The sequence below is a fragment of the Trachemys scripta genome, chromosome 1 (genome assembly GCF_013100865.1).
Source record: "Trachemys scripta elegans isolate TJP31775 chromosome 1, CAS_Tse_1.0, whole genome shotgun sequence".
Classification (NCBI taxonomy): Eukaryota; Metazoa; Chordata; order Testudines; family Emydidae; genus Trachemys; species Trachemys scripta.
In genome coordinates, this window is record NC_048298.1 from 269,918,995 (window position 1) to 270,063,173 (window position 144,179).

Sequence of the window (144,179 nt, forward strand, 5' to 3'; positions counted from 1 at the left end):
GATAATACTGAAAAGGGACCACTAACATTTGACTCAACTTGTACACAGTCTGCTGTATTAGGTAATTTATAACTGGCATTATACTCTTCAACACCATGACCTGTGCTGCTCATTGTAAGTTGAAGCATCAAAATTAGGGCTGTTGATTAATCACAGTTAACTCATGCAATTAACTCAAAAATTAATCTCAATTAAAAAAATAATGATGATAAATCAGTTTTAATCGCACTATAACTAGAATACCAATTGAAATTTAACATTTGTGTTTTTCTACATTTTCAAATTTGTTGATTTCAATTACAACATAGAATACCAAGTGTACAGTGCTCACTTTATATTATTTTTATTACAAATATTTACACTGTAAAAATGATTAAATAGTATTTTTCAATTCCCCTCATACAAGTACTATTGTGCAAACTCTTTCTTGTGAAAAGAAGAACAGGAGTACTTGTGGCACCTTAGAGACTAACAAATTTATTAGAGCATAAGCTTTCGTGGACTACAGCCCACTTCTTCGGATGCATATAGAATGGAACATATATTGAGGAGATATATATACACACATACAGAGAGCATAAACAGGTGGGAGTTGTCTAACTTTAGGGTACAAATGTAGGGGCCTGCATGAAAACTTCTAAGCTTAACTACCAGCTTAGCTCTGGTTCCGCTGCCACCATTTCCCAATTTTTCCCTCCCTGGGAAGCCCTGAGAAACCTTTCACCAATTCCCTGGTGAGTACAGATCCAAACCCCTTGGGATCTAAAACAAGGAGAAATTAACCATCCCCCCTCCTTCCTCCCACCAACTCCTGGTGAATCAAGATCCAAACCCCTTGGATCTTAAAAACAAGGAAAAATCAATCAGGTTCTTAAAAAGAAGGCTTTTAATTAAAGAAAAAAAGTAAAAATCATCTCTGTAAAATCAGTATGGAAATTAACCTTACAGGGTAATCAAACTTAAAGAGCTCAGAGAACTCCCCTCTAGTCTCAGGTTCAAAGTACAGCAAACAAAAATAAACACTGTAGTAAAAGGTACATTTACAAGTTGAGAAAACAAAGGAAAACTAACACGCCTTGCCTGGCTATTTACTTACAAGTTTGAAATAGGAGAGACTTGTTTAGAAAGATGCGGAGAACCTGGATTGATGTCTGGTCCCTCTCAGTCCCGAGAACGAACACTTTCTTGTGAAAGTGCAACTTACAAATGTAGATTTTTTGTTTGTTACATAACTTCACTCAAAAAAATAATATAAAGCTTTAGAGGCTACAAGGCCACTCAGTCCTACTTCTTGTTCAGCCAATTGCTATGACAAACAAATTTGTTTACATTTACAGGAAATAATGTTGCCCTCTCCTTACTTACAATGTCACCAGAAAGTGAGACCAGGTAGTTCGCATGACACTTTTGTAGCCGGCATTGCAAAATGTTTACTTGTCAGATATGCTAAACGTTTGTCTGTCCCTTCATGCTTCAGCCACTGCTCCAAAGGACATGCTTCCATGCTGATGACACTTGTTTAAAAAAAAAAAAAAAAAAAAAATGCATTAATTAAATTTGTGACTGAATCCTTGGAGGAGAATTGTATGTCTCCTCCTCTGTTTTACCCCCATTCTGCCATATATTTCACGTTACAGCAGTCTCTGATGAGGACCCAGCACATGTTGTTTGTTTTAAGAACACTTCTAATGCAGATTTGACAAAACACAAAGAAGGTACCAATGTGAGATTTCTAAAGATAGCTACAGCACTTGACCCAAGGGTTTAAGAATCTGAAGTGCCTTCCAAAATCTGAGAGGGATGAGGTGTGGAGCATGCTTTCAGAAGTCTTAAAAGAGCAACACTCTGATGCAGAAACTACAGAACCCAAGCCACCAAAACAGAAAATCAACCTTCTGCTGGTGGCATCTGACTCAGATGATGAAAATGAACATGCGTTGGGCCGCACTGCTCTGGATCATTATCGAGCAGAACCCGTCATCAGTATGGATGCATGGCCTCGGGAATGGTGGTTGAAGCATAAAGGGACATATGAATCTTTAGTGCATCTGGAATGTAAATATCTTCCACCACTGGCTACAACAGTGCCATGCGAACGGCTGTTCTCACTTTTAGGTGACATTGTAAACAAGCGGGCAGCATTATCTCCTGCAAATGTAAACAAACTTGTTTGTCTGAGCAATTGGCTGAACAAGAAGTAGGACTGAGTGGACTTGTAGGCTCTAAAGTTTCATATTGTTTCATTTTTTAATACAGTTTTTTTTTGTACACAACTCTACAGTTGTAAGTTCATCTTTCACGACAGAGAGATTGCATTACAGTACTTGTATGAGGTAAACTGAAAAAGACTATTTCCTTTGTATTTTACTGTAAGTATTTGTAATAAAAAATAAATATAAAGTGAGCACTGAACACTTTGTATTCTCTGTTGTGACTGAAATCAATATATTTGAAAATGTAGAAAACATCCACAAATATTTAAATAAATGGTATTCTATTATTGATTAATCATGTGATTAATCTTTTTAATCCGCAATTAATCATGATTACTTTTTTTTAAATCGCTTCACAGCCCTAATCAGCAGCACCTTCAACATCAGACTTACATTACAATAAAATCAGCTTTAGTCCAACTGGTTCCCTGCCCCACTTGAAAGAAGTATCTTAACGTCCTTAGTCTGGCATGATACTAAAAACAAAACTATCCAAAACAATCTAGGGTGTGAGGGAGAAACAATCAGTCTTTATTACATTAAATCACTTAAAATTATACAATAATTTTCAATATAAAAACCCTTGTTAAAACAATTTAAATTGTTTTCTTTAAATGTAAACAGTGACCATTTTGTGCAATATGTGCCAACTGATGAATTAAGTAAAACTAGATAAATGTGATGGTCAAAAGGGCACTGTAGTTCATTAGTACAGTAGGTTTTCTAAACATAATTAAAAATATTTGTTTTTCTTAAGTCAAAATAAATATTTGGTTGCTTCTTGGCACAATCTGTTTGAAGAAAGAAAAGAGGATAGACAAAACATACAAAAACTTTTATACAATTCACTATTTTCACATTCATCCAGTTGTGCTATTCATTTTTTGCCTTACCTATTAAAAAGCTTATTTTACACAGGGAGCAATTAAACAATTTTAGTGATTACTTTATTATTTGTGACTAATTTGAAAACTCTGATCATCGAACATGCAGCTCTGAAGAATCCAACTAAATTTAATTTTAAAAATGATAAACCACATTTAATCTCACATTTCAACCATAAGAGTCCATAAGTTCCACTGATACTACAGGGATCATTTTCATTTCTGGTACAGGGCAAATGCTTTGAAAAAATATATTGTCTCAGAAATACTTGTATTGGTCTACCAATGTGCTTCTAGCTTAATCAGGTCACAAGATCCAACCTTACATTCACATGAAATTCTGATTACCATATTGCTTTCCCTCTTCTTCCCCCATCTTACATTGGCAGAATATTATCTGTTTTCCGAGATAGTGGCTACTAAAATCATGCCAATACAAGCAGGAAGCAGAAAAGGGGAAGAAGGATGACAAATAATTTTTTTTTAATTTCTGATCTCATGACATGCCAGAGAACAGAATTAAAAAGCAACATGTTCAATTTCTAATGGTATAAAGTTATTTTTATAGCCCTGATGGTTTGTGAGATCAAACTTAAGTATACCATTCAGGACATACGTGCACTGTAAATTTTTAATCCCTGTATTATTCAAGTGGACTTAAAACACATAATACAGAAACACTGTGCCAAACCTAGTTGCAGTTGATAGTTATATCTCCTATTTCATGGGTTTATCATCACAATTAAATAGTGAAGTGTGACTTATCCTCCTTGGCATAGAGACTATGGCAGGGACCAACCTTTATTTATGCCAAGAACCTTAAACTGACAGGTAAAAAAGGACAAAGTTTAAAAATGTAAAAAAAAACCAAAACAAAAAAAAAGCACCTCAGAAAAGTATGTTAATTAGTTGATTACACATTTTAAACGAATCAAACTTCGATTATTTTTGCAATACTTAAGTTTGAAGAAACATAAAATTAATAATATTTTATTAGTGATATAGAAGTCTCCCTGTTAATTTCAATGTACATTTTTTCCAGAGTGGTCATTGCTGAGGTAACGATAAACATACAGAGGTTTGTGATTTGACAAAATTTCACAAGCTATTTTCCGTTTCAAGTAACAATTCAGATGACTTGTTTTTTAAGTGCCATACAAATCCTTCTCACATTTTAAATTCAAAAGTGTTCAAACTGTAGTTCAACATGTAATTGAGACAGTTCCCTCCAAACTATAACACAACTGATTCCATTTGCAAAAGTCATATGTGCCAAAGGCTACTTGTCAGCCTTGGTCTAATCACTTTGATAGAGGCATTTCTGCAGGTTATTGCATAGAATGACAGGCAGACTCTCCATCCAAGATCTTGGGACTGTTTGTCCTTACTATAAAAGAAAAAAAAAAAAAAAAACTTAACTGGAAGAATTTAATAATGGGACAAACATTCATTATACAGCTTTTATGATTAAGTTATCCACAAAGGTAGAGTGCCAAGTTCTAATATCTTTGTCTCCAACTGCCAGGCTAGTAAGTAATTCAATGTATTGTTTTTTTCAGGTTTTTAAGTCCAGTGTTTTTTGTAAACTTGGCTAGTCAAACTGACATGTTATCTTTGCCAGTTTGCACCACTAACTTAAACAAATCCAGCAATAGCAAAATTAAGGATATATAACACTGGTCTACAATTTTTATCTCTGAAGCAGACAACTTCTCAAAATGTGCTATTTATTATGTATTTTGATGTGCTGAATTCAAATATGACAATTAAAACAACTGATTGGCTACTGTTTCTAAGATATCTAAGTTTTTACATTTTATGTCTATGTATATTGTGTAGATAGTACAGTTTTAATCATAAATTGTAAACCTAGGTCTTTTCATGTGTTTATGGTTGCTTTACATGATAATATTTCACCTGTCCTGTTTATGTAACACTTTAAAAATCAGCAAAAGGGTTATATAAATACAATTTATTATGAAACAAAAGGCAAAAACCTATTCTGTACATAGTTTAGTCCTATTCAGTGTCTACTCGGCGCTTCTTGGCTTGTCTCTTGTATTCATTAAATGGAGCATCTCTTGTCACTGTCCAGCAATAGTCTGCAAGCATTGATGGGCTCCATTTGCGCTGATAGCGTTTCTCCATTGTTGCAATGTCCCGGTGAAATCGCTCGCCGTGCTCGTCGCTCACTGCTCCGCAGTTTGGTGGAAAAAAAATCTAGATGAGAGTGCAAAAAATACCAGAGGGTCCTGTGGCACCTTTAAGACTAACAGAAGTATTGGGAGCATAAGCTTTCGTGGGTAAGAACCTCACTTCTTCAGATGCAAGCCTTTTTCAGGCTTGCATCTGAAGAAGTGAGGTTCTAACCCACGAAAGCTTATGCTCCCAATACTTCTGTTAGTCTTAAAGGTGCCACAGGACCCTGTGTTGCTTTTTACAGATTCAGACTAACAGGCTACCTCTCTGATATTTGACAGTGCAAAAAAATGTATCTTTAGTGACCTGTTGCAAACAAGGCTTTTGTATGCCTTGAGGAGGTTTTCCACCAACAACCTATAGTTGTCTGCCTTGTTGTTTCCGAGAAAATTTATTGCCACTAACTGGAAGGCTTTTCAGGCCGTCTTTTCCTTGCCACGCAGTGCATGGTCAAATGCATCATCTCGAAGAAGTTCACGAATCTGAGGACCAACAAAGACACCTTCCTTTATCTTAGCTTCACTTAACCTTGCAAATTTTCCATGGAGATACTTCAAAGCTGCTTGTGTTTTGTCAATGGCCTTGACAAAGTTCTTCATCAGACCCAGCTTGATGTGTAAGGGTGGTAACAAAATCTTCCTTGATTCAACAAGTGGTGGATGCTGAACACTTTTCCTCCCAGGCTCCAATGACTGTCGGAGTGGCCAATCTTTCTTGATATAGTGGGAATCTCTTGCACGACTATCCCATTCGCAGAGAAAACAGCAGTACTTTGTGTATCCAGTCTGCAGACCAAGCAAGAGAGCAACAACCTTCAAAATCGCCACAAAGCTGCCACTGCTGTTGGTCATAGTTTATGCACCTCAAAAGTTGTTTCATGTTGTCATAGGTTTCCTTCATATGGACTGCATGATCAACTGGAATTGATGGCAAAACATTGCCATTATGCAGTAAAACAGCTTTAAGACTCGTCTTTGATGAATCAATGAACAGTCTCCACTCATCTGGATCGTGAACGATGTTGAGGGCTACCATCACACCATCGATGTTGTTGCAGGCTACAAGATCACCTTCCATGAAGAAGAATGGGACAAGATCCTTTTTGACAGTCACAGAACATGGAAACCCTAACATCACCTGCCAGGAGATTCCACTGCTGAAGTCTGGAGCCCAACAGCTCTGCCTTACTCTTGGGTAGTTCCAAATCCCTGACAAGGTCATTCAGTTCACCTTTTGTTATGAGGTGTGGTTCAGAGGAGGAGGATGGGAGAAAATGTGGGTCCTGTGACATTGATGGTTCAGGACCAGAAGTTTCATCCTCTTCCTCGTCTGACTCAAGTGAGAATGATTCTGGTGCATCAGGAACCGGCAATCCTTCTCCGTGGGGTACTGGGCATATAGCTGCTGGAATGTTTGGATAATGCACAGTCCACTTTTTCTTCTTTGACACCTTTCCCAACCGGAGGCACCATGCAAAAGTAACAATTGCTGGTATGATCTGTTGGCTCTCTCCAAATCATTAGCACTGCAAAAGGCACAGATTTCCTTTTCCTGTTCAACCACTGGTGAAGATTTGTTGCACAAGTGTTGCAGCATATGTGTTGGTCCCACCTCTTGTCCTGATCTCCAATTTTGCAGCCAAAATAAAAGTGATAGGCTTTCTTAACCATAGTGGTTATACTGCGCTTTTGTGATGCAAAAGTCACTTCACCACAAACATAGCAGAAGTTATCGGCACTGTTCACACAAGTACGAGGCATCTCTGCTCACTTTGGCTAAACAGAAATGTGTCCCTTTGCAAAATCAAACACTGACAAATAAGAGAGCACGACACTATGATTTCTAGAGCGGATATAGGGCAATTTGTTCAGCAGAGTGATGTAAGATTCATTATGATTGCATCATCCATGACTTCTAGGAATAACATGTATGACGCAATACCAGCTTCAGATTGCATCATTCATTGTTTTGCCTAAAAAGCAAGTACTGTCCAAACCCAGTCATAGATTTATTCATAGATCCAGTCAAAGATGTATTTTAGTCATTTCTGGTTTAAATTGAGATCCCTTCCCTTTACAACTCACTTATCCTCCGCCATTCCCAAGTCAAGGGTCGTATATACTGACCCAATAGCATATCTTGAAAACTAGAGCCAATCAACAATTTTAAGCATCATTTTCGTTCTCAGTGACCCAGAATTAGTAAAGTTTGACTACATTTATTTCAGAAGCATTTTGGCTGTAGAGCAGTGTAATTTAGTGCTTTTTCTGTTGAATATCTATTTTCAGTGTTGAAAAATCATTCCAGCTTTGCTAGAAAAAAATATATTTTGAGAAATATTCTCTCGAGTCCCTCCACATTTTCTCATTTAGGGTTTGACCTTTACAGTGATGGACCACTGTTCATTTTCCTGAATCAGACTTTCCTTAGTCAGTCTTGATTTTTTTCCCCCGATACAGTATGACTACAGCAACATTTTGTGTAGCATCTTTCATGCAAACTGTATCTCCAACTGTTTTTCAGAGTTAAATTAAAAAGCACAAAGTAGAGGCAAAATAGAAGAGAATTGAGGCAGATATGGGAAGGCTGTTCAAAATATCAGAAACTGTAAAGGAGGTACCAGCTTGTAGATATTATAGGGAAGGCCACAGGTCAGTGGTTGTAAGAAGTTGGTGTAAGAAAATACTGTATCTGAGTGTTTAGGGCAAGTCCAGGGGAACTTTTTAAAAACAAACTTCTCTTTGTATTGAAACTGATGAGGAGCTAGTTGAGTTGATTGAGATGGAGAGGATTTATTTCTTAGAACAGACAGGTAGTTATTCTGCAAATACGATAGTCCACAGAGGTCGGATTTGGGAATTACCACTAAAAAGGAAGCTGAAAAAGTGAATTACTAGATAAGAATGTCAGTGTATATGGAAGTGAGAATATGAGCAATATTGCAGAGGGGTTGACAAGCCAATCTATGAACCTAGGAAAATGCGAGAAGAGGAGCAAGAAAATTAAGATAATAAATTATATTCTGAGGACAGTGAAGAAAAATGGAATAGATGAAGTTGGTTAAAAAAAATGAATATGGGAAAAGATCCTTGTGGAACTCCATAAAAGAGAGGCTTTTGTGTGTAGAGGAAATATCAACAGGGACAGAAAACAGATACAAGCAAGAATGCAACTAGACACCTGCACAGCTATTGAAGTTGGGCAGGAGAATGGAGTAGTTCAGTTTCAAATACTCTGCAGATTTCAAGGAGAAGAAGGAAGGAGAGAGTACCAGCAACAACTGAAAAGACCTAGTTAACTAGGAAGAAAAGAGTGGCTTCTGTAGAATGGCCAAAAATAAAACTAATATTTTCATATTGAAACTTCTACTGAAGAGTGTTTAAGCAGTGAGGTTAGAAACTGAAGATAAAATTGGTCACTCTGTACTCTCAAGAACTGGTAAAAGTAAAAGGAGTGGTTGACAATTGTCTACTAGAGTGGGCAGATGACAGAAGGGCAAGGGATAAGGAGGTAAAGTTTTTGGTGAAGAACTAGGTATCAAGTCCCAGAGGAGTCCCTCACTGCTACTTCTGTGCTTAAATCCACTGGACCACACTCAAAAGAGAAGTTTTTCTTTTGCACATTCAGGAAAAGATTATGAGGGAAGTGTGAGCTAGTTATGGAGAGCACAATGAATAAGTAAGGGTTACCAACACTGTAGTTATGGAAGTAGAACTATACTGTGTGCTTCACACCCCCATCTGGCAATTTCACAGCAGATATTTTGATGCAACATGCACTCCCCCCCCCTTGAGATGTTAACTGAACATTTGAGGGTCCTTATCTGGAAGAAATATTGGTGGATGAAAACTAGAGGCGCTGATCAGGACAAATTTGTTCATGGGCAACGTCTAGGTTACATGTATACTAAATGGCTATGTTGCAAAATCTGTAATCTACTTTTTGCTTTATTTAGAGAACAGTGAATATACAGAGACTGTAGAATATAATATCACCCCCTGAATATCGTCCAATAGCTTAAACTGGTTTCCTGTGAATTAGGGCTGTCAAGCAATTAAAAAAATTAATCGTGATTAACACAGTTAAACAATAGAATAACATTTATTTAAATATTTTTGGATGTTTTCTACATTTTCAAATATATTGATTTCAATTACAACACAGAATACGAAGTGTATAGTGCTCACTTTATATTTATTTTTGATTACAAGTATTTGCTCTATAAAAAAACAAAAGAAACAGCATTAGGTGAATTTAAAAATACAAGTACTGTAGTGCAATCTCTATCATGAAAGTTGAACCTACAAATGTAGAATTATGTACAGAAAATAACTGCATTTAAAAATAAAACAATGTTTGTTTACATTTGCAGGAGATAATGCTGCCCGCTTTTTGTTTACAATGTCACCTGAAAATGAGAATAGGCGTTCTCATGGCACTGTTGTAGCCAGTGTGGCAAGATATTTATGTGCCAGATGCGCTAAAAATTCAGCTGTCCCTTCATGCTTCAACCACCATTCCAGCGGATATACATCCATGCTGATGATAGGTTCTGCTTGATAATGATCCAGAGCAGTGCGGCCCAACGCATGTTCATTTTTATTATCTGAGTCAGATGCCACCAGCAGAAGGTTGATTTTCTGTTTTGGTGGTTCGGGTTCTGTAATTTCCTCAGAGTGTTGCTCTTTTAAGACTTTTGAAAGCATGCTCCTCCCTCTCAGATTTTGGAAGGCACTCCAGATTCTTAAACCTTGTGTCGAGTGCTGTAGTGATCTTTCGAAATCTCACATTGGTACCTTCTTTGTGTTTTGTCAAATCTGTAGTGAAAGTGTTCTTATAATGAACATGTGCTGGGTCATCATCCGAGACTGCTATAACATGAAATATATAGCAGAATGCGGGTAAAACGGAACAAAGGATATAAAATTCTCCCCCAAGGAGTTCAGTCACAAATTTAATTAACACATTATTTATTTATTTATTTTAAAAGAGCGTCATCAGCATGGAAGCATGTCCTCTGGAACTGTGGCCGAAGCACATAAATATCTTGCAATGCCAGCTACAAAAGTGCCATGCAAATACCTCTTCTCACTTTCTGTTGACGTTGTAAATAAGAAGAGGGCAGCACTATCTCCTGTAAATGTAAACAAACTTGTTTGTCTTAGTGATTGGCTTAACAAGAAGTAGGACTGAGTGGACTTGTAGGTTCTGAAGTTTTACATTGTTTTGTTTTTGAGTGCAGTTATGTAACAATAAAAGTCTACACTTGTAAATTGCACTTTCACGACACAGATTGCACTACAGTACTTGTATGAGGAACTGAAAAATTTTATTTCTTTTGTTTATCTTTCACAGTGCAAATATTTGTAATCAAGAATAATATACACTTTGATTTCAATTACAACATAGAATGCAATATATATATAAAAATGTAGAAAAACATCCAAAATATTTAATAAATTTCAATTGGTAGTCTATTGTTTAACAGTGCGATTAATTTTTTTGATTTATTCGCGTGAGTTAACTGCGATTAATCAACAGCCCTAATGTGAATGTTGTCCAGTGTCCAAACATGGAAACAGTTTAAGAAACTCCTAAAAACTCACCCATTCTAAGGTTGCTAATATGCCGAGTGTATTTCTATTGAAGCTAGTACAGCTAAGATTTTGGAACAATTTGCCATTTCTAGAAACCTGCCACTAGTGTTCACAGAAACAGCTCAAAAGAAAAAATGCTATCAATTTTTGTTGCAAGTCCAGCTCACAGCCTCCCTAATTTTCCATGTCCAGTGGATGTGGTTAGGAGAACCTGTATAGATTGCTGCTTCCCAGCTCCCTAGAATACATATCAAACAAGCAGCAAGGCAGCAGTTTGGTTGGCTGTCTGAGCTCAGTTGTAGTATTACTGTGCTCATCATACAAGATAAACTATTAACAAGTACTAGCCAATAGCATTTTAAGTTCTCCATAAAAATCCACATACCATTTTTGTGAAATCCCTGAATCTGATGTTCGTTGGTATGTTTCCAAGTAGAAAAGTTGCAAGTTGCATTTTGACTGAATAATGTATTGTATGTTTTTACTTTATGGAAACATGGTTGAATCTCTGGAGACGTTGCTCTCAACAGCTGATTGTCTTTACGGTTTAAAACAGGAAACTCCTAGGTTTGTAAACAAATTTCTTTTAATATCATTCTTTCAAAAATCCTCATTTCAATAAGTTAACAATTCGGACCTCATTTCATTTGAATCAGTCCATGCTATAAAGGGTGCTCATCTCAGGATATTATAGAAACAAACAACGAAGAGTCCTGTGGCATCTTATAGGCTAACAGACGTATTGGAGCATAAGCTTTCGTGGGTGAATACCCACTTCGTCAGATGCATGTGGGTATCCAATACGTCTGTTAGTCTATAAGGTGCCACAGGACTGTGTCACTTTTTACAGATCCAGACTAACATGGCTACCCCTCTGATACTATAGAAACAAGGTGATTGAGGTAATATCTTTTATTGGACCAACTTCTGATGGTGAAAGAGTGCTTACACAGATGCTGGAGAAGAACTCTGTGCAAGCTAGAAAGCTTGTCTCTTTCACCATCAGAAGTTGATCCAATAAAATATATTATCTCAACCATCTTGTCTTCCTATTATAAAGGATCGTTTTGGGGGTTAAGTCACTGGAAGTTTCAGATCACCAGTATAAAACAGTTTTAACTTCATCCCTTCCTGAAAATTAAAAAAAAAACCACCAGAAATAAAAAACAGCTATTCCCCCTATAGTAACTATGGTTCTTAGAGAGGTTATCCACTTCCGGTGCACATGCACCCTGTGTGAGTGAGATTGGATGCTTTTAGCCAGCAGTGTTCACTGGGGGAAGAGGCATGCTCTGATTACTCTTGTGTGTCGTCATTTCCCCCTCCCCCCAAGGGCAGAAAGGGCAGGGCAGAGCCAGGTGCTCCTCAGTCCCTGCACTGCACAACTCCAACAATGTCCTTGGTGCCAAGTTCATCAGTACTGAGAGAGTAAACATCAGTACTACAGATTTGTATTGGGCATGGCTTGAATTTTTTCATAGGCTGGTACCATTGGTCATGTACCATGTTCTCCAGGGTGTCATCAGGACTCATTCCGGGCTGAGCCACCCCTTGTGGGAGTGAAGTGAGATTTTTGCTTCTTCCAGTTAGGGCCTGAGGAAGACAATCTGCACTTCTGCTCCCTGGAGGAACAGTGTTCTTCCCTACCCATAAGATTGAGGAGAACTTGGCTACCTTGCCTGTCTCTGCAGCGGAGGACATCTTGGAGAAAGAGCCTGGGAACTCAACCTTGAGCCAACTGACATAATCAGTTCAGGTCCAGGGAGGTCCTTTCTGCACTGATCTAAAGCAGGCTTCATAAAATAGTCCAAAAGTAGAAGTTTGAGACGAGCCCCTGGAGCCTTCCATGTCCTTTTTGAAAAAGAATGACAATTTCTCTGGAATATGCCCTTCCCAGAGGGGAAAAAAGGCACCTTGAGTGACCATTGTTAAAGAACACACCTGTCTCACATGAAGGGCAGTTTTTGAAGCCAGGAGACTTTAGGTATGTCTACATCTTGAGCTGGTTGTGCGATTTCCAACTTGCATAGACATACTTGTGCTAGCTCCTATCAACCTACCACACAAAACATAATAATGTAGCCAGGGTAGCAGCAGCACAGGCTAGCCATGCCAAATATTAACCCACCTGAACCCTGTGTATACATATTCAACACAGTTAACCTACGCTGCCACTTGCTGCTGTCCATGCTTCCCTACTCTCTTTAGCATGCTAGCTACACACGCTGGGAATCACACCCCCAACTCCAAGTGTAGATATAGCCGTTGGTTCAGGCATAGAGGAAAAAATTCCTAACACTAACAGAAGTTTGGGGGTGTTTTTGCCAACAGATGTACCAACCCTATACACACTAATAGCAACTAATTTAACACCTAACTAACAATACAAAGATGTGTTTATTTGCTTCATAAAGCACCTAGTGATGCAGACACTGCAGGGTTCTGTCTCACAGCCATGGATAGTAAGAAAGAACTGAAGGGCAGTTCGACCCACTCTGACTTTGGGTGGGATGTGTGAGGGCACTGAAGGTGTAGACACAGCCCCAACAGACACTGCTGTGCAAAATAATCTGATTTCATGCACACAGGGCATAGGTGTACCAAGAGTGGAATACATACAAACATTTGAAGAACTGAATAATTCCCCTTTGTTTTAGTCTTATATATCCCCTTTCACTATTCTCAGAAACTGTATTATGTGTTTGTTGCTTTCCCTTGCCTCTGTACAATAAGATCCACAAGTGGAAGTAGAGATCTCAAGTTGAAAAATTATCTTAAAGACATTCCTCAGCGTATTGAATCAAGTCAATACCATGGAACTTTTAAGATATCCAGGGATGGCATTTTGTTCATTTGTAGTCTCACCAATGCTTTTGCCAAAGAACATTGAGCGAAGTTCTCCCCAAGCCCCCAGTGCCTTTTACTCCTGATGGAATTCTGCGCACCTGCACGGGCAGAGAATTCTTATGGTCATTAGATATCTGTCTCCCCACGCAGAAAAATGCAGAAGAAATATGCGGGGGACATGTGCCTCTTCCTGGGCAGCCCAGGCGGCGCGTCTGTTCCAGCACACCTGGAGCAGTCAGAGATGCAAATCACTGTGGGGGTGGGGCAGGGCATGCGTGCCTGCCTGGGAGACATTAATCACCGTCAGGGGACGGGGCGGGACGGGGCTGGGCACGCATGTGTGTGAACAAGCGAGAGAGAGAGACTTGCTACAGTGTAGCTTGCCGGGCATGGAGAAGTAGAGCTTCAGGTTGTTAGGCATAAGGCAGGCTCTGTCCCCTGAGACAGAAATGTAGTAGCCTGCCTGCCTATTTTCCTTCGCTGCAAGGAAGCAACCAGCTGTTTTGCCAGGGTTAGAAATGCAATCAGCCAGTGCTATCCCTTTAATTGCATGGAGGCTCATTTTATAACAGGGATTGAATTGAAACAAAATTCAGTCAGTTTTTGCTTGAGATGGGATAAGGTGTGGAAGAATAAGAGTCTGTTCTGTGCATTCCTTCAAAACTGTTTCAATGTTTGAAATAAAAGATTAACAATGTGTTTTTTTCACATTTAGAACAATGTTGCTATCGATAGTTAATTCATCTTATTCTCTGAGGCAGAAGTGTAGCAGCCTGCCTGCATAGTAACATGGTTAATGTTACTATTGTTAACTAACTGTTCCCATTCTCAGCCAATTCCCCCAGGAGCATAACACATGTAAAAGTGTAAAGGCGCCTTTACATTGCCAGAGTGATGTAAAGGAGCCTTGTTATAAATGACTGTAAGGGAATCATCAGCTAGGAAGTGTATGTGCTTTCTCACTTTATGGGGTTAGATTACAGCTCAAGATTTATTTTACTTACCCATTAAATAATAAATAAAAAAAATAGAAAAAAGAAAAAGGACTGAGGGCAAATAAAACATTTATCAAGCAATCACTAAAAAGTCAGGACAATCAGAACCAAGCACTTCCCAGAGTACCCAGCCAGGTCCAGATGAAGTTATTAAAGGGCAAAAGGGATATTTGTTCTTTTGCATGACATGAATGGCCTTTACATCATGCATCAAAAACAAGTTCTCATGCTTGAGAATTCCCTACAAAACTGCACGTGGACAGGGACAAATTATTTTGCACATCCTGCAATGTTGTTCTCAAGCATGACTGACTGACTGTAATTGTGGATCATTTTGCATTAAAAAAAAAAACCCACATTATTTTGACCAATAAAATATGAGAATTTTAAAATGTTGTGTGCAGAATTTTTTTTTTTTTGGCACAGAATTTTTCATTTTTTGGAATTCCTCCAGGAGTATCCTTTGCCGTCATCAGAACACATGAATTTTAAAATTAGGATTTTCTGTATATTTTCCTTTATTTTATAGATCATCTTTTTAATCTAATACTTGACACTAAGGCCAAATAAATTTGCTGTCTTCAAGTTCCCACAAGTTCTTAGAAACAATTTGTCAAATCCCTGACCTAGCAGGGAGTGGTGTGAAGGAAGGCTGGGAGGAAACAAGGAATGGATATTGGAAATGGAAAAACGTATCATTCTATGCATTTCCTACCTTAGTTTTGGAAAGCTGAGATTTGTTCTGAGCCTCATAAGAATGTACATTATTGTCTCTGCAATTGTTCTCAGCCCCAACTGTATCCATAATGCTGCTTCCACATGTCTGTGTATTATAGCCACTGTCCACCTAGGAACAAAGCCAGGAATTAATATCCTATGTACTCTGTTCCAGATAAGCTCCCCTATTTCTTATGCATTACTTAATTTAATTTACATTTCTATGGCACATACTTTATAAATACAATATGAAAGGATTATGAAGTTAATCTATTTTACAAGCTATACATATCAGTGATGAAAATATGAACCATTGAAATACAGCCACATCTAAAGGCAATATCTGGCAATTATTTAACAATGCATGTTTAGAGTCACTTCTGTCCTAAACTATTCGTTATCTGATAGAAACTTCAGGGAAAGTCCAATAGGCAAATTGGAAATACTTGTGTGTTAAAGTACATGCCCGTTGGGCAATTAATGGTCACAACTCAGAACTTTTTCAAATATTAAGGCATCAGCATCTTCAACAGGACAGTTCCTACTACTATCATCATAGCTTCTTCACTATCTTCAGAAACCAGGACTTCTTTGGAGACCTCCTATCCAAGGTGATATGGCTAGATGTGTGAGACTTGCATATTTTACAAGACAAGACAACTGCAGGCTTAAATAAAATTGAAAATCTATTTGACTTAAAAAGCAAAAGGCCGCATTATGTAATAACTTAGTTAACTGCAGCAGATTCATTAGAAACAAGAGAAGATGGTAAATTGGTCAACCAGAATCAAAGTAGTTTGGGATTAATCCAAATTTACTACTGTGGTAGTTTAAGAAATATTTCCTTGAATTGCTATGTTGCCAGTCATATGGAAAAAGCTTTGTCACACAATTCAGTGTTTACACCCCATCAGATAAGAGGTGACAGAAAGTATATCCAGAATGGTAGAGGGACAAATGTGAAAATTGAGAGATTAAACTTGTAGTATACTTTATTTACTAAATTATTTAAATAAAACAAAAACTCTTACCTGAATACTACTGCTGTCACAAGGAATTACACTGCTTTCTGCAAGAGGTGATATGCACATGTGAGAGCTTTCAATACTGAAAGTAATTCCTGTCATGAAGCTGGTCATTGGCATACTGCTATTACCAACACATTCCTTAACCCAAGTGTTCTCATCTGACACCTCAACTGAATCAACCATATCAACAGTATTATTTTCTTTTAAACCTTCTATATCCTGCAACGATGCCAGTCCTTGTTCAGAAGCTTCAGAGTGATCTGGTGAAATAGATACAGTCGCCACAACTAAATGTGTACCATGTGCAAAAGTATCACCATCCTGCTGCTGTAAATTTACTCCAGTGTCCATCTGTGGTAACTGAACTTCTGCAGGTAGGGCATTCTCTTTGTCATCTGCCTCTTCGTTGTGATTTTCAAGGGTAAATGGTATCCTAATGAGGGAAGTTTGATACTGTGCAGTCCCTTTGCATGCTCCAAGTCTCATAGGAGAGCAATTTTTAATTGGAGAACAGCCATCTATATAAGGACTTCTAGTACTTGGGGGTGTCATTCTGTTTGAGACTGGCGCAGAAGGAACATCGGGAGAACGAAAAGTCAACTTCCTTTGTTCTGTCCATAGTAAAAACAGAATAATTCAATTCATTAGATATCAGATGGAGGAAAAGCTAACAGACTGAATCCTAGGACCAAAAGTCACTAGAACAATTACAGCCACACTAGGTGGTGATTCCCTTGAGTATCATCTCCTGGCAGTAAAGGCATTTGATACAACTATTTTTAAAGGTTCTACTTGTTACACACACATTTAGCCATCGTACTTTCAAATTTTAATCCTGCTTACCTGAAGATTTCCTTTCTCTGACGGGTCTGCTACAGCAGAGACCGGGTTTTCAAATGGCAGTACCAAATTGTGTCAAAATGACCAGTCCTTACCCCAAAATGCTTCCAGTCCAATAATCTAATATTCATACTAGGCAAGTACTGTAGATTTCTTAGAACACATTAGTTCTACAGAAGCTTTTTGAGGGTGAAAATTATCAGAACTTTATACAATCAGGCACAGAGTGGAAAGTAGCTATTAAGTCTTTATACATAACTTTGCCGAAGTATCTCATAGCAGGTTCTGACTGAATCAGCTATGCAAATAGACTAAGCTTTTACAGAACACAGACTACCAATACTGCAAAATTGCAACAAATTATGGAGTCTGATAAGGATAAGCATCCACTAGGTTTCTAAACTAGTGAATTCGTTTAATCTCAATTTAATCTAGTTATGGGGATCAGGGCTCAAATGTAAGACACCCTATCAAAATAGTTTTTCCTACTACTTTCACCTGAACTTTTTAAATTAAATTACAATTCTGACTGCTTATCTTATTTTTGATACATAACTTATTTTTGAAACAAAACCCTCCTCCTCAGATCATATTGCTCCCCTTTATTTTATTTCATACATGTATGAGTTTTCATGATTCCTTTTCCCACTAATTTATTTTTTGCACTTTAAGTAATTATGTTCAAGTAAACATTTTATACGTTTACATTGACGACACTTTACTGTTAAACATTCCATGTGCCATTTTAGATGAGACCACTGGACTATCAAGCCAAGTACCTGCCTCTAGATGGATCAGTTTTTCATCACAAGAAATACAAGCTGCATGAAAGGAGATTGTATATACAGTCAAACCATACCTGACAATGGTGTCTTTCTTATCTGAAAAGCAATTGGAGAAAAAGTAGGGGAAGCGATATTTGCAGGGGACCTCTCTGGAAACGTGGGACTGGTAATGCTTCCCAGACTGTATGCCCTTGTACCTCCCTGAATAGGACTGGAGGAAAACTGACCCTTTAACAAAAAAGAGTAAGAGTTAGCTTTTACACAATATAAATTTATAGACTTGAAAGTACAGCGCTACTGGGAAAATAATTCTATTTCTGCTTCACTGACGCTCTCAATCAAGCATTTCACTGCTTGAATAGTCCATTTGAAATTCTCCAATTGGATTTTATGATGCCTCATAAGAATTCCAATGCTTCCAAAGAAGAGTACTAATTAAGACTATGTTATCAATCATATTAGGACTACCAGGAGCCAAACTACTGAATAAGGATTTTCCTAAATCAACACCCAAATTACTGTTTAGAATTTGTATTATTGTTACACTACAATGTTTCATCTCCCAAATGGCAGATACCCCAAAGCAGAATGGAATATTGCCCCCAGTGCAGTGACTGACTGAGTAGCCTGCACACTGCCACTGTTGGATATTTTAACGGAATCCAACTATCTGAAGGACATAACTTTAAAGTCAGCAAAAACAGACCTTTCATCTGAAAGAGTCAAAAGAAGCTGTGCTCTTATCTCAGGCCAAGTCTACAGTAGGAACAGTTTGCTGTCATAGGTATAACCAGTGTATTATATTGGTAAAGTAGTAATTGTGTGGACACAGTTTACTGGTGAAACTGCGGTTTTGCCAAAATAGCTTATTCTAGCTCCCCATACAAAATAAATTATACTGGCAAAAGCACAGTTTTGGAAGTATAACTGCACGTACACTCAGCGTTTTTGCCAATACAGCTATAATGGTCAGAGACCACACACATCGCACCTCTGACTAACATAACTATGCCAGCAAATGTCTTTTGTGTAGAGCTATCCTCAGCAGGAAGTAGCAATTTGCACAACATCACCAGAAACTGAGTTGGAGCTAAGAAAACAACATTCAGACATTTGTGCCTTGGTTGTGATCTTGTCTTCAACAAGTATAATATGCTCCTGGCTGGCTGAATGTCTCATTTAAAGTGAGTTTGTGTTGGAAACTGATGGCTCAAGAAATTGATGATAGTTCATTTTAAGGGACTTCCAATTCATCTGTGTATTATAGCATGCCAGAGGTGCATCTGTATTTTACATTGCCAGATCTGAGAGTTCTGAACAAAGATCACAAATGAGTAAACAGCACTGTAAACGTTGCAGTTCTGTAATACAATATCATCCTTTCAAGGAAAATACTTATTTTTTTTTGAAGTGTAAAAAAAGGTTTGTGCCTTTTTTGCTTTATTATGTATAGGGCTTCTGATTTTTGGTTTTATTCTTGATACAAATGAGTGGCGGAGGAAAGAGAAATTGGTGTTTATCCACTGAATACCAGAAAAACACCACAAATGGTTACTTGTATCTAAGGCTTGTCTACACAGAGAAGTAATGCAGACTACAGAGGAGAGATTTCTAAAGCGCACTAAACATGCTGCATGTTAACTGGTCTATGTAGATCCTTCTGGTGCGTACTTAAGGTTCCCTAGGGTGCTTTGAAGTCATGTTGTTTGAAACGTTAGGATATTAAAGCACAAATTACTTATTACAGTATACTTAAGCAGAAAGCCCCGAATCCACCCGTATATTTTATATATCTACATAAAACTTGAAAATTGAAACAAATACCACCACCCCCCAAAAGCAAAAGCCCTAACTACATATAAATATCTGTAAAGTTTTCCTCATTCTGCTTTTCGATTTTTTTAATTTAAAAAATCATGTTTTGCCTACTTTCCCCAGAAATACTATGGATTACTAGAGGTTTAGGATATACACCAAGCAAGCAAACCCTGGTTGAGAAAGGATGTGATTTTTATTCAGATTGTTAGCTTTTTGTTAACAATTGTTTGGAGAATGAATCTTTAACATTCAACACATCCCTTTCAATTAACAGTTAAAGAAATCTCACAACTTCACTCAGACCAAGGAGTTCTCTGTAAACTCAGGGAAGACCAGATTTTACATTCCCAATATTTCCAAAGTGTTTGTTTTTTTTAAACAAGCATAGAACAACCCCCTTTTAGGTACATTGGGTCATTTATACCATTCCTAGAGAGAGCGGAAAAAAAAAAGCGAGGGGCACAAATCTTTCTCCTTTGCAGATCAATTTTAAGGGACAGCAACTAGAGAAATTATATACACCAAATAGTGTTTTGGGTAAATAAATTAAATATATGGAGATATACCTATCTCATAGAACTGGTAGGGACCCTGAAAAGGTCACTGAGTCCAGTCCCCTGCCTTCACTAGCAGGACCAAGTACAGACTTTGCCCCAGATCCCTAAGTGGCCCTCTCAAGGATTAAACTCACAATCCTGGGTTTAGCAGGCCAATGCTCATACCACTGAGCTATCCCTTCCCCCCTACTAATCAAGCCAAGGACTAACATGATATTTTTGGTATGCAAACTTCATAAACTCATGAAGGCATGGCTGCAATATGATCTCAGCCAATAAAGTCTTTCTGTAAAATGCATCCTATATCGAAAGATCAAAGAGACTTCACAAGCTACTCATATTCAAAATCATTACCTCTCATTCTCTCATGTCAATATAATTCAGACACAAATACCATTGGGCAGAGAAAATGGCAGCTCTTCAACAGTGAATATCAGCACTACACAACAATTTGATAGTGAAAGAAAAGCATAAAACTGAAGTTAAAAAACAAAGTTTTACTAAGGCACAATTTAGTTCCAAAATTGGAATTTGACCAGGACCCCTAGTATGAACACCACTCTTTAATTACTTCAGTTGTATAAACTATTCAAAAGTGGCACTTCAGCTGATGAAATCTGATCAGACGCACTCAGAAGTGGTTCTGCTGCTTTAGAATCAGAGGGGTAGCCGTGTTAGTCTATATCCAGAAAAACAATGAGGAGTCCAGTGGCACCTTAAAGACTAACAGATTTATTTGGGCATAAGCTTTCGTGAGTAAAAATGTTGCATCTGAAGAAGTGGATTTTTTACACAGAAAAGCTTATGCCCAAATAAACCTGTTAGTCTTTAAGGTGCCTCCCGACTCCTTTTTGTTTTTGGTGTTTTAGAGAATTTCACGTGTACCAGCTAAATCAGTACATACACAAAGAAATTGAAAAGCCTTCTTACTGAACTAGATGTTTCCACAGGGCTTCTGCACCGGGCTGGAGAAATATCTATTGAACACAGGACTCCAAGTGATGCTGGTGGATTATTACAAGGGCTTTGTGGAGAAAGAGACAAACACTCAGATACACTTCCATTCTCATCTAAAAACAGCTTTCTTCTCAGTGATGAGGAGCTTAGGCTTTCCTGAGACTGGTCTGCAAATTCTTCTGTTCTAAAATATTCACCTAAAGAAAAAAGAAAAAAAGTTTGTTGGCAAGTTTAATTAGCCAGTCTTGTCTTATTTCTGCTGTCTACAGAAAAAGTATGGGGGAACAAAGGGGACAAGGACCCTGCCTGCACAGCCACAAACAGCCATTGAATTCTGTAATTGCTGAAATGGTTAATAATGTTTTAGCCATGCTGTGGGCATTAGACTAAGCAGCGTTATAATAAGGTTAATATAAAATCAGTGTTTTTCCCCCATAAAGGCTGGGTTTACTAAAATGTGCTGTAATGTGATTTTTCCCCACACATGGAGGCTGGTCCAAATGTATCAACCCCAGTTTAGATATGACAATGTTGAATAGTTTCTGTTGAACTGTTCTGGTTGTGTAGACAAAGCTTTTCAGATAGTTGCCATTCCAAGTGACCATGCTTACAGAACTCCCATAGAATCACAGGACTGGAAGGAACCTCGAGAGGTCTTCTAGTCCAGTCCCCTGCACTTATGGCAGGACTTAGTATTATCTAGACCACCCGATTGTCCAACCTGTATGTAGTGGAATGCACATTCTGGCCACCTTACCAAAGAAAAGATGGACAGGCAGGAAATACCCAGCCAGAAAATTTTCTAAATGGAAGACTGACTCAAGTCTAACAGAAGTATCATTGAGGATGCAATCAGTATTTTCCTCCCTATTACCACGTTCTAGTGCAGGGGTTCGCAAACTGGGGGTCAGGACTCCTCAGGGGGTCACGAGGTTATTCCGGGGGTGGCGGGGGGGAGGGGGTGTTTGCCTCCAGCATTTATAATAGTGTTATACATAAAAAAAATACATAGAGAACCCCATCCACCAATGTAGTTCAGAGATAGGAAAGAGTCGAGTCACAAAACCACGGTAGGGATAGAGACTGGTAATCTTATTTGCAGTAAGCTGAAAATTCTAAATATTCCATCCAGTCTGTTGCTATGGGTTGAAAACCCCACCACCGTAAGACAAGCTGAAAGAAACATTCTGCACCTAAAACCTGGCTCCTCCCCCTGCTCCTTGGGTCCTGCAACATCTCTTCTTGCAGTGGCTGACTCATGCTTTGTAGCAACACCAAAGAAAAAACAGTTACTCACCTTCTCGTAACTGTTGTTCTTCGAGAGGTGTTGTTCACGTCCATTCTAATCAGTGCGCACGCCATGTGCACGGTCGTCAGAAAGTTTTTCCCTTAGCAGTTCCCGTCGGGTCAGCTGGGGAACCCCCTGGAGTGGCGCCTTCATGACACTCAATATATGACCCTGCTGACCCAACCCATCTTCAGTTCCTTCTTATTGTCCATGGTAGCCGTTGGAACTGTGGCTCGCTTGCTTTGCAAGTGCTCCCTTAGCACAGTTACCTAGTCTAGTTCTTCTTCTTGTTGTCTTGTTTTGTAGTTGTTAGTATAGTTATAGTTAGTATAGGTGTTCGTGAGCAGACTCTTTCCCTGTCCCCTCATCCCTTCTTGGGCTCTGGGGCATGCTGGGAGCCCAAGGCTTTAAGTCTTGCAGCGCATGCCACAAGCCCATGCCAAATAATGACCCCCACGATTCTTGCCTGAGGTGTCTGCGTGTGCACACGTGATTGGAATCGACGTGAACAAGCACTCGAAGAAGAACTATTTTTGGTAAAAGCACCCTATCTGTAAAAATCAGGTTGCTGGAATGAGGTGGAGTTGCATTTTTTGTTGTGCTGTTTCTCACTTACCTTTTTCCCTATAAGCTGTTTGCGTCCGTCACACAGTGGATGTGACTAGGAAGTAGTAACTTATGTAAACTATGTGGCCCCAACTAGAGGTAAAGGGAATAAGATGGACTGGTCTAGAATAGCTTATTGAACTTTTCCTACCCAAGTTCTGTTATATAACTCCTGCTTTTTAAGTATTTCACAGAAAGCAAACATTTCCTTTAGATAGGTCAGTGTGCAGTGCAGATAGTATGCACAGTCTTCCTAGTCTGTGTAGTCTAGAAAACCATGGATATTTTCTTTGGACTCAAGACCTGTGGTCTTCCATTATACTGATGATAAACATGAGGTTACTGTATACAGTTTTTAAATTCCTGCAAAATTGTCATGCAAACCCAATCTAGCAATTGAGACTATTAGTCTTCCATAACTAACTTCCAAACCATCCGACATTATGAACGCTGGCCCATACTTTAACATATTATCTTTTTAAATATAACAATACAACATTTATGTACACTTTTATAATTGTCCTATCATTCCCCATCCCTCCACCTTTTGTTTTTGTCCTCCCTTGCCGAGCCATGTCTAAATTAGAGCAGGAGCTCCACAGGACAAGGAGCTGTTATCTGTCTAAAACCACATTTGTACTTTGGGCAATTCTATGAATAGTCAATTTTGATTCACACTAGGTTTCCAGTGCATTGTACCGCCATTCCTAATCAGGATGCAAAATAGATTTTCAATTTAGACATTCATACATAAAGTACAACACAGGACATACCTAATATTTTTTCTAAGTTAAAATCCACAGGCAAAGACAATACTGTCTGACAAGCAGCTGCAATGAATAAAAACAATGAAATTAGCCTACAGTAACTTAGTCAACTAGTGCAAGTAAAAAGGTTTAACTTTAAATTGTATTTAACACATCGGTAGTTAAATTAGTGAAACACAATGTGTTGCCATGAGGAAAAGGGAAAAAAACTTATTAGGCCTGTGGTCCTGAATTGGCTACAGTGTAAGGAGCAAATCAGGCTCAGGGATAAGTGAAAAGGGTTGTTACACACAAGTTCTCTAGATGGCACCATGTCCAGCTGTACCTTAGCTAGGGGAAAGGCCTTTAAAAAAAAAAAAAAAAAAAATCAGTGGAATACCCTGAAAATTATGTGTTTATATACAGGTTTCAGAATATAGGTTCTGTGACCTTGTACAGAATTGAGGGGAGAGATTCAAAGAATCTTTATATATAATGTAATTAAGTTAGTATGCAATTTGGGCTTCAAAAGCATAAACAGAACATTACGTGTAATACTACATGTACTCCAAAAAACACAGTTATTCCTAGACAAATAGTAACATAAATACCTTGCTGAATTGGGGCCTAAATACATGCCTAACTTTAAGCACTAAGTTGTCCCACCGAATGAGACTACTCATGTACGTAAAGTTAGGTAAGTGCTCAAGCCCCCTGGCAGTATTGAAGTCAAACAAACTTGTTTTTAAAAAGGGGTTCAGTTAGCTTAAAATAAAAACTTCTTATATTACTTTGAGTGCATGTTCATTTTGTCAACTTGATACTGTTTTATACCAACCATTGCTTTTTCCAGGTTGCACAGTTAGCTGTCTTCCAATCGGTGAAATGTTATTTAAATCTATACCTGTAAAGCATCATTTAGATAAATGAAGTTAAAACTTAAATACAAGCTTTTTATCATTCTGAAACATAACAATAAAGTGAAAACATTTAGTCCGATTGTATTGAGGAACATCTCAAAAATAGTTAGCTACAATATTGTAATACTTTAGTTTACATCAAACCAAAATATTTTCAGAGCATAAAACTAGAACATGATGTTTGCAACTAAGTTTGGGACAGATTAAAAAAAAAGAAAAAAAAAAAAAAAACCTAGAGAGACAAGGTCAGAGAAACCAGAGAGAGGTTTCATCATTTTTTCTCATCAGTTTACGTTGTAACAGTTTTCCATCAAAAAATGCAATTCAATTCAAATCTTAAAGTGTCTCAAATTATGTTGATTTTCCCAAAGATTTGTGATGGGCAGGGAAGGGGGGGGGGGGGGGGGGAAGGGAGAGATGAAGGGAACACAAGTGAAAAAATTATTATAGTGTCAAAAGGTCATTCATGACATTTTAGGAATGAAAAGCTTCAGTTTTTCTTTTCAAATTGACTGTTTTGAAATTTATTTTGGATTATGTTATATTAAAAAAAATCAAAACTAAACACTTCGATCATTTTTTTAAAATACTCAATTCTAGAAAATTTGGTGGGTTCAATAAATATAAGAATCTGTTCAATTTTCCTAGTCAATATAATTATGCTTGTTTTGTGAAAGGGAATTACCTTTTTGCTTCTTTCTCCAAGTACTACAGAGGAATTTAGGTAATGAGAATATAATTGAGACAAAGTATTACCAAGAGATCAGTGATAGGATCAAGTTCACAGGAAATGAAAAACCTAACTTATTAGGCAAAATCCTGGCCCCACTTAAGTGAGTATTCCCATCTAATCACGCTGTCTATAACTTTTTATAAAAGTTAAGCATATACATATTAATCATGCAAAACAGCTGATTTCTAAATTTAAGCTACTAAAAGACACTTTTAGAGACATACACAACTTACATTTAGTGGAATGAAACTGGGAAACTTGCTTCCCTTCATGATCTGTCCAAGGAGAGGGAACGATAAGACTTTTGGTGAAAAACTAGAGGAAAAAATATAACAATTGGATAGGCTTAATGTTTGGGAGTATCTACTTAATTTTATAGATATGTATTTACAAGCAACTAGTTGTAAATCTTGAGTTTTGATTCTTGTGGGCATGTTTAACATAGCCAAGATTAATCAAAATTCACTTTGGAACAGCTGATAGCTTTCTATCAGATTTCTTCAGTCACTTATTTTCAAATTCCCTCTCTGAGATACAGCCCAAAATACCGATCAAAATGTTAACCTTTCTGTAACAATTTGAAGAGCCCCATCTTTTCCTAATTCCGAAGTATACTGGTGCGTATACCATGTTAGCTTTGACAAAGCTTTCTTCGCACATCTGTATTGACACACTCAATGCTGGTGTCTAAAACATGTCTCATTACTCCAGCAGAGATTGAGGAAGAGTGAATAGATTTTAAGAGGTTCCGTGTACTCTGCAGCAAGCTGGAGCTAAGTTCTGAGGCAACATAGTGCAGCAGAATGGAAATCACATTTTCAGTACACCACTGGATATAAGACTCCAAACCAGAAAGAAAGAGAGGTAGGTTGTGAAACATATGGCTGACATCTCAAAGAATTCCAGTTACAGCACAGGTAAGTACATATTCAACTTATATTGACTCACGAGCAATGAGGATGGGAGCTCAGAGTCTAGGAACATGAAGATTGGAATGTAGCTTTCCCAACTGTAGTTATCAGATCTCGAGGCTTCAGTGACAGAATAGTGCTTCACAAATGTGTGAACAGATACCCAGGTAGTTGCTTTACATATGTCTAAAACAAACATTTTTCAAAGATGCTGTGGAGGTTGAACGAAAGAAGGAGGAGGATCTACTTTAGCCACCTCATAAAAGTTGGATATCTATCTAGATAGGCTGTGTTTCATATTTGTATGTCAGAGGGCATTGGCATTCTACTAGCAAAAGATTAAACCTTTCAGAGATCTAATCCAAAAACAATTTATGGCAGTAGCAGAAATGGTGAAAGACCTGTTTTGCTGCCAAGACTATTTCTTAGAAGAGCATAGCTTGGGGAGCGGGGAAATATGGGCAAATGAATCTCTTGGTTCAGAGGAAAATTCATAGTAATTTTAGGAAGAAACTTGGGATGCATCCTAAGGGATATTTCATCTGGATAGAAAACTGTATAAGGTGAGTCCACCATCAAGGCGTGGATTTTAACTCTTCTCAAAGAGAGAATCACATTTAAAAGTGCCATTTCCATAGACAAATGTAATAACAAACTTTGCCTTTGATTAAAAGGTGGGTGCATTAGGATAGATAAGACCTAATTAAGGTCCCCTATAGAGGAATTCTTCGTCGGAAAATACCTTGGTAAGATCCATCACAAAACCTTATAATACTCACGTGAGGAAAAAATTGTGTCTCCCTCTACAGGAGAGGGATGCACAGAGGTGAACATTGAAAACGCTTATTGAAAGATGTTTCAGGTCAAGTATATATTATAAAGTATCATGAATCAGCATCCTGTGGAATTCAAGATCTCTGCTGCTACCAAGAGAAAAAAATCTTTCATTTTGATGAGTAGATTGGATCAGTAGAATCTCTTCCACTATTTAATATGTTGTTGGGATTTTTTTGGTGTGTGTGTGAATGTTTGTTTTAAAGCAGATGTACAACAGGACTAAGTCTAACCTCCCTCCAGCAGGCAGATTATGAAATGGAGGTACTCTAGGCCCCGTTCCTTCATGTTGTATCAACAGGTATGGAATTAGAGATAATGTCTTTGGTTGGTAGACTGAAAGATTCTCAGCCACACTGATACAATTAAGATAATTTTGGCTAAGTCCTGCTGGATCTTGCGTCAGACTGTTGGGATCAACAGAACTGGTGGGTATGCATAAATGATAGTTCATAACCACAAAAATCAGAAAGATATCTGAAAGTGAGCCTGAGGTGATGTCAGGACTTCAGTTCAAGAGGGGACACTTGTTGCTTCTATCTGTTGCAAAGAGGATAACCCCCATCCCAAGATGATGTTGCAAAGGTTCAAGTCCTTGATCTCCCACATTGATGGGAGAGTTGTCTGCCAAGAGGGAGATTCAATGTCTGATTCACCAATTGGTGGATAGAAAGCTGGCTAGATCGTCGGGCTCAACAGGTAGTGATCAACGGCTCCATGTCTAGTTGGCAGACGGTTTCAAGTGGAGTGCCCAGGGGTTGGTCCTGGGGCCGTTTTTGTTGGATATGAGTCAACAGTGTGCCCTTGTTGCCAAGAAGGCTAACGGCATTTTGGGCTGTATAAGTAGGGGCATTGCCAGTAGATCGAGGGACGTGATCGTTCCCCTCTATTTGACGTTGGTGAGGCCTCATCTGGAGTACTGTGTCCAGTTTTGGGCCCCCACACTACAAGAAATATGTGGAAAAATTGGAAAAAGAGTGCAGCGGAGGGCAACAAAACTGATTAGGGGGCTGGAGCACATGATTTATGAGGAGAGGCTGAGGGAACTGGGATTGTTTAGTCTGCAGAAGAGAAGAATGAGGGGGGATTTGATAGCCACTTTCAACTACCTGAAAGGTAGTTAGTCTGTTAGTCTTAAAGGTGCCACAGGACCCTCTGTTGCTTTTTACCTGAAAGGGGGTTCCAAAGAGGATGGATCTAGACTGTTCCCAGTGGTACCTGATGACAGAACAAGGAGTAATGGTCTCAAGTTGCAGTTGGGGAGGTTTAGGTTGGATATTAGGAAAAACTTTTTCACTAGGAGGGTGGTGAAGCACAGGAATGGGTTACCTAGGGAGGTGGTGGAATCTCCTTCCTTAAAAACCTCTAAGGTCAGGCTTGACAAAACCCTGGCTGGGATGATTTAGTTGGGAATTGGTCCTGCTTTGAGCAGGGGGTTAGACTAGATGACCTCCTGAGGTCCCTTCCAACCCTGATATTCTATGATTCTATGAATTCCATAACCTGATTGCCTCTTGGCATAATGGGGAAGATCTCTTCCCCCCTGCCCTTCTCTGGTTATGTAAACATGGTTGTTGTGTTACCAATCATAATTTGGACTGACTGGTCTTCTTGACTATTACAAAGGCACACAAGCCTTTGTCCAATATGTCCAAGCAGCACAGGACATGCCCTTACTGTGGTGTTTGGATTCAATTTTATCCAGAGATATTAAGGCAGACATGTTCTCGAACCTATCTTGAGGTAGACTCTTAAGGAGTCTAGGATTGGTCATATGAGCTCCACTCTTGGAATTGGTATTAACTTGCATTTCTCCATGCTGAATTTTGGGCCAAGAGTGGTTAACAGCTCAAGAACGCAATGAATCACATCTCTCACTTGAAAAGCTTTTTTCAAACTAACCACTTTTGGTAGTCAGACCTGTTCATGATGACAACAGCACCTCCTTTATCAGCCTCTTTGATTATAATGTCAGGGTGGTTTCTGAGGCTGTGGATGGCATTGCGTTCTGCACGACTGATGCCTTAGAGCCCCGACCGGGGTTATTCTATCTACTACCCAAGATCCACAAATCCGGAAATCCTGGACGCCTCATCATCTCAGGCATTGGCAATCTCACTGAAGGACTGTCTGGATATGTTTCAGAGTAGCAGCCGTGTTAGTCTGTATCTGCAGACAGACTCCTATTCTTTTTGTCTGGATATGTGAACTCTCTACTCAGACCCTACGCCACCAGCACTCCCAGCTATCTCCTGACACCACTGATTTCCTGAGAAAACTACAATGCATTGGTGACCTTCCAGAAAACAAAATCCTAGCCACCATGGATGTAGAAGCTCTCTACATAAACATCCCACACACAGATGGAATACAAGCTGTCAGGAGCAGTATCCCTGATGATGCCACAGCACAACTGATTGCTGAGCTCCGTGACTTTATCCTCACACACAACTATTTCAAATTTGATGACAATATATACCTCCAGACCAGTGGCACCGCTATGGGCACCCGCATGGCCCCACAATATGCCAACATTTTTATGTTGGATCTGGAACAACGCTTCCTCAGCTCTCGTCCACTCACGCCCCTTCTCTACCTACGCTACATTGATGACATCTTCATCATCTGGACCCATGGGAAGGAGACTCTGGAAAAATTCCACCACGATTTCAACAGCTTCCACCCCACCATCAACCTCAGCCTGGACCAATCTACATGGGAGGTCCACTTCCTAGACACCACGGTGCAAATAAGTGACGGTCACATTAACACCACCCTATACCAAAAACCCACCCACAGCTATGCCTACCTTCATGCCTCCAGCTTCCATCCCAGACACACCACACGATCCATTGTCTACATCCAAGCACTGAGGTACAACCGCATCTGCTCCAACCCCTCAGACAGAGATCAACACCTACAAAATCTTCACCAAGCATTCTCAAAACTACGGATACCCGCACAAGGAAATAAAAAAACAAATCAATAGAGCCAGACGTATACCCAGAAGCCTCCTACTGCAAGACAAGCCCAAGAAAGAAACCAACAGAACTCCACTGGCCATCACATACAGTCCCCAGCTAAAACCTCTCCAATGCATCATCAGTGATCTACAACCCATCCTGGACAACGATCCCTCGCTTTCACAGGCCTTGGGAGGCAGGCCAATTCCTCGCCCACAGACAACCCGCCAACCTTAAGAATATTCTTACCAGCAACCACACACCACACCATAGTAACTCTAACTCAGGAACCAATCCATGCAACAAACCTCGATGCCAACTCTGCTCACATATCTACACCAGCGACACCATCACAGGACCTAACCAGATCAGCCACACCATCACCGGTTCATTCACCTGCATGTCCACCAATGTAATATACGCCATCATATGCCAACAATGCCCCTCTGCTATGTACATCGGCCAAACTGGAAAGTCTCTACGTAAAAGGATAAATGAATACGAATCAGATATTAGGAATGGCAATACACAAAAACCTGTAGGAGAACACTTCAATCTCCCTGGACACACAATAGCAGATCTAAAGGTAGCCATCCTGCAGCAAAAAAACTTCAGGACCAGACTTCAAAGAGAAATTGCTGAGCTTCAGTTCATCTGCAAATTTGACACCATCAGCTCAGGATTAAACAAAGACTGAATGGCTAGCCAACTACAAAAGCAGTTTCTCCTCCCTTGGTGTTCACACCTCAACTGCTAGAAGAGGGCCTCATCCCCCCTGATTGAACTAACCTCGTTATCTCTAGCCTGACTCACTCTTGCTTGCATATTTATACCTGCCTCTGGAAATTTCCACTACATGCATCCGACAAAGTGGCTATTCACCCACGAAAGCTCATGCTCCAATACGTCTGTTAGTCTATAAGGTGCCACAGGACTCTTTGCTACTAATTGGGATAGGAATATATACACAGGTAAAAAGAGAGCCAGTTTGTGAAGCATGGACAGCAAGCAGTTCAATCTCAAAACCAGAGGTGTTGAGAAGGAACTGAATGGCAATTGGTCTGCTCCACCCTTTATACCCTCAGTGTGAGACACAAGGACAGTCAGGGTGCATGCACAGCCACAATAGATTCCTATCTCAAGCAAATGAGGTGCATGTGTACCTGGAATGTATCTGTTGCTATGGAATTGTGTTCCAATCTAAGCTTTTATTTAAAAAAAATTAAATCTAGCCTTTCCGATGGAATTACTTTTGAAACCTAAATTGTTAATCTTGTGGACTGTGGTCTTCCTGATTTGAAGAGCCTGAAACAATAGCTCTGTTGGTTAGGTGTTTGACATTAGTGGTTAGTTTTCGTTAGTAATGATTGATTCTTCTTTGAATTATTGTTCATATACACATTCCACTTATGATGGCAAATTTTCTGACTGACAAAGCCCCTGTTTTTACTTAAAGGGAAAAAAAAAGGACAAAAATTCACTCAAAATATTGTAGGGAAGGGCAACAACAGTAATAAGCACCACTTTTTTTTTTTAATCTTAAATTTTTAAATCTTCAGTGTTAGAAAAGAAGAACCATTCCCTTCTGTGACCTTAAAAGCCACTAACTTATCAGGCCTGATATACTTAATAATCCTAACAGGATCGGCCAAACCTGCTGACGCAGCAGGTAAACAAACCGACCCAGCCCGCCAGGGTGCTTACCCAGGTGGGCCATGTGCCAAAGGTTGTCGATCCCGGATTTAAGCACTTAAAGTTAAGTGCCTAAGACGGAAAAATGATTAGAAAAATCATTACTTGCTCTTCTCTCTGGATTACTTGCTCTTCTCTCTGATCAGAAAACTCCCATTACTGAGTACAAGAGACTATGAAAGTAGAGTTTCCAGAAGTGTTGATACTTAAAAGCTGTACATTACAGCAAGCATTGAGATAGAGACAAGTTGCACCAATGCACTGAAGGAAAGCTCTGGGGGAGGCAGAAGGACTCCAGGGCCCAAAAGGGCCAGGAGACTGGAGTCTAGGGATAATTATGGGCCAAAGAAGACCTTGCCAGAAAGGATTAAAAAATCACCACATCACACACAAGCAGATTTGACTGGAAGCTAGAAAACATTAAAGAAATAATACCCAAAACAGGATGAAGTCTGACAGGTTGGAGAAATCTGCTCCCATGGGGAGCTCTTTCACTGACTAGAGCGAGCGAGAGAATTGGTTAGAACGCTAGTTCCCAAACTTGTTCCGCCGCTTGTGCGGGGAAAGCCCCTGGCGGGCCGGGCCGGTTTGTTTACCTACCGCGGCATCCACAGGTTTGGCCAATCACGGCTCCCAGTGGCCAAGGTTCACCGCTCCAGGCCAATGGGAGCTGCTGGAAGCGGCGGCCAGTACATCCCTCGGCCCGCGCCGCTTCCCGCAGCCCACCTTGGCCTGGGATGGAGAACCGTGGCCACTGGGAGCCGCGATCGGCCGAACCTGCGGACGCCGCGGCAGGTAAACAAACCGGCCCGGCCCGCCAGGGGCTTTCCCCGCGCAAGCGGCAGAACAAGTTTGGGAACCACTGGGTTAGAAAATTCCAAAGAGAGCAGTTAAGATACTGGATGGTGCATGAGCACCACTATAGGTAGCTCAGACTACTGATACCCTTGGGGATGACCAAAAACAAACGAAATCTCACACACTGCTTTAGTGCAAGACAGATAAGACCTAGAGAGCTGAAATCATGAGGTGAGCATCTTACACAGATAATATCTTTAGCGAACTAAATATCTTCAGTCAAAATTTTATTATCTTGTAGAGATGTATTTTTAGATCCTAACCATGACTGCATGTGATCTTATGAACTGCCTTATTGCACACCAGTCAATCATTCAAGGTAAGTATCTATGAGGCGTTAGTACCCTTAATTGAAAAAAAAAAAAAAAAAAGAATTATGAGAAGGACAAGTTATTCTTAAAAGGATACATCTAACTCTGCAGACTTGCAGTACTTTCTCCTACTGTTGGCGCAGTAGAGCAGGGCTAGACAACAGGATGGGGGGAAAAAAGCATCATCACACTAACTCTTCCACCATTCCTACAACCAGCACTAGTTCACAAATGGAAAGAATACTAGTGTAGGCAACCCCACAAAAAGCAGTTCTCGCCTCCATATCTCTAAGGTGAGATTCTGGTAGAAACTCCTTTAGCTATGTTTTTGGACCCATGGCATTTGTGGCAGAGTTGCCCATCTGCCAGTGACAGTTACTGAACAGATGGCTGTTTAAATTCTCTTTAAAAAAAGTAATTTGGGTCAGAAGTAACGGGGGCAGCCAACTCTACAATAAGATTTTTCCCTCAGTGAAAAAGCAAAGATTGCCGGGCACCATGATAACTGCAAGCAGGACTTAGAAACATGGAGATTCAACTCCTGGGTATTTTGAAAACAGTCATCTGTTCAGGACATCTCTGGAGAGTTTATATCACAGGTGATACTTTTGTGAAGTGCTCTAAAAGACTTGTGCCACATTTCAGGTCTAGATAACAAAAGATCACATAAAAGTCCCAAAGTCTGCTTCTTTGGCCTAAAGCTATAGGGTGGAGGAAATCAAATAAAAACCACAAATAAGGATTCTCATTCTAAAACTACAAGAGATAAGCAATAAACTGCATGGTCTTCTACTAACCATTAAAATACCACATGCTCTTGGTGGAGAACTACCTCATACTTTGTAAAGTTGCTTTGCAAAGTTGCTAGATAACGCTGAAAATTTACTTTTTACCATTGTTCATTTTACCCATATACACACACAATATTAATATCTGGTTTAATACCAATAGCAATTTTAATTACCTCTTCAATGGCTTTCTGTCTTTTGTCTTCCATCTCTTTATCTATTCTAAACAATGCAAATGAAAAAAATAAATAAATTACCAATGCCATTACTGCATTTGATGGTTCAAATAAATGAAAAGAACCATTTTTATAAAAGATTAAGATTAGCTGCCTTTTAAAATAAATCACAATTTACTCTATGTATAATATTCTTAATATACTGTGTGCAATTCCTTTGTATTCAAAATTGATAAGTGTTTACTGTACTCAGACAATTAACTTTAAAGAAGGAGTTCGGACTTCGGGCAATTTTGTAATGACATTTTACACAGTAAGTGATTTACTTTGTAATCTTCTGTACGATCCCTTTTACTATTATGAAAGATATTTCTATTTGAATGAAATCTGTCTTGCTCATAATACAGCTTCTCTTTCCACCTAAATCTCTGCAGAGTCTGATTTTGAATGCTTCTATAAGCAACTTTTAAAATTACTATAAAACAGACATAAAGAGAGACTCACTCTAGGATCAAACAGGACAAGGAATTAGATCATAAAGAAGAAAGCTCTTTAAACAGAAAAAAAGTAAAACCACAATGGAAAACAAATGAAGGAACTTGTATAGCTTTATTTGACATTATCTACTTCTTCCCCAACTAAAGGTTCCCTCTTCAAGTGGCTTGTAAACACGTTATCCCAGCCCAACACAAAAATCACATCAAATATCTGAGTTAAGAGTTTATACAATCTCCAACACAAAATAGGCAATTCCAAAAGTAAGCTTGTATTAAATGGTATTTCCCCTAGTTCAAACATTTCTCTGCCATATTCAAATGATTTGTACAGCTTTTCACAAGTGATACTGTTTCCTTTTTGTGTCACCATAACTGACAAAGCTTCACTGTACCAGTCATTAGAAGGCTTATAAATGACGACCAAAGAAATCCATACTAAATATAACTTTTGAAGAACAGCAGAGGCATGAAAATATTTATATAGAAGTTTATGTGAATAAACTCTTCAGACCACATAAATTATATATTTAGAAAGGACTGGTACAGGATTTGGATAACTGATATAAGTGCTTTTTCTTTGGACAGTGAAGTTTGGAAAGTGCAAAAGCAAAAACAACAAATGTAGTTGGCACCGAAAATATCAATCCTGTATGCATCTTTAAGCCAGGGTCAAAATGTAACCTTGGCACAGTATTCAAGTTGCTATATGGCTTTTTGAACAGCAGATACTTCCTACCGTATCATCTAATCGAAAACATCCTGCTTCTCCTAGAGGAAAATGAAGAGGATCAGGAGACTGGCCTAGGGCACCCCAAGCAAAAGAACATTTTGTACCAAATGTACAGTAAGAATTACAAGAGACAAACAAGTGTGTTCTGGGTCTTTCAGCTTGAACACATCAGCTGATCGAATACTGCAGTGGAATTTGGGAATAATTTAAGTCGCTAATAGTGATCTCAAAAACCTCTAATAGGTTGCCATTTATGCATGGAATAGGCAAATGTGTCCATGCTCACTTGAGTTTCCTTTCTTTGAGTAATAAGGCCTACATATTTGTTACAATGGTACTTGGGGGTACTGGGGAGGGATAGCTCAGTGGTTTGAGCATTGGCCTGCTAAACCCAGGGTTGTGAGTTCAATCCTTGACGGGGGCCACTTAGTGATCTGGGCAAAATCAGTACTTGGTCCTGCCTAGTGAAGGCAGGGGGCTGGACTCTATGACTTTTCAGGGTCCTTTCCAGTTCTATGAGATAGGTATATCTCCATATTTATTTATTTATTTATTTAGCTTTCTAGCAGCTTGGAGACAAAACCACACTAGTCAGTCACTGGCAGTAGAGGATTATGTTAACTATGCTGTGAGGAAAAAGCACAATTTCTCTTGATACAGCATATTCAACTTCACAAGAAACAAATCCCTGAATGTCAAATTTCATCTCTCTTCTGAATGCTCCATTTGTCTCCAGATTGGTCCAGATCTGTGGACTTAATACTCAAAGAAAGGAAATTTCAAGAAAAAGCATGTATAAGGGTCCCTATTATTCGTCATGCTAAGATTCAAAGATCTGGTACAGGAGGATTTTCATAGCAGTGAGCCTCCAGGAGAAGAGGCAGGATCAGTCTTTAAATATGGGGATCTAAAACATGGTAACTTTATATGATCTTCTCCACCTTCCCCTGGGCTCAAAGGCATGGAGAAGGCTTTTGCCAAAAGAAAGGAAATTGCATTGGCTAATATTGGACGACCACTATTATTCCTGGGGGAAAATACATTCTGCTGGAAATGCACTGCAGTTACACCTTTCACCCACCAGGGGCTACTGTAACACCAGAAGAGAGGGCGGTGGGCTCATGGTCCAGAGCAGCCAGCTGTGGATAGGGAAGCTGTATTTCTCACAGCAACACGCCTGGGGTGCCAGGCATGGGATGGGGGGAGCAGAGCAGATAGAGCAGAGCACAAAGGGTCAGGGGTTCAGAAGGGCGAAAGGGCAGGGGGGGGGGGACGACAGACTGGGGCAGGGGCACAGGAACTAGTGCAGTGAAAGCACTGAGCCAGGGGCTGAATGGGAAAGGGGTGAAAGACCACATAGGACGGGGAGAGGGGGTGGTTGAGTGGAGGTGCAGGGCCACATGGGGACAAGGGTAGATGTGCCTGACTGAATGGAGAGGCTAGGGGTCAGCCAGGGTCTGCATGGGAGGGGGGTCCCCAATTCCTTAACACTCCCCTCATCCAAAAAACTCAACTGTTCCATACTTCTCCCACCCACACCCAGCAACCCTCCAGGTTCATTCCCAGGCTCCTTTCCAGCAATTACTTCCCTGTACCTCAGCTCCTCCATTACCCTTGACTCCCCCTAAGCCTTTGCACTGCTTCTGATGGGTGCAGGAAATACATTTCTGTATTGTAGTTTAAGCTCTGTATTAATATGCCTAATAAGGAATGTATTTGTCAAAAAACATTTCCTGATTTTTTTTGTTGCATGTATTATAACAGACATGCTTGCTGACAGGTATTTTTAAATACATTACCAAAATAATTGAAATTGGTGTGATATTTTTATTTTGATAAATAAAATATGCAGAATTTTAAAATATTGTGCACAGAATTTAATTTTTTTTGTCACAGAATTCCCCCATGAGTACAATATGCTACTCTGAGAAGAGACGGTCAGTGCTCCTAAGAACTGGACTTTGACACTTAAGATGGAATATTTATTGAATTTACTCAAGGGAATAAAAACTGACAATGACAGTTGTGAAGACTCATCATTATCATCACCCCCATAACCGCATTGTTGGTTGGGGCACCATCATTGATAAGCAATCAGCCAATTGTCTCCACCCCTGACGATTGTGTGTCAGTGCTTGAGTCTCCGCGAAGTCCATTCCTGTTCACTCTTATGTTGTCAATCCATCTTTTCTTCTGTCTACCTCTTCTTCTCTTCGCCTGTACTATCCCTTGGAGGATGATCTTAGATAGGCCAGATGATCTTTTACATGGCCGTACCACTTCAGCTTGCGCTTCTTTACGGTCGTCAGGAGGTCTTCATATGACCCAGTGCATTGGGTGATGATGTTGCGGAACTCTTCATTAGTGACGTGGTCGAAGTAGGAGATGCTCAGGATTTTACGGAAGCATCTCATCTCTACTACCTGTATTTTCCATTCAAGTTCTGCCATAAGGGTCCATGTCTCGCACACATACAGAAAAATGACCAATGCATTCAGCAGTTTCAGTTTGGATTCCAGGAAGATGTTCTTATTCCTCCAAATTGGCTTTAGCTTTGTCCCTGCTGCTGCTGTTTGCGTAGTTCTTGCCTGAATTTCTGCCTTGGATCCTTCATCAATGATGATTGCCCCCAAATACTTGAATTGTTTCACTGTCTGCAGCTCTTGTCCACTGACAGTGATATGTGAACTGATCCCATCATGTTTGTTTGGCATCAGCTTGGTTGTCTCTGCACTGATTTCCATGCCATATTTTGTGGCGGTTTCATCAAATTGTTTCACAAGGTTGGCAAGTTCATCTTCGCTGCCTGCCAGGCCATCAATGTCATCAACTAACTGAAGATTTGAGATTGTTTGCCCCCCAATGCTGATTGTGCATCTGTGATCTTCTAGGGCATCAGCCATTATGCACTCCAAGTAGATGTTGAACAGTGTGGGCAAAAGAAGGCAGCCTTGCCGGACTCCAATAGTGGTGCGAAACCACTCTCCTATTGTGCCATTGATGAGAACTGCACTGCTGGCCTTGGCACACAGTTGTTTGTTTAATGGTAAGAATAAGCTTACAACCAACATTGTACTTCTTCATGGTTGCCCAGGGAGCTTCGTGCCATACTCGGTCAAACTCCTTCTTGAAGTCAACAAAGACGTGGTAGATGTCCTGCTGGTGTTGCAAGGACCTCTAAACGTAGTGCACGAAGGTTGAAAATCTGTTCTGTGGTACTTCTTCCAGCACAAAAGCCGGCCTGTTCTTCAGCAATGATATGGTCTGCTTGTGGCTTCAATCTGTTCAATATGACTTTCAACATCACTTTGCTGGGTTGGCTAATTAAGCTGGTAATTTTAAGCTGGTAATTTTGACACAATTGCAGATTGCCTCTCTTTGGCAGAGTGATTGGTTACTGTGTCCACGTGGAAGGCCAATCACCGGTCTGCCAGATCTTGTTGCACATCTTCGTGATTACATCTATTACTATTTCTCCTCCGAATTTCATCAGTTCGGCTGGGATGTTGTCAATACCTGTAGCCTTTCTGTTCTTGAGTGATTTCACAGCTGTCTCCACTTCTTCACATAGTATTGGAAAGTCATCCTCCTCCGTTGAATCTGCGCTGTCTAAGACACTAGGATCTCCATTTGTCTGGTGGTATAGATCAGAGCAGTAATTTGTCCACCTATTGATAATGTCCCTTTCTTCGTCTTGAATTGCGTTAGCTTTGGTCCATCTTTCCTTCGTCAGATCTTTTACAACCTGGAAGGCACGTTTGCTATTTTCAATATTGATACACTCTTCAATTTCAGAGCATTGTTTTTAAATCCATATCTCCTTGGTCACCTTCATTCCTTTCTTGATCTTTCTGCCGGTCGCACTATTTATCAGCTCCCTCAGTGCTATTCTTGTCTCTCAAGTTTTCTTCTAATGTCACACATTTGTAGTATTTCATTTGTGACCCATGGGTTTTGTCTTCTTATGATGTTGCCCAAGGATGACCATTGCTGCCTCATTCATTACAGCGTTGAAATTGTTAATTGTTGTTTCTTTGTCTTCCTCTAGAGCAAGCAGCAGAGCAAATTTTCTGCTGATCATTGCTTGGAATGACTGTAATGTTTTGGTCTCTAAGTCAAACTTGGTTCTGATGAACTTTGGCCTGACGATTTCTTTTAGCCTCAGCCAAAAATTTAGCATCACAAGGTCATGATCACTTCCACTATCAGCACCGGGGAAGCTGGTGTTTTAGCTCTGTTAATCCCAGAACGAAATCGGCCTTGCACCATGATGTAGTTCGGATTGGCAACCTCTGGCACGCGGGCCGAGGGATTTGCTGGCCACGGCTTCCCATTGCCCCAATTGGCCTGGAGCGGTGAACTGTGGCCAGTGGGAGTTGCAATTGGCAGAACCTGCGGACGCAGCAGGTAAACAAACTGGCGCGGTACGCCAGGGTGCTTACCCTGGCGAGCCGCGTGCCAGAGGTTGCCGACCCCTGATGTAGTTGACCTGGATGTGATGTACAGATGCTCCCCGACTTACGCAAGCGTTCCATTCCAGAACGCCTTGCGTAACTCAAATTTTGCGTAAGTCGGAAACGTATACCTGACCATTACGCCAAAAACAAAAAAACACCACACCACGATTCCAAACTCCTATTTCTAGCTTACGGAAAAAGTTCCATACGTTCGGATTTCTGTTAAGTCGGGTTTGCGTAACCCAGAGGGCATCTGTAGACCATTAGGCGTGTGCCATGTTGATCGTCTGGATGCTTTATGTGCTCCTAATGTGTTTGCTGGAACCAGATTGTTATATCTGGCAAACTCCAAAAGTCTCAATCCTCTCCCAGTGGTTACCACATTACAAAAAGGGACACAATAATCTTGTCAATCTGCCAGTGTATCAATACCCACTTTAGCATTCCAATCTCCTTGTACAATCAGGATGTTTTTCTTGGGTACCTCATCGATGATGTCCTGGAGCTGATGGGCAAATTGACGATTTTTACAATCATCATAGTTTGTTGTAGGGGCGTAGGACTTGTACCATTGTGATATTAAACGGTGCTGCCTCTAGACTGATGGAAATAAGCCTGCTGGACACTGGGTGGCATCCTAATACTGAATTATTGATATCTTTATGCACAAGAAATCCTATGCCATTGACATGTTTGTCCTCTCCACTGTAAGAGTACATGGCCTTCTTTTGTTAGTACCTCTCCAAAGTTCTTCCATCTGACCTGAGATATTCCTAGGAGGTTCCAGGTGTATTGTTCCATTTCATATGAGAGTTCTTTTAATCTCCCTGTTTGTCTCAATGTCCTTACATTCCACGTGGCTATGATGATGTTATCTCTTCCACGGATCCTCTTTGTTGCGGTTACACCAGTAGTATGCTTGTCGTGTCTGCCTTGGTGGGAGATGGATGGCGCCATCATTATTAACCCAGGCTGCAATCAATCCAGTATGGACATCATTGACTTGCTCATCATATGGTGTCTTGGGCAAATTTCTAACCCGGTGGAGCCCATCCCTCTCCAGGCAGCCCCCTTTTAGTTGCCTCTTACGACATGCAGGAGGAGCAGTGAGCCTATTCTGTCCCCGGACCCACAGGGGATTTGTGAGGACTACCTGTCTGAATTAAAAGTACAATGCTGTGTTTCATTAAAAAAAGTTTTTTTTTTTTTTTTTTGAAAACAGAAAACACCTTATCTGACTGGAGCTAATAGCCTTCCAGAACCCTACACTAATGGACAAGGAGCATAACACCTCCTGCAAGGTGTTCAATCTGGGAAGTGCTATAAGAAGCAGAATGAGGTTCCAAGGTTGTGTTCTATGACTTCACAGAGCTGGAATAAGGTTAATTCCCTAAGGAATTATTTAATGTTGGGATTTTTACAAAACTTCCTCCTCTTGAACATATTAAGAACATTTTACTATGGAGACATGACCTTTTTGCATTGACAATCATAGACCCATATGAAGGCCCTTCTGAAGCACTCCAAGGTTATGTTTCACGTGTTAAACTATGGGCTTTTCACCAGAGAACAGAATAGCTGTATTTTTTTCCCTTTTTCTTTTGGGGTCCAGGAAAGCAATAGTCACTTTATCCATGTATTCATTTTAAACCTGTCTGGTCCCAGATGGAGAACTGGGTTTTGTAGTAGCTCCAGTGAGATACTGGATCATCTGATGTCTCTGCTAGGTTAATCAAGCCTGAGAGCCATAGCCTCTTCACCCAGAAAGGCATAAGCAATAACACTACTGCTCCTTCACTCTGATTTTGTATTGTCTCAGGCAGCTCTGGAAAAGGTGGAAAGATTTATAGGAGGAACCTTGCTCAGCTTTGAGATGTCTTTCACCACTTTACATCCCAGTTCCTTATACTCAGACACCACAGGGCACTTTTACTGTTTTCAGATGCAAAGAGGCTGACCTGGACCATCCCACCAAATTGACTTATAATAGTGAGATATTTCTATGTATAGTAGCTATTCCGATAATCCGACTATGGAGTTGGCCTAAACGTGTTTTACCAATGTGAAAACCCTATCAGACACATATACTATTACAAGCAGAAGAGGCCTGTTAGGAGCAGACCTTAATCAAACATTGTGTTCCAGGATGATGTCCTCCCTTTCTGATACCCATTCCCTGAACTGAATCAGGAAGTTCCCTTAAAAAAAAAAAAAAAGATTGTTTGCATTTACCAGCGTGGAGAGTGGAAAGTATACGACTGGAGCTAGCTCTGTCAATGGATGAGACAAGGTGAGATGTGGAGGGGATACCTGGAATTACTGGATAGGTATATGAACTCTGAATCATTGACATATGCCCGTGTATGAAATCAGAATTCTCAACAAGTTCCGATAAGTACTGGATATTTGTTTTTTGACACTACTTCCTTTCCATTATGACCATCATCTTCTGTTAAAAATTGTTTCAAAGCAAGAACTTGTACCTGTGATAGCACTCACTCTCAGCCCAGGCCTACAACTGACTTCCCTGGCACTGTGGTCTTTGTTCTAAACCCAAGATACTCCAGAAACCATATCACTCTATTTGTTTTACCTTTCTCTGTACAGAACCCATATCAGAAAATTGTATAGAAAAAGATGAGTGAATTTCCATCTTCCCTAAAGCCAATACTATTCTTAAGATTATCCTGTTAAGATAATGGTAATGGCTGAAACTGAAATGGTAATGACTGAAGCTGGGAACAGAAAAGGGCTGCCATTCATCTGCAAACCATAAGAATTGTCTGGGGATTGTAAAATGGGAATGCTTTGAATACAAGCCTTCTTTAGGAACTTATTTAGACGTTTCAGACACAGTCTGCTTTGCTGGTCCCTGATTCTTTGAAGTTCAAAATAGGATGGGGAGCAGGTTGCAATTCTCAAATCCAAAGTAGATGATGAATGAAATCATTCATGTTTGGGCCTTTCCATGAGTTACTGAGATTGAGAAAAGAAAGTTGTTCTTGTAATTCTTGCACAGCTCCACAACGTCCAGTGCCCTCCTTTGATTAAAGCTATAAGTAGCCTTTTTGTAAATGGCAAGAGTCTGGCACCAATCAAAGGTCTAACTCCTGATAGGGCTGGCTGGGAGAGCTGAAAGCAGCTCCGAGACAACAAAGGGCAGCTACTGACCCTGCACTAGCTACCACTTGCTAAGGGTATTTTCTTCTGTTGTACTTTCTGCGCTGATTCAGCTTGCCATATGACCTGTATTCCTTTCTGTAGCGTCTAGCAGGAGCCAGATTCTGAACAGACTTTTCTGATGATTCTGAAATAGTCTCAGCTTTTAATAGCTCCCCACTGTATCACTAAGATAGCTGGGAACTGATTTGTCTGGATGTCTGATTAAAAGAATGAAACAGATTTGAATCCCGCCTCTTTTTCAAGGAGAAGCCTCCATCTAGGCTGCATGATTTTTAGGTTGAGAGGGACCATATTTGCAATCCTCTCCATATATTATTAGCATCACTTCTGAAAGGATGGGGCACTCCAGATGCTAGACAGCAGTTAATATTACTTTTATATTTATTTTTGTAAGCCTGATGCCACCTGAGTTTTCATGTCCACAGGACAGTGCCGAGACAATGCCTGCTTGGACTTGGCTGCTTGTAGAGCATTTGTATAGCGAGACCAGGCTGAGGTAAAAATCTCCACCAGTTATTAGAAAGGCTGAGTTCCTGATCACCAGGAAAAATTACCACTTTTACCTTAGGAGTAACACCAGGTTAAATCTAGATTGGTTCATGCTGAGGAATCTACTAGCCTTATCAAATGGAAGCCAGGATAAGCCTCTGACTGCAATAAGGGTCTATCTACACTGCATGCTTCTTTTGACAGTATGTAGAGTACATACCTGCATAGCCCCCCTAGAACAGGAACAAATAGCAGTGTAGCTAGTGAGGCACAGCTTAGGCAAGTAGAATAAAAACACATCTGAAGGGTGTGGATATGTATTTGAGTGCATACCCTTCACGCTCTCTATTTGCCCATGCCATGTCTCCCCTTCTACTCTGCTATTTTCAACAATATAGCATCTTGGTGCCTCCCCACTACTGGAGTATCTCTTCCCACAGGAAAAAAATCTCCCCAAGAGGAAAGGCTCTGGCAGGGGATGGCAGTAGGGAAAGGATCCACCACTTCCCCGCTGTTGGAGCATTTCCCCTCTGCAGAGAAAGGCTTTGGAAGTCTCTCTCTTTGCCATAGTGAAAGGCTCCTACAGCGGCGAGTTGCTGAAGCCTTTCTCTGCTGCCTCCCCTCGGCCAGAGCCTTTCACGGACACATATAACACATAGCAGTAGGGATGCAACCTGCTTTCCACTGCGAGGTATAGCTACATGCCAACACTAGTGGTATGTGGTGTAGATGTAGCCTAACAGTGAAACAGGAAATGCAAACACATCCTTTGCCCCTGGATTTTCTTGGCTCCCTGAAGCCTTCAGGGGCACCAGACATTGCAAAAGCCTCAGAAGGGGAAATGAAGTGAGGGGACAATCTGCCCAAAAGGCAAACACAGACCAGGGCCAGAGCTAGGATTGAAATTATTAAGATAAACTGTTAGTATGAAAATCTGAAATAAAATTTTGACTTTTTGCCTCACAAAAGCTCTGCCGGAGGATGTGGCTGAGCCTCCAGCCGCTCAGGAGGCAGAAAAAAAATGGACGGAACTTTGAGAAAAAGAGGCAGGGGGTGGAATGGAGAGGGGAAGAGGGGAAGCCCTTTCCCTCCTGTTAGTGACTGACAGGCCTGATTTAGCCCCTAAGGGGCCAGCTGGCTAAAGTATCATTGTAACAGATCTGTGGACCTTTACACAAGGAAGAATGAAGAAACAGCCTCACTTAAGAATACCACAGCACATAGACATGAAAAGCAACTTAAAAACAAAATTCTAGATAAAAGCAACCTTATACGGACAATAGCTTAATACAAGATAATGTTGTATTAGATAAAGAATGTTGAATATTTATATGAACATGAATAAAACAGCCATGCATACAAGAATAGCTTTCTGGTATTCAAATATCAGTTCAGTTCACTGCATAAAATAGAAAGCAACTTACCTGGCATGACTTAAATACATTGCCTGACGCCGAATATCTTCAGAGTCAATTTCCACAGGATTTATTAGGGCAAGTTGATCAATAGACCACCTAAATTTTCCTGGAGTCTGAGAAAGGAATAAACATCACAGTTAAGTATGCAGTGCTTACTATTCTAAACAGACAGAATCAAAAACACAGAACACAAATCTTTAAAAAGAAGCCACATTGGAGCCATAACCTTCTTATATACACATGAGCTAAAACAATAGTAATTGTTTCAGTCAGCTAAGTAAGCTACTTAAATTTTAAACTACAAAAAATGAGTAACAGAATCAGACCAATTGACCTTGTAATCTATTTTTGTTTAATGGTCATTAATTGCAATTGTATGTAACATGAAACAAAGCATAGCATATTTAGCATTTATATAGTGCTTTACAAACATTAAAACTTCACTAAACCTCTGTAAGATAAATATTATCCCACTTTTACTGATGGGAAAATTGAGGAAGAGAATGTATGTGACGTCACTTGTCTAAGATCACAGAGTTGCTGTTAGAGCCAGGATTAAAACGGAGTGCCTATTTTCTAGTCCTATGCTCAGTCCATTAGATCAAATTGTGTCCCAATGCTCAAGCCTTCTACCACCTGTAGTCATATCGCTACCTATAAGGAGATTTAAAAAGTAGAATAAAGCCTGTCCAGTATTCGGATGGAAGACCTCAAATTGCTATGGAAATGAAATTAGAGATTCAGAAGGCACGTTCCTTCCAGTACTTCAGTATGATGTTTAAAGGTTCTATACTGCTAGCAGTGCCATCTTTAAGATGCATGTAAAATGGAGATACAGATCCCTTGTGGTAAAAAATTCATGATACCCACAATTGTATAGATGTGGGTGTAATATCCCCAAGGACCTAGTCAAATTCCAGTTTGGGAAATTACATTCTATCTACCTTAATTTTTGTTGTTGTTTCAATGGACTAAAGTTTTCTTCACTGCATGTCAAACTAATCCTGCTTCTGCAAAGTGCTGATTTTACTCCAGTGTCCTGGAATTTATGGACAAATGATCCAGATAAACCAGAAAATGGGAAAATGCAATGCTACAGCACCATCTAGCAGCCACAAGAGAGCTAGCTCTCTTTCTGGACATGTGTGCACTGGTTGTCAAGGAGAGCCAAATAATGGAGGGTCGGATGAACAGGTTTCTACTGTATTTAGATATAAACAATTTACACAGGACTTCAAGACCTTCACATGATAAAAAAGTGCTATATAATAAAAAAAGGAATGTAAAATATCATCATTCTAAAGATTTTGCATCCAACCTGCTTGTGTCACAAGCCTAGAACAAGGATTGCTGCAGACAGAGCACCTATTTAGATGACGACTAACTAACAAATGGTCTTCATTCCTCCCTTTCTCAAGAATTTGATTAGCATCATGCAAATAGTTTTTTGCATTTAGTATATATGTTAACGCAATGTTATCATTAATATTTTAAAAACAAAGTCATAGTGCTAAGTGACATCTGAGTTTTAGCACTAGGTTTCCTTTAGTATTAAGAAGGTTGTAAGGAACTATGCTACTTAGTCTTGCTTAAACTCTAGTAAAAACTATCTGCACATTTAAGAAATGATAAATTAGTATTTGGCGGTGTTAATATTGCCTTTGTGACATTATACTAGACATTAAATCTTACTGATGAGGATTTTGTTGATTTAAAGACAGAAGGACTGGAAACAATCTGCTCCTGCAGACTATAGTAATCACTTGGACTTTCAAAGGGGTTTAGGACAGTGGCCCGTCCTGGAGTCTTTGGTGTTATTTGCATTTTAGTTTCTTTTGCATCTCCCATAGCACAGAGCTGCACCTAGAAGAAAACAATTTTTTTAGTTACAATTTAGAAAGCTACATTTTTCATTTTGAGTCACCCTTAGTTTTAGGAAAAGGCAAGAAATCATATCATTTTTCTGTCTGTCAAGCGATTAAAACAATTAATCGTGACTAATCTCTCGATTAAAAAATTAATTGTGATTAATCATGCAATTGCGCTGTTAAACAATAATTGAATGCCAATTATTTAATATTTTTGGATGTTTTTTACATAATCAAATATATTGATTTCAATTACAAAACAAAATACAAAGTGTACAGTGCTTACTTTATATTTATTTTTTATTAAATATTTACACTGTAAAAAAACAAACAGTATTTTTCAATTCACTTAAGTACTGTAGTGCAATCTCTTTATCATGAAAGTTGAACTTACAAATGTAGAATTATGTACGAAAAATATGTGCATTTAAAAACAAAATGTAAAACTTTAGCGCCTACAAGTCCACTCAGTCATACTTCTTGTTCAGCCAATCGCTAAGACAAACAAGTTTGTTTACATTTGCAGGAGATAATGCTGCCTGCTTCTTGTTTACAATGTCACTTGAAACTGCGTCCATGCTGATGACGAGCTCTGCTCAACAACGATCCAAAACAGCGCGACCCGACACACGTTCATTTTCATCATCTGACTCAGATGCCACCAGTAGAAGGTTGATTTTCTGTTTTGGTGGTTTGGGTTCTGTAGCTTTCTCTTTTAAGACTTCTGAAAGCATGCTCCACACCTCATCCCTCAGGTTTTGGAAAGCACTTCAGATTCTTAAACCTTGGGTCAAGTGCTGTAGCTATCTTTAGAAATCTCGTATTGGTACATTCTTTGTGTTCTGTCAAATCTGCAGTGAAAATATTCTTAAAACTAACATGTACGGGGTCCTTATCTGAGATGGCTATAACATGAAATATATGGCAGAATGCGGGTAAAACAGAGAAGACATACAATTCTCCCCCAAAGTGTTGAACCACAAATTTAATTAATGTTGTTGTTGTTGTTTTTTTTTAAACAAGCATCATCAGCCTAGAAGTATGTCCTCTGGAATGGTGGCCAAAGCATGAAAGGGCATACGAATCTTTGAGCTGTGGTCAAGTGAAAAATTCTCTAAGTTGTATCTGGCAAGTAAACACCTTGCAATGCCAGCTACAAAAGTTCAGGTTTCAGAGTAGCAGCCATGTTAGTCTGTATCCGCAAAAAGAACAGGAGTACTTGTGGCACCTTAGATTAACAAATTTATTTGAGCATAAGCTTTCGTGGGCTACAGCCCACTTCATCGGATGTATAGAATGGAACACACAGAAAGGAGATATTTATACATACAGAGAACATGAAAAGGTGGAAGTAGCCATACCAACTGTAAGAGGCCAATCAATTGAGATGAGCTATCATCAGCAGGAGAAAAAAAAAAAAAAAAAAAAGAACTTTGAAGTGATAATCGAGATGACCTATAGAAGGTGTGAGGATACTTAAGATGGGGAAATAGTACCTACATGCTCCAGCTTCCATCCAGGACACACCACACGATCCATTGTCTACAGCCAAGCTCTAAGATACAACCGCATTTGCTCCAATCCCTCAGGCAGAGACAAACACCTACAAGATCTCTATCATGCATTCTTAAAACTACAATACCCACCTGCTGATGTGAAAAAACAGATTGACAGAGCCAGAAGAGTACCCAGAAATCACCTACTACAGGACAGGCCCAACAAAGAAAACAACAGAACGCCACTAGCCATCACCTTCAGCCCCCAACTAAAAACCTCTCCAGCACATCATAAAAGATCTACAACCTATCCTAAAAAATGATCCCTCACTCTCACAGATCTTGGGAGACAGACCAGTCCTCACTTACAGACAGCCCCCCCAACCTGAAGCAAATACTCACCAGCAACCGCACACCATAAAACAAAAACACTAACCCAGGAACCTATCCTTGCAACAAAGCCTGATGCCAACTCTGTCCACATATCTATTCAAGTGACACCATCATAGGACCTAATCACATCAGCCACACCATCAGGGGCTCGTTCACCTGCACATCTACCAACGTGATATATGCCATCATGTGCCAGCAATGCCCCTCTACCATATACATTGGCCAAACCAGACAGTCTCTACGCAAAAGAATAAATGGACACAAATCTGACATCAGGAATCATAACATTCAAAAACCAGTGGGAGAACACTTCAACCTGTCTAACCACTCAGTGACAGACTTGAAGGTGGCAATTCTGCAACAAAAAAACTTCAAAAACGGACTCCAAAGAGAGACTGCTGAACTTGAATTAATATGCAAATTAGATACAATTAACTTAGGTCTAAACAGAGACTGGGAATGGTTGGGTCATTACACTAATTGAATCTATCTCCCCATGTTAAGTATCCTCACACCTTCTATAGGTCAACTCAATTATCACTTCAAAGTTCTTTTTTGTTTTTTTTTTCTCCTGCTGATGATAGCTCATCTCAATTGATTGGCCTCTTACAGTTGGTATGGCTACTTCCACCTTTTCAGGTTCTCTGTATGTATAAATATCTCCTTTCTGTGTGTTCCATTCTATGCATCCGATGAAGTGGGCTGTAGCCCACGAAAGCTTATGCTCAAATAAATTTGTTAGTCTCTAAGGTGCCACAAGTACTCCAGTTCTTCTAGCTACAAAAGTGCCATGCGAACACCTGTTCTCACTTTCTGGTGACATTGTAAATAAGAAGCAGGCAGTGTTATCTCCTGTAAATGTAAACAAACTTGTTTGTCTTAGCGATTGGCTGAACAAGAAGTAGGACAGAGTAGATTTGTAGGCTCTACAGTTTTACACCGTTTTGTTTTTGAGTGCAGTTATGTAACAATCACAATCTACATTTGTAAGTTACACTTTCAGGACAAAGGGATTGCAGGACAGTACTTGTATGAGATGAATTGAAAAATACTATTTCTTTTGTTCATCATTTTTACAGTGCAAATATTTGTAAGAAAAATAATATAAAGTGAGCACTGTACACTTTGTATTCCATGTTGTAATTGAAATAAATATATTTCAAAAATGTAGAAAATCAAAAATATTTAATACATTTCAATTGATATTCTATTGCTTAACAGTATGATTAAAACTGCAATACATTTTTTTAATCGCAATTAAATTTTTTCAGTTAATCGCATGAGTTAACTGTGATTGATCGATAGCCCTGATCATTTTTGAAGACGCACTAACATCTCAAAGTCTAGTCAGGTTGAAAAAAGTGTGAAAAGTAGTTTCAGATTGAGTTACCAGGCTCAACTATGAGAGGCAGACACACAGAGGGATAGGGGAGTGCGAGGAAGGTAAGATGAAGAACAAAAACTTAATACCTATAAAAATGAGAGTTCATGAGAACAAAGTCAAGAGAAAGGACAAAGATACAAAGGAGAGACCAAGTTTCAAAAAGATAGCTCTTAACACTCAAGCCAGCTGAAAGAGACAGATGCCTGTTTGGTGCATGGAGTTTCAGAAAAAGGAAAATAATCAGAATAGTTCAAGGAGGAGGGGTTAGCAGGAAAGTAGAGCAAGACATACAGCAGGAGTTGGGTAGCAGAGGTTTCAGACAGCCAACTGTTACAGAAGATTAATTAAGTGCTTGAATAATTTACCAAATATCTACAAGCCGGGGGAGAGGGGAAGGAGAAATTTACTCAGCACCCCTACAAGAAAGTGGCGATGCTGGCTTTCCTACCAGGGATTTACTCTGATTCAGCAGGGATGTGATCTCCTGGAAGGACCTTGCCTGAACAGGGGATTCGAAGCCCACACTGGTGTCCACACTCCCTGGTTCCTCACGGTTATTTATTGTCATTTTGGGGTATAACTGGGGCAAAAGAAGTTTCCTAGAGTCTAAGGCCAGAAGGGACCATTCGACCATCAAGGCCAAACTCCCGTCTACCCCACCAGCCATTAGTCTAAGGAAGGTCTCTCTACTCTTTCTCCCAACAACCCCCTCCCTCCGCGAAGAGGCCGGGCTATTGTAGCAGGAAACTCACAGCCTTGTCCGCTCAGCTCCGTCGCCGGTTGTCTGTGAAAGCAGCCGCCTGGCGGAGCCCGCCCGGCGAGCCGCGAACGCCAGCAGAGGCACCGCGCTCCCCGCAGACTCGGGGCCCAAGTTAACGATCAGCCGGATTCGGTCTGTCACGGCCTCACGGGAGAGGGTAGCTACCTCCGCCGCTGGGTATCTGTTCAGTCACCGTTGTTGAGCTGGGGCACGCAGCACCGGGAGCCCCTCGCCGCTTTCACTCCGGCGGCTGCATCACTTGCTTGGCTACTGCTTCCTCACGCGTCCGCGCCAGCGCCAGCCCGGAGGCTCTTTAACTGCCACGCCCTCTTTCCCGGTGGCTGCCCAATCGCCGCGCGTCGATTCTCATGCCCGGCCAATCGCGGCTCGCCTTCGCTCTCGAACGGACCAATCAACACTGGTCCGCTTCACAAATTCGAACGGGTTCCTCCTCCCACCTCTCGAGTTGTTAAGCGGGCAGGCTCTATTCAAACAAATACGGCGGGTGGGGCGGGGCCTGAGGGTGACAGAGGGAGGTCAGGCAAGGACGGGCAGCCGCGCGTGCGTGGTGAGATTTTTCTGTTGGGGCGGGAATGTTTGAACCCCAGGGAGAGGGTGTCTGTTTCCGGGTTAGAGGTCTCGCGCTGAATAGGCTTCTGTCGCCATGGCGAGCGGCGCAGCCAATTTAAACGCGGTGAGAGAGACGATGGATGGTGAGTCCCAGGAGGCGCCGCTTATGGGTTCTGTTGCGGTCGCCTCGGGTGCCCGACCCGCGCAGCTGTCGGGGGGGCGGGGGTGACCTCAATGGGCGGCGGCGGCGCTCCCGGGCCCCAGGTTATCCCCGCGCGGCCCCCCTTGCCTGAGACAGGCCTCCCCCCCGCCCCCTCCCCAATGCCCGTGTGTTCTGTCCGCGACCGTTCAGCTGCCTCCCTTGCGGGGCCGCGCGTGTCGCCCGGGCTTCTGTTAGCGCGACCTATCGCCGCGGCGGCGCCCGGAGGCCTCCGTCAAGGGCGGGGCCCGAAGCGCTAGGGGACGTTGTATGCGCCTGCGATTGCGGCCGAGCTCCGGGGCCGCGGTGTAGCCGTTAAGGACCGCTACGGCGGGTGTACTGAGCCGGCCCAGGAGCCAAGCGCGGCGGTGACACGGAGCTCGCCCCCGTGGTCTCTGCTCTCTACGGCCCGCTGCTGAGAGAAGAACAAAATCACATTCACATGGGGGGAAAAGTCAGCGTTGATGTGACTTTACATCGGGAAAATGAGATTCTCCAGAGAGCCAAGGTTTCCACGAGCGCTAATGCTGTGTGTGTTACAGGGGGAGGGATAGCTCAGTGGTTTGAGCATTGGCCTGCTAAACAAACCCAGGGTTGTGAGTTCAATCCTTACGGGGGCCACTTAGGGATCTGGGGCAAAATTGGTCCTGCTAGTGAAGGCAGGGGGCTGGACTCGATGACCTTTCGGGGTCCCTTCCAGCTCTATGAGATAGGTATATCTCCTTATATTATTATTATTTATTACATACAGTGTGAGGCTATAGCTGCCTGGATTTTATTTTCTCTCTTAAATAAAATGATGCACAAGACTACATTTGTGCAACTTGGCCAAGTCAACTCTGTGATACAAACCGTAAGTAGTTGTCAGATATTGGCGGCTGCTGATTGCTCACCTTCAGGAGCAGTTTGGTTGTGAGAATAGACAAAAAGAATGACATTTTCTAGCTCCATTATTTGCATTGTGTGTGTTCAATTATGTCTGCTTGCTATTGACAATAATACATTTTTCTACACTAGCCCTGCAGAGCCAGCACAAGAGAGAGTGAATTGGATTCTGTTTCTTTTTACCCAGCAGGATTATTTTCAGACTCAGTTTTGCAGGATTTTATGTGCAACATGGGGGATGTTTATTTTCAATCAGGCCCAAATTATACATGTTTAACTCTATACAACTGCAATTATAAGCTTTGTGTATTTTGGTGATAATGCATAAGTGGAACAGAACATTAAACTTTCTATTCCCAGGCTGTACTTCTAGGGATGACAGAAAAACGTATCCTTCTAGATCTAGTTAAGTAATCAAATAATCGAGGTACAATAAATGTGGGACTTGAAGATGGTCCCTCTCTTTTTTTGCAGTCACTTTTCAAAGTAGAACTAGAACTTAATGTTGTACCGACGCTAACACTTCTAATAAAATTACTTTTTTTTCCTGTCAATAGTAAGATACAGGAAAACACCTGAAGATTATTTCCTTCATGTACAGTAATCCTGTTTGCAGTGACTGCAAATGAAACACCGAAGTTCTTTTCCTTAACCACAGATCTATAAACTTTTTTGGGGGCGGGGGACAAATGTTGGCATGAAAATGGAACCTGTTATATATCTTTTAATTCAAGCTTTTTCATTACTATTACGTTAAGAATATTTGTTTGGCGATGTTACGGAGTGCACAGTCTCGATGCTCTGTAACCACTCAGAATGAAGTTCAGACAATACCCTCTGATGTGTGACACCGTTTAGGGCACACTCTAACTAGGGCAAGCCTCCTTTGCCTCAGTGCTTCCTTGGGTCTGATCTCTGAGCATTCAGCACCTCTGCTCAGAGCGTGAGCTCCTCACAGTGAGTCCACTGGATAGGACACCTGGGGAAACCTTCCATCCCCCCTCCCAATGGGGCCATGCACCCCATCTTTGCAATTATAAGTGACTCACCAAGTGAGGTAAAACAGAAGGGTTTATTAGTTGACTGGGACACAGTGTTGAACAGATCTTGTTAGTACAGAAACCCAGCGATGTCCATCTTGGGGAATCCAGAGCCCTGGACTCTCCCATGTGAGTCCTATGTGAGACTGACTCATTTCCAGTAGCCAACCCTCAGTCACAACGAGTTGCCTCTCCTCCATCCTTTGTCTCTTTCCCAGGTTTTCAATTCTTGCTTTGTTCTCTAACACCTCTGGCTGGCTCTTGCAAAGGATCAGTTGCCAGGATATAGTGTTAGTTATTGTCTGGGCCAGGCAGACAGACAGCAGTCACACCTGCCCTCTAAGGGTCTCTGCAACGATCATACACCCTTGTACCCTCACCTAGATCAGAGGTGGCATAAACTACAGCCCGTGGGCCACATCCAGCCCATAGGACGGTCCTGCTGGCCCCTGAGCCCCTGGCCCGGGAAGCTAGCTCCAGGCCCCTCCCCCGCAGCCACAGGGCTGGGGGATTGGGTAAGAGGCAGGGAGTCCCGGGGGGTGGTCAGGGGACAGGAGGTGGTTGGATATGGCGGAGGTTCGGGGGGCAGGGGATAGGGAACAGGTGGGGTTAGATAGTGGATGGGGTTCTGGGGGGGTGGTTAGGTGGTCCTGGGGCATGGTCAGGGGACAAGGAGCGGGGTTGGGGGGGGGGTTGGATGGGTGGGGAGTTCTGAGGGAAGTGGGAGGGGTCAGATAGAGGGTGGGGGCCAGGCTGTTTGGGGAGACACAGCCTTCCCTACCTGGCCCTCCATACAGTTTTGCACCCCTATGTGGCCATCGGGCCAAAAAATTTGCCCACCCCGACCTAGATACTTGAGTAACACATAGGGGAAATTGGGGCACACACACAGTATTCAGATAAAACATTAAGAACATTTCCACTTCGTCACAGAGGGCATGTAATTCTTTTTGCATTCCCATTTATGAATGGACAACAGACTGTCAAACGTTAATGGTCACAGTTGGCATTATTTTGTCCTCTTTAGTCTTCACATTATAAAGAATTAAGTATGGTCAGATTTAACTATTTTTGTGTTTAATGTGCGTGACTTTTAAAATTAGTAAAATATTCTTAATCTTAATTTATGAAAAGAAAAATTGAAAGCGAAGAAATGCATAATTAAGGCTCTACAAACATCCTTAACTCTGCTACTATATGTAGAGCCCTGCCTGGCTACAAATTTACTACCTGAGGATGCGGATATAAATCGGTATCCACAGAACTACAGGGCTCTCCTGGGAACCACAGGGCAAAATGAGCAAAATGTGGGGGTGCCGCTCTCAGGAGCCAGCGCCCCACACCAGCAGCTCCTCCAGCGCGGCTGTACTGCCCCGCCCACCGGGGCGGGCACCAGGCTCACCAGCAGCTGTCCCTCTTTGTGCTCTTGTGGTCATCCGCCGTGCACACCCCCAGACAGGAGATGCTGATAGCTGCGTGGAAGGGCTGGGGGCAGGGCTGGGGGCAATACAGCTGCGCTGGTGGTGCCGCCGGTGTGGGACGTTGGCTCCTGGGAGCGGCAGCCCAATGTTCTGTTTCTTTTGCCACTACAGTTCCTGGGAGAGCCATGCAGTTTTGTGGATACTGATTTATATCTGTGGATATACATTTGTATCCACTCAGGGCTCAAGCTATATTCCTGATGACCTTCAAGCTAGAGACCAGAAACCTTTTTCCACCCATCCACCTTCTCAATTTTTTTATGGAACATACAAAACCCAATGATAGATGAAAAATTCATGGTTAAAAATGAAGTTTTAGCATCTCCATAACATTGTTGATCATTTACACCTGTATATAATCAAGAAAAAAATCACAAGAGCATAATTATACCAGATACCTGAGAGCTGTGTGTGTGTTGTATGTCATAAAGCAGAGTGACTTTACTGCATTTATCAGATGGGCAGTCTGGTTCGATTACTAAACATGGGTTAATACTTTTGGACGATCAAAACAATTAATTTTTTTAATTAAAAGTTTCTTTAATACCTTCCCCAATTTGAGAGATTTTTTTTATATTCCTAAAATTCAGTAACTTGCATTAGCTTACACCGTTCAGTGTGCAGTAACTGAAAGTGACAAGTAATTTTTAGCTCAAGGGTGGGCAAACTACAGCCCACAGTCCATTTCCGGCCTGTGAGACATTTTTATCTGGCCCTTGAGCTCCCGTCAGGGAGTGGGGTCGGGAGCTTGCCGTGCTCCCAGCCCCTGACTCAGTGATGAGCAGTTTGAGCACCATCTTCCTGGAAGATTCTTCTGGCACACAGAAGAGCCACATTGTGCAGGTGTGACTTCACCAACCCTACATGGCAGCATGCCGAATTCCCTCCCAGTCTCCTATGGCCCCACCCTCAAGAGCCTCAAGTGGAGGGAAACCACCCAGGGGCTGTAGCTACACCCGGCCTAGCTCGGGTGCCTCCGTACATGGCACAGCTGCCTTGGTGTCACACTGCCAGCAGAGCCCCTGGTATCGCCCCTGTAGAGCTCCCCATGCGCCACACCTCATGAGTCCTCTCGCCCCACCTCAGTAATATCCCTTACTATATACAAACTATTAATGAAATCAACAGTGCAAACAACTCAAAGAACAACAGTAAGAACATTTTAGGGGGGGAGTCTGGGGCCTAAAGTTACAGGTGAGTTTACACTTGTCTCTGCCTCTTCTTGTCCCCATGGGTTGTGGAATAGAGTGCCATAGCTCAAAATTGTCGGGGGCACTGACGCCTGATAAATCCAGGCTAGAGAGACAGCCCACACCAGTTTTTTCACAGTGCATGCCATCTTGTAAAAGAGCAGTTTGAAATAAGGGCAGCGATTAGGATTTTCTTTTCCCTTTCAAAAATGAGTGCTGCAAAAAAAAGAAAAGTGGACAGTGACTGTTGGGTTTTCAACAAAGAATGGAATGCAAAATATTTTTTCACAAATGTGGACTCGAAGGCTGTACGCCTGATTTGTCGGGAGAGCATTGCGGTGTTCAAGGAGTACAATTTGAATCATAATTTTTCAATGAAACATCCTAATTATAGCAACTATTTAACAACTGAGGAAAGAGCAAGAAAAGCTGAAAAACTCACCACGAACTTAAAAACTCAGCAAAATATATATGTATAACAAGCTGAAGTTCAAGAAGCCACTAGGCAAGATATGTTCTGGCGTAAAAATAAGCCCTTTGCTTTCGGGGAATTTTTGAAAGAATGCATGGTTGATTTTGCTAGCGTACTGTGCCCAGAATACCAAACAAATTTGAGAACTTTAGTTTGTCATGAAGAACTGTTACTCGCCGTGTAGAAGTGATGAACATTTGACTTCTGAGTTGAACAAGAAAGCAAGGGCTTTACGTTTTTTTGTTCGCTCTCGATGACAGCACTGATATTAAGGACATAGTACAGTTACTGGTTTTGTCAGAGGAATTGACGACAAATTTGAAATCGGGAATTTTTATCAATGGAATCAATGAAAGGCACAACTAAGGGATCGGATTTATACAAGGTGGTGTCTGGCTGCCTTGAACATCTGAAGCTCCCCTGGGGTAAACTGGCAAACATAACCACAGATGGATTGCCAAATTTAACTGGGAAAAACGTAAAAGATTAAAGAGAATTCAGGACAACGTAAAAGAAGATGACTCTGATAAAGAGGTGATTTTTCTGCCCTCTGTAAAAATGTCCTGGACATTGACCATGTTGTTCACCCAGTAGTGAAAATAGTGAACTACATAAGAGCAAGGGGACTTAATCATTGGCAATTGATTTCCCTTCTTGGAGACACTGACACTGAACATCAGGACTTACTTTATCATACAAATGTCCGCTGGCTCGGCCTAGGAAAGGTATTGCAGCAAGTGTGAGAGCTCAGAGATAAAATTCGCACTTTCTGGAGATGCAGGGGAAAGAGAATGATTTCCCTGAATTAAAGAATTCAAACTAAGTGTGTGACCTCACTTTTGGTGTGGATATCTTGGCACATTTAAATGAACTTAATGTAAAACTACAAGGAAAGAATGTGTTTGTACACAAATTGTATTCTAGTGTGACAGCTTTCAAAGCCAAGTTAGTCTTGTTTTCAAAACACATTAAGGACAAAGTGTTCACTCACTTTCCAACACTGAAATACTTGAAAGTGTCACCAGAGAAGACAGAAAAGTACAGCAAAGTTTTGTGTGACTTGCATGGAGAATTTTCTCGTTTCTCTGACTTTGAGAAGATAGAGAAGACACTGGAGCTGGTGTCATTCCCACTGTCATTTGACTACAAGAAAGCCCTGCAAGAATTACAACTGGAGCTCATTGATCTCCACTGTGATTCCACCTTGAAGGAGAAGTACAGTTCAGAAAAACTGAACAAGTTTTATGCCACCTTGAGTGAAACAAAGTTCCCAAATGTCTGCAAGGTAGCACAGAAAATCCTTGTTTTGTTTGGCTCCACTTATGTGTGCGAACAAACATTTTCCCTGCTGAATTACAATAAATCTCGCTACAGATCCCAGTTAACTGACCAGCATCTCAGCTCGGTATTGCAGATTTCCACGACGAGAATGACACTGGACTTTGATGCTATTATAAAGAAGGGTGACTAGCTGCATTGTTCACATTAATCAAAAAGTGCGTGGAAAGGGGTTAAGTTTGATTTAATTATTGTAATACACTGTTATGATATATTAGTAAGTAAGGTTTTATGTTTAATTCCACTAAAATGTATTTTTATTAAATAGAGTTTATTTGAATATCTCTGAATTGTTAATTTCATGAGCATTCATGGCCCACCATGCAATTTCCATACCCAGATGCGGCCCTCAGGCCAAAAAGTTTGTCATCCCCAGTTTTAGCTCTGCTATACACAGAAACAACCATTGGCTAGTTTATATAATGTCAGAGTCTTAAAATATTGACTATATAAATAGCCAAAGTAAGGGAAAACATACTAATCTAAAGCTTGTTAACAGTGATATTGAAGTGGCATGATAGTAGGTGGCTATCAACTGAAAATGCTTACTTACTGTTTTCAGCGTCTGCCTGCTGAGTTGTACAGATGCTAGTTCTAAAAAAAACCTTATAGATTTGTGAGCCCTAAAGTGCCTAAAGTGTAGTCTTTCAAAATCTATAGTACTCGTATTTTCCCTGTGATGTATGCAATGATTTCTGGGAGGACACATTTACTGATACGTCCAGGTTTGTATAGTTATGACTGATACCTGCACAATTGGAATCATTAGCATCCAATCGAATTCTTCTTTTGATAATGCTTGCTAATACAAAATGAAGTGACATTCACCCCGGTTCACACAGTCAGCATAAGACTTAAGTGGTACGTAAGTTTTATGCTGGCCTTTCTCACAGAGGTGAAGTTCACCCTCTATCACTACATTTAAAATAAAAAATGGCATGCTCCTCAAATGTTGTCTAAAATTAGAAATTTGCATCTCGCTATTTATATATCCAGTATTTAGATCGCTGTTTGGCAGTTTGATGTTTCAAAAGGCCTTGAATATGTGGATATTTAATGCTCAATTAATTAGTCCCCTTTTGATCTTAAGTGCTGTTTTATGTGCTTACCGCCCTCATTTCCTTGCCTCCTTAGCAAAATAATAGCTATACTTTTTACCACCTTGGCTTTTGAGAGTAAGGCTTTTGAGAGTAAGGCTATGTCCACATTACAGATCTTACAGCGGCATAGCTGTACTGCTGCAGCTGTGCTGCTGTAAGGTCTCCCTTGTAGCCGCTCTATGCCAATGGGAGAGAGCTCTCCCATCAGCATAATTAAACCACCCCCCAACGAGCTGCAGTAGCTATGTTGGCGGGAGAGCATCTCCTGCTGACCTATCGCTGTCCACACCAGCACTTCTGTCAGTAAAACTTAGGTCGGACAGGGGTTGGTTTTTTTCACTGCCCTGAGCGACATAAGTTATACCAACATAAGTGGTAGTGTAGACATAAACTAAGGCTTTCTTGACAGTAGCTTTGATCTGACCTTTTAGAATGTGTCTGAAAGCATTTGAGAGAAGAAAATAAAATTACACAGCTGAATTTGGAGAGAGAGAGAGAGAGAGAGAGAGGTTTTTGGGCAAGAGCAATCATTCCATAGTCAGAATAAAGTGAAATTAGAGCAACTATTAACGACAGATTAGGGAAAAAAAATAGTTATAAAAGTTGCAAATATGTGAAAAAATTACAGTAGAACCTCAGTTACGAACACCAGAGTTACAAACTGACCGGTCAACCACACACCTCATTTGGAACTGGAAGTAAGCAATCTGGCAGGAGCAGAGACAAGACGAAAAAAACAAATACAGTACTGTGTTAAATGTAAATTACTAAAAGAAAAGGGGGAGGGCCTAAAAAAATTGACAAGGTAAGGAAACTGTTTCTATGCTTGTTTCATTTAAATTAAGATGGCTAAAAGCAGCATTTTTCTTCTGCATAGTAAAGTTTCAAAGCCGTATGAAGTCAATGTTCAGTTGTAAATTTTTGATAGAAAAAACATAATGTTTTGTTCAGAGTTACGAACGCTTCAGAGTTACAAACAGCCTCCATTCCTAAGGTGTTCGTAACTCTACAAATACTTGATCAAATATCTCAATCAGATAAATGTACAAGAGATACTCCTGGGGGAATTCTGTGTCACTGTGCATGTGCAGAATTCATGCCCCCACAGATTTCTTTGCTTCCCTGCAGAAAAATTACTTCTGACAGGGAAGGCGCAAGAGCGGTCACGCGCCCCTCTCCGTAGCACAGGCAGGTTGGTTCAGGCACCCGGAGCAGCTGGTTGGAATGTAAATCACCACCGTGTGGGGGAGGGAAGATAGTCGTGCGTGTGAGAAAGAGAAACACTCTGTCCCTGTCGCTCGCTATTGCAGCATGCTCGATGCAGGGGGCAGGACTTTAGGCTGATTCTGAGGAGTAGGTATGGGGCAGGCTCGGTCCACTAAGGCAGAGCAGAATGTAGCAGCCTGCCGCCTTAGTGATTGTTCCCGTTGTCTTTGTGAAATCCCCCAGGAGTGTAAAAGTTTTAAGGCTCTTTTATGTTGCCAGAGTGGTGTAAAGGACAGTATGGCCTTATAAATGCTGATGATACTTTAGTGATTAGAACTGGTCTAAATTTTTGGACTGACAAAATTTCCTATCAAAATCTGCTCCATGAACTATTTGCTACTGACCTTTTGGGAGATGTTCAGTAGCCAATATAAATTGGTTGATTTCCCAGCCCTCACTTGCTTTTCAGTTGCCTATGATGTAACACTAAGCGTATGGCTCCATATATTTGAGGATTAATAACTAGAAATAAAGGGTCAAACCTACCTGCGTTACTATTAGGCAAGAGGGTTTGGGAATTTCCTCCAATGCTCCCCACTCCCATTCTTCATCCATTATATTGTAGTTTAAATAAATTACAGAAATAACTGAAACCAGAGTGATTTTGTTATTTTGACAAATAACCCATGCAGAATTTTGCAGAATGTTGAAATATTGTATGCAGAATTTTTAATTTTTTTTGCGCAGAATTCCCCCAGGAGTAAAGAGATTTTTGTGTTATTTCTTCAGTTCAGAGAGATCAAGGTTGGCCTTATGGTGAAAAGCTGTGTGATTCTCCCCTGGAGCACTGCTTTACCGCGTTATATCCGAATTCATGTTATATCGGGTCGCATTATATCGGGGTAGAGGTGTATGTACTAAAAGCTCATTTAAAAAGTTAAATGTAGTGTTCTGACTTCAAAATATACTGTGTTTATATAATTGCAGTATTTTCAAGGTCATTATGAGAATTACAGCCACCTTTAGTTAAGCAGGGAGAACATATCAATAGAACTCACGTGTCAAAAGTACTGAACACTTGGCAGCTCCCACCAGCTTCGTTGGGCTCTTCTGCGTTCTTAGCCCTTCTGAAAATTAGGCCACTTGCCTACATGCCTAATTATGGACATAGATTCCTAACTTTAGGCACTCATTTTTGAACATCTTGGCCTAGCCTATATGTGTGGGTGATCTTATTTTTTTTAAAGCTGTACTTCAGTATACCATAAATTTATACTGCAGTAAAACATTTTTAGTATTTGTGAACTATATATCTTGTCAATATTCGCATGTTAGGAATCCAAACAGCCATCTGTTGTCCTTGTGTAATGGTGGAAGGAATGAAGTAGTATTTGTATTTCAAATTTTTGAAAGCTTTGTTTCTTTGCGATTATAGAAACGTTATAAGTAACATTTCTTAATATAAATAAATCACTGTTGTCCGGGAACCTTGTACTGCTCTACCATAATGAAAGCTTTTCATAAGATTCAAAAGGGAGTAGTATCTAGTCAGAGGATGCCATTTCACCACAAACATGCTTGGATGAAATTGCTTGTAGTGGAATGGGCAGTTCAGAAATTGTTAGTAGATGAGAAGAATGTAAGGCAAAAGGGTAATGATGATGGGAAAAACTAGCCAGTAAAAATCTAGAACGAGTATCTTGAGTCACTGAATCAAGTGATGGCCATTCTTGTAACACATGGCATTGGGATTGTCAAAGGGAGAACCAAGTATAGATGTAGGAGTGAGGGCCTAGGACAGTGGTTCTCAACCCAGGGTACACGTACCCTAGGGGATACACAGAGATTTTTCCAGTCAACTCATCTAGATATTTGCCTAGTTTTACAACAGGCTACATAAAAAGACTAGCCAAGTCAGTACAAACTAAAATTTCATAAAGACAATGACTTGTTTATACTGTTCTATATACTATACGCTGAAATGTAAGTACAATATTTATATTCCAATTGATTTATTTTATCATTATATGGTAAAAATGAGAAAGTAAGCGATTTTCCAGTAATAGTGTGCTGTGACACTTTCATATTTTTGTGTCTGATTTTTGTAAGCAAGTAGTTTTTAAGTGAGGTGAAACTTGGCAATATTTAAGACAAATCAGATGCCTCAAAGGGGTACAGTAGTCTGGAAAGGTTGAGAGCCACTGGCTTAGGACACTTTTTAAAAGCTTAAGTTTAATATTTGCTCTCAAAAGCAAATAAAATTTAATATTTATGTCTGTATTGTCAGACCAAACATTAATATTGAGTAAAATTGATAATTAAATATGCAGTAATACAAAACAATATTATAATAGGCAACAGAGGGTCCTGTGGCACCTTTGAGACTAACAGAAGTATTGGGAGCATAAGCTTTCGTGGGTAAGAACCTCACTTCTTCAGATGCAATATTATAATAGTGTATTGTAATCATTAATTAAAACTGCTCCTGTTTTCTTTCCTATCTTCCATTTAATGGGCAAAAATTTGAATTATCGTTACAATTTTAGAATTTTTTTAAATCACTGTCTACAAATAAAAGCTTACTGCATTCTATAGACATGTTGACTATTCTTCCTATCACAACAGTAAACAAGTAATATCCTGGTTCAGTGAATGGGAAATACTAGAGTAGAGAATGTAAATGTGGATCTGAGTTTGGAGTCTGGGGCTTCTGACTCACATGGGGAAGGTGATTATGAATGTTATAGGTGGGGTTCACACTGTGGGGGGTGGATAGGTAGTGTTTCCATTTTCCCCATCCACAGAGGTTCAGCTTTTGAAAATCCCACCCTTAAGAAATAAATTCATTTTAAAGAGAAATGTCAGTAATCTCATTTAAACTTTAACAAAAACTAATTTTAATTTTTAAAAATTGTTGCAGTTCTGCTTGAGATTTCAAGAATATTAAACACTGGTTTGGATATGGAAACTCTGTCTATTTGTGTGCGGTTGTGTGAGCAAGGTATAAATCCAGAGGCGTTATCCTCAGTAATTAAAGAGCTACGCAAGGCTACAGAAGCGCTAAAGGTAAGGCAGTTTATGAAAAACATGCAGAGTTTTTGTTTTTGTTGTTGTTGTTTTTAATTAAAGCAAATCAAAGTTCAAATTACTGCACTTTTAGCTTTTCATATGAAATTGTACCTTTGCCTTGCATTTTAAATAAAATAAAAATAATAATCTTAGGAAACAAATCCTGTCGCCTTCATCCTGTATTGCTAATAGGATTTCGTCCAAAGCATAGAATCTGCAGATAACAAACCTTACAAATTTTTACTTGCTTTTTTCCTCTTACTTTGAATGAGTGGCATGTTTTGATGGACCAATAAAATTACTAACTTTCTTTATCATCAATCACAATGGTAAAATATGGGCAACTGGGCCTTTTTGTTCTTTGAGTGAACAGGTACACTTTCATGATAATTTTGCAAAGCTATAAATAATGTAGAGCCAGAGCCTCGATTATCTAACAATTTGCTCATCAGATTCTCAAATTTTATCAACAGATCCACACTTAGGCCTTGTCTACACTACGAGAGTAGTTCGATTTTACTTAAATCGAATATTTGGAATCGATATTGCAAAGTCGAACGTGTGTGTCCACACTAAGGACAGTAATTCGACTTTGTGAGTCCACACTAACGGGGAAAGCGTCGACATTGGAAGCGGTGCACTGTGGGCAGCTATCCCACAGTTCCCGCAGTCCCCGCTGCCCATTGGAATTCTGGGTCGAGCCAGCAATGCCTTCTGGGTAAAAAAATGTGTCGAGGGTGCTTTTGGGTAACTGTCGTCATCCATCCATCACTCACTCCCGCCCTCCCTCCCTCCCTGAAAGCGCCGGCGGGAAATCATTTCGCGCACTTTTCAAGTCATTGACAGCGCGGACGCCACAGCACTGTGAGCATGGAGCCCGCTGCAACCATCGCTGCAGTTGTGGCCGCTCTCAACGCCTCGCAGCTTATCATACAGGTTGCCCTGAGGCAGATGCAGAAACGTCAGGCGAGGAGGCTACGTCAACGCGGTGATGGCCTGAAGTCTGAGAGTAGCACAGACCTCTCAGAAAGCAGGGGACCCAGCGCCGAGGACATCACGGTGGCAATGGGTCATGTTGATGCCGTGGAACGGCGATTCTGGGCACGGGAAACAAGCACTGAGTGGTGGGACCGCATAGTGCTGCAGGTCTGGGATGAATCACAGTGGCTGCGAAACTTCCGCATGCGGAAGGGAACTTTCCTTGAACTTTGTGAGTTGCTGTCCCCTGCCCTGAAGCGCAATGACACCCGGATGCGACCAGCCCTGACTGTCCAGAAGCGAGTGGCCATAGCCCTCTGGAAGCTTGCAACGCCTGACTGCTACCGGTCAGTCGCGAGCCAGTTTGGGGTGGGCAAATCTACCGTGGGGGTTGTTGTGATGCAAGTAGCCAAGGCAATCGTTGATGTACTGCTGCCAAAGGTAGTGACCCTGGGAAACTTGGAGGCGATCATAGATGGCTTCGCAGCGATGGGATTCCCAAACTGCGGTGGGGCCATAGATGGAACTCACATCCCTATCCTGGCACCGGACCACCAGGCCAGCCAGTACATTAACAGAAAGGGCTACTTTTCCATGGTGCTGCAAGCACTGGTGGACCACAGGGGACGTTTTACCAACATCTACGTGGGATGGCCGGGCAAGGTTCATGACGCTCGTGTTTTCAGGAACTCTGGTCTGTTTAGACGGCTGCAGCAAGGTATTTACTTCCCGGACCACAAAATAACTGTTGGGGATGTGGAGATGCCTATAGTCATCCTCGGGGACCCAGCCTACCCGCTAATGCCCTGGCTCATGAAGCCCTATACAGGTGCCCTGGACACTGAAAAAGAACTCTTCAACTACCGGCTGAGCAAGTGCAGAATGGTGGTGGAGTGTGCTTTTGGACGTCTCAAGGGGAGATGGAGAAGCTTGCTGACTCGCTGTGATCTCAGCGAAACCAATATCCCCATTGTTATAGCAGCTTGCTGTGTGCTCCACAATCTCTGTGAGAGCAAGGGGGAGACCTTTATGGCGGGGTGGGAGATTGAGGAAATTAGCCTGGCTGCTGATTACTCACAGCCAGACAGCCGGGCGATTAGAAGAGACCAGCGGGAAGCGCTGTGCATCCGGGAGGCTTTGAAAGCAAAGTTCCTGAGTGAGCAGGGTAACCTGTGACTTTCTAATTTTGTGTACAGAGAAGCCTTCACCCCACTTCCAACACACGTTTCAAAATAAAAATAGTTCTACTTTGTTAAAGCACACCGTTTTCTGTAATACTGTTTTCGCGGGAATTTTTTAAAACTGGGACGCAGACTGTGGTGCGGAGCGGGTGTAGTGTAGTCGCGCGAATGCAGCTTCTAAACTGAAGGACTGACAGGCTCCGGTGCGGTGGGATGGTTCTTTCAACGGAGCCTGTCACCCCTCCTGATAGGGACTGTGTGTATGGGGGTACTATGTGACTTTGTGGCGGGGGGGGACGCTTACAGATCCCCTGCTGTGTGGCTCTGTGATCCTGCCTAAGGACCGCCGCTTCAGATCTCTAACTGCCCTCCCGTGCCACAAAGTCACAGAGCAACCCACCTCCCACCACATAACATGAAAAGAACCTCCCAGACTAACCAGGGTAAGTAGTCACTGCATCACTGCACTATGTATGTGCCCTGCTGCTGTGCCTGCCCCCGACTATGTACCCTGCCAAAGGTGACTGTCCTGTCCAATTACCAACCCCCTTTCCCCCCCTCCTCCAAAAGAACATGATGGAAACAGTAGTTAACAGAAACATATTTTTTATTAACAACTACACAGGGGACTGGGAAGTGAAACTTGGACGGGGGCTTGTGTCAGGCGGGAAGGAAAGAACTTGTCAAACTTTGGGGACTGAGAGCCTTCTGCTGCTCGAGCTCTCTGCAGGGGTGCAGTGAGAGTTAGCAGGGACTCTGCCGCCTCTCCTTCTGTGCACTTTGGGTGAAGGGAGTATGGGACTTGGTGGCGGGGGAGGGCGGTTAGAGATGGACTGCAGCGGGGCTCTGTCCTCCTGCCTCCGTTCCTGCAGAACATCCACAAGGCGCCGGAGCGTGTCCGTTTGCTCCCTCAGTAGTCCAAGCAGGGTTTGAGTCGCCTGCTGGTCTTCCTGACGCCACCTCTCCTCCCGATCCATGTTTGCTTGGTGCATTCGGGTCAAGTTTTCCCGCCACTGGGTCTGCTGTGCTGCCTGGGCTCGGGAGCAGGCTATAAGCTCTGAGAACATGTCCTCCCGTGTCCTCTTCTTCTTATGCCTAATCCTCCCTAGCCTCTGGGAGTGTGATGACAGGCTAGGTTGTGAGACAGTCGCAGATGGGGCTGTGGGAATGGGAAAAAGGGAGTGAATTCCTCAGAAAGCTAAATGTACTTGTGAACAAAGAACATAGTCTTTCTCTGTGAACAGGACCATGCACAGCACCTATCACATGCGCACTCAGCACAAGGTCGAATTCTCGGCCTTCGCATTCAGTGTCTGGGGTTTTGCAGAGCACTTTCGAGAACCCTGTCAGGACAACGGAATTGCTCTTGCACGCAGACATGGTAAGCCGTAGATTCGTGGCAGCTTAAAACTTTAATATTAGCAATGGCCTCATTTCACATTGAAATCAATGTCGGTCCCTGCTGCCAGCAATCCGGCAAGCAGGAAGTCTGCTCCTGTCCCACACCCTCGCGGCTGTCCCCGGGAACGATCCCTTTCGGCTGACCCTCTCCCGCCTCCACCGCGTGGCTGCAAACCAGCGGTTACAGTTCTGTAAAGGAACGGTAAAGCAGTCCCAACACTAACATTCCCCTACCTCATTCAAAGCAGGTCGTCATGAGCGACATCACCCTCATGAGGATCTCTGAGAGCAACAGACAGAGAATGCTCCGGGAAAGCCTTCAAAGACCAGGGCCGTATGCCGCCATGCTGTGCCAAGCAATGATTCCGGAGTACTTGCTAGTCTCGTGGCGCGGCAACGTGTCCTACTACGGAGGACCCAATAAGGCCGCTCTCCCCAAGAACCTAATGCAGCGGATTTCAAATTACCTGCAGGAGAGCTTCCTTGAGATGTCCCCGGAGGATTTCTGCTCCATCCCCGGACATATAGACCGCATCTTACTGTAGCTGCAGTAGCAGGGACTAAACAGTAGAGCGGCTTGGGCAGGACAATCATGCAAAACTGGACATTGCTAGATTTTTTTCAAATAGTTGCACTGCCCATGACTGAACCGTTAAGTTAATCAAACTAATCATGAGAAACCCATTTTTTAAATTGTTAATAATCATGTTCTGTTACAAATAAATGTTTAGATGTTTACAACACTTACTGGATGATCCTTCACCAGATTCTGTGTCCGGGGTAACGGCTGGGGAGGGTTGGTAGGGGATCTCTGTAAGGGTGATGAAGAGATCCTGGCTGTCGGGGAAATCAGCGTTGTGAGCGCTGTCGACTGCCTCGTCCTCCTCATCTCCTTCCTCATCTTCCCCGTCCGCTAACATGTCCGAGGATCCGGCCGTGGACACTATCCCATCCTCAGAGTCCACAGTCAGTGGTGGGGTAGTGGTGGCGGCCGCACCGAGGATGGAATGCAGTGCCTCGTAGAAACGGGATGTCTGGGGATGGGATCCGGAGCGTCCGTTTGCCTCTTTGGTCTTCTGGTAGCCTTGCCTCAGCTCCTTGATTTTCACGCGGCACTGCGTTACATCCCGGCTGTATCCTCTCTCTGCCATGTCTTTAGAGATCTTCTCATAGATCTTTGCATTCCGTCTTTTGGATCGCAGCTCGGAAAGCACGGACTCATCGCCCCACACAGCGATGAGATCCAAGACTTCCCGATCAGTCCATGCTGGGGCCCTCTTTCTATTCTGAGATTGCACTGCCATCAGTGCTGGAGAGCTCTGCATCGTTGCCAGTGCTGCTGAGCTCGCCACGATGTCCAGACAGGAAATGAGATTCAAACTGGCCAGACAGGAAAAGGAATTCAAATTCAAATTTTCCCGGGGCTTTTCCTGTGTGGCTGGTCAGAGCATCCGAGCTCGTACTGCTGTCCAGAGCGTCAACAGAGTGGTGCACTGTGGGATAGCTCCCGGAGCTATTAACGTCGATTTCCATCCACACCTAGCCTAATTCGACATGGCCATGTCGAATTTAGCGCTACTCCCCTCGTCGGGGAGGAGTACAGAAGTCGAATTAAAGAGACCTCTATGTCGAACTAAATACCTTCGCGGTGTGGACGGGTGCAGGGTTAATTCGATGTAACGGCGCTAACTTCGACATAAACGCCTAGTGTAGACCAGGCCTCAGGCTTCAATTCCCATTCACCTCTATATCAAATCCTTGTTTTTTACCTTTTTACCTTTAAGGCTCTTCATAATTGAGCCCTACACACTCTAGCTGCTTTAGTAATCTTTCTCTCTTCTTCGAATCCCAATGTAAAAAATAATGATCTACATAAATGTAGACTGATACATGTACCTGAGAAGGTAGTATCAGTTCTTCCCCACATTAACTTTCTTGCATGTCATATCTGCATTCCCTGCCGTTTGTCTGTAGAGCCTTTCAGGGCAATGATATCTCTTCTGTGTTTATCCAGCATCCAGTGGTACCATTATATAAATATTTACTACTACTGCTGCTGTTACTATTACTACTACTATGAAAATGATCTGTATAACTCACTGTAGTGTTACTTATGAATTATGCCAGTGTCCTGAATTCATGCAGATAAAATGTTTATGCTACACCATTATGTATTTCATATTATATAATAAAAATATGGAAAGGACAAGAATAAGGATTCATATACATTTTACACATTTTGTTTGTTTGTTTTGGTTTACAGTTTAACAAGTAGGTGCGACCACATGACTATGTGTGGGTCTGTAGTAAAACATGCCCTAATCTGAACACCACCTGCATGAGTCAGTGCGAAAAGACCAGGTACAGCTCCTTGTTAGAATTATACACTTGGCTTTCCTATGTCAACTTTTGTCAAGTGATGGCTAAATTAATAAAGGAAGAATAGTGGGGGTCAAAAATATTATGAAAATGAAAATAATCCATGAAAGAGCCATTTAAGCCACATATTAAGATTATATATCACATGATTTATGATCTGTAAACTATTTAAACATTGTTGACCAAATAAAAGTAGTTGCAAGAAATGACCATTAGTGTTATAGCTGATCTATATCTCCACAGTGTTTATTTTCAGTGGGTTCATTATAATGAATTGTACTTCTCTTCCTAGGCTGCTGAAAATATGACAAGTTGACTTCATGGGAGAAGATACCTCGATGAGATAAATGTCGAGCTAGCAAAGGGTTTGAAGACTGGCTGCTATTCAGAAATATAGAATGAAGTTACTGTATGTTCAGGTTTCCAAACATTTCTGTAATCTTCTTTAAAAAGAAAAGGATGAGATGTAAAAGTGTAAAGCTTTATAGAAAAAGGCATATTGATGGAATTATCTAAATTATTCATTGCTTACTTTTTTCCTTTATTTTTTTTTTATAGGCTGTTGTATTTTGGAAATAGCATGATTATTATATGTATTCCTTATAAATCTGAGCTTTAGTTTTATAAACAATCTGTCAAATATTGCACGTCCACTGAATCTACCTAAAAGTTTAGTGAAGCTTAATCACTCTGATATAGTAGATATAACTTGTTGAGAGTTTTATTATAAACTCTTAATTTTGGACAATTTATGCATAATGGATTGATTAGTTTATTTTCTTCTGGTATGAAACTTGGCATTCAACTTCAGATGCAATTTTTTATGTACAAGCTATCATTTAAATCCATTCTAGGTTTTGTTTTTAATCAGAGAAAAGGGGAAAATAGTGAGAGTTTGCTTGCTTCTTTTAAAAAAAAAAAAAGCTTAAGATTTCAAAACTCAGCTTATCATTTTGATAGTTTGTTTTTTTCAGAACTGAATAATGTTTATTTAAAAAAAAAAAAGACTTTTCTAACAAGCTAACCTAAGTCTGCAAGCAGTTACCATACTTGAAGATTTATATGTACTTGAATTCCATAGTACATTTTTTATGCATTATATGGAATATCCTATTGACTTCAGTAGTGCTTTAATTAGGTTTATATCCTGTCTATTACAGATAGCAAATATTCCATTCGAATTCTCATGATCTTTAATCCTAGTCAAAGTATAGACCAGAGATGTCAAACTGATTAGGAAAGAACCAAATTCCATTTTTAATTATGGTCAGTGAGTTTGGGTATAAGACTATTTACTCCCCTCAATTGACAGTGGAATATCCACTGTCTAAAAAGTTTGCATAGGAATCAATGGTAGAATATACAGTAACGACATTTTTTGTTTTCATTTTAGTGTTCATTATCACTCAAAAGGAAAATATACTCATATTCAGGAGAATTGCTATTTCTCCCCTTTGTTTCTCTCTCCATCCTCCTTTCTTCATTTCCTTCCTTCTCCCTGTTTCTCTCTGTCTCCACTTCAATAATTCCTGCCCCTTCACCATTTTATCTATTGAAATCATTAGTGCTGATGAGTAGTTGTCATTACTGGGCTTAAAGAAGTGATGGGCCTCATGCGGGTCGCAGGTTGCCCACCACTGGTTTAAAGTCACTCCAACACAGATTAATAGGAAGCAGAGATCACACTTCTGATTTATTGTTTCAGGTTGTCTGCAGACTCGAGAAGATAACACTATATTGACTTACATTTGGAAAGCTATCTTTGCAGCCTGGAGACAGAAAACCTTTTTTTTTTTTTTTTTTAAATGGAATCTTAGATTCTGTATAATCTGAGTAGGACATGAGGACCACAGAAATGCATCAAGCAGGCCTAATGGTTGACACCCTATTATAGACAATATGTAAAATATGAGTTCATTTTAATAGTGATTTGCATCGTTTTATGTTTATTTTGCTACTTGGTAACATGTTCTTTTTGGTTTACTGTTTTACATATATGAAATAAAACATTTTAGTATCAAACCTGGGAAATTGAACTTTAGTGATGTGTGCTAATTATCATGGTACATCAGTGGCACCATAGTGAAAGTTGACACACAAAGTTCATTTTAATTAATTAGTGCTTTTCTGACTTGAATATTTGTGGCGGAGAATAATGAAAATTTTAAACGTGAACATGTTTGAATTATTTAAAGTATTTTTGGTTCCCAACACAGTTTTTCATATTTTTACAGTGTCTTGGGTTTTTTGTAATGTTTTTGGTGATGAGTGGCAAGAAGAAAGTTTAAAAATGCACAGTTGAACATTGGCGGGGGAAGGGGCACAGAAAATTAACAGTTAACTAGTTTGCGTAATTGAGTGGTGTCAAATCAGTTTACAACAGTAGAGCAAAATTGACAAAAGATTGAAGAGCATGCTGATAATGTTGACTTGCCCATCTCTTCGCGTTTTCCTGTCTAGTTTCCTAACCATAGATCCCGGGGAGGGGCCAGCTTCCCTGAGGACAAGGTGATTATTGTTCCATTTGCAAAGAATGGTACATAGTGGCATTACCTAAGGGCAGCCTCACTTCCTCTAGCAAAAGCTGTAGGGAAGTGCCAGCTATTGCTGAGGTCCATCTGTGGCTTCATTCCCTTTGGATACTTGCATCAAAGGACACATTTAGGGCTGTCTGGGTATGCCCTTGGTGACTATAGTTGAGTAAAGCAGATTTGTAGGGCAGTGGACCATGTGCTTTTAGGTCTGTGGTTGTGAACAGAACTTTACTCTCTATTTTCTGCTTTTTGTGAGTTTGACATTATTGTCCCTGAGAGACCCTAAGCAGTTTTCAAAATGTTTGTTTGAAGATACTACTATACAATTCATATGTATTAATCTATAACACTGCTTATACATGAAAGAAGGATACAAATACAAGGGTATATTTAGGGGTTAGGTTCCAGTCCTGCAAACACTGAAATATGTGCATAACTTCACTCGTGAATAGCGCCAAAAAGGTCAGTGGAAGAAACATGCTTTGATTTAAGGGTGGTTGGTTTTGGTATATTTACATTCCAAATACTGAACTAATAATGTCACAGAGAGCAAGAACTGATTTGTTAATAATTGATAGGAAATAGGGAGAGGACATCTCTCATATAACGTACTTTATTTTTAATATATAAGTAGCACACAAAGCATGCTAGACATTCTAAAACAAGTAATATACATCCTGAAATCGCAGCTTTTTTGTTAAATTTATTAATAGGGTAAATTATTATTCACAGTTTAATCTTCACTCCATTACTTTCACTTCTTTGTGTATGGAACTTGAAAGACAAAGGATAAAGAAGATAGGAGTATACATACGGAAGGATGGCTGGAATATAGGTAAGGTACTGGTAAGGATAGGGAATTGAGGGCTGGGCAAAGTTGGGGGAGGAGATGAGACAGGAGGACAAGTGCTTATAGCTTGATTAGACTAATGACAGTATGAAGAGCAAGTGCAAGCTGATAGCAATGGCAGTATGGATGAAACAAAATAATGGCAACAGTTTCCAAGTTCCAGTGTAAAGGTCAGGAGTCCTTCATTCACAGCTACCAAGATTTGCACAACGCTGTGTGTGACGCTTTATGCAAATTATGTCAAGCTAATTTGCATATGGTCAACATCATTTTACTGTCAATGTAGCCTTCTCCAAGCAGAGGTAGGGATAGGGCATGGAGTTGCACAATTGGCAACTATGAGGTTGGGGCCTGTGAGGCAGTTGGATGTCTAGGAGTGCTGTTGTGTGTTCAGAGCGCTTGAGCTGGTGGATGCTGATGGGTATCTCAGGATGCTGAAGTGACTGGCTGTTGCTGTCAGGGAATGAGTGGGAGAAATATGGACTCTGTCTGTAGACTGGAGTGGGCAGGGGTCTCTTGAGAGGTTGTGGGAATGGAGTTTCTGGAGACTGGCATCTATGGTCTGTCTTGACGGTCTCTAACATGAAATTACATCTAGATTGGAAGAGAAATCCTACAGAATGTTTTAAATTTAAATACCTGAGCTTCCACTCCCTCCATATCAGTTCTAATCTGAACAGCTTCTGTCTGCTCACTTCAGGAGACTGACTTCAGAATCTGATCCCAATCCTCCAATTAATTTAAACAACTGTGACACTCTGTGGCTTACACTCTCACAAGCTTCTCACAAAAAATGGCAGCATGCCCAAAACACCAGCTCTGATAGGTCTGCAGTCAGGAATAGAGAAACAGGTACTTTCCAGCACCTTGCTGACAGATTTCTTCATCCCCAGGTCCCACAGAGCCATGTAATAGTATCCCATTCAAATTAGACTTCTATAATTCTAGGTATATACTGTGACAGATATGACAATTTCCTATCTTATTGAATTAAGTTTAAGTATCTTTGTAATTCATTGTTTAAATGCAAAGGTTATGTATTGTTAAAGGCCTGGATGATCAAAGGACTATATTGAACAATGTGGCAGACACAAATGGTCTTTTGGGAGAATATGTATGAAGTGTATTTCCTGGGAAATATCTAGGGGGAGGTGAATTAAAATTCCTTCCTTCTTCCAGTTGTGCAAAAACCCAGCCTTTTGAAGCTGTGCCCTGAAGAGGGGACCTTTGTCTGTTCACCTGTTACAGGAGACAGATCAAAATTCTAAACTGTCTAAAGGAAAGACTGTACTTTGTGATTGGTTGTTCTGAGCTAATGCTGTTACAAACTTATAACCATAGAAAAACACCTTTAGGGGTTTGAAGGACTGATCCCTAGCAGAGCCCTTGATGAACTTTGTGGGTGATCTCTGGCATGCTTATGAGAATGCATGTAGGTTCTTTTAAACATGTCTTCTTTGTAACATGTTCACCTTAAGAATAAGGGGCTTATAAAGAGCTGTGTGTTAACTCATAACTGCTAGTAATTATATTGCTTTGTCTTCTCCGTCTATGAACAAAGTGCAGAGGCTGGCTTGTTCGGGCTGTCTGGCTTGTTGGGAATATCACAGTGTTGGTAGGGAACTATGTAGCCTGGAAAAACCTCAGTCAGGAGACAGAAAGACTAAGGTCTTTGTCTAAGAGAAGTCACAGCTGAGGAGCTGGGAGTGGGTGCTCTTGGTGGACCATAGAGGGAGAAATACAGGTGAGATGCAGTTTTCCTGAATTGTGGCATACGTATTGCAAATAAAACTACCATTACCAGTGAGATAAAAAAAGACCTTTTAATCATTGTGTGTCCTTAGCCTGCTTAAAAACAAACCAATACTTTTATAAATGTAATATGAACAATCTAAATGCAATTTTGTTCATGCATAGATTTTCAGACATTTCAGTCCACGGTAGTTGCAACTGTATTGTTGTCTTTCTCTATCTCTGTTATGCTAAGTTCTGTGACTGGTACAAGGTTCCTCACATCTACAACTAAAAGTACAACATTGTATGAGTGACAGTCATGAGGGTCAGTTAGATGGTCAAAATTTCAATATGAGCAGTGCATTTTTAATTTTACATCTACAAAAGCTTTTCTCTGTTTAAGCAGAGCTGAACAATAATATTAATTATACTTAGTGTTTTACATTTCCAAAGCACTTTGTAGGCATTAAGGACCATATTTATGAGGTAGCACTCACTCCAGTTATTCAGACTAGGATCTTCTCTATGCTGCTGGGAGCGCCCCACCAAAGTGGGATCCTAGCTCCAGCTGGGCAGGGGAGGGAGAGGACTTGTCCCTGACCTGCACAGTTGCTCTGGGGTAGGGAGGAGCCCCATCTCCGGGTGCCTCCCTCTGCTGCAGGACACTCTGGGACTGGGAAGCAGCCCCAGAGGTTCCTGCAGCTGGAGGAGTTCTTGTGGAGTTGTGTCAAATCTTTCCTGTGCTGCTGGAAGCGCCCCAGCAAATGGGTCTCCTAGCTCTCACTGGGCAGGGGAGGGACAGTCCAGCTCTGAAGGGAGCACAGAAGTGAGGGTGACAATCCCCTGACACCCTCCCCCCTCCCCACAGGTTTGCCACCCTCCACCCCCCCACATCCCCTTTTGGGTCGGGACCCCCACGGTTACAACACTGTGAAATTTCAGATTTAAACATTTTCAAATCCTATGGCTCTGGAATTGGCCATAATGGATTGTGTATTTGGTAGGGTCCTACTCATAACATTGTTCCCTGTAGGTCCCTGACTCTCCTCTTGCTGAAATGCAATCAACCATTGCAGAATACACCATGTAGCTCCCATACACATTCATTCTCCTCAGTCCTCTCTGTTCGATGGACCTATACCGACTCCACTGTCAGGAAACCAGGGTAGATAAAAATCATTTTTCTAAAAGCCAAAATATCACAATTTTAATTTTAAAAATAAATAGTTTTTTATTTATACATTGTTAGTTTAGTATTTCTCACTTTAGTCTTAGCTTGCTAAAGTTGGTGTTTTGTATTTGTTTCTTTAGTTTCCTAATTGTTAGTAGAATTTCAGATTTTAGATTGAGATTTTTTTCTATGGAACAATTTCACAGTTGAAGTCCTCATCTATGCTGAAAAAGAAAGTCCATGGCCTCATTAGCATCACAGCATAAATCCAATATACTGAACTTTCACAAGTCCAGAAGAAGTGTTTCAAGGAGGCTTCTCCATGATTCTAAACTACTTTGATGCTTTTGAAAATTCAAACTTTAACTCCCCAAATATACATTCAAGAGTTTAAGATTAGGCTCCTATTTTTGAGATGTTGGTCAATGTGTGTAATAAAATTCAAAATAACCTGGTTAATGTTTTAAAAGTCTAAACAACTTTTATTGTTAGCACCAAATCAGTTTTGTTTCAAGTGAATACGATTTTATGCCACTAGAGAAAGCGTTTAATAAAAATACAATTTTAACCTCTGATGCTGCAAACAGTTTTGCACATATTGAACTTTTCCTTTAAATCCTGCAGAGGACTAAACCTTGCTTTAAATTGCTCTACTTTTGGAATGGAAGGAAGGGCATGTCACCAAGGAAGTATACATGGGAATGGTGTGAGCGTGTAAGGACATAATCAGGAAAGCCAAGGCAAAGAATGAGTTACAGCTGGCAAGGAATGTTGGAGACAACAAGAAGGGGTTCTTCAAATATATCAGAAAAAAAAAAAGAAACATCAGGGCTAGTGTGGGTCCACTGCTCAGTGAGGAAGGTGAGCTGGTAATGGAGGATGATAGGAAGGCAGAGCTGTTCAATGCCTACTTTGCTTCAGTCTTCTCACAAAAAATAACATATCACTGGACAACTAGCAAAATTATCATAGACAATAAAGGGAAAGGGATGCAGATCAGCATAAGTAAAGGACATGTCAGAGATCTGATCAATCTGAATTCAAGACAGCAGGATCTGATGCAATTCACACCAGGGTCTGGAAGGAATTAGCTGAAGAAATCTTGGAGCCACTGGCAATAATATTTGCAAACTCATGGATGATGGGAGAGGCCCCGAAAGACTGGAGAAGGGCTAATATAGTGCCCATCTTTAAAAAGGAGGGGCCAGGGACCTATAGACCAGTCAGCCTGCCTTCAATAGCTGGGAAGCTACCAGGGCAATGTATAAAACATTCTGTTTGTGAATACCTGGAGGACGAAGGGGTAATCACTAGCAACCAGCATGGATTTACCAAGAACAAATCATGCCAAACCAGCTTGATTTCCTTCTTTGATAGGGTGATTGGATTGGTGGATAGGGGGAGCATTGTGGACATAATATACTTGGACTTCAGCAAGGCTTTTGACACAGTTCCATATGACATTCTTATAAGTAAGCAGGAGAAATGCAGTCTCAGCGGAACCACCATTAAGTGGATACATAATTGGTTAAACAACTGCAAAGTAACCATTAATGGAATTGTCAGATTGGAGGGAGGTTTCAAGTTGGGTTCCACAGGGATCTGTTCTGGGTCCAGTGTTGTTTAACATCGTTATTAATGACCTGGACATAGAAATAGAGAGCATAATGATCCAATGTGTGGATGACTCAAAACTGCGAGGGGGCACAACACTTTGGAGGAGACAGCTAAAATTCAGAGGGAGCTTGATAAATTGGAGAACTGGGCTATAGACAGTAAATTCAACAAAGCCAAATGTAAGATGAAACACTTAGGTAAGGGGAAAAAAGAGGAGATTGAGTAAAATAGTTGAAAGGCTGCCATAAAAAAGATGGAGAAAAGTTCTCTCTTGCCACAGAGGGTAGTAGAAGAGGCAACTACAGCATAGCAGATTTAGATAAAATCTCAGGAAAACTGAAGAACAGTAGGACAATGGAAGAGACTCCCTTGGGAGGTTGTAGAAGTCCTTCACTGGAGGTTTTCAAAAGGAGGCTGGATAACCATCTGTCTTGAATGGTTTAGATACAACAAATCCTGCATCTTGCCAGGGGGTTAAACTAGAGGACCCTCGTGATCCCTTCTAAGCCTATGATTCTATGACCCTGTGCAGCCAGGGTTTAATCAGACTAGGTGCTGTGCATCCTTAACCCCCATTGAAACCAGTGGGAGTTGAGCATGCTCAGCAGCTTGCAGGCTTCAGCCCCCATAGATGAGGGGCTGGATTTACTCCTTAGCTGAGTTCTACCACATCCCAGTGTAATAAATTATTTTTTCCTATTTATTTTTATTTTAAATGTTAGTGTAAGTTATGAAGTTTTAGGCCTACAGAGTCTTATGTGTGTGTCTAAGTTTATACAGAATGTGTAGTCCTGTTGACTTCAATGTTAAGCCTCTGCAGGATTGGTGGCTTCCATGCGCTGTCCTTTTACCAAGGATTTTATTCTAAATATAAAAAAGGAACACAAATGATGGAATCCCAGCAAACACACCCAAAATTATATACTGTGATCTTATTTAAAAAACAGAATGCACAATGAATTCCAGTTTTAAGAAAACATTTTATAATATCGTCTCATATTTCACATAATTACAAAACACAGCAGAGCAAGGAATGATATAAAGGTTCTCAAGCCCTTACTCTTTATTTTTATTTTCATTGTAGCCTTGTAGGGAATCTTAAGTGGAAGCGGAGAGGTTATTTTATCTCTGTATTTGGCATTGGTGCGACCACTGCTGGAATACTGTGTCCAGTTCTGGTGTCTGCAATTCATGAAAGATGTTGAATAAATGGAGAAGGTTCAGAGAAGAGCCACCAGAATGATTAGAGAATTAGAGAACATGCTGTATGCCTGAGATTTAACTCACCCCATACTAAACCAGCCTTGGGTGAAACTCAGGGATTAAGGGAAAAAATGCTCCACTGCTGCTAAAGTGCCCCCACCTCAGGAATGCCCCTAACAAGAGTTCTAACACCAAGGGTGGTAAAGTAGAGACACCTAGGCATTGGGAAGTTTAGGGAGGAAACAGGAAGACCCCAAGAATTGGTACAATAGATAAGATAAGCTTTGACTAGTGAATATATGCTGATCATCTGCACAAGCAAACTGACCTCTCTGCATGACCATGACATGCAGGGGCGTTGCCGGAAACCCCCAGACGAGAGGATCCTGACTGGCCATCAGATTAATTTTGTCTGTATATTGGGAGTGGTGAGCATAAGAGATTTGCTTGGTATATGTATTCTGTGTCTGTTGTTAATAAATTAGAGCACAACTGTGTAAGGCTCTCTCACTGGGAAAAGGTTCCACAGACCTGTAGAGCCCTGAGCCCCGTGGGAAAGGGCAGGTACCTAAATTGACCAGGTCATGCCTTGAGCTCTTGGTAGGGTATAGGTGGGGTGCCCTACATTTTTTTTTTCAGTTAACAATGCCTTATAGTGAGAGACTCTAGCTGAGGTACACCAGGTAGCTCTTCCCCACCCCTTTAAAGAGACTGGCACAAATCAGCCAGTTGAGGGGAAAGGAGTGCCAATTGTTTGCATCTCCCAGCTCCAGAGATTTAACCTGGAGTATTGGCCATGTGGAGCCTCTTTTGGCTCCATTCCAGCAGCTTATTCACCAACCCCACAGCAGCAGCAGTTGTGGTCAGGATGCAGAGGAGTTAAAATTAAGGATTTTGGGGCCATTCTCCCTAGAGGTATCAGGTCTGCCTCAGCAGGGGGAAGGGAAGGAGGTGTCTCTGCCCCACTGCAGGGGTCAGATCCCAGCCCCACAGCATGCGGGCTCTGCCCTCTACCAGAGGATGAACCCCCGTAGGGAGGGATTTCATGTTGACTCTCCCCCCCACCCTCCCTACTCAAGGTGAGGGAGACAAAGGACACATGGTGCTGCTGCGGTAGCCGTGATGAGTCAGGGCAGGACTTTGAGGGTTGCATCTGTCACCATTGCCCCACCGCTCCTGCCTGGGAAAGGGGATGCCATGGAAGTGCTGCAGCTGCCATAGAAGCACATGGCTCCTTATGTCCTGCTAAGCCTCCCTCCTTGTCCCACTTCAGGAGAGGGAAGGGGAAGGGCTGGTGGGGCTTCAGCTAAGAGAACAACCAGCAGGTCTGTGGGCGCCTGCACCAGGAGTTACTCTGAGGAATTGAGACAAAACACCTAGTCCCTTCCCCTCCCCTGGGGTTAGAGTGAGGGTTAGAATATAGGTGGTAAGGTTGTCCTTCGGCAAGCATTTGAGGGACCTAGCCCTGCCCTATTGGAGGTACTGAGAGAGGTCGCCTTAGAGGTGGCTGATGGTTCATTCAGGCAGCTTTGCCCAAGAATTCTGAGTGTGAGATTGTTGCGCCTTGGGGAAGGATGTCCTCAGTCTTCTCAGGAGTAGAGATCAGGGAGGATCAACTGTCTGAAACTGACGTGAAAGAAGAGTCACAGGACAAGGGGAGCAGATGGGTCGGATCCAGGACCTTTGCTAGGACAAATTCACTTTGCAGTTGGTGGTGTGAGAGAAGTCCATTCCTCCCTGATGGGATCTTGAACCTTGTACAAGAGGTCTCTGGGAGGCACAAAAAGGGTGAGTTTGAGTCCTGGTCTATACTACAAACTAGGGCTGTCAAGCGATTACAAAAATTAATCACGTGACTAATTGTGCTGTTAAACAATAATAGAATACCATTTATTTAAATATTTTTGGATGTTTTCTACATTTTAAAATATATTGATTTCAGTTACAACACAGAATACAAAGTGTACAATACTCACTTTATTTTTATTTTTTATTACAAATATTTGCACGGTAAAAAACAAAAATAATATTTTTCACTTCACTTCATGCAAGTACTGTAGTGGAATCTCAAATGTAGAATTAGGTACAAAAAATGCGTGCATTAAAAAAAATAAAACAATGTAAAACTTTAGAATCTACAAGTCCAATCAGTCCTATTTCTTCTTCAGCCAATCACTCAGACAAACAAGTTAGTTTACATTTGCAGAAGATAATGCTGCCTGCTTCTTGTTTACCTGAAAAGTAAGAACAGGCGTTTGCATGGCACTGTTGTAGCTGAAATTTCAAGATATTTATTTGCCAGATGCGCTAAAGATTCATATGTCCCTTGATGCTTCAACCACCATTCCAGAGGACATGTGTCCATGTTGATAATGGGTTCTGCTCAATAACGATCCAAAACAGTGCAGACAGATAATGAAAATGAACATGCTTCAGAGTCAGATGCCACCAGCAGAAGGTTGATTTTCTTTTTTGGTGGTTTGGGTTCTGTAGTTTCCACATCAGAGTGTTGCTCTTTTAAGACTTCTGAAAGCATGCTCCACACCTCATCCCTCTTAGATTTTGGAAGGCACTTCAGATTCTTAAATCTTGGGTTGAGTACTGTAGCTATCTTTAGAAATTTTACTTTGGTATCTTCTTTGCATTTTGTCAAATCTGTAGTGAAAGTGTTCTGAAAATGAACAACATGTGCTGGGTCCTCATCCAAGACTGCTATAACATGAAATATATGGCAGAATGCGGGTAAAACAGAGCAGGAGACATACAGTTCTCTCCCAAGGCGTACAGTCACAAATTTAATTAATGCATTATTTTTTTAACTAGCATCATTAGCATGGAAGCATGTCCTCTGGAACAGTGGCCGAAGCATGAAGGGGCATGTGGGTCTTTGGCACATCTAGCACGTAGGTGTCTTGTGACACCAGCTACAGAGGTGCCATGTGAACGCCTGTTCTCACTTTCGGGTGACATTGTGGATAAGAAGTGGGCAGCATTGTATCCTGTAAATGTAAACAGATTTGTTTCTCTTAGTGATTGGCTGAACAAGAGGGACTGGGTGGACTTGTGGGCTCTAGGATTTTACATTGTTTTGTTTTTGAGTGCAGTTATATAACAAAAAAACCCTACATTTGTAAGTTGCACTTTCATGATAAAGAGATTGCACTACAGTACTTGTATGGGGTACATTGAAAAATACTGTTTCTTTTATCATTTTGACTGCAAATATTTGTAATGAAAATAATATAGAGTGAGCACTGGACACCGTATTTTGTGTTGTAATTGAAATCGATATATTTGAAACATCCAAAATATTTAATAAATTTCAATTGGTATTGTTTAATAGTGTGATCACTATAATTTTTTTAAATTGCGATTAATTTTTTTTAGTTAATCACGTGAGTTAACTGTGATTAATCTACAGACCTACAACAAACTTATGTTGGTATAACTCCATTGCTCAGGGGCATGGAAAATCCACACCACTGAGCAACGCAGTTATACCTACCTAACTCCCAGTGTAGATAGTGCTATATTGACGGCAGGGCTGTGCCACCACTGCAGCGCTGTAAGTGTAGAGAAGCCCTGATAAGGTGACCAGGTAGCAAGTGTGAAAAGTTGGGACATGGGGTTGGGGGTAGTTGGTGCCTATATAAGACAAAGCCCCGAATATTGGGACTGTCTCTATAAAATCAGGACATCTGGTCACCCTAAGCCCAGACGATAGCAAGGGACAGAGTCTTATTGAGGTGGATAAGGATAATGAGGAGTGAATGACAGTCCCTGGGCCTAGGCTTCATTCCCATAATCCACCCAGTATCCAGTGAGTCTCCTTGGGATATGTCAGTGGTGTTTGCCAGTGGCCCGAGATAATGAAGGAGGAGATTGCAAGCATTGGTGCTCATGAGCAAGGTCCAGCCTTAGAGTCAGTGCCTGTACAAAGAGCAACATATTAACTTCTGAAGAGTCACATGTGGCTCTGGAGCGTTAGGGTGTCGAGTACTGAGCAGCCTTACTCCTGACACATAGGCTGGGAAGCCTGCCTGAGAAAGCAAATGCTTCAGACAAAGGGGTAGCACTGTCAGAGGTTTGGGGCAGGACTGATATCTCACAAAGGGATACACAGCTATCAGGGAGGAACCCCCTGTTGCCAGGTAGCAGCATTCCTAAGGGAACACAGGTGAGAGATACGGCAGCTAAGTTCCCGGGGATCATATGCGGGATCTGATCAGCCCCTGGAGAATGATCTGTCTATAGGGGTTAAGGAAACGATTTGGAAGGGGGAGTTCATGGATTTACTTACCTCACTGTTTAGGGAAGAGCAGACAGAGGAAGGGGGCAAAAAGAACAGAAAAGACAAGGACAAACTCTGATGACCTAAGGTGCCACAAACTCTTGAAAACTAGTCCACAGCCTATTGCATTTATACAAATATAATTTGTGTGAGGAGCTCCAAGAGGTGTATTTCCTTGTTCAAGTACAAGGATTTAATAGCAAAGGCTTATGCTACATATGGTAGCGCAGCATGGTTAAGGTATGGCAGAGAATTTAGATAGAGGGCAACAGAGGATCCTGAATTACCCTGGGGTAAAATGGACCAGGAACTTTAGCTGGTGTGTATGACTCCTTATCTCCCCACCCAGCTGACATTCACAGACAGCAGGTTGCCTGTGCTAAAACCTCGGCTTCAAAATGTGGAGATAAAAGTGAACATTAATTTTGCATTTAACAATCCATGTCTAGTTGGCAGCCGGTATCAAACGGAGTGCCCCAAGGTTCGGTCCTGGGGCTGGTTTTGTTCAATATCTTCATTCATGATCTAGAGCAGAGATCGGCAACCTTTGGCATGCAGCTCGCCAGGATGGGCATCCTGGTGGGCCGGGCCAGTTTGTTTGCCTGCCGCGTCCGCAGGTTTGGTGGATCGCGGCTCCCGCTGGCCGCGGTTTGCTGTCCCAGGCCAGTGGGGGCTGCGGGAAGTGGCACGGCCCGAGGGATGTGCTGGCTGCCGCCGCTTCCCACAGCCCCCATTGGCCTGGGACGGTGAGCTGCGGCCAGTGGGAGCCGCGGTCGTCCAAGCCTGCGGATGTGGCGGGTGGACGGGCCGGTCTGGCCCGCCAGGGTGCTTACCCTGGTGGGCTGCGGGCCAAAGGTTGCCGATCCCTATCTAGAGGATGGTGTGGACTGCACCCTCAGCAAGTTTGCAGATGACACTAAACTGGGAGGAGTGGTAGATATGGTGGAGGGTAGGGATAGGATACAGAGGGACCTAGACAAATTAGAGGATTGGGCCAAAAGAAATCTGATGAGGTTCAACCAGGACAAGTGCAGAGTCCTGCATTTAGGATGGAAGAATCCCATGCACTGCTACAGACTAGGGACCAAATGGCTAGGCAGCAGTTCTGCAGAAAAGGACCTAGGAGTTACAGTGAACATGAAGCTGGATACGAGTCAACAGTGTGCCCTTGTTGCCAAGAAGGGTAACGGCATTTTGGGCTGTATAAGTAGGGGCATTGCCAGCAGATCGAGGCATGTGATCATTCTCCTCTATTCGATGTTGGTGAGGCCTCATCTGGAGTAGTGTGTCCAGTTTTGGGCCCCACACTACAAGAGGGATGTGGAAAGATTGGAGGGAGTCCAGCGGAGGGCAACAAAACTGATTAGGGGTCTGGAGCACATGACTTATGAGGAGAGGCTGAGGGAACTGGGATTGTTTAGTCTGCAGAAGAGAAGAATGAGGGGGGATTTGATAGCTGCTTTCAACTACCTGAAAGGGGGTTCCAAAGAGGACGGATCTAGACTGTTCTCACTGGTACCAGATGACAGAACAAGGAGTAATGGTCTCAAGTTGCAGTGGGGGAGGTTTAGGTTGGATATTAGGAAAACTTTTTCACTAGGAGGGTGGTGAAACACTGGAATAGATTACCTAGGTGGAATCTCCTTCCTTAGAGGTTTTAAGGTCAGGCTTGACAAAGCCCTGGCTGGGATGATTTAGTTGGGGATTGGTCCTGCTTTGAGCAGGGGGTTGGACTAGATGACCTCCTGAGGTCCCTTCCAACCCTGATATTCTATAATTCTATGAATGGGAAATGTTTTCACACCCAATGCAAGTGTAAACACTGCAGTACGAGGTGCAGGGGTCAGCATAGTGCCCTCTCCTATCCTGGGGACAAAGGATGATTCCAACAGTAGGAAAGTGAGTCAGCAAGGACTCAGTGCTTCAGGAGATGCTACAGGGGACGGCTTCTGCTCCAATTAAGATAGAGGTGTTATGGAATTTGTTATTGAACTACCCCAACAAAAAAGATGCAGTTTATTAATTAAATGGATTTTCAGCCCATTTTCAAATCCCATATGAGGGAGTGAGGTGCCATTCCTGTGCAGAGAACTTAAAGTCTATTAAAGGCTTCAAGCATATAGTGAGGGCAAAGATCACCATGGAAGTGGCAACAGTGAGAGTGGCAGTCCCCATCCCGTGCCTTCCAATGCCAGAATTACATATATCTCCCCTGGGTGAGGTCCCAAAGAAGGTGAAGGAGTAATACAGGCTTATCCATCACTTTTCCTATTTTGGGGGCTCATTAGTAAATGACTCTATTGACCCCCCAGCTGTGTTCAGAAAGATATTCCTCATTTGATGCTGAGGTAGCCATGGTTAAGAAGCGTGGCCCTGGGCCGATGTTAGCTAGCTGCAACATCAGGTCTGCATTTTGGTCACTCCCAATGTATGCCAGGAATTTTTAACTTGGTTGGGTTTCAGTTTGAGGGCCACTACGATTCTGATAAAGCCATGCCCATGAGATGCTCAGTGTCATGTGCTGCTCATGAAAGATTCAGCTCCATATTGGAGTGGGCGATTGTATGCAAGCCTGGCCTGCATCATGTGCGGCACTATCTTGATGACTTATTGCAGGAAAATTAGGGATAAGTAACTGTGTGTACTTGCTTCAGGCGTTCCAGAACCTAGCTGAGTGCCTCAGCTCCCCCACCTCCCCAATGGAGAAGATGGAAGGCTCTACCCAAAGTTTAACATACCTGAGCATTGAACTGGACACAGTTCAGGGTTTTTCTAGGTTACTTGCAGAGAAGCTGAACTCAGTCAGAGCAATCAAAGGGGCAAAAAAAAATTAAATGGAAGGACCTACCAGTGGTCATGGGACACTTACATTTTGCATGTCAGGCAATGGTTCCCAGTTGGGCATTCTGTGCCCCATCTTGTGTTGACCTCCTCTGGAGTGCAAAAACCTCACCACATTATGAGCATGATGAGGGAAATGAGGGAAGATTTAGAAGTGTGGGAAAGATTCCTGGGAGTTTAATGGGAGTTTCAATATGGAGTTTGCCTGCAACTGAGTCTTGAATGACTAGTCCACAGTCCAACATCTCAGAGGCATAGGTTTTGGGGTTTACTTTCAATGTGAAATGTATCCACAGAGATATCCAGAAAACTGGGTGCTCAGTGAACTACAAGAGATATCACCTTCCTTGATTCCCCTCCCCCCCATACTGGTGGCAGTCACTATTTGGAGAGAGAACTTTCAGAACAAAAAAGTCTGTTTCTGGTGCAACAACTAATTCATGATTTATATTGTAAATAGACAGTTGGCTAAGACTGCTTGGGTAATGAAGCTGGTGAAGGTCTCCGTTTGACATCCTTCTTCATGCAGTGCCTGTCCTGGGAGTGGATAATGGTGTTGCTGGTGCTCTATCTCAATTTCAGGACAACAGATTCTGGGAACTTGGCCTGCTTGCCAGCAGAGATTCATGGGTGATGCCCCAACAATTCAGGACCCTTTACTTATGACAGCTGTGGGACAAATCTAGGATTTGGTTGCCCTTGGGAATCTGAGGTCCTATAAACCAGCCTTACAGAGTTCATGGAAAGAAGGGCACAGGGAGGGCTTTGTCGTGAATGGCCCATATCTATATATACCAGGTCATGTGATATGCAGTGTCTTTGACCTACTGTGGGTTGACTCCTTCCACTATCTCTGGCTGGCTATTGAGCCTGTCCTATGGGAGTAGGCTGGCGGGTTTCCCAGACCCATGTAGGCATTTTGTAATACAGAAGCTTTTAGGAGGATGACCCAGGAGGGGTGGTTGCAGGAGGGCTGACAGGTTATGCCTAATGGTGGAAACCCTGACAGGATTATTAAAGACTCTACTGTGGGTGTGCAGCTGTGGGAGGGAGGCCATTTTATTCAGGGCAGCATTCACTGTTGCCTTCTTCGGTGCTTTTACAGTAAGTGAGCTGGTGCCTTTGGCAGCCATGAACAGGTCCCATCAGCATTGAACTTAATGAGTGCTGCCCTAAGGTGTCCCTACACTTAAGTACTCCTGGGGGAATTCTGTGCAAAAAAAATTAAAAATTCTGCACCAAAAAATTAAAAATTCTGCACACAATCTTTCAAAATTCTGCAAACATCTGCATATTTTGTTTGCCAAAATAACACAATATAATCTCTCTGGTTTCAATTATTTCAGTAACTTATTTAAACTACAATACAATGATGGAGGATGGGAGTTGGGAGCATTGGAGGAAATCCCCAAACCCGCTTGCCAAATAGTAATGTAGGTAGGTTTGACCCTTTATTTCTAGTTATTAGTCAACAAATATATCTAGCCATATGCGTGGTGTTACATCATAAATAAGGTTGCGTTTATGTCACAGAGGTCATGGAAGTCACGGAATCCTTGACTTCCAGAGACCTCCCTGACATTCTCTGCTTCAGCCCCAGGGGCTGCAGGACTCTGGAGCTGGCAGCCAGTCAGGGTTCCAGCAACGGGCGACAGCAGTGACAAGTGACGGGGCCCCCTGCAAAATTCTAGTGACAGGTGACAGACTCCTGAGGGGGCCCTCTTCAGGGTTCCAGCAACAGGCAACAGTCTTGCATGGTGGGAGGGGGATGCCTCGGGCAAGTGGCTGGGGTATCCCATTTTCTCTTTGGGAAATATGGTCACCCTGGATCTCCCAGCCCCCTTGTCGGAAGGGGAACCCCATAACTCCCAGCCACCACAGTGGTTGGGGGAAACCATGGAGCCGCAGCAGCAAAAGTCACAGACAGGTCACGGCTTCTGTGAATTTTTGTTTATTGCCTGTGACCTGTCCATGACTTTTACTAAAAATAACCATGACAAAATCTTAGCCTTAATCATAAACAACTGAAGAGCAAGTGAGGGCTGGGAAATGAAACTGACAATTTATATTGGCTACTGACCATCCCTAGAAAGGTCAGTAGCAAATAGTTCATGGAGCAGATTTTGATAGGAAATTTTTTCAGTCCAAAAATTTAAACCAGTTTTAATCATTAAAGCACCATAAGCATTTNCGAGACTTGACATTTTAGTGAAAGGGGTTCACAGGTTGTTAAAGTTTGGGAATCACTGGTCTAATTAAACAACAGCTGCACTTGTGTCATGGTTTGCCTTCTGTGGAAAGGTGTCAGTTATGATGTTGTGTTTCTCTAAAGATACCGTCTGTACAGGATTCCCACTCCTGGCTCTTAGTTCATTAGGGCATGTCTGGTGAGCACACAACTGAAACTCCTTTAACTTTTAAGATCTCTTACCCTTGAAGGTTGCAGATGTAGTGAGAGTGCATTGAGCTATAGACCATTATGTGCCGTCCCTGCCAATAATGCCCATCGAACATTCCACCCAGTTCTTCTTAACTGCAGTTGGTGAAGTTCGCACCCACAGCATCCACACAGGGGAGTTACAGCGCAGCAGTTTTGTTCGCACTGCTGTTCAGACCTCTGTAGTTTGGACTGTGGGGCAGTGTAGACATGCCCTAAGTTTAATACTAGAGACAATGAGTAAGCATGACAGACAGATCAGACAGACAGGGGTGGGGCATAAAAGGACAGTAAAACTATTATAAACAGTGGAATAAGCAGTGGTCACAGCAAACCAGCTGCCTAACTATCATCAAGTGTTTTGTAGTATTGGTGGGTTTTAAGGAACGATTTAAAGGAAGATACTGGAGTGGCCTTGCAGGTCTTTTGAATAAGGGTATGAGCAAAAATATCCAGATAAATCTTCAATAGATAATATAGAAAAAAGAAAGAAATCTAACTAATCCCCGTTCATTTGTTAAAAAATATGAAGTCAAATAAAGATAATTTTCAAATCAAGTGCTTTTCCAGTTCAAGTAGGACATTTTGTTTGGCTTTATGGCTTGTGCGGTGCTGAGTGAAGGCAGTGACGGTTTAGTAATGACTCAACAAGTTAGATAAATAACTATCCATTTCTGCATACCACAACAATAATCGTGTGTATGGATTGGGCATACAAATATCCATTGCACATACATATAATATAGCTCATATTGTTAACATGATACCTAGGAGTGTACACTTCACTATTGGAAGAACTTCAGAATTAAATCTGCCAATCCATTTCCATCAATGGCTGGTTGACGCTTTGCCCTCGGTGGATGACTTTTCAATTACCATGGTATTTTTAGTCATGTTGGGCCAAATTCAGCACTGATTTACACTCTATGCAGTCACACTGAAGCTCGTGAAATAGCATAGGGCATAAACCAGCACTGAGAATGTCCCACTTTGTGCTATTTTGGATACGCAGTTTCAGCTTCCCCAAGAAGTTGCTATGGCCCATCATATTCATAGAAAGCCGCTTGGGAAGCTGCAGATGGTGTTAGCTTTTTCTCTTGGCTTCTATAATTCCCATTTCTTGATGTGCTATATGAAGCAAAATCAATTAAATTCAGCCAATTTCCTTTTTTTCTCCTTTGGTATGATGGTGAGGTCTAAAGGCTGGACATCTAGATCATTTGCTGTCGTAAGTTAATGCTTTCAGTGCTAGTGCTTATAGCATATACCGAAAATCTCTTTTCCTGCTGCAGAAATGGTATTTGACATTTCTATATCATCATGTGTCTGAGGATTTGTTTTACAAATACTTATTAAACAAACTTCCCAATAACATAATGAGGTGGGTAAATAATCTTATACTCATTTTATGTATCAATATTTAGAGGGAAACAAACAAGTGACTTTAGTTTACCAGGTTCATTGGCTCTTGCAATTGTTACTAGAAGTGCCAAAATCTATGCACTGGAGCTGGTCAGAATATAGGGGTTTCCCCCCCATGAAAAGTTTTGAGTTTTTGTCCAAATACAAAAAAATCAAAATATTTTGGGCATACAATGAAATATTTTCATTCCAAACCACATTGCCGGTCCTCATGGGAGTTGTAGTTGGGGTGCCTTGCTCTCTCATTCTCTTCTATGGAACAGGCCATCTGGATGGACTACAACTCCCATGATAACAGCACTTTCTCCTTTCTTAGTGAGGGCAGAAGGCGTGGCAAAAAATTTGGGGTGTTCCTTTTTTCTATAAAATTTCAAAATTTTCCATGGAAAGCAGAGATTTTTCACAAAAAATTGTTTTGCTGAAAACTCAATTTCCCACTGAAAAACAGTTTTGATGGAAAGCTTTTGTTCAGTCCTAGTGTCCACACATGTCTGAGTGAGATTTTATTTGCATAAGTGTGTGAGACTCCTTGCATTAAGAGACACATCAGAGGGATCTCAGTGAGCTGAGAAGTCTTTGTTTCTGTTAACTTTGGTTTTCAACAAGTTTTTAATTGCTTTGACTTTTAATTATATTGTGCTGTTGGTAAGGGTGTTAAAATTAAACACTAGATATATGAGTCAGAATTAGCCTTAATGTATAAGTTTAAATTGATCAAAATACAGATCTATTTTCTGAAGAATTTCAGACACAGAAGAAACAGTGTTTTATGTGGTTATCCCTATCCCCACTTTTCAACATGTGCATCCTTTCCTATCCTTTATCCCCACAAAATTAACTGATGTAACATAACTTAAGTTAGAGGGCTGTGTAGCCCCACCTTTTCATTCAATGGCATTGGGTAGTTACACCAACCAAAACTTGATATTTATCCTTCATTACATTTTAAACAATTGGGAGGGGGAGATTTCAATTTTATTTTTAATTTTCTATATTTTTGAAGAGGCCTTTTGATAAATTAAAAAAGGAGAATGAAAAAGATTAGGAAATCATAAATATAATTGGAAACTGTGTTGAATACTCCACTAGATGGCAGACAAACATTTACAAACGTCTGGCTTAAGAAAAGACTCTTCCATTTCTTTTGCATGGATTTTAATAAATGACATTATAGGATCTATTGTAATTTTGGTAGAGGACCTGTGCAATTTATTCTTTTAATTAATTTTTTTAAACAGTTTAAATTGAAAAAAAAATCAACATTAGCTTTCTGTGTGCTGAAAAGGCACGTGTGTGATTGCAGAATTGGGATGTTCAAAACAGAGAACTGAGTTAGCCATTTAAAACCTTAGCTTCTTGTATGTGACTTTGGATAACATTGGGAGTCACTAGACTAATTATGGCACAAACAATAGCAAAATATTCAAAGAAAGTTTTCAATGTGGAAACCAGCTCTGTATTAAAATTTTTATCATTCAATGCAGATTTTAAATTTAGCAGAAGGAAGTCTTACAAACTGCACAGGAGAAAGTTCCGTAATCCTTTTTCTCTAAAGTTTATAAATACTTCGGGAATGAGCTTTTCTCTTCCAGGAATTTAAAAACTTTTCTGGCATGTGTTACATAAATGGGTGTCACTAGATGGCGCTATTGCAAATATCTTGCTGGTTCTGTTGCATAGCCTATACAGGAGATAGGTCTTCAAAGGAATGCTTATTGTCCATCCAGCAATGTTTATTTCCCCACCACCAATAGAGTCTGCCCCATACCTAAATCTCTCTTATACTGAATAATTTTTCTTAGGTGCAGCTTCTGCCCACAGTTTATACTCAGTAAACAAACAAAACATTGCATGGTGTCAGAAATTCGAAGTGTGGAAGCAGCCTAAACGAAAAGAACTGGCTAGGATTCTAGAGTTCTCTGGAGTTCACAATTAATTGGGAAAACATGAGTCTTCCTTAAGACTGGAAGAAGTTCAATCAGCACAAAGCGCCTTGTCCAGGATCTCTGAAATCCATATATGAGGAGGCATAATGCTGCTGTTATCTGATTATTTGGGCTGGACAGAAAAGTAGAGATGTTTATAATAGTTGGATATATATGTCAGCTGAAGAGAAAAAAAGAGCCAAGGTTTGATTTCAGAGTAGCAGCCATGTTAGTCTGTATCCGCAAAAAGAACAGGAGTACTTGTGGCACCTTAGAGACTAACAAATTTATTAGACTAATAAATTTGTTAGTCTCTAAGGTGCCACAAGTACTCCTGTTCTTTTTAAGGTTTGATTGTTACTTTAATGCCTGTTGTTTGCCTCCCAGATTCTGAGGCGTTTACATGCTAATATTAAATATGAAGCTATGAGAGGGGTATCAAGAGAGCAATTAGGAGAGGAAGGACTGAGACAATATCAATAAGAATACATGGTTACGTAGTGATATAATTATTGAAAGGCTTAATGTTGGAAATTAATGGCAAACCCTTATATATGGACATATATTGTTTTCCTTGGGAAGTATACTTCCTCTTTAGTATGCTTTAGGTATATTTTGCAGTGCACATTTCTTATACTGTACAATTATTTTCATGTATTGGTGCAACTGAGACTCTATCCCAAAGTATGTGAATCCAGGTTTGAAAAATCTGTTCAGTAAACTGCATGGAACTCTATTTATCTAACTTGACGATGGAGGTCAGACCACAGGCCAACCCTGCCTACATTTGAATCAGTGCCTTCAGAGTATGTGACATTCCACTTAATAAGCAGTACTCCTGAGGCATTCTGCACCAAAAAATTAAAAATCTTGTGCACAAAATTTCAAAATTCTGCAAGTTTTATTTGTCAATAAATAAATGCAGAGGCTCCAGCATGGCAGTGGGGAGCACAGGCCACTGGCTGCATGAAGCTGGGAGATCACCCTGGAGCTCCCTCAGCCCCAGCCCCGGGACACGGACTCAGCATTGAGGCTGCACCCCACCCTGACACAGCACAAGGCCTGGGCTTGCCCCAGAAACACCTTGGAGCCCTGCCCCTCTGTGCCAGGCACACCAGGTATGGAGTAGGTAGATACAAGCAGACAGGATCCAAGTGTGGGGTGGATTCAGGTGTGGGGTGAGAGGATTCTGTGTGGGACAAACTGGGTGCAGGCAGCTCAGTGGGAATCTATGTGTGGGGGGATCTGGATGCACAGAGGCTCGTTGGGTGATTCCAGGTGCAGGGGCAATGGGACTCTGCAGGGGCTTCCAGGTGAAGGTGGTTGGGGTCCAGTGGAGTGGTCTGGGTGTGGGGGTCTCAATGGGGGGGGGGGTCTGGATGCTGGGGGAGAGGGTATTGGTGGAGTGGGGGTCTGGGTGTAGCTAGTTGGGGGTCAGTGGCATGGGGATCTGGATGTGGGGGCTCAGGGTGGTGCTGGGGATGGGGCATCAGGGTGGGGGTTTGAGTTCAGGGAGCTCAGTGGGGGGTGGTCTGGGTGCAGGGTTGGGGTCTGGAGGAAGGGGGTCTGGGTGCAGGGGGGCTCCAGATGCAGGGGTTGAGGTTGAATGGGGTGATGTTTGGGTGTGGAAGACTAGGGGAGTTTTGGTTGTACCAGGTGAGGCTTGGCAGGATGTCTGGGTATAGGAGGTCTCACTGCACAGGAGTTGGGTGGATGAGGGAGCAGATCCCCATACAATAACCCCTCCCCCCCCACAGCTGAGGAGCAATAGGGGCAGCAAGTAGGGGAAGGATGCTGAGCTTCCTGCAGCTGGTGAAAGTTTCTGGGGGGGGGGGTGTCTGACACAGCCCCAGCCACTCCTTTCAAGGGAAGAGGCAGTCCTGTTCTTTTCTGCCTCCAGCCCAGATGGGACTAGCAGCTGATCCCAGCTCAGGGTAGGAGCCACTGGCTGGGGTGTCTCTAACCCCATGGTGATTTACCTCTCTGCCAGCTGCTCTGGGTGCCTGAAATGATGTACCTGCACTGCTAGGGAGTGGTGCATGACTGCTCTTGCAGCTTCCCTTTGCTTACCTGACAGAAAGTCATTTTTCTGCGGGGAAGCAAAGAAGTCTGTAAGGGACATTAATTCTGCGTGTGTGCAGTGGTGCAGAATTCCCCCAGGAGTATAAACAGGGAGCCACAATCTGCACTTGCTTTAACTTCCTAGTGGTCTCAAGTGTCACCTCATGCAGAACACATTACAGCAATCCAATCCTGAGATGACAAAGGCCAACATAACTGTGGCAAAGTCCACATCAAGCTGAAAAAATCACAATGCTCTTGCAAGGTACATGTGAAAAAAAAAAAAGACTTTTGGCCACAGCTGTTACTCAAACATCAGGAACTAATGTCACACCCAAGCTGCACACGTCTTACAAATAGCAGTCACACTTCCTCAGTCAGGGCACTGATATAAACTTTGCAAACTCTTTTGGATATATCCCAAAGCCCGTGGTTTGCTGAACTGAGGCCTCCAAAGAAGATACAAAGGCTTTTCTGATACTGTGATGTTGGTGGCCATATATGTACCTGACTAGATTCTTGGTGTGTTTTGTGTGTGGCAATTTTTTCCCCTACACCTTTTGCCAAAGATAGTTGTAGTAATCATACACTTGGAGTACTTTAATAGTCATTTACATGCCATCATCACTACAGTTTTTAGTCATTCATGAGCTGTTGCTGGGCTGAGGATAATGTTTTCTCAGGCCATAGCTGAAATGCTAATCCATGTAGTACTTCTGTCACCTCCAAGGTAGATTATTGTAATTCCTTTCTGGTGTCTACCTGACTGTAAAACTTCACAAGTTCTGTTTTACATAAAATGCTGCAGCTGACATGCTTATTCATCTTAAACCAAATTAGCATATCACTCTGGTCTTTTGATCCATGCTATGGCTGCCAGTTAGAGTAGTGCTTCCTTCCTATAAGACCTGGCATGAATTGATGCATTATGATGGATTCCAACCACAAGTATTAGCACAAGCTTAAGGTTTAGACTATAAAATATTACCTTGGCCCTTCTTCACTCTAAGTCACCTTTATCTTAGTCTCAAGCTGGTATGTTAACACTTTAATAGTGGTTATTAAAATTAATTAATACAGTCATAAATATTAGGGATGGAAATGCTCTATTAGGTCATTCTAGTTAAAGTAATATTACATTTATTAATGAGATATCTAGTATTGTGTCTACTCAATGCAGAATGTCATATTAAATAGCATTCTTTTTAAAGAGATTTTTATTGGATGAACAGGGCCTTCAGTTTTTATTTTACTTTGAAGTCCCTTCATGTAGCCGCTTGTTTAAATATATTGAAATATTAGATAGAGTATAGATAGATCATTAGAAACAGTTTGGGCTGTGATCTGACCCATGTGATTTTACTTTAATAAAGTAAAGGGGAAAGAACACTATCAAGCAACTCCTCCCAGTTTGATTCCCCCATTCTGCGGATTGGAGTACCTGATATTATGCTCTCTGATTTCATTTCTGGGTGTATGCTATGAGTTAGAATGGCAAATGAGACACTCCCTTATTGTAATTGCATATTTAAAGGGAAAAAATATGGTGAGTGGTTTTTCTTGGAAAATCACTTACAAATTACCGTTATTTGAAGGCACCTTATTAAAAATGATATGATGAGCAGGACTGGATGGCTCAGAGGAGTGGTAAAGGATTATTTCACGCATTCATTAACACAGGAATGTATGTAGTCTCTCCCTTCCTTGCGTTGCCATCTTCTCCTAACAGGCACATTCCTGTTCCCATTCAAGTAAATGGAAAAACTCTCATTGACTTGCATGGTACAGGATGGAGCCCCATTGATCCTGGAAACATTACAGACATGAGTAATTTTACTCATTTGTGTAACCCCACAGGTTGCAGTGAGACTTACTCAGAGGCATGAGTGTTCGCAGGCTCAAGACTTTAGATTGTAAGTGCTTGAGTGTGAAGCCCCCATCTTTATCTGATGTATGAAGTGCTGTGCCTATCTGTGCTGCTCTACAGGTAATGTAATAATAAAAGGTCACCAGCTGAAATTCTGACCAACAGTTGTTACCATCTGATGACTGGTGATTTCAGTCTTGTTGCCAGTGGAGAAATGTACATATTAAAAAAAACATTCACAGCACAGTGCAATAGGCATGCATGTATTATTCTCTTTTTGTTATAGATAAGAGAAACTACAACACAGGGATTAAGTAATTTAAATATCCAGTGAGAGCCAAATTCTGCTTGTCTTACATGAATACCTGTATGCATAAGGACAGCTGGATTTGCACCCTACTTAGCAGCAGAGCTAGGATTCAAGCTAAGGATGTCTTGCTCTAAGCCTTGTGCTCCTTTCACTAGAAAACCATGCATTTCAGTTAAACATAAGAACATAAGAATGGCCCTATTGTTTTAGACCAATGGTCCATCTAGCCCAGTATCCTGTCTTCTGTCAGTGGTTACTGCCAGATGCTTCAGAACAGGGCAATATATCCAGGTATCCATCCCCTGTTCTCAAGTCCCAGCTTCTGGCTGTCAGAGATTCTGACACCCAGAGCATGGTGTTGCATCCCTGATCATCTTGGCTAATAGCCATTGATGGGCCTATCCTCCTTGAACTTATCTAATTCTTTTTTTAACCCAATTATACTTTTGGCCTTCACAACATTTCCTGGCAACAAGTTCCACAGGTTGACTGTGAGCTGTGTGAAGAAATACTTCCTTACGTTTGTTTTAAAGCTGCTGCCTATTAATTTTATTGGGTAACCCTGCTTCTTGTGTTATGTGAAGGGTTAAATAACATTTCCTTATTTTGCTTTCTTCACACCATTCATGATTTTATAGACCTCAATCATATCCCCTCTTAGTCGTCTCTTTTCTAAGCTGAACAGGCCCACTTTTAAATCTCTCCTCATATGGAAGCTGTTCCACATCACTAATCAATTTTGTTGTCCTTCTCTGTGCTTTTTCCAATTCTGATATTTTTTTGGAGGTGGGGTGACCAGAACTGCATGCAGTATTCAAGGTGTGGGTGTACCATGGATTTATATAATGGCATTATAATATTTTCTGTCTTATTATCTGTCCCTTTCCTAATGGTTCCCAACATTCTATTAACTTTTTTGATGGCCACTGTACATTGATCTGATGATTTCAGAGAACAAGCCACATTGCCAAGATTTCTTTCTTGAGTGGTAACAGCTAATTTAGACCTCATCACTATGTTTGTATAGTTGGGATTATGTTTTCCAGTGTGCATTACTTTGCACTTATCAACATTTTTTCATTTGCCATTTTATTGCCCAGTCACTCAGTTTTATGAGATCCCTTTGTAACTCTTTGCAGTCAGCTTTGAACTTAATTATCTTGAGTAATTTTGTATCATCTGCAGACTTTGCCACCCCACTGCTTACCCCTTTTTCCAAATAATTTTTGAATATGTTGAACAGCATTGATCCCAGTACAGATCCTTGGGCGACTCCCCTATTTACCTCTCTCCACTGTGAAAATTGACCATTTATGCCTACCCTTGTTTTTTATCATTTAACCAGTTATTCATCTATGAGAAGACCTTCCCTCTTATCTCATAACTGCTCACTTTGATTAAGAGCCTTTGGTGAAGTGTTTTGTCAAAAGCTTTCTGAAAGTCTAAGTACACTATATCCACTCTATCATCCTTGTCCCCATGTTTGTTGACTCCCTCAAAGAAGTCTAATAGATTGGTGAGCCATGATTTCCCTTTACAAAAGCCTGCTGACTCTTTCTCAACATGTCATGTTGATCTCTCTGTCTGATAATTCTGTCCTTTACCATAGTTACAAGCAATTTGTCTGGTACTGAAGTTAGGCTTACCAGCCTATAATTGCCACGATTACCTCTGGAACCTTTTAAAAAAACATCAGTGTTCCACTAGCTATCCACCAGTCATCTGGTACAGAGGCTGATTTAAGTGATAGGTTACATATCACAGTTAGTAGTTTTGCAATTTCATATTTGAGTTCCATCTGGTCTGGTGACTTATTACTGTTTAATTTATCAATTTGTTCAAAAACCTCTTCTATTAACACCTCAGTCTGGGACAGTTCCTCAGATTTGTCACCTACAAAGAATGGCTCGGGTGTGGGAATCTCCCTCACATCCTCTGCAGTGAAAATTGATGCAAAAAAATCATTTAGCTTTTCCCCTAAATTGCCTTGTCTTCCTTGAGTGCTCGTTTAGCACCTGGATAGTCCATTGGCCCCACTGATTGTTTGGGAGGCTTCTTGCTTCTGATGTACATACAAAAAACTAACAGCAATTTTTTTTTGTCATTTGCTATTTGTTCTTCAAATTCTTTTTTGGCTTGCCTAATTATACTTTTACACTTGACTTGCCAGAGTTTATGTTCCTTTCTATTTTCTTCGGTAGGATTTAATTTCTAATTTTTAAAGTACATCATTTTGTCTCTAACCACCTCTTTTACTCTGTTGTTTAACCATGGTGGCATTTTTATGGTCCTCTTCCTTTTTTTATTTGGGGTATACAGATAGTTTGAGTGTCTATTTTGGTGTTTTTAAAAAGTTTCCACACAGCTTGCAGGCAGTTCGTTCTTATGACTGTTCCTTTTAATTTCAATTTAACTAGCCTTCTCATTTTTGTGTAGTTTCCCTTTTGAAGTTAAATGCTACTGTGATGCATTTTTTTGGTATTTTCACCTATACAAGGATATTAATTACATTATGATCACTATTACCAAGTGGTTCAGCTATATTCACCTCTTGGACCAGATCCGGTATGCCACTTAGGACTAAATCAAGAATAGCCTCTCCCCTTGTGGGTTCCAGGACTAGCTACTCCAAGAAGCCGTTATTCATGGTGTCTAGAAATTATATTTCTGCATCCAGTCCTGAGGTAACATGTTCTCAGTCAATATGGGGATAGTTGAAATCCCCCATTATTATTGTTTTTTCTGTGTTTGTAGCCTCTCTAATCCCCCTGAGCATTTCACAATCACCTTCATCATCCTGGTCAGGTGGCCGGTAGTATATTCCTACTGCTGTGTTCTTAGTATTCAAGCATGGAATTTCTATCCATAGAGACTGTTTGAATCATTTAAGATTTTTACTATATCTCACTCTATGCTTCATTTTACTGACAGTGCCACTCCCCCACCAATGCAACCTACATTGTCATTCCTCAAAAAGAACAGAAGTACTTGTGGCACCTTAGAGACTAACAAATTTATTAGAGCATAAGCTTTCGTGGGCTACAGCCCACTTCTTCGGATGCATATAGAGTGGAACATATATTGAGGAGATATATATATACACACATACAGATAGCATGAATATATTTTGTACCCTGGTATTACTGTGTCCCATTGACATTGTTTCACCAAGATTCTGTGATGCCTCTTATATCAATATCCTCGTGTAATACCAGGCACTCAAGTTCACCCTTCTTAGTATTTAAACTGCTTGCATTTGTATGCAAGCACTTATGAATTTGGCAATATTCAGTTGTCTGCCTTCAAGTGACGTAACTGAATGGGGCTTTTTTGTTTGTTTGTTTCTCTTCAGTTCCTACCTACTTTATCAACGTCTATGCTCTCCTCTTTACTAGGATAAATCCTCTCCTAAGGGCTGAGTCAGTCCAAACTGTGCGCTTCTCTGCACTTCTCGGCTTTCCCTGAGCCCTTAGTATAAAAACTCTTCTACAACCTTTTTAATTTTACATGCCAGAAATCTGGTTCTGTTTTGGTTTAGGTAGAGCCCATCCTTCCTGCATAAACACCTCCTTTCCCAGAAGGTTCCTGTTATGGGGTGTATATACCCAATGCTGGCCCAGCACCAAAGGGTTAATGTAGGTACTGTTGGCCAGTGCTGATTAGCAGCCTCACAGCAGGTGGGAGAATAAAAGAACTGGGAAGCAGAGGAACAAGGAGGCTGATTGAAGAGCAAGCAGGCTGGAGATGAGAACTGCCAGCAAGCTGCCGAGAAGCTGCTCAGAGCCAGCATCCTGAGAAGGGACGACCAGACCAACAGGCTGAAAACCCTATAGTTCCCCTACAAACCCCCTGAGAAACTTAAGAAACTGAGGGAGTCCTGGGCACCAGGACTAGCTGACCCTGACAGGAATAAAAGGAAGACCCACACACCCAGCTCACAGTTCCCCAGTTCCTAATAAACGTAAATCCTGCCTCTGAGCACTATTGTCTCATCCACGCATTGAGACCCTGTTCTGCCTGCCTACCTGGCTCTGCATGTGGAACTGGAAGCATTTCAGAGAATGCTACCATGGAAGTCCCAGACTTCAATCTCTTATCTAGCAGCCTAAATTTGGCCTCCAGGACCTCTCACCTACATTTCTGTATGTCATTGGTACGTACATGTACCATGACCATTGGCTCCTCCCCAGCACTGCACATAAGCCTGTCTGGATGCCTTGAGAAGTTCACAACCTTCACACCTAGCAGGCAATTCACCATGCAGTTCTCCCAGTCATTACAATCTCAACTATCTATATTTCTAATAATTGAATCCCTCATCTCTGTTACTTGTCTCTTCCAAATAATAGGGGTCCCTTCCGGTAAAATGGTCATCTTATTTTGGTAAAATTGCATCTGCTTCTTATGTAGCAAACCCATATAGAATAGAAGAGAATTCAATAGAATATGTAAAAATACCATTTTCTAAACAAAGTACAGCATTCCATGGTGTGCATTTGTAAAGAGGTCCCATATATGCTGCTCTTTGGTGATGAATGCAAAAAGAGACTGAAAAATGTGACGTGCCTGCATCTGTAGCATATCACAGAATTCCTGGGACAACTAATACAAACATTTATAGTTAAAAACCTACTGTATATTTTGTATATAAACACACATGTACATATGTATATGTATGCATCACAGAATTAGGCATTTTGAGCTATTTGTATAAAGAGTGTATTATACTGAAAAAACTAAGCTTTTTGCTGTGTGCCATATAAAGCAAATTCTGATTTATTTATAGGGTTACAGTGAAACACAAGCATGTAGATATACATATCACCAATTATATAAAACAACATGCACAGTGGAGTATTCTGATGGATTGGTCCACTGTTTATTCTCAATTTCCACTCCCTAAGGCTCCATTTCTACTAGTGCCATCTCAAGTTGATTTGAATTAGAAAGCATTCTGTAGTTTTGAATGTTAATGGATGTAATTGCACTATGGCTCTACAAAAAATAATATTACTATCAAATAAAAGAACTACAAGTTATGAAGAAGATAGGATAAATCACACTGCTGATCAAAAATAAGGATGCTTTCATTTTTTAACATGAAAACGAATCAAACTTGCAGCATAAATAAAGGAAATTAATTTATAAAGGACAGTATGCTAATATTTTTTTAAAAGCATGCAAATTAAAATAAGGGATTTTTATAAATAATTATGATAATTTATTTTATGCTAACATCCAAAGGTCCCAGGAAGGATCAGGACCTATTCTGCTGAGTCCTATGCAAACAGAGATGAAGAGGAAAGATCTTCTGGAACAGCAATATTTTTTAAAATTTGACTTACTGTAGTCATGAATAAAAGAAAATTGTCTGTCTAGCCACTAATCCAACCTCAGTTGAGATCCATCTAAGCCTTGTTAAAGAAATTGCACTCCAGCACAGGCTGTTTGTTTTTGATTTTAAGAGGATTTTAATGGCAATTGTAGTGTAGTAAGTGAAATGGCAGCAATATTTTGTTTATATAAGATACAGTGGAAAGAAAATATCTGGATTCCTACGAAAACTGAGAGCAAAATATTTAGATTCCTACCGGAAGTATTAGCAAGCTGTACATTATATTATCAAACCAGTTTTATAGTGTAGAAGCTCTTACCTATTCAAAGAAAATTTGCCAAAATTGTTATTAATCGACTTCTGCTAACTTTCCAGCAAGCAGACACATCAGGAGTTGGCGCTTATAAAGGCTTTCTTTCTACATTATTGAATCAGACTTTTCTATTAAAACTTTCCTATTTGGCATTTAAAGTATAGTGTAAATATATTATATTATATCCTGAATTTCTGGATACTATGTGATCCTTACTCATAGGAATGACCTCACTCAGCATATAATCCTGTTGACATCCATAGGAAGACTTGGGTGAGTATTTCTTACTTTAGTGTTAGTTGAAGGATCAGGCCCTTAAATCTTACATACGTGAAGACTAATGTGTGAGGAAAATTGACACAGGTCATGTTTTCTGGAGATTACTCCAAAATCTGTTTTAGGGGAAATTCAGAAAAACAAATAAGGTTCAGAGAAATACCCACTAAGAGAAAAATTAATGTAAGTATGAGGGAAACAAAACTTGAGTACATAGCATGATATTTGGTATTTAGAAGTAATTCATTAAAGCTGTAATGTATTAAAACATTGTGTTCTGATTATTTGTTGGTAACAGTCCATGCAACCAATGGTTTGGTTATTCAATATAGTAAATAAAAGAGTTACATAACTGTGGTTTCCCAGCTCTTGCTTTCTCTGATCTTTGAAGTGTGTCACTCTTTCATTTTACCATTCAACAGCCTGACATGCAAAAGCTTTGTTCAGACAGTTTAATTTAATCACTGCCACTGGTTCAACAAGATGATAAAATCCCCTGTGCTGTACAACATCCAACATCCCGCTCACTGTTATCTGATACTGTTTGAAGCTCTTCTCATGAATGCATGCTGATAACACAAGAACTCCAAACATGTCATAAACAATATATTAATACCCTTGATTGAATTCCATTAGAATAAGAACTAGATGAAGTTCAGGCCATCCAGGCAGGCCAATGTAATAAAATGTAATTTGGCCTAATCTTCCCAAAGAATGTCTTGTGTTTGAAGCTGACAGTCTCCTATCACATGCAAAAGTAATTGCTTGTTGACTACACTGAGGACTCTTTTGAATCCTGGCCTTTGTACTTCATGCACCTTCCAGGTGTCCCTTGTAGCAGACAATCTATGCCTTTGTTTCAGTGGAGGGATGTCAGAACTACAAATAATAAAATAGACAGTGGGTATTTTAATGAACACTGCTGATCCAGACTGGAATTTGTAGAAACTTGAGATTAGGAGCTCAGATGTTTAAGGCAACAAAGAAATGTAAAGAATTCATTAGGTAAAATGTTAATTCAAATGATCAGATTTCTTAAATTGTGCCAGACTAAAAGATAGAAAGGTATTTCAATGAATGCATACCTACAATTATCCAAAAGCTATATGGCCAAATCCATCCCTGGGATAACTATTGGTTTCATAGGAGCAACACCAGTGATGGACTTGACCCTCAGTGGTTAAGAATTTCACTTGTTTTAAGACTAATAAAGGACATAACTGGATGGTGTATTGTGGTGCTGCCAGGAGTTGTCAAATTCATGAGAGGTGATTTCCCTTATTTTTGTCAAATTTTAAAACTACATTTTCAGTGTACATGAAAGGTGGTGGATCTAAAGGTAACAACATGGGAAATTTGTGGTCTGTTGGTTACAGTTATTACTTGATTTTATTTATTATTTATTAAGTATCAGTCATGTACTTTCTTCAGTAAAAGACATAACATGAAGATAGTCCATTTCTCAGATAGTTTACAGCTTAAAAGCTAGACAATTGCACTGTCTGCTCATATTGGCTTCAGTGGGTTTTCTGGGATCAAGCCCAGAAAGTACCTTATATCATTAGCAACCCTTTTCCGTGCTGACCCACAGTGTGTCTGAACAATGTGAGGGATCCACCTCCAGTGCTGAGAGGATAGTTTGGGCTCCTTGCCGAGTCAGTCTTTAGCCTGGTTACCAATCAGGATACGAACTGAGCTGGTGATATTTATGATGTGGACACCAAGAAATGGACTGAAACCACCAATTACTTTTGTCCAAAAATATGTTAAACAGCAAACTACAGAAGCATTTCACTGTCTTGAGTATCTTGCAGTCTTCTTGCTTCAAACTAGTCCCTGCAAGCTGCATGCAGAGGGATGGGCAAACTAAACTATTTCCACATCTCACTCTCATAACTGATGAGATGCAAAATTGGCTTTGGCAGAAAAATAAGCTCAAGGTTGTTCATTTCTCAGCATGTGTAAGGTTCTCCTGATATTACTGTGACAACTCTCTCACTATTTTGTTGTCTTTCCTACTTGCATGCATTTATACAGTGTAGTCACCTGAATAAATGAAAACAGCCTTAGTCCTTCTAATTTTGGGCAATTTAAAGTAAACAGAGTTTGTATTGCACACACTTAAGCTCTCATTATAACAGAATTGCTCTGCCTACTTTTATAGTTTCTTTGGGGCCAGATCCTGCAAACACTTACATATGTGCTTAACTTTGTGTGAGAGTAGCTTCATGGAAATCAGCTGAGCTTCACTGAAATTAAGGGGCCTTCTCTCATGCTTAGCGCTAAGCATAGGTGTTTGCAGGATTGGGGCCTTCAGATTTTATTGACAATGCAAACACTGCATTTCAGCCCATTGTGATATGCACAACATATATCAACAGCTATTAAAACACATTTCAAGAAAGAATTCCAGAGATTGATTGTTTCTTCAAAAAAAGACCAAAAAAATCAATCAGAATTGTTTTATAAATATGCCTACTATGCACCAAATTCCTGTTTTCTTTTTTTTTAAACAAAATTTATCAATCCATTAAGGAGGAGACAAGTAAACAAAAATGAATTGTCATTTGTGTTATTTTATTAGTGTCACATGAGATTATGGCATATTATTGACTTCTTCAAGAGTATTTTACCCAAGGAGGTTCAGTTTAACATGCACAAATCAGGATCAATATTGGATGTGCATTAATTTTCATAAAAATGCTACAAGGCAATTTTCTTTAGAAATCCCATGATCATATTTATAGTTCCATAAACAAATCATCACTGTGACCAAGTGATGGTCTAGCTAAGATTTAATTATTAAAACAATGGATTATTATTTGCATTGTTGCTTAGCTTCCCAGGTGTGTTATTTATTGACCAAATTTAATTTATTTGCTCACCCTGTTTAGTGTGAAGTTGGATAGCCTCCATACATTTTGCTGACTCCACTGTCTTAGCTAGCTTTATCAATTCTTTCCCCCCACCTTTTTTCATTAGAGATCACATATAGTTTAAGAGCTGTAATCTGACACCTCACAGCTCTAGTGGATACTTAAAAGACTCATTGATATACTTTGAAACGTAGACAATTGAATAGCATTAGCAACAGCAGCATCTAGCCATTAGACTGTTAGGATCATTTGCCGAGGCACTAAAATTAAATATAGGGACTCTGGCAATTCCCCAATTATATTTGTTAGTATAATAGCAGTGCCAAGGATATTTTTTTCAGTCAGTGCAGTGCAGATATCACAATAACCCTGTTGTTTTACATGTTATAGATGTACATATATATTGGGATCAGGAGACAATAAAAGATCTTTAACATTTACTTAGTTCTGTGGTGCAAGCAATGTAGATCAGCACCCTGGGCTGATCCAAAACCCATTGAAGTCTTACTATCAGGTCCTATGTTATCTGGAAATCTCTATTTCTTCAATTTTATTTAATAATACCATCAATATGTCAAAACTGTATAATCCGGGAGGACCCATGTTGGGAGGGAGGTGGGCAGCAGCATAAAGTCAAGGGGAGGAAGCTCTTTGCCTCCATTAGCTGGATCCCACAAGATCCATACAGATCTCAGTGATCTGCAGGGACAGCCTCCTCTATGAGGGTCAAGCTTTCTCTCACCCCATGACAGAAGAGTTCCATGGAAATGTTCACATTCCTGCATCCTTGTCTAATAAACTTGTGATCTAGTCTTTGCATTTATGCCATTTTCTGCATTTCTTTCCCCTTCTTCCTTCTGTAAGTTCCCTATACTATTGCTTTCCTCCAATACCTCAGATTCCTATGTGCTATAGATTTATTTGACCCACAGACTGCTCTGCTGGGCAAGAATATTAATTCTCCACTGAAAACCACAAATAACATCTTTGTCTTCCTTAGTTCTTCCACACTCCTCTTACAACTTCTTATCCTCCAACTACCTCTTCAAATCCTCCTCTCCAACTCCCCTTGTCTCAGGCCTTGTCTACACTACGAGAGTAGTTCGATTTTACTTAAATCGAATATTTGGAATCGATATTGCAAAGTCGAACGTGTGTGTCCACACTAAGGACAGTAATTCGACTTTGTGAGTCCACACTAACGGGGAAAGCGTCGACATTGGAAGCGGTGCACTGTGGGCAGCTATCCCACAGTTCCCGCAGTCCCCGCTGCCCATTGGAATTCTGGGTCGAGCCAGCAATGCCTTCTGGGTAAAAAAATGTGTCGAGGGTGCTTTTGGGTAACTGTCGTCATCCATCCATCACTCACTCCCGCCCTCCCTCCCTCCCTGAAAGCGCCGGCGGGAAATCATTTCGCGCACTTTTCAAGTCATTGACAGCGCGGACGCCACAGCACTGTGAGCATGGAGCCCGCTGCAACCATCGCTGCAGTTGTGGCCGCTCTCAACGCCTCGCAGCTTATCATACAGGTTGCCCTGAGGCAGATGCAGAAACGTCAGGCGAGGAGGCTACGTCAACGCGGTGATGGCCTGAAGTCTGAGAGTAGCACAGACCTCTCAGAAAGCAGGGGACCCAGCGCCGAGGACATCACGGTGGCAATGGGTCATGTTGATGCCGTGGAACGGCGATTCTGGGCCCGGGAAACAAGCACTGAGTGGTGGGACCGCATAGTGCTGCAGGTCTGGGATGAATCACAGTGGCTGCGAAACTTCCGCATGCGGAAGGGAACTTTCCTTGAACTTTGTGAGTTGCTGTCCCCTGCCCTGAAGCGCAATGACACCCGGATGCGACCAGCCCTGACTGTCCATAAGCGAGTGGCCATAGCCCTCTGGAAGCTTGCAACGCCTGACAGCTACCGGTCAGTCGCGAGCCAGTTTGGGGTGGGCAAATCTACCGTGGGGGTTGTTGTGATGCAAGTAGCCAAGGCAATCGTTGATGTACTGCTGCCAAAGGTAGTGACCCTGGGAAACTTGGAGGCGATCATAGATGGCTTCGCAGCGATGGGATTCCCAAACTGCGGTGGGGCCATAGATGGAACTCACATCCCTATCCTGGCACCGGACCACCAGGCCAGCCAGTACATTAACAGAAAGGGCTACTTTTCCATGGTGCTGCAAGCACTGGTGGACCACAGGGGACGTTTTACCAACATCTACGTGGGATGGCCGGGCAAGGTTCATGACGCTCGTGTTTTCAGGAACTCTGGTCTGTTTAGACGGCTGCAGCAAGGTATTTACTTCCCGGACCACAAAATAACTGTTGGGGATGTGGAGATGCCTATAGTCATCCTCGGGGACCCAGCCTACCCGCTAATGCCCTGGCTCATGAAGCCCTATACAGGTGCCCTGGACACTGAAAAAGAACTCTTCAACTACCGGCTGAGCAAGTGCAGAATGGTGGTGGAGTGTGCTTTTGGACGTCTCAAGGGGAGATGGAGAAGCTTGCTGACTCGCTGTGATCTCAGCGAAACCAATATCCCCATTGTTATAGCAGCTTGCTGTGTGCTCCACAATCTCTGTGAGAGCAAGGGGGAGACCTTTATGGCGGGGTGGGAGATTGAGGAAATTAGCCTGGCTGCTGATTACTCACAGCCAGACAGCCGGGCGATTAGAAGAGACCAGCGGGAAGCGCTGTGCATCCGGGAGGCTTTGAAAGCAAAGTTCCTGAGTGAGCAGGGTAACCTGTGACTTTCTAATTTTGTGTACAGAGAAGCCTTCACCCCACTTCCAACACACGTTTCAAAATAAAAATAGTTCTACTTTGTTAAAGCACACCGTTTTCTGTAATACTGTTTTCGCGGGAATTTTTTAAAACTGGGACGCAGACTGTGGTGCGGAGCGGGTGTAGTGTAGTCGCGCGAATGCAGCTTCTAAACTGAAGGACTGACAGGCTCCGGTGCGGTGGGATGGTTCTTTCAACGGAGCCTGTCACCCCTCCTGATAGGGACTGTGTGTATGGGGGTACTATGTGACTTTGTGGCGGGGGGGGGACGCTTACAGATCCCCTGCTGTGTGGCTCTGTGATCCTGCCTAAGGACCGCCGCTTCAGATCTCTAACTGCCCTCCCGTGCCACAAAGTCACAGAGCAACCCACCTCCCACCACATAACATGAAAAGAACCTCCCAGACTAACCAGGGTAAGTAGTCACTGCATCACTGCACTATGTATGTGCCCTGCTGCTGTGCCTGCCCCCGACTATGTACCCTGCCAAAGGTGACTGTCCTGTCCAATTACCAACCCCCTTTCCCCCCCTCCTCCAAAAGAACATGATGGAAACAGTAGTTAACAGAAACATATTTTTTATTAACAACTACACAGGGGACTGGGAAGTGAAACTTGGACGGGGGCTTGTGTCAGGCGGGAAGGAAAGAACTTGTCAAACTTTGGGGACTGAGAGCCTTCTGCTGCTCGAGCTCTCTGCAGGGGTGCAGTGAGAGTTAGCAGGGACTCTGCCGCCTCTCCTTCTGTGCACTTTGGGTGAAGGGAGTATGGGACTTGGTGGCGGGGGAGGGCGGTTAGAGATGGACTGCAGCGGGGCTCTGTCCTCCTGCCTCCGTTCCTGCAGAACATCCACAAGGCGCCGGAGCGTGTCCGTTTGCTCCCTCAGTAGTCCAAGCAGGGTTTGAGTCGCCTGCTGGTCTTCCTGACGCCACCTCTCCTCCCGATCCATGTTTGCTTGGTGCATTCGGGTCAAGTTTTCCCGCCACTGGGTCTGCTGTGCTGCCTGGGCTCGGGAGCAGGCTATAAGCTCTGAGAACATGTCCTCCCGTGTCCTCTTCTTCTTATGCCTAATCCTCCCTAGCCTCTGGGAGTGTGATGACAGGCTAGGTTGTGAGACAGTCGCAGATGGGGCTGTGGGAATGGGAAAAAGGGAGTGAATTCCTCAGAAAGCTAAATGTACTTGTGAACAAAGAACATAGTCTTTCTCTGTGAACAGGACCATGCACAGCACCTATCACATGCGCACTCAGCACAAGGTCGAATTCTCGGCCTTCGCATTCAGTGTCTGGGGTTTTGCAGAGCACTTTCGAGAACCCTGTCAGGACAACGGAATTGCTCTTGCACGCAGACATGGTAAGCCGTAGATTCGTGGCAGCTTAAAACTTTAATATTAGCAATGGCCTCATTTCACATTGAAATCAATGTCGGTCCCTGCTGCCAGCAATCCGGCAAGCAGGAAGTCTGCTCCTGTCCCACACCCTCGCGGCTGTCCCCGGGAACGATCCCTTTCGGCTGACCCTCTCCCGCCTCCACCGCGTGGCTGCAAACCAGCGGTTACAGTTCTGTAAAGGAACGGTAAAGCAGTCCCAACACTAACATTCCCCTACCTCATTCAAAGCAGGTCGTCATGAGCGACATCACCCTCATGAGGATCTCTGAGAGCAACAGACAGAGAATGCTCCGGGAAAGCCTTCAAAGACCAGGGCCGTATGCCGCCATGCTGTGCCAAGCAATGATTCCGGAGTACTTGCTAGTCTCGTGGCGCGGCAACGTGTCCTACAACGGAGGACCCAATAAGGCCGCTCTCCCCAAGAACCTAATGCAGCGGATTTCAAATTACCTGCAGGAGAGCTTCCTTGAGATGTCCCCGGAGGATTTCTGCTCCATCCCCGGACATATAGACCGCATCTTACTGTAGCTGCAGTAGCAGGGACTAAACAGTAGAGCGGCTTGGGCAGGACAATCATGCAAAACTGGACATTGCTAGATTTTTTTCAAATAGTTGCACTGCCCATGACTGAACCGTTAAGTTAATCAAACTAATCATGAGAAACCCATTTTTTAAATTGTTAATAATCATGTTCTGTTACAAATAAATGTTTAGATGTTTACAACACTTACTGGATGATCCTTCACCAGATTCTGTGTCCGGGGTAACGGCTGGGGAGGGTTGGTAGGGGATCTCTGTAAGGGTGATGAAGAGATCCTGGCTGTCGGGGAAATCAGCGTTGTGAGCGCTGTCGACTGCCTCGTCCTCCTCATCTCCTTCCTCATCTTCCCCGTCCGCTAACATGTCCGAGGATCCGGCCGTGGACACTATCCCATCCTCAGAGTCCACAGTCAGTGGTGGGGTAGTGGTGGCGGCCGCACCGAGGATGGAATGCAGTGCCTCGTAGAAACGGGATGTCTGGGGATGGGATCCGGAGCGTCCGTTTGCCTCTTTGGTCTTCTGGTAGCCTTGCCTCAGCTCCTTGATTTTCACGCGGCACTGCGTTACATCCCGGCTGTATCCTCTCTCTGCCATGTCTTTAGAGATCTTCTCATAGATCTTTGCATTCCGTCTTTTGGATCGCAGCTCGGAAAGCACGGACTCATCGCCCCACACAGCGATGAGATCCAAGACTTCCCGATCAGTCCATGCTGGGGCCCTCTTTCTATTCTGAGCTTGCACTGCCATCAGTGCTGGAGAGCTCTGCATCGTTGCCAGTGCTGCTGAGCTCGCCACGATGTCCAGACAGGAAATGAGATTCAAACTGGCCAGACAGGAAAAGGAATTCAAATTCAAATTTTCCCGGGGCTTTTCCTGTGTGGCTGGTCAGAGCATCCGAGCTCGTACTGCTGTCCAGAGCGTCAACAGAGTGGTGCACTGTGGGATAGCTCCCGGAGCTATTAACGTCGATTTCCATCCACACCTAGCCTAATTCGACATGGCCATGTCGAATTTAGCGCTACTCCTCTCGTCGGGGAGGAGTACAGAAGTCGAATTAAAGAGACCTCTATGTCGAACTAAATACCTTCGCGGTGTGGACGGGTGCAGGGTTAATTCGATGTAACGGCGCTAACTTCGACATAAACGTCTAGTGTAGACCAGGCCTCAGTGTCCCCTCTTGAAAACAGGCATTGTTTTACACTCACTTAAAAACTCTAAGGCAAACCTGGGAGCCTTAGATATACATGGGTCCAACATATCAGCAAACATCTTGCCTGCAGCAGCAACAGCACCAACAAAGGCAGCAGACACCCTCTGACAACAGATGTCTGTTCTACCAACCTAAAAAATCACCTTGTTAAAATAGGGGGGCATCAACCCTCTAACCCCTCAACCTTGCACCCTGCTCTGTTCTCATGGCAGCAGGTTTGACTCATTGGTTAAGAGTTGCACCAGAACCAGTCATTCCAGTTCACCTTGTGCCATTCTAGTGTGCAGGATAGATGTTAATACAGAGAAATGTGGATTAGACACCATTACCCATGGATACATGATCAAATTTCTTTCCCTGTCCCCTACTCATGTCTCTTCCCCATCCCTACTCATGGACCCTTTTCATGAGAGTCTTTTACAAGCAAAACTGGCTTCATTGCTCCAAACAGTAGTGGTAGAAGGAGTTTCACAGAAATACAGGGGAAGGGGGATTTACGCTTTGTACATTCTCTTTCTGAAGAAGAAAGGGGGTCTTTTGTCCTCTCCTAGACCTGAGGATATGCAACAAATATGTACATATATTGATAAATGATCTGGAAAAGGGTAAACAGTGAGGTGGCAAAATTTGCAGATGATACAAAACTGCTCAAGACAGATGAGTCCAAAGCAGACTACAAAGAGTTATATATGGGACGGACAAAACTTTTCAGTCTCTCTCCCCAGCTCTTTATTGCTCTGCCGGGTAGACCCACAGGTCAGGCAATTTCATTTCAATGACTGTTGAAAGTGGATCACTCTGTGTATCTCCACCTGCTACCAACTGGCTGGTAAGACCCTTTCTACATACGTCAGGGCACACACCAACGGGGCTCATGCAACATCCATGTTCTGCTTCAGAACTGTTCCAATTGCTGAGATCTGTACGGCTACTACATGGAATAACCCAATGATCTTTGTAAAGCATTACACACTTGATGTAGCAGCCAGAGCAGATGCTAGATTCAGTCATTATTTGACTGATATGGCTGTGACTCCTCTCTCACCTCCCAGCTACTATGGACTTTGCAGTGCAAGAGAACTGAGATAGGGGTGGGGCCAACCACTGTACAGAAGCATGAGGAGACACAGGGCACAGGGGCATCCCCACCAGACACTGCTAGCTAAAATAATCTGGTCTCATGTGCATGGGATGCATACAAACCTAGAGTGGGATTACAGTGTCTCAAAAAATTAGTTACTGTAGGGTAAATAACCTTATTTTCTCCTCAAGCTTGACACTAAGTACTACTCCATTTCTAATCTTTCCTTTCTCAACGTGCTTGAGAAAGTACCATTTTTTTACCTGTGCAATCTTCTCTCACACAATAGTATAGATCAGTTACCATCTGAGTTTTGGTCTGGTCATAGGTGAAGATCTCAGAGGGAGTTCTATGAGATGTGTGTGTAGAATGGATGAGACATTCTGGGGTACAATTCAGACCAGTGTGACCACTTGCCCTGCAACTTTGGGTGCCTCACAATGCTTTGCCACTGAAGTTCTGAAACTGAGCTTCTTCACAATCAGCCAAATAGCATGCAGGTCACACACAGAGTGTCTCTGTATAGCCACAGCCCTGGTCTAATAGCTCTGATCCCAGCAGCCTGTCAGCAAACACCAGCCACACTCTGACTTCCAGCAGAGTTTACTACTTGCAGGGTGACCCCCAACACACTCCCAGTCCTGGTTTCATCCCAAAACATATGTTCTGCACTGTCCAGCCATCTCCTGGACAATCTAGATATATTAGGTCCATTGCCCTTTAAGGGGATCATTATACAATAGTTTGATACCCTAAATGGAGTTAGCCAAACAATTCAGTTGAAACACAGTACTGGATTAGTTTTGATTAAAGAATAAAAAAAGTTTATTTAACTACAAGGAAATAAGTTTGAAGTGAGTACAAGTACAAAACATTAAAACCAGAAATACTTACAAGAGAAATAAAGATAAAACACTAGTACTAAGACTTAATATATGGAGATATACCTATCTCATAGAGCTGGAAGGGACTCTGAAAGGTCATTGACTCCAGCCCCCTGCCTTCACAAGTAGGACCAAGTACTGATTTTGTCCCAGATCCTTAAGTGGCCCCCCTCAAGGGTTAAACTCACAATTCTGGGGTTAGCAGGCCAATGCTCAAACCACTGAGCTATCCTTCTCCCCGATTTGTTTTAACAAATTAGAGGTGAACTGCCCAACAATATGAGTGGGTTGGCATGTAGTATGCTGACTTCCCAACAACCACCTCAGTGTAGCCTGAATGAAATACTGAACGAGGTAAACTGCAGGCGTCATATCAAGAGTGAATCTGGCCCAGTTTTTTTTTTAAATAATTGATGGTAAAAAGGGAGATTCTGACCTTGCTGAATCCAAGGAATTGTAAACTCTGTTTTTGTCACTTTTTATGGAACTTTGATAAAGAGAATTTTACTAATTATTATGAGAATGGGTTTTTTTTTTTGGCAGGCCCTAAGAAATGAGATGCTACTTTTAAGGAACATTGGGTCCTGTCATTGGGAATGGAAATGGTAGGTGACTGGGAATAAAGGACAAATCAAAATGCTCTTCTGGTAAATGTTAGGCATGGATAAGCAATATGCCTTTCGCTTGTTGGAAAATTTACACCACCTCAGTGTTTTCATGGCGTTTGTAATCAACCTATGGAGCAAAGAAGCAACGAGATATCTCGATCAATGCATTTGAGTTTAGTCATTGGTTTTTGACAAGGGAACATAGAGATGCTCAGAGAAAAATTGCCCTTCTAGAAAACAACTTTTCATGACATTCTAAGATTTTTTTCCTTCACAATATAAAAATTATGTTTCTTCTTGCAAACACATCCTCTAGCCAAGGGCAAAATGGAAAACTTCAAAAAGCAAAATTAATAAAGGGACAGAATCAGATGATATACTGTTGCTGCTACATGACATACAAATTGTATTTCTCCGACGAAACATAGTAGTAAGCCCAGCACATCTCCTAGGCCAGGACAATATGAAAACTTTCAAAAAGCAAAGTTGTCAAGGGATGGACCAATATAATGTACAGACACAAAAGATTTTTCTTTCATCGGCAACTCAATCCACATGATCCACTGGATTTGCTGGACACTATCCTCATGACCTGGATTGTTGTTCCATAGTTTTGGACTATCAATGTTTTCTGTAAATGTGTTTTTGTGAATCAGTCAGTTGATTAAAATAACTATAATAATATTGAGAATGGAGAAATTCCCCACCAACAGCATTGACTCAGAAGGGATTGGAGCTCTGGGATGCACTGAAATTGGTGAAGAACTCATAGATTCAGAAAGAATAGATTTATGATAGAAATACAAAGTGAGAAGACTGATGATCGATCAGAATCTACAGAATGGGGAAGAACACTTTGTGATCCCATCATGCAAAGAAACCGATTGGTGCCTAATCACAGTGCATCATGCCATCTGTTGGTCATTTTACAAATTACATGGACTAACTGTTGTATAGGAGCCACTGAATAGCAAAAGCAAGGTATGATGCTGATCACGTGGATTGCGAGGGAACTGAATATGGGAACTGTGATGCTGTAATGCTGTAATTGCTGATGCAATATAGTTAGCATTAAAATAGTGTACAACACAGTATTTTCTCAATAGAAACCACTTGCTTTTCAATAATAATACTGTAAAAACTTGTTTTCTGATGCATTTTTAGATAGCCCATTAGAATAGTGATTTTCTGTCCAGTCCTGAACAGTAGAATGGTAAAAAAAATAAATTTAAAATTTGAAAATTTGACCAGAAAACGGGGGGAACAATTTTAATGATTCTCTCCCCCCAGTTCCCTTTTTTCTGACTTGCTTTACCAAAAATGGGAGAGAGAGCACAGGCTAATAGTCTGAGGATTGGACTGGAAGCCTGACATTCTAATCCCAGGTTCACTACCGAGTAGCAGTCTGGTTTTATAAACCTCTCAGGCTTGATTCTGATTTCATTTACACTTGTGTAAATCTGTAGTAACTCCACTGAAGCGAGCTGAGATATAATGGTGTGAAATCAGTGTAACTGAGATCAGAATCAAACCCTTTGTGTCTCATTTGCCTGCCAATGGGAATAATATTGTCCGTCCTTCAGAGGAGTTGTGAGGAATAATTAGTTAATGTGTGCAAAGTGCTTTGAAAATGAAAAGTGCGCAGTATTTTATTATCTCTGTTAGTGATTATTTTTGTACTGGATGAAACTAAACAATCAGCTTTTCAATATAACCCTTTAGAAAGTAGTGTGTAACCATGATTTATAGCAAAATGCCATGTTTTCACATGTACCCAAAACTGTTCAGTAAAGTCCCCTAGGGCTTGTTCCACCAGCAGGGGAGGGGGAAGGGGGAAAGTGGTGTAAAACTGCATTCAGACAGCCCAACACATTCCCTGGCTTCACTCCAACCTAGGGATCACCAGGGGAATCCTCAGCTGTTCTTAGTGTAGCTACCCCCATTTTCAATTTGGTACCAAGGGCAGATCAACTTCTTTGTTCCAATCCAAATAGTAGAGTCACTAGTTTGTCTCTTTTCTGAGCAAGTCTTTAGCTGGAGCACATATCAGTATTGGTTCTGTATTCAGTCATTTAAAACATGTGCCCAATTGTTGCAGAACACTACTGAACATTAAAAGAAAAATCCTTTTTAATAATGTATATACCCACCTAACCTTAATGATGAGTATGAGTAAGATGTGATGTGCTAAGCAGTTTTAATGCAGTGCAGGAATTACACTTCAGTGCTGCTAAAGCAAGTTAACGCTACCCAGACGTGGGCAGGGTGGGGCAGATTATGTGAACCCTTCATAGTCACTAGAAACTCATCTAGAAAAAGAGCTAAGGCAGTTCCAGCCTGATTCTTTTTAATGTCACAGTTCATTTGCAGACCCATAACTGGAATCAAAAATTAAAAAGCCTTGTATAAAAGTCAGTAACATTAAACCTTTAAGACTCATGTTTCATGTGTCATAAAAAGTCTATGAAAGGATTTTATATTCTGTACAGTGTTTTAGCACTTTCAATCATTTTTTTCTACATAACTTTTGTGAACACTTTTATGGCCTCTAAATGAAAAACTAAACTATGTGTCATTCAAAAAAAGGTTTTATGGATCACAGAATTTAATACAAGTTCTGCACCATAACAAGGAACTGATAAACCTACATGAAAATTAATTTAAAATGTTGAAAAATATTTTAGGAGAATATGTGTCACACATTATGGTAAATATCACTATTGTAGGAGTGAAAACAGTACATTAGAGGAAATAGCAAGAACTATAATGGTTAAAACATTATCCTTGTATCATGTATCTTAAAATCTCAGGTTTCCATATTTGCTGTAAGAAGAGTTAAATCAACTTTAAAAATCATTAAACAGGCATGATAATAAACACAGCATGTGACTGTGTCTGACAAATATAAAATTCGGTATAAGGTCTAATCTTTCTCAGGAGGAAAGCCTATTATTCCCCTGTGTCATTAATATTTATGAATTATGCTTCTTTATGAAATGGCAAAATTACAATGATATTCTTCACGTGCTAGCCCTATATTATACATCTGTTTTACGCTAATGGGAAGAGTCGTCTTCTTTTAACACATTTTAGTTATGTGCCTGTGCCAAGGGGAGAATCAATGCCACAGCAAAGATGTATAAAAATAATACTGTGCACATTTCATCTACTGAAAAATGCTGTGAAAATATTAGAATAATTAATTTTCACAATATTTTTGTGAGATAAGTATAATTTCCCCATTATAAAGACTGTGAAATCTGGTTGCAGCTCCCTGATTCTTAGGCTGATTCTGTGCAGGCCTCTCTGTTCTTACTGCTGGGTGGACAAGGGCAACTACCATATTTATCTGACATTAACAAAAATTGCATTTTCTTAGTACCATATCAGTAATATCACAACATTGCACCAATGTAAGCATAATGTGAGCACTAGCTAACGCTGCTATAAAAATAAGTCAAGTTCTTGAATTAAGATAATTTATCTCCACAAAACTGGAACAGGTCCAGATTTTTCAATAACTCATTCTCCTATCTGTTCTTTATATTCCTGAACCTATAGACTATGTTCTTCCATCAGAAAAACTGAATACATAGTCTTTGTGGGAAGTAGTAAATCATGGGCAAGATAGATTCATAAATGATCTGGAGAAAGGGGTAAACAGCAAGGTGGCAAAATTTGCAGATGATACAAAACTGCTCAAGACAGTTGAGTCCAAAGCAGACTACAAAGAATTACATATGGGTCTCACAAAACTGGGTGACTGAGCAACAAAATGGCAGATGAAATTCAATGTTGATAAATGCAAAGTAGTGCACGTTGGAAAACAAAATCTCAACTATACATATAAAATGATGGGGTCTAAACTAGCTGTTTCCACTCAAAAAGGAGACCTTAGAGTCATTGTGGATAGTTCTCTGAAAACATCCACTCAATGTGAGCTGCAGTCTAAAAAGCTAACAGAATGTTGGGAATCATTAGGAAAGGGATAGATAATAAGACAGAAATATCATATTGCCTCTATATAAATTCATGGTATGCCCACATCTTGAATACTGCATGCAGATGTGTTCACCCCATCTCAAAAAGATATATTGGAATTGGAAATGGTTCAGAAAAAGGGCAACAAAAAAGATAAGGGGGTATGGAACAGCTTCCATAAGAGGAGAGATTAATAAGACTGGGACTCTTCAGAATGGAAAAGAGATGATTAAGGGGGGATATGATAGAAGTCTATAAAATCATGACTGTTGTGGAGAAAGTAAATAAGGAAGGATTATCTACTCCTTCCCCTAACACAAGAGCTAGGAGTCACCAAATGAAATTAATAGGCAGCAGGTTTAAAACATACAACCTGTGGAAGTCTTTGTCAGAGGATATTGTAAAGGCCAAGACTATAACAGAGTTCAAAAAGAACTAGACAAGTTGATGGAGGATAGGGCCATCAGTGGCTATTAACCAGGATGGACAGAGATGGTGTCCCTACTCTCTGTTTTCCAGAAGCTGGGAATGGGTGACAGGGCATGTATCACTTGATGATTACCTGTTCTGTTCATTTCCTCTGAAGCAGCTGGCATTGGCCACTGTTGGCAGCCAGGATGCTGGGCTAGAAGGACCATTGGTCTGACCCAGTATGGCCATTCTTATGTTTTTATAACAACTGTTAGTGGTTGCTGCGTTGCTGATCACTGCTCGGTGTCCTGGCTCAGTGTTGCTCTGTGTTCATGCAAAATGTTTGACTACCCCTTCCTGGGTTTGTGACCCTTTCTATGCATAAGTTAATTATCATACTCAGCATAGGGAGTGGATGGAGATGAACTGGCACAGAAGGTGTTGTAATTTGATTGTGATATAGGCCAATAACAATTCATTATTCCCACCAATGTAAGGGGAAAATGGGGAGGGAATTGTGTCTCAGAGGATTGTACTTGAGGCCTGGTATCTGTCAGGACTACTCCTTAAAACACAATCTAGCCCTGATTAAAACCCTACATCACCCATCCTCAATAAGGTAGGGTCTTATCCTCCCAAATAGCACAGAGAGAATACATACACTTACAGATGCCGACATTCCACTGTTCCGTAGGGTGCTAGACCCCAGGCTCTGCCACAGGCCCCGCCACAAATCCACACCTTCCACCCCTGCCCCACCTCTTCCTGCCCCCACCCCACCCCTTCTCCCAAGCCCCCACCCCACCTCTTCTTGCCCCTGCTCCACTCCTGCCCCACCTCTTCCCACCCCGTTCTTCCCCCTTCCCCAAGCATGCCATGCCCTTGCTCCTCCGTTCTCTTCCCCAGAGCCTTCTGCATGTCTCAAAACAGCTGATCGCAGTGGGCGGGAGGTGTGGGGAGGGAGAGGGAGACACTGATTGGCGAGGCCCGCTGGTGGGTCGGAGGCATTTGTGGGAAGGAGGGGAGCTGATAGTGGGGCTACTGATGGGTGCTCAGCACCAACCATTTTTTCCCCATGGATGCTTCAGCTCAGAAGCACCCACGGAGTCGGCACCTATGCATACACTCCAAGTCATATGAGACAGAGAGGTGCAATGTAAACTCATTGTTCCCCTGAAGGAGCAAACACAATGCTGAGTGCAAGCATCAAGAAAAATTATGTGCAGCATGGTCATAAATATTTATCCAACTGCTGAAAAGTATGAACAAATGAGTGGTATGGGGAGAATCAGGTACTGTAGGATGTGTAACAGTCTCAGTGGTTACTGGCCTTGAATAAACAAACACATAAAATTGCCATCCCCCAAAGAGAGAGAAGGCTGCAGTGGGAAGAGGTTAGCTATGATGGACCAGCAGGCCTGTCTGTAGGCTGCAAAGAATTATTGTAACTGGCCACAGAGGACAGTAAAATGTAGTATGTAGCAATCCCTTTATCCTCTGAACTATGCAGCTCCATTTAGTGGTTTGTCCTCAACTTACCTGGTGACACTGACCATTCTAAAACACATCCTGTATCATAGTGACATTACATCACCCTTTCCTGAGTCCCCTTTTGCCTCTCCCTGAAGTTCAATGGATCTTCTTATCTTTCATCACTCATACAAGGTATGTCCCTTTGAGTCTGCCACTCACATATCATGTTGTCTGCTCACTGCCCCTGTATTGTTATGACCACATTGACAGGCACAAATCTAGGTAGAGGGTAAAGTAGTCAGAGGCTGCTTTAATTAATGCATTGCTTGTACCTGACCTTCTTCTATATGTATACCATTTGTGGGGAAAGGACAAATCATAGGAACTTAAAACTTTGCCAGCTGGCCACACCTTCTTTTACCAAGGTCATACCTCCTTTTGGCATTCTGTGTGACAGAGTGCAGAAAGAGAACAGTACAGCAGTGTGCCCTTGGGATCTCATAGGAGTGGGAATCATAGGAGCTCACTAATTTTGATATATGTCATTAATCTTTGCTCATCTTTTTGTCCCAGGCACACTAATATTACTATCAGTTATAATTTGCATTACGGGACTACCTTGAGACCTCAACCAGCTTGGATCCTATTATAATTGGCATTTTAAAAACATACAGGCTATGTCCACATTGCAGGGTCTTTGTAGTGACATGCCACAGTGAAAAGCAGGCTGTGTCCACACTGCGGTGTGTAGTTTCATGTGTCAGTGAAAGGCCTTGCCAGGGAGGATGCAGCAGGGAAAGGCTCCAGCAGCTCCCCATTGTTGGAGCCTTTCCCTGCTGTTGGAGTTTTTCTCTTCAGTGAGGAAAAACTCCAGCAGTGGGACAGTGTAGATGTGGGAGACACTGCTTGGGCAAGTAGAGAACTCTTTAGGATATATACATAAGTGCATATCCCCAGGGTTCAGGCATGTCTTTACTTGCCTAAGCAATGCTTGGCTGTCTACATTGCTACTTATACCCATGCTAGGGGTGTGTGTAGCGTATGTACTCTACATGCTGCTGAAAGGCGTAGGCAGTGTAGACTTACCTACTTACAATCTTAGGTCCCATTTCAGCACAGCAATTCAACTTTTGGGATTTAAGAATATGCTTAAGCGCTTTGCAGAATCGGGACCTAAATGAACTCGTTTTTTGGGCATGTTTTTTTGTTTTGTTTAATCTTCATCAATAACAGTAGTCTCAGTTTGCCACATGTCTAGCTATTATTAGCTAGTATTGTTTCACAGGCATCACAGTAGATATGAACATTAAGCAAGGATTTGAAGGAGGATAGGACATTATGGAATTTTTGGGAAGTTTGTGCAACGTATAGGGCAATGGGCCCTAGATGGGTTGTTTTTTCTCTCAAAATGTGTATTGTTAATGCTTTGCTTCTCTCAGAACTTAACCTTGTAATATTCAGTGACACAACTCTGCCTAACCTTTGCAATACTTTTAAAATTACTTGTATACATGCCAGTTTTCCTGCATGTTTTGACAAATGACACATTTCCTTTGGTGCTTCCTTGTGGGTAACAGTGTGTGAGGATCTAGTGGTGGCAAAATTTATTACAGTTATTTTGTAGTTGATATTAAAGAACATGATGTATTATATCAGGTGTCTGACCTTTAAAGATCTTAGGACCCAATTCATTACAACATAAAATTTACATATTATTCAACATTCCAGCAGACCTTTTATGAAGAAGTCATGGGGCATACGTATATGAGATTTAAGATGAATAAGTATACTGGCACATGAAGAGACTGAAAACTGTATGAAATAAAAAATATAGTAGTTTGGGAAGGACTCACTTTTTAACCCATGAAATGATTACTCAAAGGAATGCTGGCAGCATATTTTTGTTCAGAGCACTAGTAAAATTAGATAGAACGCAGCAGGGGCAATATGGTCTGGGTAAGAACAGGGCTCTTGCTTTCTATTTCAACCCTGTCTTGGCCTTGCTGTCTTAACATCTCAGTCTCTCAGTTTACCCACTGGTAAAACAGATAAAACCACACATAAAAATCTATGTTAAAAGAACATTAAGTCAAGCACTCAAAGGTTAGGAAATGCCAGCATTAAGGTTGCCTGTGAACTTTATGTAAAATGTTATGTTTGGGGCCAAAGAGAAAATGTATCAAATGACTGTATTAACAGTATTTCTTGATGATCTGGAATCAGCTGAATTAAATGGAACTGACATCAGAAGGCAGGAGGCAGTAGAGGAGAGAATTTGTGTAAGCAGGGTCTGAATGAGCTCTCCCCTGACATCTAGTGATGATCTGGGGGACAAGACCCCAGGAACTAAACTTGTTTGCATAGATATGCCCACTTCACCTAAGGGCACAGCATGATGGGGCTGCTTTGTCCAAATGATCGCTTTTGACTGGTGTCAGATTGCAAGTCACTTTGTTATTAGGTGCAGGGCTAATAAAGTGTTGTTAGCCTCGTAGTGTGAGTAAAGGGAAGCAGAACTGTGCTTGGAATGCCCTGATTGAGGACACTCACCCTCAACTGAACTGCACTCACTAAGTAGAGGGTAGGGGTGCCAAAGGCCAGTAGAAGGGAAAGAGGTGTTTGTACTTGGCAGTGTGGGCTCTGCCTAAAAGCCTGAGACACTATTGGACTCTCCTCCTCTCCCCTGTAAAAGGACAGAGCTGAAATAGACTGAATCAGGACTCTTTTGCTGTGCATCAGTAGAGCTGAAATCACTGGTAAGTGCTAAGCGTTAGACCTGCTTATGGGACAGTGCCTCTGGTGAAAGATTGCCCAGCCTGCACTAGCAGTGAGGCTCCCCCACTAACAGCCGAAATCACTGAGCGCTGTGTTAAGCAGTGGGACCTCAAGACATCCTAGATGTTGCAGTGGAGAGGGCAGTGGTGGAGTGTATGAGGGCAGAGCAGCTAGCCGTGGAGCAGCCGGCGATTGAGTGGCCGATGGCAGAGCAGCTGGCTACAGAAGAGCAGCTGGCAACTGCTGGGATGCTGGCGATTGTGGAGAGGCCAAAGCGGCAGTGAGCAGCGCAGCAGCAGCAGCTGAGGAATTTCTTGATGCCCCCTCGGGGGTGGGAAGTGAACTCAGAGTGAACCTCTGAACTTTGGGTCATTGCTGACCAAGGACAAGAAGTATGAGTGGGGTGCAGTGGAGGAAGAAGGGAGTGGCATGTGAAAGGGACATTTTTTGTTGGACTTTCACACCACAAGGGGAGAGACTGAGGAAAAGGACATTGCCCAGTGTACTCTGGGGTGGGTGTTTTGCTCATGATCATGTTTTTGAATCATGTTTGTGGTGTTTTCTAAATTAATGCCAGGTTCCTTTCCCCTTTTATTAAAAGTTTTCTTTTCCATATACAGACTCAGTGCTTGCAAGAGGGGAAGTATTGCCTCATGGAGGCACCCAGGTGTGATGTGTAGTTTTCCCAGATTACTGGGTGGGGGCTCAAGTTGGTTCTGTGTTGTATTGTAAAAAGGAACCCCTAGATATTGAACCCAGCCTTGTTCTGCGATTCCCCCTGGCAGAAGGGTTACATTCGAAAGATGGTAGGGGTAAAAAGGAATGATTAAAAGACAAATGAAGTTAAAAGGAGAGTAGACATGTGAAATCATAGTACGGGATGGGCTACAATCAAAAAGATTATGATGGTGGGGACACTGCAGAAGAAGAAAGATGCCCCAAAAAATAATGCAACACAACAAAGGTCAGTCTGACCTAGAGACTGGCCGGACCCAACACAGCCCAGATTCCCAGGACTGTAGTTTCAGGATAGTCTTGCTCATCTCTTGGCTGGAGCATGACCAGTGTGGACAGAATTTTAGGTGAATGTAGCTGCTAAAATCGAGGTCTCTACTGAGAATGTACAAAGTGCAATTTTTCAAAGGCTTATAACATGGCCAAATTTGGGTAGATTTTCCTGGGGATGGCAAAAGGCACATCACTGATGCAAAGAGCCCCTCTCTCCCTGCCAAATTTAAAATCCTTGCTCTAAAGTGTGGGGGCACTAGATCTTTTCTGAGAACGGAACACCAGTTTTTTTAACATAGGCAAAACAGTGTATTTTTCCTAGCCTCATTCTTGGAAACAGCTGAACTGTTTTGGCTGAAATTTCCCCAAAAAATTCAGCCCAAGGCAGATACCGGATATGGAAATTTTCACTTCAAATGCTTAAAGTTTGGCAAAGTTATAATAAACTAAAAACAGGATCTTATAATGGGAAGTGTTTGGCAACTTTAATAGTACATGGTGCTACCAGTCCCACATATAATAATACTTACCTTACAGAGGTATTGTGCTTCATTAATTAACATCTGTAAAATGATTTCAGATCCTTGAATGAAAGACTCTGTGCATGTGCAAAATGTTAATTATTATTTTACTATTTATATACTTATGCTTGACTATTACTATTCTTAAAATGAGAACTTCCTCCTTCTGCAAAATAACCCCAGGCAAGAAACAAAGACAAGTATAAACCTAGCCAACCTTTGCAAATAGAACTCTCACCATACATTCTTTCAGCTGCAGTATTTTGTTAAGAGCTAAGGAAATAAGAAGAGCATTTGAAACAACTAGAAAATTAAAGAAACGATCATTAAGACTCAGGAAAAATATATATTATTATACCATGTTTTTCTTGAAATATTATACCAAATAATAAATCTCACAATACAAGTCTGTAAGACATCTTAGTGGAACATGTAAATGCTACAGAAAATCAATTGATAATACAGCAGACTTTTGATGAACAGGAAAATAAATTGTCAAAGAGAATGCACTTCAGATTTTGATGCATTAATCATTGCATCAGGACAAAGTATGTGCAAACATTTAATAAATAAAATGCCTATATTTGTCCTCCTATTAAAGGCTCTTCTGATGCAAAGAAGTTTGCTTGAAGTCCAGTGCATAGCTTGCAATTCTGTAACCCTTGCACAAGCCATCAAAGTGATGCTCCAGTAGCAAGGCTATGTGCAAAAGATTATTTCAGCCATGATTTTTTTATTTTTTGTGTAAATGTAGGGCCTGATTCTGAATTCACTTACATCAATTTGATACCAGCATGACTGACTTCAATGGAGCTACTGATTTACATCAGTGAGAAAGAAGAAACAGGGCCTTATGTCATTTTTTTATTATGAAAGAAAAAAAGGATAAAGTGTCAGATCTTGAAAATTAGAAAAAACAGGCAATGAAATAATGACAGAGTACAACATCTCCTCATTCTACTCCCAGTTACATCACAAACTGCTGCCTCTAGCAGTCAGATTAGGACAGAGAGTCCTAGAGACCTGTGAACCTTTGTAAAGAAACTGTTTCCCATTATTATACTGCCCATACCTACCCACACACTTGCTTATGCTTCTGATGGATACCTCTGCCCACAGCTGTTCCCTGTGTGTCTTATTTTCACTGGTGAGAGATGTCACATGTGGCACTGGGCCAAAGTCAGCAGCTATGAAACTGACTAACTCACTGACCCTAAAAGGGAAAACAATGAGATGACTGTACAAGAGGTGCTGTTATTGCACAAAGTAAACACACTGAAAAAAGAATGAAAATAATTTTTCTCTCTAATTTCTTACAGTTGCTGGGACTTTGTTACTTATAGCAAAAGTTTGTAAGAAAAAATAACTAATGATAGAAGTGCACTTTTTAATTGCACTTTTACAAAAGAAATTATTCCAGCCCCTAGACTCCTTGTCCCAGATTTTTAAAAAAATCAAACTCTTACGGTATGTGTACACTGCATTGTAAACCCAGGTCTATGGGATCCAGGCTTGTGGACTTGGTGTTTCCAAGACCTTGCTTGAGCATCCACGCTGCATTGTAAACCTGGATTTACAACCGCTGCACTCGAGTTTCACAGATGTGCTAATATGGCCATATTACACTATGCAGACTTTCTGTACTGCGGCTTGACCTGCATCCACACTGCAAAATGACAGGGCTTGGATCCGAGTCACAGTTGGACTAGGGTGCTGAATGACCCTTCTGGCAGGATCCTAGGACTCAGGTCCTGAGTGCTTGCTGACAGAGTCAGACTGATTTGTGTGTGGACAGAAGGGGGCCTTGGGCTCAAACCTGAGTCAGAGCCTGGACTTAGTGTGCAAGATGTAGCCTAACCGTAGAGAAGAGTGGCTAACCAGCCTGTCAAAGAAAAACAAAAAGAGACAGAAGAGAGAAGTCATTCATTACTTTAGTCATAGCAAAAGTTGAGAGTTTAATTGCATCAGCTATTACCATCCCAGGCTGAGAATGCCAAGAGAGATCCCATTCACTCCTATTATGAGAGGAGGGATTCACAGCCCTCTAATTCCCCCACATAAAGTTCCATCTCACAGGTTGCAAGAGAGAAAAAAAAAATCTTATAACAAATGAAAGGAAAACTGAGCAAAATCAAAATTTAACACAAATCCAGGAAGGCAAGCTCATGAAATAGGTAATGATCCAGAAAGCTGCTCATAATGGAAATATTTGTGAGGGCTAATAATAATGAGATTTACCACATACAGCTGTGGGGAGCCTTGGTTCTTTTAGTGCTTGGGTTAGCGGAGGCTGGGAGCATGGCAAATATGACAGGAGAAGAGGGAATTCAGTCTGACTACTCTCAGGTGCCCATATGGGCTGCCTTTGGATTAAGCAGTGCTGCTTCAGAGGAGGCCATCTACAGTTGCTGACTGAGGGGAGGAAGGAACAGGGATTGTACATAGAAAAATAAGCATCATAGCCTGATGTGGTGAGTAAAAGTCCATAATCTTGGCTTGGATCAACTGTCCATGTAACATCTCTGCCCCCGAGGAAATTAGAACCTTCTTGACTTAAACACCTACTTGATATTTGGTGGGGAAGAATCCCATGTGATCGAGAAAATAAGGACATCAGTCTATACTCTATCACCACCTTACCATTCCCAAATACTTACCATATATACTTATTTATTAGCCCATTCTTTTATAAGCCGACCCCCCAAGATGGATAAGTAAAAATAGCAAAAACTGTATGACCCTTTCATAAGCCGACCCTATATGTCAGGGGTTGGAAAACTTTGGCTCCCAGCCCATGAGGGTAAGCCGCTGGTGGGTTGGGACGTTTTGTTTACCTGGGAGCTGTTTCCTGCAGCTCTCATTGGCTGGGAACGGCGAACTGCGGCCAAAGGGAGCTGAGGGGCTCCATGCCTGCAGACGCTCCAGGTAAACAAAATGACAATGTATTAGATATTCAATTCTATGATTCCATAGAGTTTAAAATCATCAAATTTTGGTGTAGACCCGTTTATAAGCCGACTCCTGCTCTTAGATGCATCACTTTTTTATCAAAAATATTCGGCTTATGAACGAGTATATACGGTATATCATTATTTGGTCCCTGATATTAAATAAAAGAGTGTACATGTGACTGTGTGGAAGATAGTACATTACTATGGGAGCGTATTTAAAGAAAACATACTGTTATTTAGATGGAAACTATAAAATAAAATGCAATAATGCCTCGATTTCTAGTTTGATAAAACCACAGCATTTCAAACTGAAGCCAGACATTGGTTTTGTGTTGCACCCTGTCCATTTCCACATTCTATTGTCTAATTACAAGAAGTTTATTTTCACTGAATACTAGTGATTAATGTACTTATTTTCACATTTGCTAGAAGGTCTGCAAATCTGTATTGCAGTTTGTAGCTTTTTCAAACTTTCACAGCCAGGCATTTTAGACTTGATAAAAATAAAGTAAAGGCAAAATAGGTGATTGCTAGTTTAGATTCATGTTCCTGAGAAAGTGATAACCAGTTCTGAGGAATAATGGCTCTGTATGTGGAAATGCAGCATGCCCTCAATAGAGGGTGCTGTCTTCTCATTCTATCACAAGTTGAAATAGAAGGTCACTCAGCCTATTGATAAATCACACTGCCGTGATTCCTAACTGACAGCTCAAACTAACATCAAGCTGGATGAGAGAGAACAAAAGGCCATCAAGCAGCCATTTTCTTGACACTTTTATTCAATCACCAGCAGATTGCTTACGACAGCAATAGCAGCTGTTTTGTCTTCATCTTTCCACATTTGATAAAAGGTGTCAACTCAAATTTTTGTAAATAATTCACTTACCCCTACTGCACACACCAGCACTGTTCAGCATATGTATTCTGAGTGAGCAGATCACTGAGGCAGGTCAGGGCTCAATGATATCAGCTGAAGGTCATCTGTGATCTAAAAGGAAGCACTGATAAAGCTGCAGTCCCTCAAGGTCAAAGATAAGAACTACACTGAGATATGTGTAATGTGGACAAAAGGTTAAACAATGGAGAGAAAAGTGTGGTATTGTTTCAGTTAACACACTAATGATTTTTCTATTGTTCTTAGTTTAGGAAACACTATTACTAACTCATTCAGCTAGTTAACCCTTTCTAAGTGTATGGTGTATTTTAAAAAATGTTAGACTCAAGTAATCAAAATATTACTATCCAAAGTTGGTAATGTTAAGTAGTACCTTACAGATCCTTAATATGCTGCTTCTAATACTTTTGTACTGTGAAAGGGAATGGAACATTTCTTTATTGCATTCACTGAAAAAAAATAGCTGAATATTGTATCAAACACTAGTGGATAAAAAGACTAATATAAATTAATTAAAATCCAGTGTATCTTCAATTCCTCCTTGAAATGCTTTTAGGTTCTAGACCAGAAGAGAATTAGAGAATGTGTCTAACATCTGCCATTGTAACAGCTTCGTTTACTTTAAGGGTTTAGAGAAACTAATAGAGAGATCTTTGAATTATTGCAATCTGACACTGATGTTGGCAGTAGCTAAAGCGGAGAGATTAAAAGTGATACATCCTTCAATGCTGTTTTTTTCATAGTTATATTACTCACAAAATAAATCTAAACAACAAATAGTCACTGTTTATCACTGTTTGGTTTATGCTTTCTAATAGCCAAAGTATATGTGCATTTGAGATTCTGTCTGGGCTCAAATAGTAAGGAATTTATTGCATGCAACTGATGTACATGAAGATCAAAGAGCAGTGCCTTACATTTTCCCCTTTCCTTTCTGCCTCAGAGCTATGGTGGCAACAACTTCCCTCAGTCCAGCTACACTTTGCTAAAGAAATTACCAGAGCTGGATAAGAGAATACCTCTTTTATTCCTTACAAAAACAAACTGGAGTTAGGAATAGTGTTTGCATAAATTTCATTCCCTATCTAGCTCATCTCATGTAAATTAATTAGAGAAAATCTCAACTAGGATTAAGCAAACAATTTGCAGCAAATAATCTACTTTATGAATTTAATCTCCTTTTCTGTTAGCAGGACATTGAGAATTAGATTGTGATTTCTTCAAATGTTCTAATTTGAATATGCTGATTTTTATTTAACTCTATGGAGTGATTGCAAAAAGTTTTCTGTGAGAATTTGCTACTTGATAATCTGAATTCAGGTGTGCTTGTTTACATTGATTGGCCACATAAATCTTATGGCACTGTGTTTCCCTTTCTTAAATGGATAAATCCTAAAATCAGGCAAAGGGTTTGAGGAAGCCACTGTGGCTTTGAATCTCTCAGGAAGTAAGCAGGATTAAGGACTTCTAGAAAATGTTAAGCCTTTTCCTTTCTGAGCCACATACATCTTGCTCAAGGTACCATTCTTAGGCCTGGTCTACACTACGAGTTTAGGTCAAATTTAGCAGCGTTAAATCGAATTAAGCCTGGACACGTCCACACAATGAAGCCCTTTTTTCGACTTAAAAGGCCCTTTAAACAGGTTTCTTTACTCCACCTCCGATGAGGGGATTAGTGCTAAAATCGGCCTTTGCAGGTCGGATTTGGGGTAGTGTGGACGGAATTCGACGTTATTGGCCTCCAGGAGCTATCCCACAGTGCTTCATTGTGACCGCTCTGGACAGCACTCTCAACTCAGATGCACTGACCAGGTAGACAGGAAAAGCCCCGCGAACTTTTGAATTTCATTTCCTGTTTGCCCATCATGGAGAGCACAGGTGACCACGCAGAGCTCATCAGCACAGGTAACCATGATGGAGTCCCAGGATCGCAAAAGAGCTCCAGCATGGACAGAACGGGAGGTACAGGATCTGCTTGCCATATGGGGAGACGAATCAGTGCTAGCTGAACTCCGTAGTAGTAAACGAAATGGCAAAATATTTCGAAAAAGTCTCAAAGGCCATGAAGGACAGAGGCCATAACAGGAACGCACAGTAGTGCCACGTGAAAATTAAGGAGCTAAGGCAAGCCTACCACAAAGCCAGAGAGGCAAACGGAATGTCCGGGGCAGAGCCGCAAACATGCCGCTTCTACGCGGAGCTGCATGCCATGCTACGGGGTGCAGCTACCACTACCCCAACCGTGTGCTTTGACTCCATCAATGGAGAATCACTCAACAGGGAAGCGGGTTCGGGGTACGAGAAAGATGATGATGAAGGGAGGGGATGGAGGGTTCATCAAGGAGAAACAAACAGAAGTTTCACACTGTAGCCTGGCCAGTCACAAAACTGGTTTTCAAAGCTTCTCTGATGTGCACCACGCCCTGCTGTACTCTTCTAACTGCCCTGGTGTCTGGCTGCGCGTAATCAGCAGCCAGGCAATTTGCCTCAACCTCCCACCCCGCCATAAATGTCTCCACAGATATTGTGGAGTGCACAGCAAGCAGCAATAACAATTGGAATATTGGCTTCGCTGAGGTCTATCCGAGTCAGTAAACTGCGCCAGCCCACTTTTAAACGTCCAAATGCACATTCCACCTCCATTTGGCACTTGCTCAACCTATAGTTGAACAGGTCCTGACTACTGTCCAGGCTGCCTGTGTACGGCTTCATGAGCCATGGAATTAAGGGGTAGGCTGGGTCCCCAAGGATAACGATAGACATTTCAACATCCCAAACGGTTATTTTCTGGTCCAGGAAGAAAGTCCCTTCCTCCAGCTTTTGAAACAGACCAGAATTCCTGAAGACGCGAGCATCATGTACCTTTCCCGGCCATCCCATGTTGATGTTAGTGAAACGTCCCTTGTGATCCACCAGGGCTTGCAGCAGCATTGAAAAGTACCCCTTGCGGTTTATGTATCATCAATGGCTTGGTGATCTGGTGACAAGATATGGATATGGGTTCCGTCTATCGCCCTACCACAGTTTGGGAATCCCATTGCAGCAAAGCCATCCATTATGACCTGCACGTTTCCCACAATCACTACCTTTTGTAACAGCAGCTCAGTGATTGCTTTGGCTACTTGCATCACAACAGCCCCCCCAGTAGATTTGCCCACTCCAAATTGATTCCCGACTGACCGGTAGCTGTCTGGCATTGCAAGCTTCCACAGGGCTATCGCCACTCGCTTCTCAACTGTGAGGGCTGCTCTCATCCTGGTATTCTGGCGCTTCAGGGCAGGGGAAAGCAAGTCACAAAGTTCCATGAAAGTGCCCTTACGCATGCGAAAGTTTCGCAGCCACTGGGAATAGCCCCACACCTGCTACACGATGTGGTCCCACCAGTCTGTGCTTGTTTCCCGGGCCCAGAATCAGCGTTCCACGCCATGAACCTGCCCCAGTAACACCATGATTTGCACATTGCTGGGGCCTGTACTTTGTGAGAGGTCTATGTCCATGTCAATTTCCTCATCGCTCTCGTCGCCGCGCTGCAATCGCTGCAATCGCCTCCTCGCCTGGTTTTGCTTTGGCATGTTCTGGCTCTGCATATACACCAGGACAATGCGCGTGGTGTTCATAGTGCTCCTAATTGCTACGGTGATCTGAGCAGGCTCCATGATCCCAGTGCTATGGCGTCTGGGCTGAAAAAAGGCGTGAAACTATTGTCTGATGGAGGGAGGGAGGAAGGGAGAGAGGGGCAAGTGACGACATGGCGTACAGGGAATTAAAATCAACAAAGATGGCTGTGCATCAGGGAGAAACACAAACAACTGTCACACAGAATGGCCCCCCCCAAAGATTAACTCGAAACCCTGGGTTTAGCAGGCCATTGATTTCACAGAGGGAGGGGGAAGCAAATGAATACAGAACAAATCTGGTCCATCTATTTTTTACATCTTAAGCTGGCAGCAGACGGTGCAGCATGACTCATAGCCATCGGCATCTTCTGGGTGCTTGGCAGAAGATGCTGTACTACGACTGCTAGCCATCGTCGTCAAGACGACAGTTCAATAGCACTGCCGGCAGGACTGAGTCTCCAGGAGACAAAACATGTCTGCCCAGGTGCCTCTGACCGAACTCACTGAGGAATACGACGACGATGGATACCAGTCATAATATACCATCTACTGCCAAAAGGCAATTAGCTGCTGCTGTGTAGCAATGCAGTACCACATCTGCCGGCACCCAGATGACATATGGTGATGGTGAGCTGAGCTGAGCGGGCTCCATGTTTGCCGTTGTATGTTGTCTGCACAGGTAATCCAGGTAAAAAGGCGTGAATCGATTGTCTGCCGTTGCTCTGACGGAGGGGGAGGGGCCTGACGACATGTACCCAGAACCCCCCCGCGACACTGTTTTTGCATCATCAGGCATTGGGATCTCAACCCAGAATTCCAATGGGCGGCGGAGACTGCGGGAACAGTGGGATAGCTACCCACAGTGCAACGCTCCGGAAGTCGACACTAGCCTCGGTACTGTGGATGCGGTCCGCTGACTTAATGCACTTAGAGCATTTTATGTGGGGACACACACAATCGACTGTATAAAACTGATTTCTATAAAACCGGCTTCTATAAATTCGACCTAGTTTCATAGTGTAGACATACCCTTAGAAAAAATAGACCGCTATAAAATGTATTGGCTGGGTGCAGAAATTTAAATATAATGTTCTCTTATCACATTTGCACAAAGTCATTGTCTGTGCATGCATGATTGTAGCTGCCAAGAGTGCTGTTAGGTGTTTTAATTGCCCTTGTGGCAAGGCTGTGGTGAAAGTTTTGGGGAACACGGATCCCTTGCTGTTTTAAGCAGCATTCCATCCTATATAAAATAAACCAAATGAATTGCATTTATTGGTCTACAGTTTTCTGACCAGTTTCAGAGTGGGAGTCGTGTTAGTCTGTATCAGCAAAAACAACAAGGAGTCCGTGTGGCACCTTAGTGACTAACAGATTTATTTTGGCATAAGTGGGTTTTAGTTAGTCTCCAAGGTGCCACAAGGACCCCTCAGAGTTTTCTGACCATTTATTGATGCAGCTTCACTGTGCATATGTGTGCTTGATCCTACTTATGAAGGACATGTTTAAATCCTTGTATGGCTTCTTTACTTCCCACAGCACCTAATGGCCTAGAGCAGCGAACCACGGCCAGTGGGAGCCGCGATCGGCTGAACCTGCGGACGCGGCAGGTAAACAAACTGGCACGGCCCGGTGCTTACCCTGGCGGGCCGCATGACAAAGGTTGCTGATCTCTGCTCCATAGTCTGTGAGTCCTCAGTCTCCTCAGGATAAGTGGAGGATGGCAGTCTTAGCAACTCTTCCCCACTCTCGGTCTACTCTGAGGGCAGGACACTGCATGGCTCAGGGTCTGGCCTGGAGTCCAGCAATAGGCTAGAGACGTCTGCCTCCTTCACTGGCTCCAACCCAATTGAACTGAAGGGCCCACGTCCTATACTTCCTGTCCCTCCTCTCTGCTTCTGTCATGAGGGGCAGGCTGGCTTGGCTCTACCCACTAGGGAGTCCCTCCCTCTCAGGCTCAAAGGGAGGCCACTCTGCCTCAGTACAAGGGGCCTATATTATGTATCTTTATAATTCACTACTAACCACAGCAAAAATACTAACGGTTTATTGGGAATTTTCCCGAATTCCAGTAATCGGTGTTGGCCACCAATGTAGCTGTACCACTCTAAACCCCAAGGGAAGTAAAGGAAAGCTGTGACTTTCACTGGTGGAGTTTACTCTAGTTTCAAGCAGGTATAAGCATCATCAGTGCAAATTGCAGATTTGTCAGTCTATATTTGGGCTAACCATTGATTGCTGGAATCGGAGGCAAATTCCCAATTAAGACAAGTCCTATGGTAGGTAAGTAGTCAGAGGCTCATTAGAAGTAGGATATTGATAGCTTTTAGGGCTAAGCTCAGAAGAACCATTGTAATAATCTAGTCTGACCTCTTGCATAATACAGACCAAAGAAACTCATCCAATAATTTCTCTGCATCAAGCTCATAACTTCTGTTTGAGCTATAATATATCTTTTAGAAAGCTTTCCAGTCTTGATTTGAAGAGTTCAAGTGAGAAAGAATTTGCCATGTCTCTAGGCAAGTTGTCTCAGTGGTTAATTAATCCCAGTGAAAAATGTGTGCCTTATTTCTAGTCTGAATTTGTCAGGCATCAGCTTCCAAGCATTAAGTATTGATAAAAAATCACCTCATATCAGAAATCTCTTCCTCATAGATATTTGTTGACCATGATCAAGTCATCTCTTAACCTTCTCTTAGATGAACTAAATAGATTGAGCTTCTTTTAGTCTCCCACTACAAGGCATTTTTTCTAGATCTTGAATCATTCTTGTTACTCTTTTCTGAACCCTTTCCAATTAGTCAATATCCTTTTTGAAGTGTGATCACCAGAAATGGACATAGTATTCCAGTAGTGTATGGAGAGGCAGTACTGCCTCTCTACTCCTACTTTATATTCCCCTGCAAATACATCCTAGGATCACTTTCACCCTCTGAGCTATACCAGCACACTGGAAGCTCGTAATCTAATTGGAATCTGCCATGACCCTTAAATCTTTTCAGGCTCACTGCTTTCCAGGATAAAGTAGTTCCTCATCTTATAAGTGTGACCTACATTCTTTGTTCCTACATGTATGACCTTACATTTGGCTGGATTAAAATACATATTCAAAGGAGCCCACTTTACGAAGTTATCCAGGTTGGTCTGTATAATAGATCTGACCCCATCATTATTTACTACTCCATCAATTTTTGTGTCAGCAGCAATGATTTTATATTTTCTTCCAGACCATTGATAATGATATTGGATAACATTGGGCAGAGCACAGAACCCTGTTGGAGTCCACTAGAAACATTCCCATTAGATGACAATCCCCCATTTACAATTAATTTTTGAGATCTACCAGTTAACCAGTTTTTAATCCATTTAATGTGGGCCACACTGATGTGTATAGTGCTCATTATTTTATCAGAATGTCATGTATAATTAAGTAAAAACTCTTATAAATGTCTAAGTATATTATGTCAACACAATTACCTTTATCAGTCAAACTTGTGATCTTATCAAAAATATAATCAAGTTTTGTTTGACAAGATGTATTTTTGTATACACTTATGTTGATTGGCATCAATTCTGCTACCATCCTTCCTTTAATTCTTTACTGATTATGTTTTAAGTTAGCCTGTCTGTAATTTTACGTTGGACTAACGTCATGTTAACTGGCTTATAGGCTTCCCAGGTTATCCCTTTTACTCTTTTTAAATATTGGTACAACACTGGGTTTTCTCCAGTTTCTTCTCAATGATTGGATGACTTCAATCCCTAGCAAGATAATGAACAGCTGATAGAGGACTTAATTAACAAAGTATTAAAGGAGGGTAATGTAATTAATGTGAGTGAACATGGGTTTATGGGAAAATAGATCCTGCCAAACTAATTAGATATCTTTTTTGGTGAAATTACAATTTGATTGATAAAGGTAATAGTGTTGATGTCATATACATAGACTTATCTAAAGCATTTGACTTGGTATTGGACAACATTTTGATTAAAAAATGAGAACAATATAAAATTAACATTATGCACTTTAACTGGATTAAAAACTGGCTAATGGATAGGTCTCAAAATGTAATTGTAAACGGGAAACTGTAATGTATACATCTAGGAATGTATACATACTTAAAGGATGGGGGATTCTATTCTGGGAAGCAGTGACTCTGAAAAAGATTTGGGGGTTGTGGTGGATAATCAGCTGAATATGAGCTCCCAGTGTGACAGCATGGTCAAAGAGCCAATGTGATCCTGGGATGCATAAATAAGAGAATTTCAAGTAGGAACAGAGGGGTTATTTTACCTCTGTATTTGGCACTGGTGAGACTGCTGTGGGAATCCTGTGTGCAGTTCTGGTGCCCACAGTTCAAGAAAGATAGTGATAAATTGGAGAGGCTTCAGGGAAGAGCCACAAGAATGATTAAAGGATTAGAAAACATGCCTTATAGTTATAGACTCAAAGAGCTCCATCTATTTATCTTTACAAAGAAAATGTTAAAGAGTGACTTGATTACAGCCTATAAATATCTACATAGGGAACAAATATTTAATAATTGGCTCTTCGGTCTAACAGAGAAAGGTATAACATGATCCAATAGCTGGAAGTTGAGGGTAGGTAAATTCAGACAGGAATTGGGGCATACATTTTTAACGGTGTGGGTAATTAGCCATCGGAACAACTTACCAAGGGTGGTGGTGGATTCTCCATCACTGACATTTTTTAAATCAAGATTGGAACTTTTTTTCTAAAAAATATGCGCTTGGAATTATTTTGGGGGAGTTCTATGGTCTGTGTTATACATACTAGACTAGATGATCATGATAGTCCCTTCTAGACTTGGAATCTATGAATTTATTAATTTATTCAAAATCAACATTAATGGTTCAGATAGCTTCTCAGCCAATTCTTATAATACTCTTGGGTAAAAGTTATCTGGTCCTGCAGATTTAAAAAATGTTTAACTCTAATAGTTGTTGGTTAACATGATCTCTAGTTACCGATGGAATAGAAAGTATTTCATTATCACATCATCTTGCTTCTTTCCTTTCCCTCCTTTTTTCTTTCTTTTGTATCCTGATCTATTGACTATGTATTAATAATTATATTGATTGCTTAAGAATTCCCAGTTTTCACTTTGAGGATTGACAGGTTCTTGTCCCAAGATCAGGCCAAGTGTTATTAAAATTACTGTATAGTTGGAAGCCCTGCGGTGCACATTTGCAACACTCACACTAGAAGAGCTTTTCTATATTTACAATAATTTATTAATAAATTTAGCAAAGTCACAAACTCTCAAACTCAGTAAGGTAGATAGAGATAATACAGAATGTATACATGAACATCAATATATTCGCACCATCCCTTGCAAAACAACCTGAAATGTTAGCCCTTATCTTCCTCATCACCATCACTTTCCTCCTTATCACCAGCTGCTATCATTCACCAAAGGCTACATTTCTCTCTTCTTCACACAAGGCTGGGATACAGCTTTTATAATATGTTATGCTGACACCACTGTGCCTAATGCATATTCATTAGGGGATTCTCCCTCTTCCTTATTTGTATTTCCTCACCCTACTAGTGTTGGGGAGCCCTTCTCCTATAGGTTAGTATATTAATGATCTCAACTTAATATCATATGTGTCAATTTGTTGCCATGGCACTCTTGTGGTCAGATACCTGTAGAGGTTAGCTCGGGTTCCTGTGGTTGGCTGATGTTATTAATGCCCAAATTCCCCCTCACACTCTATTTCCAGTTCCCCCAAACTTAGGGGTTACTGTTGGGCTGTTTTTCTGTGACAAAGTTCATAGGCCTCAAGCCTTATGCTAATTGTTGAAGCCATTGTCTTACAGGATACAGGCCTGTAGGTTCCTTGCATTACTGCTGAATACAATAAAAGCAGAATATAATAAAGGCAAGCTAGCCCTATGAGCTACACTTTTGATGTTACCTGTGGCTACAGCCTGGTCCCTAGTCATACAGATCTGTTTACACAGGTACACAGAGCAATATTTAAAATTATTTAAATTATATATGGACCTGCTCCTGTCTGCAAGTATGGATGGAGGGTGGTGGTAGGGGATGGAGGGACATTGGTTGGAGGTAGAAGACTGAGTAGCACGAAGCTGTGCTATTAATCTTGGAATAAGGGAGGCCAAAGGAAGTAGGAGAAGTTGGTGCACAGAGAAATGACAGGCCGTAGAGACTTGTGATTTTACAGCCAAAGGTCTTGGGTTCAATCCCTGCTAACAATCCAACCACAAGAGGTAGTATACTTGCTAGGCTGTTTGCAAGGAGGCTAGAAATCAGGAATTCTGCTGACATCTTTTACTGCTGTGTTACAAATAGTTGTATACACATTAGCAAAATGTGTGTCTTATCTCCCTTGGGGGATTGTTCCACATGACATAGAGGATAACAGTTTAAAGCTGGCTGGTCAAGTCACTCCATGTTTGATGGCACGTTCCTGAGCATCAGTTCCTGATCATTGGTACTGGCCATTTCCTATCATTGATTCGTATTATCTCAGACATCCAGAACAGGAGTACCAGAGGTCCTTTGGATCTAACGGATCAGGTCTAATGTGCACCCCTGCAAGCAAGCATCACTGGAGTAGAGTCCATCTCTTCAGGGAGTCATGAGAGGTGCTTGTGGCTAAGACTGACGTGGGCGTTAGACAGTACTGAATGAGATATTTGGGGGAAGGAGGACTGTAAAGGGGCATGCCCTCACACTAGGTAGGATGAAGCTAATGAGATCTTCTGGGCCTGTGCTGTGCTAACAAGGCATACTTGCAAGACTTGTTCAGCATGGAGGAAGAAGAGGAGCTCAAAAGGGGAAACTTATCATAGGAAGGAACGGTGAACAGGAAGAATGCTGCTCCACTCACAGATTGAGGGTAACAGAGATAGTCCAGCCGAGGAGGAGACAGCTACAGGACACCCGCTGACACAGAGCTGTCCTGGCTGTCAGTAAAACCATACGCCCCAGGAAGAAAGGTAGGAAGTAAACTCCCATGAAAGGGCAATAGACTTTGAGAGACTCAGCTGATAAACCAAACATCCAGGGGCTGCCTGAGAGACTGGCCCTCATTCCAGCCACCCCTAAGTGTTGCCAACTGGGGTAGAAGAGAGGCTAAAAATGATGGACTGTGGGACCTGGGAGGAGCATTAAGGAGCCCACAGGGATCTTGCTTCCCTCATAGGGACCTTGAACTAAAAAAAAAATCATAATAATAACATATAAGATAATAGCCTGTGAATATGCTGATAGATATAGATATATTTCCTTATTTAGAGGCTAATACTTAGTTATGTACACTTAGTAGTAAGTTGTAGTGTGTGTATGTTTGTGTGTGTGTATATATATTTAAACTGTTATACTTTTTATTATATATATTCTTAATCTATTTTGTGTTATTGTAGGTAGGTGGAATATAGTTCCGTTTGTTCCAGTTTAAATAAAATTCCCGTTATGCTATTTTTTTTGACAATCAGTTGTATTATCTTGGCAACCATTAAATAACTTTTTATCACAGTATAACATCCCCACAGCTCTCACCTGCCGGGTAAATTATATCTCCACTGTGACAGACCAGTACTAAATCTTGGTTGGCGGTTTTGAGATGGGGCGACCCTCAGATGTATTTCAAATGATAACACAATAACTCTACTCTGAGAGGTCTGTTTACATATATATATAAAAGTTAGTGTAAGGACCCTGGAGTAATTGTTGGAATTATTTTATATTCATTTATAGAGATGAATGTGGATGTTGAGTTGACATTGGTTGAAGTGTTCCATTTGTTGAAGTGATTTTGTCATGATCAATGTTTGTAAGTCACTCTAACATGGTGGACTGTTTAGACAAAGTAAAATAATGAAAGAACAGAAAACTCTACCGTTAACTGTCACTGTGTCTACACTAGGGAATTAAAGACAAAATTTCCCATTACTGATGCCGCTAGTTCAGCGGCAAAGGAGTTAGCACCAGTGTGAAACAGTGCAGATGAGGATCTGGAAGCTTCTGGTGTTCTTACCATTATGTTAGTTAAATGTAACTGATGCAGCGATAGAAACATCAGAAGCATTTGGAGCTACATTAGGGCATAGACAAGGCTGCAAGACTCACTAAACAAGCCAGAACTTTTCTGCTACACTGTCAGTATCATAACACTTGTGTATCAGCATGTTTATTGTTATTGAAATAGTGAATGTTTTCAATTTTTATATACACACACATATACATATAACACACATGCACATACTAAAACACCAACATGCTAACATGCCCTGGGACTCTGAATAATGTTCGTTCATTTATTTTAAATGATCAGAAAAAAGATTGGTTTAGCAGTTTTTACTCTTTTGTGGGGAGCATGGAATGGAGCCCAAATTGCAACATAATCCTGATGTTGATCTCTTAGAAGAATGTTAATTTGTCAGTGTCTGTAATTTTCCAGGCTTTATTAATCCATTCTTCTTTCTTCCGAGGAATATTTCTCTTCCAAAACTGTGCTATTACATTTTTTCCAGTAAAGATGTTAAAAAAAGGACAAATCTCTGAAATCATTCTCATATATTGAAACAATCCCACAAAAATGTTTTGTAAATATCTATCTAATCTAATCTATTTTCTATATGACAAGTTTTTCTCTCAGCGATGTGAATGCAACCCTACTAAAGTCTATATTATCTAATAATTCCTCAGTGAGAGTTAATATTAGTATATGGGGATTCCTCCCTGATATGCACTGTGCCAGTGAGAGTGAATCTGCCCCCACATGTTATTTAATCTGTGTCTCTCTAATTTTGCATATGAACATTTTGTTTTGTATTGCCAAATTTTTTGTTCTACTTTTCTTTGGCTGGGTTTCTCTGGCAGATATCTTTGCCAATAGATGAGGCATTTAATTTTTAATTTAAGAAATATCTCATAATGCTTTATATAATGCTGACATCAGCCTTATTAAATTTTTCTTTCCAAAAAACTGATTCTTTATTTTCCCCGGGTTCCTGGAAATAATGATATTTAAAAGCAGGTGCAATATATAAGCATATTGTCATAATTGTAAGTAGTGGGAAAGTAGGATTTCTTCTCTCATCTTATTGTATCATTTATCTTTTGAAATGAAACACAGAATCTTTACCAAATAGCTGAGTCGTCCTGTCCATGTCTAGTCACACCTTGCCCTCATTAAATCTTTTAAACATCTCTGTAAGAATTAGTCTCATTTTACAGATGGTAAGATAAAGGCAGAGAATTTAAATGATTTTATTGAGTCCACAGAAGGATTCAGTCTCTGCACCAGGGTTAGAATATAGAAGTCTCTTGCTTTCAATTCCATTTTTAAGCCACTAGACCATACTGCTTCTCATTATTGAGCTATAAATCTGTGAGGCCTGAAGTCTCATTGGCTCGTAAGCAGAAGAATCCAGTAAGATACAGTTAGCTTGCAAGGGCCTTACTGTCATCATCATCAGCCTAGGTGCCACTATCTCTCATAGCTGTGATTTTTATATGAGGTCCTCCCAAAAACATTGAGAGATATGTCTGTGGTTTTCATGGACTTCAGAGGCTAGCCCTGGTTGGCTTCAATGGAGTTCATGAATAATCCATGATTTTAAGCAAAAATAGGGACAAACTGTCAACCCTTGCAATGGGTTTATATAGTGTTACCTTTTTAAGGATATGTATTTGCAAGGAAAAAATCTAGAACATTTATTCAAAATTGTAAGCTGAGACTAACTCTGATATTTCTTGGTCCCTTAAATGAAGGGAAATGGCTTGCAGGGACAGGCTCTGAGATCCCCAAAGACTGTCTCTGCACATTAAGAGACACAACATTAGAAACTAACCTAAGAACTTTTGAGTGGTTTTCAAAGGGTAAATGTGAGTGACTTTGACCAATGAGTCAGCTGTAGTCTTGATGTAGGTTGTCATGGTGGAAGGAACAGAGATAATTAGCAACCATAATGAGTAGACATGACATTCATGTATGTGAAGGGGCACCAGTTCTAATTCCTGCAAGCCCACATATTAATAGTCATAAGATGAAGAAAACCTAGTGCTTAGAAAATGGGGGTAGCTGGTAATTTCATAAAATACTACTTTATTCCTAATACATTGCTCAATGAAATGAATGAAACATTCCATATTGGTCAGATTCAGCAGAATCTGTTAGAAACTCTGTTAGGTAACATGCTATTGATATTTGGCCAATGTCAAATAACTACATCCGCTTGCCTCAGAGTGAACATCAATAAGGACAATGTACAGCTATAAGAATACTAGGTGCCTTCATTTAGGTAATGATTTAGCCACTGCACGTGTCTAACACAACTTACTTTGAGAACAAAGAAGTGGACACAAAAGATAAAATATGATATTGCTTGACTCATGTGGCCATCTGTCTGTCCATCATGATAAAATGAACTATAGTAATGTAATAACATAGAACATGTGATATATGCAGTAATTTGCCATTTCCTGCTTCAAAATGTGCCTCAGAATATAATGTTTCCAGTGAACAGCGTATCAAGGGCTGATTTGGAAAGAATGGTGGGATTTGTAGGGGCAGAGTTAATTACGTCAGTCTATGCAAATGCTTCTTTTCACACCTTTGAAAAATATACACACAGCATGTATTTTCACTGCTAGGTTATGAGGTGTTTTGTTTGCAAGCATAGGGCTAGATTTGCACATAAAGTAGGCATGCAGTTATGCACGCAGTTGCCATAATTGAGTATATAGGTCCATGTGCAAATGGTTAGTTAGGCACATTGATCAGAACAGGCAAGAGAACGAAACACACACATAGTGGTGTTTTTTAAAGTGGGAGGTGGCAACTTTGTTAACTTTTAACTTCACTGGGAACTGGAGGGATAACACTTCCAGCCCACCTAAATACCAGGAATTTGCTTGGGTTCAGTGCCATGTTGGATAGTTCTATGCCAAATCACCAGTATTCAGGGTTGACACTCTCCAGCTTAGGATTTAGGATTCAGCCCACATCTGCATATCTTTTCCTCACTCTGCAGAGGGGAAAGAGGGTACCAAGTCTGAAGACTAAGGATCCTCTCCTTCTTTTTCCAGGTTCACCATGTCAATCTCATCCCAAGGGAAAAGTCTTTTCCTGACTCCCAAAACTAGTGATGTGGTCAGACCCACAGCATCTTGGAAATGCAGTTCAAACTATACCTCCACTATGGGGCAGCATCTGCAGCAAAATAGCTGCTGTGTGCCCTAAAGGCTTCATATTCAGAAAGGTGTGTGTGTATGGGGGGCAAGAGACAATCACCTCTCCCTTCCCCTTGCACAGCCTAGCCAATGGGCAGCAAGAAAAGGAGGTGGAATCAATCTCTCCTCCCTGTTACTCTCCTCCCCTGCCTATCCTCTCACCTTTTCTCTCAGGACACTAGGAGTTGTCTATCTCCTGCCTCTCCAATCAAACATCCCCCTCCCCTGCTCACACCTATTAGGATGGGCAATGGGCATCTGCCCACACAAGGCAAGTGTTGCACACAGTGAAAACTGTCCCATATTTTACATATATAAACAAAAAATGATAAAGATGACAATATTTAAGAAAGTATATTAAGACTGTGTCAATATTTTAGAGGTTTATAACCTAGCCATAATAATTGGCTCCAGGCTACAACTTGGCATGGAAGGGTGCTATATTTGTAAGTAGGTTACTTAATTTTAGGTTACATAACTAACATACTAATATATTGTGAGCTGTTATATTTATTAATCTGCTTTGGGTTTTTTTTCTTAAAAAAAAAGGGAAAGATATGCTGCAGCATTCCCCCTCCCACACAGATGGGCAGGGGTAGATAGGGCTTTGACTCTGCCCCTAAAGCAACATCTCAGAGGGGGAAGCAATCTGCACTAGGTAAAGGAGTGATGCAGATTACTTTCCCACCATAGTAAGAGAGGAACCAGTTACAATTTAGTCGCTGATCAGCCCTGGGGAAATGCAACTGCGCACTGCCCCATACTCCATGCTAGTTGTGATAAATCCACTATTTAGAGCCCAATAGGCAGCATCTCTGGCTCAAAAAATCTCAAACCAAATTCTCATGTGACTTAAACACTCCTGGGATAGGACTGGAAAGGACACTTTAACCACCTCCCCAGTCGGGCTCTCTCAGGCAGCTGCTGCACTTCATGGAGCAGTAACCCAGAGTGGCCGGCATGAGAAGTGGCTGGTCCTACCCCTTCTGGTCCCACCCAGACCCAGCTGCCAGAGACAGTGCCTGAGCATGCTGGGGACAGGCATACCGGGAGGACAGAGCCCCTCTCCCTCCCCACTGGCAGGCCAATCGGGGTGGGGGGGAGGAGGAATTTGACCCGGCATGCCCCCCCTACACATTGCCTCTGGCAGAGACCCTGGAAGGTTTTCGCCTTCCTCTGCAGCATGGGGCACAGGTCACTTGCAGCTTTAAACTAGACTAAATGGTAGATTCTCTGTAACTTGAAGTCTTTAAATCATGATTTGAGAACTTCAGTAACTCAGCCAGAGTGTATGGGTCTATTATTGGAGTGGGTGAGGTTATGTGGCCTGCAATGTGCAGGACGTCAAACTAGATGATCATGATGGTACTTTCTGACCTTAACGTCTATGAAGCTATAATATCTGGATACATGTTCTTAGTTCTTGCAAGATTTCTTCCAATGTGATTTGGAGAAAATGTTTTCGTGAAGAAAACATTGATACAAGTATTGGTGGGTAAAGGCCTTTAATTACATTTAAATGAGAGGGAAGGCTTTTTTAAAACATCCATTATTTTACTTGTAGTCATTGAAATAGAACATCTACGGTGAATTTCAGAGGGAGAGAGAGAAAAAGTCTTTCTGAACTTTTGTAAAGTTCTGCAAAGATTCAAACCCCCCAGTTCAATCTGAAAGCCAGCCACATCTTGTCAGGATTTGTCTTGTCTGGAATCCTTGCCATAGTGTAATTTTGGTGAAATTTCTGTCACTGGTCCTTGTCATGAATATTTATTCGCATCCCAAAGGAAATCATTGCTCATCTGAAAGGGAGTTAACAATCCTTAATAGCCTCTTCTGATTTGATTGATGTTTTTGTCACTTCCTCCAGTAAATAGGTTCCATTAGCATACCAAATATGCTATCTGTCCTTTTACCTCTGCAGGCACTTTACTGACCACTCTCTTAAGATTTAAATATCCCACCTAGGGTTTTACTGTCAGTTCAGGTCATTTGTTCAAACTTGCTGGAGAAAGACTTAACTATTTAATCAGCTAGCATTTCTGACTACCATCTTGCACAGTAACAAAATGTAGTCTGCTCTGACTGGTAGTTTAATCATAGCATTTGGATGGTTCCTGTACAACTATCAGTATAGCACAATGAGTTATTTGTTCATATAATATAGACTGTACTTGATGGGTTGATAATATTAGTAGATATATGGGATTAAGTGACATGTAATTGCATATGTATAAAAAAAGATATGGTGCAATGTCTCTTATGGTCACAACAGAAATTGGAATAGCTTTTACATGGGAATTAGTATGTTGTATACACGCTGAATTTGTACGTA

General features: G+C 41.4%; 2 protein-coding genes across 6 annotated transcripts; one reads left to right on the top strand and one right to left on the bottom strand.

Moving 5' to 3' along the window:
- Window positions 1-2,723: 2,723 nt before the first annotated feature.
- Window positions 2,724-51,373, bottom strand: BORA (BORA aurora kinase A activator). 4 transcript variants are annotated; one of them, XM_034758356.1, is made up of 13 exons: window positions 50,931-51,370; window positions 46,730-46,900; window positions 45,044-45,150; window positions 34,264-34,309; window positions 25,964-26,045; window positions 24,916-24,981; window positions 24,105-24,161; window positions 21,411-21,634; window positions 18,180-18,333; window positions 16,484-17,091; window positions 15,451-15,582; window positions 11,279-11,456; window positions 2,724-4,484 (listed from the first exon to the last, which is right to left on the bottom strand). In XM_034758356.1, exons 2-13 carry the CDS (start codon window positions 46,883-46,885, stop codon window positions 4,426-4,428), a joined length of 1,869 nt encoding a protein of 622 aa, XP_034614247.1. In that variant the 5' UTR covers window positions 46,886-46,900; window positions 50,931-51,370; the 3' UTR covers window positions 2,724-4,425. The 4 variants fall into 4 exon arrangements, with proteins under 4 accessions (XP_034614247.1, XP_034614250.1, XP_034614248.1 ...); XM_034758359.1 differs by lacking the exon at window positions 11,279-11,456 and having other exon boundaries at window positions 50,931-51,373; XM_034758357.1 differs by lacking the exon at window positions 24,105-24,161.
- A 158-nt stretch (window positions 51,374-51,531) lies between these two features.
- MZT1 (mitotic spindle organizing protein 1) lies at window positions 51,532-71,453 on the top strand. Of its 2 annotated transcripts, XR_004644062.1 has the most exons (4): window positions 51,532-51,651; window positions 63,340-63,485; window positions 69,720-69,836; window positions 71,133-71,453. XR_004644062.1 is itself a non-coding variant. In XM_034758360.1 (3 exons), the coding sequence occupies exons 1-3, from the start codon at window positions 51,603-51,605 to the stop codon at window positions 69,741-69,743; spliced, it is 219 nt and encodes a 72-aa protein (XP_034614251.1). In that variant the 5' UTR covers window positions 51,532-51,602; the 3' UTR covers window positions 69,744-71,453. The 2 variants fall into 2 exon arrangements, 1 of the variants encoding a protein (XP_034614251.1); XM_034758360.1 differs by having other exon boundaries at window positions 69,720-71,453.
- The last annotated feature ends 72,726 nt before the right edge of the window (window positions 71,454-144,179 follow it).

What these genes read in the sequence shown, in the direction of transcription:
- BORA (XM_034758356.1), bottom strand. Translation starts at nt 46,885, where the DNA reads ATGGGAGATGCAAAAGAAACTAAAATGCAAATAACACCAAAGACTCCA. An exon ending in GACAGAAAGCCATTGAAGAG is followed by an intron (nt 26,046 to 34,263) that starts GTAATTAAAATT and finishes TTTTTCCTCTAG; the next exon opens with TTTTTCACCAAAAGTCTTAT. An exon ending in TAACTTAGAAAAAATATTAG is followed by an intron (nt 21,635 to 24,104) that starts GTATGTCCTGTG and finishes TTTTTTCTTTAG; the next exon opens with GTGAATATTTTAGAACAGAA.
- MZT1 (XM_034758360.1), top strand. Translation starts at nt 51,603, where the DNA reads ATGGCGAGCGGCGCAGCCAATTTAAACGCGGTGAGAGAGACGATGGAT. An exon ending in GGTGAGAGAGACGATGGATG is followed by an intron (nt 51,652 to 63,339) that starts GTGAGTCCCAGG and finishes AAATTGTTGCAG; the next exon opens with TTCTGCTTGAGATTTCAAGA. An exon ending in AGGCTACAGAAGCGCTAAAG is followed by an intron (nt 63,486 to 69,719) that starts GTAAGGCAGTTT and finishes TTCTCTTCCTAG; the next exon opens with GCTGCTGAAAATATGACAAG.